Source organism: Acipenser ruthenus, chromosome 1 (genome assembly GCF_902713425.1).
Source record: "Acipenser ruthenus chromosome 1, fAciRut3.2 maternal haplotype, whole genome shotgun sequence".
Classification (NCBI taxonomy): Eukaryota; Metazoa; Chordata; class Actinopteri; order Acipenseriformes; family Acipenseridae; genus Acipenser; species Acipenser ruthenus.
In genome coordinates, this window is record NC_081189.1 from 47,190,491 (window position 1) to 47,334,669 (window position 144,179).

The 144,179-nt window shown below is 39.0% G+C and overlaps 1 protein-coding gene and 1 long non-coding RNA gene across 7 annotated transcripts; one reads left to right on the forward strand and one right to left on the reverse strand.

Moving 5' to 3' along the window:
- Positions 1-2,754: 2,754 nt before the first annotated feature.
- LOC117420741 (complexin-1) lies at positions 2,755-114,549 on the reverse strand. Of its 6 annotated transcripts, none has more exons than XM_034034319.3 (4): positions 114,526-114,549; positions 112,475-112,590; positions 44,051-44,226; positions 2,755-3,478 (listed from the first exon to the last, which is right to left on the reverse strand). In XM_034034319.3, exons 2-4 carry the CDS (start codon positions 112,503-112,505, stop codon positions 3,281-3,283), a joined length of 405 nt encoding a protein of 134 aa, XP_033890210.1. In that variant the 5' UTR covers positions 112,506-112,590; positions 114,526-114,549; the 3' UTR covers positions 2,755-3,280. The 6 variants fall into 6 exon arrangements, with proteins under 6 accessions (XP_033890210.1, XP_033890209.1, XP_058881800.1 ...); XM_034034318.3 differs by lacking the exon at positions 114,526-114,549 and adding an exon at positions 114,138-114,266; XM_059025817.1 differs by lacking the exon at positions 114,526-114,549 and adding an exon at positions 113,886-113,914.
- Positions 113,927-116,817, forward strand: LOC131737348 (uncharacterized). Its single transcript, XR_009328968.1, has 3 exons — positions 113,927-114,033; positions 114,603-114,721; positions 115,265-116,817. It is a non-coding gene; the product is annotated as an uncharacterized LOC131737348 (long non-coding RNA).
- The last annotated feature ends 27,362 nt before the right edge of the window (positions 116,818-144,179 follow it).

Here is a 144,179-nt window from a genome sequence, read left to right on the forward strand (position 1 = left end):
TGGGCAGTTTGATATTTCTGATCAACTAGAGCTTATATTATGTTCACCTTTATGAATCCACTGCCCCATTTAAGATTTTACATTACCATGTCTTACATGATGGTACTTTAAAAAGGGAATAATATCAACAAACAACAATGGTTACTTCTTGAAAACAAGGACAGTTTGATAATGTGATAAATAAAAACAGTATGTAGCAGGTAATGCAATCAAACCATAAAAGGTAAACAACATAGGGTTTCATAGTGATAATTACACTCCTGTTTTTTTGTCCAGTACTATCCAATCCCATTTGAATGGCTTCCACCTTTATTTTTAAACTGTTTATATTATTAGTTGTACACATTTGCACAGAATTAGGAACGGACCTAACAATCAAGAACAAAAATACCCGTTCTGTTAAAGTAAAATTGAGGGGAAATAAAACTATGGTAGGCATCGACTGCAGGGTTGTTATTTTTTGCCACAGATTTTAATCCACAAGGTTGGATGTGACAGAGATCGAATGATTCTTGGTGTTAGATCTCCCTCCCGACCTGTGAGGGCACTGTGTAAAGGGAACAGAGTACCCTGGACTGGATGGCCTGACAATTCATTCCCAGGGTTAGGTGGAAGTCGACCATCTAGAAAGGGGGCGGGGCTATGGTACACTAAATCATCAACCTGGAAGGAAAACGATGTGGCAGCCGCGGATTGGAGGAGCACGCACTGTGGACTTGTGTTTGTGTTTGTGTTACATTTGGGTGGAAAGGAACAGGACTATTATTAAACGGGACCAACCCGAGGATTAAAACAGAGCAATACACACAGCTGTATTGCCTGTTAACATTATTATTATTTACTGCTGTTATGCCATCAGGCAATTGGATTATACAAATAAAACAACATTGCACCTGGATTATTATTGTCTGTCTGATTATTGATCACCTGCACCTGCACACTGGTAACAACTTTGCCACATTGGGACATTGGAAACTTAGTCTTGCTGGTTTCCCTTTTATTAATAAACAAGGTCAGGCGATGTAACAATGTACTTCACAAGCAAGTGTTTTTGTGTTTCATTAATGCCCTTGTCCTTGAATACGGTTATACTTTAGTACAATTTCCATTAGTTATTCTCTGCAATGTAATTAATACATTACTATCACAATTATATTTTGTCACTCCATTAAGAATATGCTCCCTTATTAAATTAAATTGCTAACAATAATCACAAATCTTATTGTACTAGGAAGAATACTGTAACCACCACAGCCATACAATCTATTTGCCTGCTTTAGCTGAACACAACAATAATGAAGATTGTCTGTTAGTCCCCATTTTGGGATTCCCCCTTAGTTTATCAATAGATACAGGACAACTTAAAATAGAATAATATTTCACCCTTGTCACTGTCTGTCCTCCAGTTTCTGGAACTCTTGGGTCTGTCAATTTTGCACACTGTCATTTTATTTTCAAGACATAAAAAAATGCTATTCTATCACATTAAGCATACAAAGTTACAAAGCTTTACAAATCATTAAATTAAAGTAATTCAGTAAAACTTTAACACTTACAGTTAAGTTAATGGAATACTGTAATTAAATGTACCATATACTGTGTCTCCAGCCCTTATTGATGAAACAGAAGAAAAATCAAGAATGAGGTGACTGTTTTAATTTGCTTAACTGCAACATTTAAAGCACACAATGCTCCAGCTAAGACTTTGGTGGTCTGAATAATTCCGTAACTTTCATTTGCCTCAGTCTGCTGGTCCTTTTTTTGGCAGCTAAATCTTATAGCCATTTTAGCAGCACAAGCTGTGTGGGTAATTGTGGCAAAGCGCCCCGCCCCTGTGTGCATTTGTGATATGTGTGTATGTATGCGTGCGTATGTTAATGTTGGTGTATAGATTGGTACACGGGATATAAACGGGTCTGTGTTTCACGTGTGTTTAAAGTGTATAATTATATTTAGGCACGAGGATGGCACATCACTTCACGTGCAGATAAAATGTGTATAATGTGTGGCACGGGGTTGCACGTAATGAATTCACGTGCTGGGATTCAAGTGAGTAATTAATTAGTAATTGAATCCCAGCACAACAGTATATATAGATGCACGTTTTAGTCACTTGGGGTTAGGTGTTCGGTGAGTGGAGAACGGGATTGGAGACGGAGGTGAAATAATAATAATAATAATAATAGTAGTCAAAGTAGTAGTTAACGTGTTTTCACTCACCGTGTTTGTTCGTCTGTCTGTCCTGCACCGTCTGTTTAGTGTTTAGTCGTTTTGTATGTCTGTTTATTTTGGCGTCAAGTGCCGTGTCCTGTGTTTTTGTTGTTTCAAACCTTTTATTTTCTGTCTGTTTATTAAATGCTGAGCGCGATCACGCGCTCAGCCTAACCAAAATCCAAGTCTCTGTGTTTGTATTCCTTCCTGCTTCTGGTCTGACGCCACCCACTCTGGCCGTCTTTGTGACAGTAATACACCACACGTAATTCATCACGTGATTATAGGTGTGTTTGGTTGATTAGACAGTACGGTTGATCAAAGATTGGATATTTGACTCTCCACTATAGTTTGAGTGACACAATTCAGTGATGAGCTTAATTGGCCAATATGCAAATCAGGAAAATAAGCATTGTTTTCAAATTCTGATGACCAATTTATGTTCAATGCTAGTTTGTGTAATGCAGAGGAAACATTTGACTTATTTTTGTATTCCATGAAATTTGCTTTAACGAGACAACAAAATGAAACAGAATGCCAGAATTATTGCTTTAATCCTTTATGCAATTCACCGAAAATCAGTTGTACAGATATTCACAATGACTTGAACATTGGCATGCTTGAAAATACATTTTAAATGAGTTGTTATAATATACTGCATACGTTTTTGCATTTTTACCATATAATGTTACATTTAGTGTTCATGGGGTGTATTAGGAAATATGTTTCTAAATACAAGTTAATAGCACTGTAGAAGGATAGATAAATGCTTACAATAACAACGACACTTATACAACAACATGATATGACTGTGAGCTTTTCTTCAAAGGTAAAAGTATGGCTTATACTCTTAGAGGTTTTTTTTAAAGAATGTTTGTTATTTATTTATTTATTTTGTTTAAACCACAGACTATTTACACACACACACAGGTACACACACAAAACAAAACAAAACAAACAAACAGACAAACAGACAAACAAAACAGGTGGATCATGTTGTTCTAAATCTCCTATGGAGAATATAATTGCCTTATAAACAAAAGGTAACAATCTAATAGCTTTAGCACTGTTACTTTTTGAACATGTCTTGGAGGGGGCCAGGAAGATATTTCATGACAGTGTCTAGAATGCTTTCATCTTCCTCCTCTTCTTCATTGCCACAGCCTGCAGGTATTGCCTTCTTTGGGCGGGTAAGACTCCCCTCTGCTGCCACCTCCATGGCTGCCTGAGCTTCAGCTTCTTTTTCTTCTCTCTTCTTAATACCGTACTGAAAGACAGGACGAGAGAAATGTTACAATTTATACAACATATACTTTAAAATGGCTCTTCTGGTAGCCATTATTCAGCATGCATATTGGCCTCAAAATGTTGCACAACTGTCAGTCTCACTTAAGCGGGAACCAACACTGAATCACAGGTGAGTTCAGGTCAGGACTGAGGGGTGCTATCAGCTCTATGAAAATAAGTTATAATAGATGTAGAATTAAACATTTCAAACAATAGGCACAGCAAAATGTTTCCTGTATAATATACTACTTTTCTGGAATAGTTCCATAATAGTACAGGTAGATTTCATAAAGACTTTTTTTTAAACAGTATATGCAGATTGCAATGCTTGTTTGGAACTTTCAGCTGCATACTTCCTTTGAAAAAAAAATATCAAGGGACTCTAAACTAAAAAGAGTGAACTGTAATGCACAGTCATTTTCTAAACAGTGTAAGATTCTACTCTCGTCTGGTGATGCTTTGATGGGTTAGCTTGTCTAAGCTGGAGCTTCTTGACAGTTGATTATTACCTGTGAATCGGTGTTTCAGAGAGAGGGACACCGATTTTAAAAAGCAGGCAGACGTGCACTGTAAACACTATATCAATGTTAGAAAGTCTAGTTGAAAGTGATTAGGAATCAGTCATGTTGCAGACCATGGTTTACATTGGGACTCTGTTAGCTGCTATTAGAATTGTTCACTGGAAGATACTGTATGTAACTTGCTATGATGTATCTAATGGGGATCCAAAGCAGAGGAAATGTGATTCTGGAATCTAACACAACAAATGTTTAAAAAATGATGGCCTATCAAATAGTTTTACTATCAGGGAAAACTGGAGGTAGGTGAAGAAATGTATAAATGAGAATGGTAAAAATGTGATACATACAGTATAGGAGATGTCTAATATTTGCGGGACACTTGTTCAGTTGTAGAATGGATTGCAGACAGTGGATGGACCCAATAGCAGCCCCAGTGTGATATTTGAATGAGATGATTAAGTTTTACAGACTGGTTTTATGGTGCATGTAAAATCTTGGCATTACAGCATAAATATACATCTGGCCAGGGCTCTAGATGGTTTCAAGTGATTGCGTCAGATGGTAAACTCTTTCTGATTGAAAGACACCCTTATTCTATTAATATAGTGTTTCCATTCTTTGGTTGATTGTCTTTGATTTTATAAAATTTAATTAATCTCTGATATATAGACTACCCTGTTTTCTGGAAAATACAACTGCATGCTTTAGTCTTTTTTATTACTGATCCTCAAGGGTCAGAAGCATGAAGACCACACCAAATTTACCAGCCACTAATATCCGTTCTATGTAAATTACTATTGATTGTATTTATTTGCCTTACTACTGTAAATCCTCAGAAATCAGAATCAATCGGAAAAGAAATCCTCAGAAATCAGAGAAATTAGAAAAGAAACACACTTACTTTAGCAATATGGAATGTAATAGAAGCAAAGCATTGGAAGCATTCTAAATATATAAAAATAATTAGACTGACATGTATTTCATAGGTTGAACTATATTACAATACAGCATCAGGCAGCTGTACTAATTATCCTGTATACTTGGCTAATTTATTATTATATTTTACACACATTTTACAATGAAACCCAATAGTATATATTCTCTGTTTTACATTTATTAATAAAATATTTCCAAACCAGTATAATGCAGATTTCCACCCTGAATGGACTGACATGCAGCAGTTTACTATCCGACTCCAGCTTTTGTTTTATTGCTAGGAAGTCAAGTTTAATAGTTTACCTGTCAAGTACAATACACCCACACAATCTTCTATTCTGAGACACATCGTTTTTGCTGCAAGCCGATGAATTCACACATAAGCTACTGATGGATAAACACTTTCTAAAATAAACCATTTCAAAACTGTTTTACAAATACAATAAGGTTGGTGTAATATGCTTCTGATGTTGTTTTTGCAATTCAATTCTACAAGGTCTGAATCAAAAATATAAATCAAAAGCCAGCGAAAATACATACAAGCTATGTTTTTATATGTCACCTATATAAATAAAGAATACAGTGCATTGCTTGGGTATGGCATGTGACTGCATGTGATGCACTAATGCATCTAATTTTATGGGAGACAGAGACAAAATGCTTTTTGGTGACAAATCTCCCTCCCGACCTGTGAGGGCGCTGTGTAAAGGGAACAGAGTGCCCTGGACTGGATGGCCTGACAATTCATTCCTAGGGTTAGGCGGAAGTCGGCCATCTAGAAAGGGAGCGGAGCTACGGTACACTAAATCATTGACCCGGAAGGGAAACAATGTGGCAGCCGCGGATTGGATGACCGGTTGCAATTGTTAACCAAGGGGGCGTGGCGTGATTGTCGGTGTATAAGGGGATGTAGCGAGGTGATCTGTTCCTTTGTTATGGTTAACGCTAAACCGGAAGGAGACCCGTATTGTAATTGTGAGTGTTTTGTTGTGTCTAAAAACTGTTTATTTGTTGTTAATAGATGGCTAACACGATCCGGAGCTGTTGCTAAAGACCAGCACCAAACACTGCACTTGTGTCACGATTAACTGTTTTTGCACCACGAGCACTATAGCACTCACTGTGGACTTGTGATCGTGTTTGTGTTATTTGTGGGTGTTTAAATACCGGGACTATTATTTCTGGACTGAACCCATGGATTAAGCAGAGCAATACACCACGCTGTGTATTGCCTGTTATCATTATTGTTTACTGTTGTCATCAGACTTTGGATTACAAATAAATAAACCATCATTCCACCAGTACTTTGTTGTTTGTTCTTGTCTTGAGCACTGCATCACCCCTACACCTGCACACTGCAAACCACTTTGCCACAGAGACAAATGGGCAGTACAACACATTCAAACCTTCAGCCCAACCCCCATGTGCATAGCACATTTTACAAATAAGATGCTTTTTCAAAAGGTGATATATAATCAATGCTTAAATTGCAACAATGCTGTAAGCCCTTTACTACCCTGAAGTAATGCATTCTATCATGGAGAAAATTAGAAGGTTTTAAATTCTAATACCTTTTGAAAATAGGGTCTTTTAATGTATGTATCGCACCATTTACTCAATATGTTACATGTATGATAATGTCTTATCTAGAAACTGTGGTTTTAAAATGATACATGACTCATGCATGGAAAATAAGCAACTGAAAAAATCCTACCACAGGCACAAAACAAATGAGAAAAATAACAATATTAAAACAAACAAACCATATGGGGTCCAGAAGGGCACCCTACCATTCAGTACAGCTGAATGCTTACATCTTTATTCTCCTTGTATTGTACATCTTGCTTGATCCTCAGCTACTTACAAGGAATTTTTCCTAAAACAAAATACCAAATTCTGTGCCTCAGCTGTGCAAGCTTTTTTTGGTCTTCTGACCAAAATGGTTGCAGCTTTGTTTTTGTATTCAGCAATCAGGAAGGGGGTTCTTATTCTTGTTGCCAATGTGAAGCATGTAACCAAACATAAAAGATCCAGCAAAGGCTCTCACACCACCACACAGACTACTATGCAGAACTGTATATTTCAGAATACATGCTATTGTTGGTTCATGGGGTTGGTAATTAACCTTATGACTTACAAGTGAGGCATCTAAAATAGGCCTCCACCTGGCTTATCAAACCATAATTGTTTATCTCCTTTGGTGAGCGTGTAAACAAAGAGAAGAACCAGCAAAGCCACTCACACTATAACACAGACTACTATGCATTACTGTATGTTTGAGAATAATTGCTTTTGTCAGCTCATGGGGTTGGTAATTAACATTATGACTGCCACGCAAATATAATGTTTGTGTTCCTGCTGTGCCACTCTTGATATTCAGTACTCTAGCCAATAAACTTGCCTGCACCAGGAAGAAAATACATTAGCTTCCACACTGATGTGTGTTATACTTCAATACTTGACCAAAAAAAAAGTTATATAGTCACTGATGTTACAGAACGGAAAAAATACCATCAAATGCACACACAGTCACCAATACACATCTCTCTTCCAGTAAACTGCATCTGGCTTTGTGAGAACCCCATCTGTATGCGTGAGGTAAGTGAGAATCATCTTGGTGCTAGAGGGAGACAGAGACGACAGATATCCAGTCAAGTGTACTGCTTGACGCAGATGCACAGAAGTGTAAAATGAAAGCCAGCCCTTCCAAAGGGAATGACCTTCACTACTGTACCTAAGCCAACCATGGAGAATTGTCATTGCTCAACTGATAAATTTGTGTTGGGGGGGAAGACATATCACTTTTCAGGAGCGGCTCATTGATTGCAAATAACTTCATCTGTTGTATGTCAGAGCCAGTTTCATTGAGAGTAAAGTGTCCCAAATGACAAATCTAGTCCAGGGTTTGGGAGCTCAGCTGTTGGCTGTTTTGCTTTTTTTCTTACTGTCCTGTAAGGCTAATAGCAAATCCCAGCACAGTCTAATGATAATACATAGTCTGTCAGCTAAATTCCTTAACTCTGATGATGAAAATAAGTCTTGTGAGTCAGAAGTCTAACAATACAGGAGTGCATTACAATTAAGGTGGAGAAATACATATTATAAATTAAATTCTGGAAGTAATGGATGTAGTTTTAAAAGGCCAAACAGCTTTTTAAGGAATGGCAATCACGTTTCAGCTGCAGGCAGACAGTATTGTAATTTAAACTGTTAAACACTTTATAAATACCACTGGAATTTAGACTGTTTATATTTTAAAAAGTTTGGTTTTGGTGGTGTAAACAGTACATTTATAGTTGTGTTTACTGTGATTCATACTCAATAAGTATACTCAATAAGTTCCCGCTTCAGTGCATGACTACATTATTATTACCAAAAAATGGTATGGACCTTTGGTACCACAGTTGTAATATTTTTTTTCATAAGCGTAGTATTAGTAGAACCTCTGTGTATTTTGGGGGGCTGGAGCTGGGGTTCCTCCCACGTGTCATCCTGCTGAAATACCTGTCAGTCACACCATTTAAACTGTAGCCAGCTTCCTAATTCTTGTCTTGCTTTTCAGTTTGTGGTTACCATGCAGACTTGCAGACCCAATCTTAAAACAAAAAACTTTGTTTTCAATCTGTTTAAAATGACTACTCACCCGAGGCAGCTTTCATTTCCACCTGACTCAGATGAAGATTTTTGTCTTCCTTCAACAAATAATCCACTGAAAAAACTCAAAGAAATCCACCCATCGTGCTTCTCCTCCATCTGACAATGCTGCCGAAGAGTTCCATCAAGCCTCAGCCAATCCTGCTGCTTCAACCGCCAACTGTGCCCGATGCCATTCCTCTTTGCTGCTCTAAACACATTAAACCTCAGGATGATTCTCCAGCGCAACTTTTTTACAAGGATTGGCCCATCAACAAACTAGTGAAAGCTCTTTTCAAAAAGGGATTGCTCATTGAAACAGGGAGCGATCAAGCAGCTTTATTTGTTTCATATTGCAATTCTATATTGGCCGAGCCTGTTTTTCCTCCTCAAAAGTCACAGTAGAGATCCAAACTTGTCAGCTCACGCTCCACTCCTGCAAGCTTCACTTGCCTCTGATCCAGTGACTACAACCCCTCAGTTTTCAATTTCATCTGACCCTTCCTCTGATTTGCATTATCAGATTTTTAACAAGCAACTCATTCATCCTCTCCACCTCAATTTCTACAGCATCTGATCGCCTGGATGTGCTAGATAGCAGGATCACTCGTTTGGTACTGAAAGCCATTACATCCTCATCAGTGGCAACAGCAACAGCACTCGTCTCTCCTGCTGCTTCAGCCATGCCCACACCTACTTTCAAGTTGCCAATCTTCACTCTAGTGACCGTTCAGGAACCTTCTCTGCTTCAGTTGTTCATTGCCACTCTCTCTCTCCTCAACTGAGATGCAATATTATTGAAGGTAAAGATGTTATTTTGGTTTCTATTCTTATTGCAACCTCTGGATCACAGGGTAGTTGACTGCGGAGATCTGTCTGTTACTCTAAAATTTCTGTGTAAAAAACTTTGTGCTTGAATTTTCTGTTTTTCGCAATGTCCTTTGTGAAGTTTATGCTCACCGATGACAAGAACTGAACTCATATTTATTTAACATTGTTGCTCTCTCAGTCAGATATGGTGGTACCATTTTTATGGGTATCATCTTTAAGATTCTTCAGTGATCTCCGTGTTAATGCTTGCAGATTTTTCGCTTCCACCGCCCATTCTACCTCTCTGTGTCCAAAAGCAGGTTCCTTAGCCTCAAATTATTCTTCCCCTGCTCGCGACAACACTCAAATTTTTAGGAATCATGCATCTGCAGTTTCTTCTATTCATTCTTCAGCTCCGTCTGCTTTTTCAACAAGCAAAGATTCTCATGGAAGACCCATCAAATATTCCGGTGGCAGACAGCTGTGCAATAATTTCAGTTCCTCATTCTGCATTTCCAAAGAATGCCATTTTTTTTTTTGTTTTTTTACATATGTGCAGTTTCTGTGGCGATTCTCATTCACATTGCATCTGCCCTCTTTCATCTACATGACATTCATCATTACTAATCGCCTCTACCCATAGCAACATCCCAGCTCTATCAGGTGCTCTTGAATATCACCCTGATCATTTTTTTTTGTTAATTATCTAATTTCTGACCTTACTAATGGTTTTTATACTGATTTTAAATCCATCCCTTCTTTCTCTATTACTTGTAAAAACCTCCAATCTGCTATAAAAGGAACCAGAAGTCGTTGATTCTCTCATCAATTCCAAGATCTCAAAGGAATTCACGGAGGGCCCATTTTCAGCCCCTCCCTTCCCTCAATTCTGCATCAATCCTATTGGAGTAGCTACAAGGAAAATGTCAGGCAAGAAGCGCCTCATCATTGACCTCTTTGCCACCTGCGGCTCTTCTGTCAGCAGCATTAATTCATTCATTCCCTCGGATCAGTTTTCTCTTCATTACATCACCATATCTGTTGCTATTCATTCCATCAAAATACCTGGACCGGGTTCCTGGTTAGCAAAAGCAGACATTTCTGACGCCTTCAAAGTCATGCCTATACTCCCTTCTCTCCATCATATTTTTGGTATCTGTTGGAAGGGGCAATTTTACTTTGCTAATAAAATAACTTTTGTATGCTGCAGCAGACCTAAGTTCTTTGATTCACTAAGAAGCCCTCTGCTGGATTCTACTCAATATTAATCGCATCCCCTTTCTGCTGTACTTTCTCCTTATATCTCCTCCATCAGCCCCTCCAGCTGAAGCATGCTAGAACTCAGGTCTCTCTTCTCAGGAGTCAGCATCCCCCTCTCAGAGGAGAAAATCATTGGTCCTTCACTCTCTGGGAATAACTTTGGATACTATCCGATTTGAAACCCAACTGCCTTCCGATAAACTGGAATGCATTTGATCTCTCATTCAGTCTTTTGAGATCAAACATTCTATTTCTAAATGGAACCTTCTTTCACTCCTGGGGCATTTGAATTTTGCAGTTCGCATCATTCCTCAAGCCAAAGCCCGGTAAGACATTAGGATGTGGTCCTCTCTCCTACAGCACTGGAATGGCCTTTCTCTGTTTTACGATGACTTCATTTCTGCACCCCACGACCTCTCACTCCATACGGATGCTGCTTCTATCAGTTTTGGTAGAATGTTTCTTAATCATTGGTCCTCAGATGTCTGGCCTCCAGAAATCAAAAATCCTCAGCCTTACTTGAGATCGTTTAATTTAGACATCTGGCTCCCTCAGCTAAACCTTTCCCTCTGCCCATTCCTCCATTCAGTAAACTGGTTTTCAACACAATTCATACATTTGCAATCTTCTGTCTTCAGCTCAAGATTATAGGACAATGCCCTCGCTCCTTCTACCCACTCCTCTTATTCAAACGGCTGGTACAGTTTCACAACATTCTGCAAGCAACATCACATCTTCCCTTCTCCCTTCAACCAGGATTTAATTATTTATTTTCTTGTTCATGCAACAGGCAAGCCACATCTCTGCCTGGCAACAATCAAATCTTATCTAGCTGGAATTCAATATCATTATCACCTATCGTGCATTTTCTGTCCACCTCTCTGATCTATCCCTGCTGATCGGCTTCTTCTACTCATCTTTCCTCACTTATTTCTAAAGCTGGTCTTCCTCCCCAATTGTATTCCCCCCATTCATTGCGTAGAGGTGCAGCAACATCAGCAGCCAAAGTTAAAATCAACCAGTCCTTAATTTTAAAAATGGGGCGTTAGTCTTCCTCTGCAACGGAATCTTACGTTCGCTCTTCTCTCCTTTATATTATTTCCACTTAAAGTATTGCTAGCATGCCCGGAGTGGGGGGCATCTCTCTGCCGGGACCACCAGAAGTTTCCTCACACAAAAAAAGGTTGTTTTTCCACTCCGCTGAGCAGTGAGATTATTTTTAATTAAAAGAAATATTATTATAATTAATCACTATAATGTCTAACTAACAATTTTCTCTCTTCTTTGCATTGATGGTGTAGTTGCAGAGAGCTGGGGGTCCTCTTTTGAGGGCAAGTGTAGCTCACTTCCCAACCTTAGATGCAGACAACGTCAACTTGCCCTCCTAGAGGAAGGTTCCCGCTGGTCAGAGTGGACTCCCAACTAAAAATTTTAACTACATTTTGTTTTCCCCTGGCCCTCTTTATGTGTTATTTATTCTCTTTTCTAGTGCTTTTGTTCTCCTTGCTCTCCATGTGGCCTTAGAGCATCAGCCGAGTCTGACCTCTTTCAATTAGATGTCTCAGTAAGCCAAGGAGACCTTATTTCGTGCTCTATCCTTCTTTAGTTTCCCCTTAGGGGAAGTTCCTCGCTTCCTGGCCTTGGAGGTCAATCGGTTCGGCCTCACCTCAGCGATTCTCTGAGTAGTCAAGGGGAAACCCCTATTCTGTTGCTAAAGTCACAAACCCTTAGTCTTTATTCAGATACTCCCTTTACGCAAGCCTCACTCCTACCTCGTGAAATAGTAGGAATTAAAACACAAATGTAATTATCATAACAACAGAAAAGCAGGAACAACAAAGAAAAAAGATAGTAACACTGAAAGAACTGAGGCATCACAGAGAAAGAGAAAGACAGTGGGTTTTAAGAAAGAGAACCTTTAAGCCCTAGTCCACACTTCAAGATATTTTTTAAATCTTAACAAACTTGTCATTTCTTTTAGAAAAAACAGCAAACTTTAATATTGACATACTATTGTTTAGAATGTATACTGTAGGTATTCAAAGTCACAAAAGAGATTAAAAAACCTGGACCTAGGCACAATATAGAGCTATAATGCAAAAGCCAAACATTACACCTGCTCAAAACTTGACTCCTGAGCTAAACATTGAAGGCCATGGTTAAGTATACTGATATATCATAATAAATTGATTAAATGAATGGTGTATTTGAACATCTTTTCTACAATCACTGCATTCATTTTTTATTGCAAATTCCAACAATGCACTAAAGCTGGTTTTCAACCCACAAGTACAGTAGGTGTTACAATTTGATAAGAAATAGGAGCCCAGTAAAACTGATCAAGAAATAATCTTCCTATTGAATAGCAAACACAAACGTCTGAGTATGACAGCTTATTTGCAGAGGTGAAATTCTGCTGGTACTCAGCACTGGTTGCCGGTACTGTGACTCTTTTTTATCTGCTTTTCATTAAACATGCATGCATTCCATCCACTCAGTTCACTAGCCTTCTGTTGGAAAGCAGTCTCATCACAGAAACTAAACAATCATTAAAATATTTTCAAAATGAACCAATGGCAATGGGTGATCTATTTACCTTCATTCTTGGCAGCAACATCATGAGGTGAAGTTATTTGGCAGCTTTGGTGCCAATCATTATGAAACCAATCGGTCAGTCTCATCTGCCTCTGGATTTATATGATTGGTCAATAACGTTGTCAAAATAATGTGCTTGTACCCTCCCTGATATTGACTACTAATTCTTTAACCCTTTGCAGTCCATTTATTAAGTGCGCGTCAGGCGCGTCAGGTCCAATTTATTTTCACATGCGCAGTTAATTTTAGACGTGCTGTTTTAAAAGCATTTTTTTTCACAGTCAAACGGGTTTAAATGGCCCTGCATATCAACAAAGCACTCACTAGGCATCTCCAGCCCCGCCCCACCCTTTCGTTTGCTATAGCGTTCACCTATGTAAGAAATAAATAATAATAATAATAATAGTCGTACATACCAATCAATCATCTCCTGATCACTCATTTTATCACCAAACTCCTCAATAATGCGATCCAAGTCATTATTTTATTAGTATAACATCTCAAAAAAGCTCTGCAAATGTCCATGTCTCTGTGCGCTGATACAGTAACATCCAGCTTGTTTCCTTATGACCTCCCATATGGGATGCCAATGGCAAGTATGACTATTCATGAGATACGCCTTTTTATTTATTTATTTATTTTTTTTATCGGCTTGTCTCGGCTCCTGTCACTCCCACTCGGCCATTTAATGTTTTTCTCGGCTTTTTCTGGAGAAAAAACGACTAGAAACCCGTTTTTTGCGTTTTTTTGATGATGGCGGACAGGGTCCGACAATGGACCGCATAGGAATAATTGCAATGTCAGACCAGGTCCGACAATGGACTGCAAAGGGTTAAGAAATGGAAATTAAAAGGCGGTTGTTCATTCAACAAATGACATCTGAAGTAAGTTTACTGTTATGAAATTTTTAATTTAGTCTCCTGATTTAATATATATATATATATATTTTTCTTTTAAACATTCAAAACAATGAATATGACTGAATTTGTGAAATATAGCTGTTTTCTGGGGCATGTGAAATAAAATCTATTTAAAAGTAAAGTATCTGTATCAATGCATTCTGGGAACTGCTCTACAGATGAAAATTATATATCATTATTTTCTTAATGTACACGATGAAACTAAGTTACTACATTTTTGAATGTTACTCCCATGAAGATAAAAATTGAAGTCATGCTTGTGTCTACGCTAGCTACATAAAGTTTTGTTGTGTTAAATTAAACTCTTCATAAATCCAGTTGGTTAGTGGAAGTTGATTAACCATTCCATCAAATGCCAGTTATAGTAATTAATGATACAATAAAAGTCTAGCTGGAACTTTATTTACGAGTGTGAAATATTTGTTATTTAATTACGAGCAGTTGTTAAACAACAACAGTAATCACTATTGTTGATCTTAACCCTTAGCGGTCCATTTATTCAGCACGTCTCAGGCATGTCAGGTCCAATTTATTTTCACATACGCAGTTTATTTTAGACTCGCTGTTTAAAAGTGTTTTTTTCACAGTAAAACAGGTTTAAAAGGGACTGCATATCAACAGTACACTCAGTACTGCATCTCCAGCCCCGCCCAACCCCTTGTTCGCTGTATTTTTCACATACCTCTTCATAGTCGTGCATACTGATAAATCATCTCCTGATCACTTGTTTTATAACCAAATTCCTCAATAATGCCATCCAAGTCATTATTTTATTATTATAACATCTCAAAAAGCTCTGCAAATGTCTGTGATATTCCGTGTTATCTCTGTGGTGCCAGGGCTATGTGTATTGCTCAGTTCCGCCCCTTTTTTTCGGCTTCTTTCGGCTGCTGTCGGTCTCAATCGACCATTGGATGGTTTTCTCTGCTTTTTCCGGAGAAAAAATGACTAGAGACCTGTGTTTTATGTCTTTTTGATGATGTCGGACAGGGTCCGACATTGGACCGGAAAGGGAAAATTGTAATGTCGTACATGGTCCGACATAAGACCGCAAACGGTTAATGTATAATTGGTCAAATCTTTATTTCACTTCTCCAACACACCCACTGCTTTCCCTTTTTCTTCTTAATGAACTAAACATGTTGCATTTAAAAAATGGTTGTATGCTGATTCATAACGTAGAGTGGTAAAGTGTTCATTTAAGTATGCTGACTAGCAAATCTGTTTTAAAACATTATCCTGAAAGTGTGCGGTGATGATGATCGCGCCATAATGAACAATCAATGGAAAAAGATACAGTATGTGTAACACTGACATAATTCCATCACATTTCCTCTTGTTCAGCTTTGAGAAGCCTTTTCAAAAGCAATTTTTTTCTGGAGTAGTTAATGGTAATTAATATAGACAGAAACACAACAAAGAAGCATGCACAATATATATTATTGTAGGTTAAGTAATACTTTAATAAAATAACAGGGATATATATGTATGTATAGCCAAGGTTATCAATGTAGCATGGCCAGGTCTTTTTGTAGGTGAGTACCCAGGGTCTGGAAAGTATGGAGATGATTTCAGGGAATACTATTGAGAATAAATTGGTCAAGTCAAGTACATCATTTTTAGGCTTCCAAGCAGTAGGCTGGGGAAGCCTATTGTTTTTGTCAGGATTATTATTATTATTATTATTATTATTATTATTATTATTATTATTTTTCTGCCAAAACATGCTCAAAAACTCAGTACATTGGTAGATGCCTATGGATGATAGTCGGTGATATTCAGCAAATTTGCGCAAGTCACATGGTTCGGCAGCCATATTGGATTTTGCAGAATTTGTTAAAACGCCTATGTATCGGAAACCGCTTACTGCAGAGTTCTGAAAATTGCTATACATATTGAGGGATAGTCCACGATTAACTGTTGTTAATATGAAGCTGATTGGTTGTGTGGTTTGGCAACCACATTAATTAATGACATAAAATTACCATAAAAATATAAAATCATCAAAATTCAAACATCTTCTTCTCTGAAACCGCTTATCCGATTGAAAAAAAATTGGAATAAAACATCTCAGTATGGTCATCTGTTACGCTTGTTCAAGGGAAGTTGCTACTGTGAAAATCATGGCGTCCACGCTGCATGACATCATCAACATACGCAACTGGCTATAAAACTGCGTATAACTTCTTATCGGCTGCACCAAAACGCACAAAATTTGACACGGATGTTGAGGACTAAGTGATGTTGTGTCATGGTCAATATGGCGGCCTTTGGTCACATGGTGTGGCAGCCATCTTGGATTTAATGAAACGTTTGGACAATATTCAAAAGTCTTCTTCTCATGAATGGTAAATAGTACAGCTGTGAAAAATGTTGTACATAGTGCGCTCATGTCCACGATTGATTCTACTTAAGGAAAAATGGATCGGTCACATGGTGTGGCAGCTATGTTGGATTTTGCGTGAAACACTTAAACAACAACTCCTCATGAGCCCTTTGGCCGATTGATGTGAATCTTGGTTATACGTTATCTTTGTACTGTCCTCTAAAAAGATTAGTCAGGAAAAAGTTCCTACATCAACGAACATGACCGCCATGAGTCAATCAATATGGGTGACATGCCAGTATGCCCACATTTTACCCTGAAATGACACATTCCACTTTTGGGTGTTTTGGGGCTGTATCTTTTATTAAACGAGTTATTTTTGGTAATTAAATGTATACACAAAACTGTTCAGAATCGCTTGCTCTATGAAATATCATTGTAACTATAAAGATTGCATTATTATTCATGGAGAATAAAAAGCGGACATTTTTATTCTTTTTTTTTTTTTAAAGTGATGTGGCAGCTGCAGGATCTACTCTTAGGTAGGCTGACAGACTACTCATATCAATCTATAAATTATGGTTAATACAATATTAGTTTGGTTATTTGTGTGTTTTAAAGTGTTTCTAGTATAAAGCTACCGCCACAATGTGTTGACAAGTCAATGGGAAAATTCAAAGTCTCGAAATAAAAGTTATACGCAGTTTGTAAAACTTATGAACAAATATGTTTTATTAAAGCTACCATGAGTATAATTTCGGGAGAATGTTAACATAGAAAAGGCATCAGTTATGTTCTACCTTTTATTTGAATTATATTAAGTTGTATTTATAGGGCTGTGTTTACAAATAAATCGTCTTTGATTCAGTAGTATCTACATAAGGAATTCAAGTGAATGGGTATACTGTACTGATACGGTGTCTATGTTATTATTTTTATTTCATAACTACATTCATAGTTATAATTAAGACTAAACTGATAAAACCACAATCGCAAATCCTCAATAGGTGGCAACGAAGCAGCCAGTGTATTTAAAAGACGTATGGAGGTTCTTTTTTTCACTTCTCACAATATACATGATTAACCAAGGTGTGCAATATAAATAACTTGTGTAATAAACATGATTAAGATGTGCAATATAACTGGGCTGCTATTGATGTGCAATAATTACTATTTATGTGCAAACTATAATGAGTTTATCAAGTGTGCAATATGATGTTTTTGATTCAGCCAGATATAATGTTTGTTGGGCCAGATGGTTAACTATTGAGTGCTATAATATAACTTTGGATGTGATTTATTATGAAATAATTTGTTCTGTATTTGAGCCAACTCTCCAAAAGGTCTATTACCTGCAGAGCACAATAACTGCTCAATTTGTACTGTCTCTCTGGGTTCTGTTCCAGCTTCTTCTCTCCTCTGTCCTGTTTATAATTCCTCAGCATAGGATTCGAGTTGTGTTACTCATGAATCGTGCACATGTTATGTTCTAGTAGCGGCTTGGTCACAATTAAATATGGTGAATTGTGTATTTGCCAGGCACCCCTGATAGCTAATCGTTACACTATTATCACTTTCTATTGCTTTAAAAAAAAAACAATACATGCTGTAGACTTTATTTTATATTGCAAAATGAAGAATAGGGCACCACACGCACACACGCACACAAACTTAAACAAAGAATGATCTAGAATTTAGAACAATGTTAGCCTCTTATATGCATTATTTTCAAAATCTATATGACTGCATACTATTTAGAATTTTGTGTGCATCCAAATACAATTTAAATAGCCTACTAACCAATAGTTCCAATATGTGGGCCAAAATTGACACAGTTAGCCAGTTGTGATGATAACGCTTCATTTAAAATAACCAATGCGCTTAAATTTCACGATAACTGCTTGGAAGCAGTAAAGTTGCTCGCAACTCTAGTTATTTTAATAGTTGTGAAGTTACATTACAAAATTTAGTCCCTATTGTGCATTGTTTGACTAAGACCTGTTTGTATATATTTATTTATAGCACAGTTGTTTTCTTATACAGTTTTTTTTTTTTAATTTACAGTCTTGAAACAAAACTCCCTCTACAGCAGTTACTATATAGTGTAATATTTCTGAATATGTAGCATTTAAGGTTTAACTTCAGTGCTGTATTACAGTACATGACTGAGTGATACATGCAGAGGGTACAAGGCTTTCAATGTTTTCAGCTTCTTTGTTTATGGTGAATTGGTTATATTGTATCAGTTATTTTTAAGGCTTATTTTGTATTAAAACATATTGTGTACCGATATCTATACATTTTACAATTATTTATTCATTGGCACGCAAATTGGCAAATTTTTTTTAATGTCTACACCTGGCTACACTTTTTTGTTGAGAATTTCACCCCTGATTATATGGTACATTATATGTAGGCTTGATACTTTTTGATTTTAACCTGTAAAGCTTCTTAAACGTCGAATTCCCCAAAAATAGGAGTTTGACCGAAAGTAATTTACATAGGATAAACGTCGGTAAAACCACTCAATATTTTTTATTACTTTTTTCTTACCAAAAATAATAATTTAGAAATCATCTCTAGTTTGTGTAGTTTTTATACTGTTTGTCTCGTCTCCATTCTGCTCTGAATGGCTACGGGCTGCTGTCAATCATCTCAGTGGTCGCTTAGTAGGCTAGTATAGTTTCACTGTCAGTCATTTCACCCTGTTCTGACAGAGCTCGTTGACTGAAGCAGTGCTAGAATGCCCTCATTTGTTTAAATGACTGTCAATCATCAAGACTTGCACCGACTGTGCATTTTCACTTGCCAGCTACAGCGCCTGTCATTCAAAGTGGCAACTTTGAAATTAGCGGGTTAAGGTGTAGGTAAGCTTTTGCTACAGGTATATAGGGTGACAGTTACTAGTTTGATTTGAAAATAGGGCGCAAGAGGAAAACACTTAATGAATATTGTGCACAATACCCTGACCGACGGCTGAAGTCTCCGTGGCAGGACGAAACGGGTCCGTCTAACTTGTCTTCCAGTGACTCCAGCTATGCTGAAGCAGGAGAAAGTGGGGGGCTCAGACTAATAAATTAGTTCTGTTCAAATATCTAACGTTTTGCTCTGTGCATATTATTTTACTCATATATTTGTGCTATAAAAGTCTGTGTAATGCACTTTTACATGCTGCATTTTCTACAGTTTATTTGAGGCACTATTTCAGTTAGAATGCTGGTAACCATGGTTTTGTTGCATGTTGAATATGATAAAGGGGTTTCGCTAAATAAGACGTTTCTCAATGGCATAAAAAGTCTGTTTTTTAAAAGCATAAAGGTTGTTCCCTTTCAAGTCGAAAATAACCATCAAGGTATGGGACATTGCCGTCAGGCAGTAGGGATTGGCTGAGCTTTATGTCAAAGCTACTGATAGGAGAGCCACTTCCTCTTTTGCCTTCAGCCTCAGTAGCGGTAGGACTTAGAGCTCTTAACTGATTGTACTCAATAAGCTTAGGCTTGAGAAGCTGGTTTATCCCCTTCTCCGAGTTTATTTCAGTTATACTCTTCGGAGTAATTATTATTATTATTATTATTTTAGGATTATATATTGTTTTTACATTATATTTCCTTCACGCTTTGCTTCGGCATCGCGTTTCTTCGTTGTCTCCCCGTCTTTCCTCTGTTTATTATTATTATTGTGTTTGGGTTTTTGTAAAATATTGTGTGTAATATATATTGTTTATATATATTGTATATATTTTTTGTTTAGGACGCATGTTGCGTTGGCCTTAGGCCACGCACATATCTGCATCCTCGGTCTCACTTAGGCTAGACCGTGTGTGTGCGTGTAGTCTGCTCTGCAGTCTTCCTTCCCCACTGCGGCGCGTTCTACCCGCCACGTGGTAATTGTATACTACACCCTCTTGCTTATATATTATTCTGTATATTGCTGCAGCGTCCAACAAAAAAAAAAAATTCCCTTTCACTATACAGAGGAAGACAACCACCAACGTGCAAAATCCCCAGCACCATCAGGTAAGTATTGCACAGCATCAGACACCGTACCAGCACTTAGCGTCTCTGCTTGGCGGGTCAGCTGACGCATAGGCGTCTGTGCTAGCGTTCCATGCTCGGTACCTGTGCTTTGGCGCTTGCGCTCCGGCGCTTTTGGTGTCAGCGCTTCTGCACTTGGTGCAGCGCTTCGGCGCTTTGTGCAGCGCTTCTGCGCTTGGTGCTTAGTGCTTCTGCACTTGGGGCTCGGTGCTCGACGCTCGACGCTTTGGCGCTCGGTGCTCGACGCTCGGTGCACGTTCCATTGACGCTCGGTGCTCGACGCTTCGGTGCTCGACACTCGACGCTTCGGCGCTCGGTGCTTGACGCACGCACCCTCGACGCATCGACGCTCGACGCACGCACTTTGGTGCTCGACACTCGACGCACGCACTTCGGTGCTTGGCGCTCAATGTACGCAGCTCGGCGCTCCACTCGGCGGTGCTCGACGCACGCACTTCGGTGCTCGACGCTTCGGCATTTGACGCACGCACTTCGGTGCTCGACACTTCGGCGTTCGACGCACGCACATCGCTAGACACGATGTCTGGCTTCCACCGATGCATGACCTGCCAGGCCAAGTTGCCTGCCAGCGACCGACACGAGGACTGCGTCGCATGTTTGGGGCCGGACCATGCCGCATCTGCCCTGGCAGATAGGGCATACTGCCATTTATGTGCAGGGTTCCAGACACGCACCCTACGCCAGAGAGCTAGGAAAGCGGTTGGGGGTCGTTCCCCATCCTCGGGGTCGTCCCATACCGTCTCGGCCCCACCGTCATCTGTTTTGATGCCGCCGGTGCCGTCACAGCTCCCCCGGAGCCCATCCTCCCAGCTTACAGCTGGTCAGAGGTCCCCAGCCAGGCGTGCTCGGGAACGTTCCCGCAGTCCCTCCTCTTGCGGGGCACGTCCCTGTCGGGAGTCTAGATCGAGATCTCGATCGCCTCGCCGTAGAAGGCACTCTCGCTGCCCTCGCAGGGGCAGGCGATATCAGGACACATTTGGAGTGGCTGAGCTCACCTCCAAAATGTCACAGTTCATGGAGGTCATGATCTCCTTCAGTCCAGGATGCTACCGGCATTCCCTGATTTTATTAAGGAGGTGCTGTCCACCTGGGGGGCCCGGCCTCCGCCCCTGCAACTTCTCGCAAGGCTTCGGCCTTCATCATGCATGGGGCGAGCGAAGCTGGGTTAGTGTCCTTTCCACCAGTGGGCGCTGCGTTCGCCACACTGGTAAAGGCGCCAACATTATCGGGGCTGGCTAAGGACCCCTCCTGCCCTAACAGGCAGTGTAGGATTACGGAGGCCCACCTAAAAAAGGGGTACGCCGTGGCTACAGAGGCAGTTAGGCTGTCTAACGTAGCCAGCCTCCTGACGGTCTACCAGGCGGCGCTCATCCGTGATCTGCCTGAGTGCCCATCTGTTGCCCTTAGGACCGAGCTGGGTGCAGTTGCGCAGCTATTAGTTAAGCTGGCTCAACTGAATGTGCGAGCACAGGGTAGGAGCATTGCTTCTCATGTGGTGGCAAGAAGGCAGCTCTGGCTCTCACAGGCGAGTACAGGAGCCTGATAAGGCCCCATTGCTAGATGCTCCGATATCACCGGGGCACACGTTTGGCCCAGCGGTTGAGGAGATGCTGCAACGCTCTGTAAAGGCGCGTGAGGTGTCGCAGCAGTTGTCAAAAATGTGGCCAAGCAAACCCTTCCATCCAAGGCGGCCACAGGAGCACCAGTGGCGCAGGGCACCACCGCAGCAGCAGGCGCAACCACAGGGCAGTAAAACCACCCCTTTCAGCACGCAGCCAACCCGCGTTTGCAAGACCGCAGCGCGGAGGGTGGCGCCCTAGAGGTGGTGGCAGACCCTGTCCTTGTGGCTCTGGCCAGGCCCCTCGTGAGCGAGCGCAGCCTAAGCAGCCCTGAGAAACCCAGGCAGCCGTTAACCCACCCCTACACTGTTCCACAGCTTCTGTTCTGGCAACAATGCACCGACGACATCTGGGTGCACAAAACTATATCCACCGGGTACACCCTTCAGTTCCGGTTAAACCCCCCCCCTTCAGGGGAGTGGTGGTAACTGCAGTGAAGGACTCGGTTCAGTCCTCAGCTCTGAATGTGGAAATACAGGCATTGCTCAAGAAGCGTGCCATTCAACTAGTAGACCCTGCTCTGACCGACCAGGGGTTCTACTCCAAGTACTTCCTAGTGCCAAAAAAGGGTGACGGGCTCCGTCCTATTTTAGATCTGCGAGTACTGAACAAATACCTACGGGTGTTGTCGTTCAAGATGCTTACGCACAGGCACATTGTCCAGTCTGTCCGGCAGGGCGACTGGTTTACCACCGTAGACCTGACAGATGCATACTTTCATGTTCTCATCTGTCCGGGTCACAGGAAGTATCTACGATTCGCATTTCAGAGCAGGGTCTATGAGTTTTGTGTCCTGCCATTCGGCCTGTCTCTAGCTCCTCGAACCTTTTCGAAGTGTATGGATGACATTTTAGCTCCCTTGCGGGCTCAAGGCGTCCGACTGCTGAACTATCTGGACGACTGGCTCATCTGTGCGCAGTCAAAGGAGCAGTTGGCACAGCACACAGTGATGGTTACAGACCATCTTCAGCGGCTAGGTCTGAAGGGCAATTCAGAAAAGAGCTGCCTCGTGCCGAGCCATTCTTGGGTCTGCATCTGGACTCTGTGTCCATGGAAGCGACCCTGTCGACACAAAGAGTTGCCTCACTGGAGCGGTGTCTCTCCCTATTCAGGTTGAGAGAAACAGTCAGCATGGAGCTGTGTCAGAGCATGCTGGGGTTGATGGCTGCCACCTCGCAAGCCCTTCCTTTGGGCTTACTACACCAGAGACCTCTGCAGGCCTAGTTCAATGCCTTCGCGTTGCATCCGCGGAGAGACAAACACCGCAGGTTGAGGGTATCCCGAACCTGCTGGGAAGCACTGCGCTGGTGGAAAGTTCCGTCGAACATCCGCCAGGGCGTACGCTTGGGTCCCATCTTCCGAAGGGAGGTTATTACGACCGACGCTTCTGACTAGGGTTGGGGAGCAGTCTGGAATGGGTCGGGGACTCGCGGGGTGTGGTCAGGACCCTGGAGGTCGGCCCACATCAATGCTCTGGAACTCAGAACGGTGGACCTTGCCCTTCGGCACTTCTTGCCAGTGCTTCTAGGCAAGCACATGTTAGTGCGGTCAGACAACACCACGGTAGTGGCGTATATCAACCGCCAGGGCGGCTTGCGGTCCCCTGGTCTTCACCAGATGGTAACACGGCTGTTGCTTTGGGCACAACCGCGTTTGGCCTCTCTGCGTGCGGTTCACCTACCGGGCAGAGTCAATTACACAGCAGATCTCCTGTCCAGAGGAGGTCCTCTTGCAGGCGAATGGCGTCTTCACCCTCGGGTGGTAGAGTGCATTTGGGAATGGTTCGGCACAGCGCAAGTCGATCTCTTCGCTTCGCGAGAGACCACGCACTTTCCCCTATGGTTCTCGGTGAAGGACCTCGACAGCCCCCTAGGAGTCGATGTACTGGCTCACGAATGGCCGCCAGGGCTCCTGTATTCATTTCCACCGATTCCGATGCTCCCCGCCTTCTTGGAGAAGGTCAGGGTAGAGCAAGCGACAGTGATTCTGATCGCTCCTTGGTGGCCTCGGAGAATATGGTTCCCGAGTCTGGTGCAGTTGTTGCACGGTCGCCCGAGGGAGCTCCCTCTGCGAGCAGACCTGTTGTCCCAAGCCCAAGGAGGGCTATGGCATCCAAACCCCAAACTCATGCAGTTATGGGCTTGGCCCCTGAGCGGGAGCGCCTGTCAGCCTTAGGGCTTTCGACAGCGGTTATATCGACCATTCAAAGTGCGAGAGCGCCCTCTACTAGGTCGCAGTATGCGTATAAGTGGCAATTGTTTCAGAGTTGGTGTCTGGCTGAGGGCCATGACCCGGTCTCCTGCCCTATGGCAGTGATATTACAGTTTCTGCAGAAGCTGCTAGATGAGGGGAAATCTCCTTCTACACTTAAAGTGTATTTAGCCGCCATTTCGGCTTGCCATGTACGCATTGACGGGTTAGCACCTGGTTGCCATTTTCTGGCATCTCAGTTCCTAAAAGGCGCAAGACGCTTGCGGCCTCCAAGGACTGCCAGTTTACCGTCATGGAGCCTTGATGTGGTGCTAGAAGCCCTAACCAAGGCACTGTTCGAGCCTGTCCACAGTGTGGATTTGAAGTTCGTGTCTATAAAGACTGCGTTTTTGCTATCAGTGGTATCAGCAAAACGCGTGGGCGAGTTACATGCACTTTCGGTGCATTCATCATGTACTCGTTTCGCAGGAGACGGTTCTAAGGTCTCCATGCGTCCAAATCTGGCCTTTTTACCCAAGGTCATATCCCCGTTTCATATGAACCAACCAGTCGAGTTGATGGCGTTCCATCCTCCTCCTTTTTCTTCCCCAGAGGAAGAGCGGTTACACATGCTCTGCCCTGTGAGGGCATTGAGGTGTTATATTGACCGCACAAGGACTGTGAGGCAAACAGAACAGCTGTTCATATGCCATGGTTCTAAGACTTTGAATAGTGGATGCTATTCAGTTAGCGTATGATTCTATGGGCCTTCCGCCACCAGGGCAGTTGAAGGCACATTCCACTAGGGGTATGGCAACATCCTGGGCCCTCTTTAGAGGGGTGCCGATGTCTGACATTTGCGCTGCAGCCAGTTGGGTTACACCGCATACTTTTACGAGGTTCTACCGGTTGAATGTACTGGAATCCTCTGCTCCGTCATTTGGAGCATCTGTGTTACACTCTATGATGCCTCAGGTTGAGGACGTGTAGAGTGGTTGACAATATGGTGTGACTATTCCACCTTAGGACAGGTGTCATTGCGAGCATAGACGCTGAGGCGCAGCTCCACATATGCGTAGATGTACTGCCTACGCAGTTCCGTTATGACGTAAGTCTGTCCTACTGCCGAGAATCCTCCCTTGCGACGGCTTGGGTACACTGTTCCCATACCTTGATGGTTATTTTCGACTTGAAAGGGAACGATATGTTGCGGATGCAACCCCGGTTCCCTGAAAGAGAAAATAACCATCAAGCCGCGAGGTCGCTCTGGAAGCCTTCACGGCCTGAAGGGCAAAAGAGGAAGTGGCTCTCCGCGCGTTGCATATAGTAAGCTCCCAGGGGGGCGGGCTTACACTGCAGCTTGTGCGGAGGCCTATCAGCAGCTTTGACATAAAGCTCAGCCAATCCCTACTGCCTGACGGCAATGTCCCATACCTTGATGGTTATTTTCTCTTTCAGGGAACCGGGGTTGCATCCGCAACCTATCGATTTCACCTGTTCTCTGCTTGAATTGAAAAATAAAGAGTGAAAAAAACCAGTAAATTCTTTCTAAAATAAACATCGATATTCATGATTTATTTGGCAAAAAATAAAAATCAAATAGTAGCAAGCCTAATTATATGTCACTGATAAACTGGTTCATTCTAATATCAGGTCCAAAAGTGGTTAACGGTAGAAAATCCAGACAATTTTTCAAGATAATCCAAGAAAGTACCTATTTCTCACCTTAAACAGCAGCATATATATTATTCAACTTGTTCTCTATCTCACTGCTTCTTTACTCTTTTTTTACCCTCACTATTTATCCCTTAATTTCTAAGTTGGTAATTTGTAGTGCCCATGGACACTACCCACTTTGAATTTTTTATAAACTGTACCACACTGTTAAAATTGTTTGCATATTATTTGCTGAATATTCATTCTTCACACAAAATGGAAAATCAAGTTCCCTTTTAGTTCGAAAATGACCACCAAAACATTACTTATGGAATATGACTTTGTCTCGCTCATGTTCGGCAGCCTTGGGTTGGGGGGCAGTCTGGGAAGACAGAGGAGTCCACAGCACCTGGTCAGGCTGTTGGATGTCCCTGCACATAAACATGCTAGAGTTGCAGGCTGTTTTACTTGCCCTCCAGCACTTCCTCCCGGCGCTGCAAGGAACACATGTGTTGGTCCGGACAGACAACACAGAAGTGGTGGTGTATGTCCCCGGGGTTGCATCGCATTGCCTTCCGGCTTTTGACGTGGGCTCAAAGGAACCTGCTGTCCCTACGGGCGACGCATCTTCCTGGAGTAGTGAACTGGGCAGCGGACCTCCTTTTGTGGTAGGGTGCGCATCCCTCAGAGAGGTGGCTCCACCCTCAGGTGGTGGAGCGCATTTGAGAACGATTCGGGAAGGCGCAGGTCGATCTCTTCGCCTCGGTGGAGATGACACACTGCCCCCTGTGGTACTCCCTCCAAAGCTTAGGCGGTCCACTAGGCATCAACACCCTAGCTCACGAGTGGCCCATAACGCTCACCTACGTTTTCCCACCGATACTGCTGCTCCTGGCCTTTCTAGAGAAGGTCCGGTTAGAGAAGGCGACAGTTCTCCTAGTGGCCCCCAGGAGGCCCAGGAGAATCTGGTTCTCGAACCTGTGCCAGCTCTTACAAGGCCAGCCCTGGGAGATCCCACTTCTCCTGGATCTCCTCAGATCAGACGAGAGGCACTCTCTGGTATCTAGAACCGGGCAAGTTCCAATTATGGGTCTGGCCCCTTAACGGGACTGCTGGTCAGCCCTAGCGCTATCTGACACGGTCATGGGCATGTTGCAGGCTCCACTAGGTCGTTATACGCCTACAAGTGGAGATATTTTCAGAACTGGTGTCTAACTAAGGGTCATGACCCAGTCTCTTGCCTTATGCCAGTTATCTTGCAGTTTCTGCAAGAACTGCTCGATGCATTGAAGGTGTATTTAGCAGCCATTTCTGCATGCCATACTCCCGTAGACTCTGTATCTCTGGGTGCGTATTTCCTGGCAACCCGTTTTCTTAAGGGTGCTCGGCGATTACACCCTCCAAGGAGGGTAGTTCTTCCCGACTGGAGCCCTGATATTGTAATGGAGGCTCTCACGAAGACCCCGTTTGAGCCCATACACTCAATAGAGTTGAAGTATCTGTCTATGAAGACAGCCTTCCTCTTGGCTATCTCCTTCGCAAAGTGGGTCAGTGAGCTACAGGCGCTGTCGGTGCACGATGGCAGCAGGGTGTCACTAAGTACAAACCCTGTTTTCCTCCCTAAGGTGATCACAGCCTTCCACATTAACCAGTCTGTGGAACTGGAGTCTTTTCATCTACCTCTGTTTTCTTCGGAGGAGGATAGGAGATTGAACTTCCTCTGCCCGGTGCCCCATGGATAGGACAAGAGCTCTGCGTTATTCTGACCAGCTCTTTGTCTGTCATGGGATATGGACCCTAGGACAGCCCCTCTCGAAGCAGCTACTGTCACACTGGATTGTGGACACAGTCTCAACTGTGTATGATAGTGCCAGCTTGCCCCCACCTGGGAGGGTAGCTGTGCAGTCTACCAGAGGGTTGGCTACATCTTGGGACCGCTTTAGAGGGGCCTCGCTGTCTAATATCTGTACTGCGGCTAGCTGGGCTACACCACATACTTTCTCCAGGTTCTATTGCCTTCATTAAGCATGAGGGTCCTTGAGGTTGCATGCTAGCACTGCTAACCTTGGGTAATGCGGTTCTGATATGTCCCTCATATGCTGTCATTCCTTCTCCCTCGCGACGGCTCTGGTATACTTTCCCATAAGTAATTTTTGGTGGTCGTCTTCGAATGGAAAGGGAACGTTAGGTTACTTACCGTAAAGCTGGTTCCTTGAAAGAGAAGACGACCACCAACCAGCAAAGGGGCACATAAGAATTGGCTAAACTTTACTTGAATATGTTTTGAATTACTTCACCTATGTAATAAAGTAATAAAAAGAAAAGGTTTATACAGAGCCTAATCTCAAGCACCAAAAAGCGAGAAGAGTCATGGGGTTTACTATCGTTCCTTTAGAGAGGCCCCTCCAAATGATGTTTTCCAAGAGTTTGGTAAGACCTATTTTAGAGTATAACATTTTTGTCTAAGACCCATTTCAATACTAAGCTGTAGGTGTACTAAGATGGGCCAGTTGCAGCGCAAACATATCACAATTTGCATTACGAGAAAATATGTTAATGAAGAGACCCGTTATACTAATTTAAACATTTTTCGTGTCTTCTTAGCGAGCTCTCTAGCATTATACACTGCGAGAGTCGTCCGACATTGTCCAAATAAATAGTGGAAGTTGAGTTGTGGTTTGCAGCAGCAGAGGATGCCTGAAGGATAACGTCTATACATGCAAGGGTGCAAGAATCAAAATAGCATTGCTTTTGTTAAATGTAAATGTCATCTGTACAATGCACTCTGTTCCATCTTCATTTTACCAATTTTAATACTGTTATATATATAAAAAATGAAAGGCAGTTTAATCCCATAAGATTCTATAGTAGGGTTTAAAAACAATACAATAAAATTGCACACACGTACATTTACAGCATTCAATGCATTTTAAATGTAAATCATTGCGCTGAAATAACATTAACTTGTTTTAGGTAGACTGAACACTACATTATGTAAAAATATTAACCCTTTAAGGACCTTTAAGGATACTAAAGTGGGCTTCTAGGACCACGATCATGTAAACACGATAAAAAAGCACTCTGTTTTGATGAATTACCAGGCCACCCTATTTTGCAGTACAGTCTTGAAACACGTATCAATGGACAAGGGAGGGACTGATGTTTTACACGCAGTAAGCCCCTTTACTGCGTACTTTGTACACCTGCTGTATTCACTAACCAGTGGCAGGCAACCTAATGCATGGAAAAAAGCGTTTGAGTCATTTAAATATAATGAATAATGTTAATGTGTAGAAATGTATGCAGCTTACATCACAAAACACAACAAGGGAGGTATCTGATATGCAAACCATTATTATTATTATTATTATTATTTATTTATTAGCAGACGCCCTTATCCAGGGCGACTTACAATTTTATTATTTATTTATTTTATTTTTTTTACATACAGTTACCCATTTATACAGTTGGGTTTTTACTGGAGCAATCTAGGTAAAGTACCTTGCTCAAGGGTACAGCAGCAGTGTCCCTTACCAGGGATTGAACCCACAACCCTCCGGTCAAGAGTCCAGAGCCCTAACCACTACTCCACACTGCTGCGCCCTTAAGTGAAACCATATTCACTTAAGGGCGCTAACTTTACTAGGTGCCTCAGCATGTGTTAAGAGTACCGCTTATTGAAACCAGGCAGTGTCACAGAACCAGCAGAAGAGCTGCACAGGAGAGCGAGAAGAAGAGTGAGGGAGAGAGTATTTCGGACCAAGCAGATGTTACTAGGGCTGTGTGAGGAGGAGGTGATAATTAGATACAGATTGAGCACAGATCATACTAGCCTTATATGTAGGTCCCCGGAAAATTTACAATATCAGAATTTCACAGAAATCGTGTATTTGACTGCCTACTGTGAAAAATATGCATTTTATTTTCCGTACACCGTGTCAATGCTGTGCATTTGGTAACTACAGCAATGGAGTCAAACAAATACCGGCTTCATGATTGATGAATTCCTCATACTGTATAGACGTAACATGCGAGTCAGAGACAAAGTTTAAAATGGTTGTTGAAATGTTGATTTATTAGCTTGCAGGGTATGATTAACATAAAAAATGCAGACAGCTGACTAATCAAATTTAAATTCATTTCAACAGCAAAAATTCATTTCAACAGAAGATCATGTTCGGAGCTACGAAAAGGGGACGTTGCATGCAGATGGTCGGATTCTGTTTTGCTCAACTTGTAATCTTGAACCTACTGCTTACTTAGTAGATACACTGCATTTTGACTCTTGACCACACAGTAGGTCAGGATATCATTAAGACGCTTGTGAAGAATGACATTGATTTCATCTTTGTGTCTGCCTTTGTAATAGACAATGTAACAGTGGGAGAAATACTAACTGTTTATATCTATGCTTAGTCATATATTATTATTTTTTTAATTATTATTATTTTAGGTTTATAGGCTCCAGTGGCATATATGATGTTATATCATGTACAAATAATTTGACGGTATCTGTGGTTTTAAAACTTTATAAAAAATGATTTATGTTTTTATAAAGAAACACAAAAGCTTCGGTTTTGTCATTTCAGGTTTGTAGTTAATGTTTCCCCCGTGTTCAATATTTTGGGATTAAAGGCAGCTATGGTAATTACACGGTCAAAATAATTAATGTGTCAACATATGTTTTAAAGATTTACAAAACTTGAAAATGTTGCTGAATATGTCATTCAAGATTTAAAAAAAAAAAATGTCTGCTTGTTACTTTTTTTTGCAGCCAACACAGACCATTTTAACGACTCTTGTTTCCAGCAAGAGTTTGTTTCATTTTTAAAGATTGTTTCAATGGCGACTCGAGTTCCAATGTTACAATGTACTCGTACATCCTCAGACAGTCTGGGATATATGAAGATTATGAGGCAGGTGTATATGCAATACTTTTGGCTATGTTAATATATTGATATAATCACCATGTACTTGTGATATTGATATAATTGCCTGCCGTACAAACTAACGCATCTGTTACCTGATGCAGGACACGGGACATGGCTGGCTAGGTGACCCCAAATCTGTCTCCTTCAGCTCTTTGAAAGGACCCTGTTGTATAAAATCCCAAGGCCGTTAATATTTTCATATGCACAGGTAATGTGTGGCTTCTGGCTGTCAGGCTTTCAAAGTCATTTCTTAGTACCTCGCACAAATCTAATATTGCTGCCCAATCTAATCTGAACCGTTGCATGATGTCTTTGTCAGGCAGGTTGAATAAATTAATGCATGGCCTATAAATACTAGATCTCAAATGTCGTCTGTCATTTCGTTGTTGTTCGCAGTGCAGTGCTGCGGGCTCCTGGTGCAAAGGCTGAACTTCATGCTCCTCATTTATTACAGCATTAGAGACAATGCCAGCACAGCGACAGCATTACCCATACATGCTACAACACCAGCGCTCAAATCCATCTTTACAATGACAATATGCCAGTTCCTATGATGAACGCTAGGCTAATAGGCCTTTAGGGCAGACCAGACCTGTCAATACACTTTGACGGAAAAAAAAAAGTTTCCTTAAACTTCTTACTTTCTTACTTTTACTTTTGTGTATCAAATGAGCAGTTCATGAGGAGATAACAAGCCACGCACTCCGAATTGTGTCAGTCATCAGTGTTGTGAATACCTGTGGTGTTTCATACTAAACTGTTCAGTTAAATATTCGGAGTGTGGGAGTAGGTCAACCAGTTTGGCAAGGACGAATTTCACGTCAATGGTAATGTGTTGTTTTGTACTTCATGCAGCAAGGCTGCAGATTACACTCGTAGGCAGACCATTGTATAATGGGAAGAGCTAAACATAAATTAATTACAAGAAAACGTAAACAAGATGAGGCTGAAACAGCAGGGCCATCGAAAACACTGAAACAGACCACTGTGTTTGGATCATTTCAATGTCTTACAACTGCCAAAGAACAGAGTGAAACTGTTCTTTCAGATTTTGTCAAAATGTGTGTAAAAGCTAACATTTCTCTGTACAAAGGATGGTAGCCAATGGGTTTCAATGTGAGCACTGTTACTGGCCTATGTGAAATGCATGGGTGATTTTGGACCATTTTCTACTGAGATGGGTGGCCACTTATTGATACTCATACCTTCACAAATGGCACCATTTCAGTTTAAACATTTGCATCATGTTTAAACCATGTTGCACATGCATTTGTTCATGCTTAAACCACCATTTATTATGTTTAATCATTGCCAGCTCATGATTGGTACAATACATTGTTGTACATCTCAGTTGGAAACAATCATGGAGTACAATGGTACCACCATGGTTTAAAACAGTTTTGTTTTGTAAACTGACTAAAAACTGCTGTGAATTATTTGGTAAATGATATTATGTGTACAGCCATTATGGAGGAGCTTGTTAAAGAGTAAGTAGTGGGGTTCCAAAAAATATAGTGTTACACATCCCCACGTGTTGCTACAACTGTTTAAATAATGTACCTGTTATTTTTCCTTTCATTATTAACATCCTGATAACTTTTTACACTATAACTTTAAAGTCTGTTTCAAAGCTTTTTTTTTAAAATGCCCGCTGCGGTTTGAGATCTGTCCTTTAAATCACTGCAGGACGAGCATTTAAAAAAAAAAATGCTCTTCTTTTCTATTCCGTACCACATCATGGATCGTTATTGCTGTGTTACCTGTTTGACAATGTGGACAATAATCCTTACACTATCAGTGCACTAGAGTGGACATTTTGAAAAGAGCTTTGAAACAGACTTTTAAGTTATAAGTGTAAAAAGTTGTCAGGACGTTAACAATGAAAAGAAAAATGACAGATACGTTATTTAAATAGTTGTATCAACATTTGGGGACGTATAACGCTATATTTTTCAGAAATCTGCTACTTACTCTTTAAGTAAGCATTGCAACTGCTCAAATCTTGCACTAGATCAGATGTCTAAGCTTTCTGGCTGAAAGAGACATACTCATTACGTGGGAGTTCTTGCAACAAAAAAAACATCTAACAGTAACAATTACACTAAGATACTGTTTTCATTAGTTCTCAATAGCTAATGCTTATAACACAATATAAATGTTGTTGTATTTTGACTGTACAGTTTTGCTGCATTTGGCTGCTTCTGTTTAATACTACAGATTTCCCCTGCAGTCTTTTCAAACCCAATAAAAACCTTAAATAGGATACTTCAAGCTCAATGAGCTATGTACTGTAGGGCTCAAGAGTCATCAATTGGACAGCCCTGTTGGAAAACATAAATGATGTTTTTTAAGCAATTTATACTTTAGCTTTCATGACAGTTTATGTATTAGTTGTGATTAACTGACTTTTAGAAATATATTGAAACACAAAGTCAAAATAAACAGGTTGGGCTTCCTCTTCTAAAATAAAGTCTATAGGTTACTGCATCCTGATATAACATTTTAGTACAAAAACAAATGACTTTCTTTGTCTATGGAAACAAAAATCACATCATAGAAACAAACCACTTATATATGGAGACTAAGCAACTAAAACAAAATTGTCTCCTAACCTTCACTACTTGACATGGTGACTGACGTGCCATTAGTAATGCTGACAAAAATAGACTGAAAAGGTCAGTTTTCCCTCTGTTCTAACAGGAAATGGCATTTAAACATGGCCTTCAAATGTATATGATATAAAAATTCAGATCCCTAACTTAATGCAAAGCAATGAGTCTGACCAAAAAGGATTCAGCTAGGTCGTTAGAAACTCAAATACATGTCTATTTCCTCTGCTCCAAGTCTTTGTTTTCCATCTCATTTCAGGATAGGTGAAATAGAATATGGATGTAAAAGGTGTAAAAGGTTAGATCTGGGTCATTCAACCATTCTGATTCAATTTGATGTCCTCTTTATGGAAACAAAAAAAATGTTATGCTTGAAAATATATATTATTGCCAAAACAAGGGTTTTTGAATAGAGCAGTATTCATTTTTCATGACACTATGATTTGTAAATATTATAATGTTGGACTTGCTCGGGCCACCAGGATTTAAGATTTTACGTTTGTAACTCACTGTAAAGGCCGCAACTGTGAACAAAAAGCCTCTTTTAAGGAGTTGGTTTGCATAAAAGAAAAGCATAGGTTGCTTCCGAAGACCAGGAAGAAATTTTGTGGAAAATGGGAATTCTCGGATCTGATACACCTGAAAACCTGCTGAAAACTCTAGTTTATCTATTTGGCATACATTTTGCTATGAGGGCCGGACAAGAGCATCGTAATCTAAGAGTTGGAGTTAGTAGTCAGCTTCAGTTGGGCAAGGACTCATTTGGACATAAGGATGTTTTTATTTATGTATTTGTAATATCATATATGTGTGTATATATATATATATATATATATATGTATATATATATATATATATATATATATATATATATATATATATATATATAAAATTACAGATTTTAAGATGGGAAGTGTGAAGCCTTCTACCTGTGGCCTTTGTGTACTGTCGGTATAGCAACCAACCAGTTGGCGTTAATCAAATGAGCCAGATTATAGGAAAGATGTGTAAACAAGCTGGATTTGAAAGCTTTTATACACATCAGTTTGAGAGCTACAGCTGCTACACGTTTGTATAATAAAGGAACAGTTAATTTGTGAAACAACTGGCCATAGATCGAATGCTGTACATGCATACAAGAGGACAAGCGATGAGCAAAAACATGAGCTTTCTGAAATACTGCAGAGTAAGAAACCAAGAAGTGGATCAGGTTGTCATGATGAGAGTACCAATGTTGTGTGTGATAATGAAATTGCTGGTGATCGTGAACCTGTCCAGAAGAAGTGTGAAATAACAATTAGAAAGGGGGATGTTTTTGTATTTTTTTATGCATTGTTAAAAGGCCTATAGTATATTATTTATGTAATTATAATTGTTCTTCAATTTGGTGAAATTGCAAACTATGTTTAAACTGTGTAAAAGTATAGGCTAATTGATTAAATAATTGCTGCTTAATAAAATGTCATTCGCTTTTTTTTAAATTGTTATGACTGTGGTTTCGTTTACGAATCAACAGTTTTCTGTGGATTCGTCGCTCAAACTCTGGATTCGTTAATCAACAATACATCTGCCCCACACTACCCTTCAAAACCACACAGCCACTTAAGTAGGTAATTTAATCCACTGAAAGATCAAAGGGTGACGTCACAGAAATGTTTTAAATTTCAATAATGTACCTAAATGGGTATCTGTGCTGTGTGGAGGTTCACAAGAAGTCAGTTAGAGATGATAGCAGCAAAGATGACAGGATCAGATGTAATTGATGTAAATAAAGTTCAGTATATTGAAAAGTATACTGGTAGTATTCAACAAAACCCAATAACTAAGGTTACAAAATAAAACTCCAACCTCACTAACTGTTTTGTATTTTTGGTTGGCAGGTCTGTACTCATGGGAAATTTGCATGAGCCCATTGTATGATTGAGTATAGTAGAATGTTGTGATATAAACTGAATAAAATGTTAAATCAGAGAATGTACTGAGTTTTAGGGAGTCCATGTAAATAATTCCTGCACCTACAAGGTTACAAAGTCTAATGCTGGTGTGAACCAGAATTGTTTTGCTAGTATAAGTGAATCGAAGCAAACAGAATGCTGAAGATAAGCAGATGTTAAAACCAAGGAAGTACTATGAAACTTAAAGACTGGTAAAGAACAATGTGGACTATTGGGTGAAACAAAGAAGCTGTTATGAAAGATGTAAACATCAAGCGCTGTGTAAAACAGACTTATTTAGAGCTCTTTGTTAGAGTAGGAAGAATAAAGGAAAGACTGCGGTCCTGTCTCTCTGACATTGCTAAATGTTGCCTTGTTTACATTGCATGCTGTTCTCTAAGTTTAATAAAGCATTACTATTAAACTGATCACAAAGACTCACACCAGTGAGCCACTTAACACAGATGTGTTCTGGGTTCTGTTGCTTCAATGCTGAGTTATCATCATTTTTCTCTACAGTACATATTATCTTTTCCTGGCTCTGACCTGGTGTAGAGCTTGCCTTGACAATCCTAACTGCCTGGCATTGAACAGATGTTACATGTTTGGTTGATTACATTATGCTATAGCATTATTCTCAATAAGATTCCAGCAGTTTTTGTTTTACATATAAAATATAAAGAACAGGTAAAGGAGAATGTGAGAAAATTTGGCATGTGCAACGTTTCTTTTTAGATTATTTAACGCTTATTCGTTTAGCCTGAATCAATGTATCAATTATATTATACTAGCTGAAGTACATGGCGTTGCCCAGATAAGTTACCGATCTTGGGTGTCGCACAATGCGCTCGGACCCCTTTCCCTTTTTTTAACTTTATTTTTTTTTTTGGTTTTTGCCATTTTTAATTTTTTTTTTAATTTTTATTCTTTTGATTTATTTTTTTGGTTTTGTGGGTTTCTTTAATTTGAGATACATGGCTACTGTTGTGATCCAGCAATGGGGTTACTAAATAAAGTACCCCGGGGGTCAAAACTGTGGATTCAAACATATCCCTCGACCTTCCCCTGGATGAAAGAGGAGGCCATGCAAAGTTGGGTTACACTGGCTCCTGTGGGGTCCGATAAAGGAACAGACAGACAGACAAACTTTCTTCTTTATATATTAAGATTATATATTGTGACAGGAAGAGAAGGAATCTGCACTGTAAATCTCCCTCCCAACCAGAAAGGGCACTGTGTAAGGAGGGTAGTATGCTTTCCCATAGACGGGCTGAATCGACAGTAGGTGGTAACTGGAAGCCATTTTGGGGCAAGCGCGTAGCTGCGAAATTGCTGAACAACTCCAATGTGGTCAGATGCGGGACAGGCGGCAATTAGATAAATCCTGGCGCTGGGCTGATCACGGGGAGTTTGGCAGTACAAAGGGAACGCAGTTACGTGAGTACATCCCGTTACGCTGAGACGTGCTTTCCAGCTGGAGTGTGTGTGTGTTTTGTTTGTTATTGTTTATTGTTGCAGAGTGACAATGAGCCAGCACTTACCCCCAGATCACTACCCCACGCACAGCACAGCCTAGACAAAGGGCACCACTTTCCCCGGGAGTCAAGGAACACAGTTTCATGCACGGAAGATTGTGGATTAAGGTGTGTGTTTTTGTTTGGGACTGTAATCCGCCGTATTGGCTTCCCCTATACCATTGCTGGTAAATGGGCGACGTGTTGATTTATTTGTGATAATTTAATGAATAAGGATGTTTTTGGGAGATAAATACTGTTTGGAAATTCACTTCTTCACTGCACCACTCATCATCCTGCCACATATATTATCACCAGTAATGTTTTATTTATCTTTCTAGTGAAAGTAATAAACACCGTCCTCAATATAGTTACTTCCTCCAGGGAGTACAACTTTCTGCAATGCTATTCTACTAGTCTTCAGTATTTCATTGATACTCTAGAGCCCCTTTCACACTGGCATGCTCTACCCGGGTCAGAACCTATCTGCGTCAGGACCCGGGTTGGGTACGCGATTTCACACTGCATTTGATAAAGCAGGGTTGACCTGGGTGACAGACGCATGTGCACAATACGCATATCAATGCCCCGGAAACAACTTGTTATTGACACTTTGTGACAGAGACAGAATGATTCTTGGTGATAAATCTCCCTCCCGACCTGTGAGGGCTCTGTGTAAAGGGAACAGAGTGCCCTTGGGGGAGCGGTTGCAATTGTTAACCAAGGGGTCATGGTTGACGGTATTTCAGGGGACGTAGTTATTATTATTATTTATTTCTTAGCAGACGGCCTTATCCGGGGCGACTTATTTGTCACAGTTCTTTTAAAATGTATGTGGAGTGTGTGAGATTTCTGTAGACTAACAGAAAAAAAAACTACAAGACCCAGAACCCCCAGCGTCACCTGACAGGAACAGCGGGAATTCTGGGATATATAAACCAGGAAATTATACTACATAGAGAGTGGTGTAGGCCTGGTGGCTGGTAATAGGCAAAAACGGTATGGTCCTTGTGACTGGTAACTGAGAAACAGAAGCAAAGGGTTGTTTAGCCTGAAAGCTGTAAACAGACAAGAAGTGAAAACGAATCATCAGTTTTAATGTGGATGTTTTCTTCCAACAAGTACTTTTCCCAGGAAGCTAAAGGACTTGTGGAGTTTTTTACAAAGAGCGCAGCCAAACACGGAGGTTGGCAAAATGGGACCGTGAGTACACAATAATTGTATTTATTCCATCTGGGGATTTCTTACCGAAAGTACCTGTGTCTGGGACAAGAAGGTTGAGAAATATTGGTAAAGTGCGTGGTCCTGTTTTAAAGAAGAGACAAGTGATAGTGGTTTTGGATGAAACTGTTACCCAACCAACCAGAAAAAGAGTGGATTTACTGTTACTGAATGAAGAATATTTAAATTTACACAGTACAGTTTAAATAGATAATGACACTACAACGTTGAAGGATGCTGCGCTGTACTATGCGTGATTTTTTTTAAAAATATAGACGCGCAGTAATTGTGTCCCACTAAGCAGTGAATAACAAAATAACACAGAATACATTTAGTGTGTTCTCGAACTTTAATAATAATAATAATAATAATAATAATAATAATAATAATAATAATAATAATAATAATAATAATAAAACAACTTTGCACAGTGAAGCTTTGAAATGACCCAAATGGCAATGACCAGTGAATAAGCAAGATTCGCAAGAACTGGACTTTTGCTGTCCGGTCAGTGGTTCTGTCCTGTAAAATTTCCCTTAAAACCGGATGTCCGGTTGAAAATCGGTTCGTTGGCAACCCCAGCTACACCATTGCTGGTATAGGGGAGGGCTATTATTATTTGGGTTTTATTAATAAACACAGACATTTTGAATTATAATGAGCTGTTTGAACTGGATTATTCCCCACACTACTCACATCCTGACAGGACTGTACGACGGTAGCCCAGAACACAAGAATCCAAAAAGACACACAAATGAAGTAATCTTTTTAAAAGAAAGAATGCACCATTGGCAAATTGGTGACCTTCAACTTGTATCCCCTCATATGTGTGAACAGCATGGCTTTGCAACAATGAATGAATGAATGCAACACACAGGAAATTGCGGGGCAAAACTGAGATGCAAAGGTGCTCAGCTTTTATTAAATCAAATAAAATGTTTACACAAAACAAAATACTTTTACAAAACAAAGTGCATGTGGGCCAAAATAAAGACAAACAAAACACTAGCAACAAACAAGTAAAATAAAATAATACAGGGGCGGGGAGTACCCCATCACATATATCACTGAATTATACAGTGCCGTGAAAAAGTATTTGCCCCTGTCCGATTTTCTGCATTTTTGCACATTTTTCATATTGTATTTGGTCAGATTTTTTTGTGGGTTGTAGTAGTATATAGAGGGAGTCCGAGAGAAAAAATGTCACCAAAGGTTGGTGCTTCTTTCATTTGTTTGGTGTGCAAGGTAATCAAACATGCAATCTTCAGGTGTGAAAAAGTTATTGCCCCCCCTAGTTAACTCAACCCAATTAAAGGGATAATTAGGGTCAGCTGTTTGAGTACTTTGGTTAACAAACAGGCCTGATTTGGGCCAGCCCTGCCCAATATAAATCTGACTAACTTTGGCCCTTACCATCAGAGTGAAGTTGTCAGCACACAGGTTCTAGAGGCACATCATGCCACGAAAAAAATAAAGTTGTTGATGCCTATCAGTCTGGAAAGAGTTACAAAGCCATTTCTAAGGCTGTGGGGCTCCACCGAACCACAGTCAGAGCCATATTGTCCAAATGGAGAAAGTTTGGGACAGTAGTGAATCTTCCCAGGAGTGGCCGTCCTGCCAAGATCTCTCCAAGAGCAAGGCGTAAAATCGTCCAGGAAGTCACAAAGAACCCTAGAACAACATCCAGGGATCTGCAGGCCTCTCTCGCCTTGGCTAAGGTCAGTGTTCATGACTCCACCATCAGAAAGACACTGGGCAAAAACGGGATTCTTGGCAGAGCAGCAAGGCGGAAACCATTGCTCACTAAGAAGAACATGAATGCTCGTCTCAAGTTTGCCAAAAAGCACCTGGATGATCCTCAAGAATTCTGGAATAATGTTCTATGGACAGATGAGTCAAAAGTGGAACTTTTTGGTCGACATGGGCCCCGTTATGTCTGGTGAAAACCAAACGCTGCATTCCACAGTAAGAACCCCATACCAATGGTCAAGCATGCTTTGCTGCATCAGGACCTGGACGCCTTGCCATCATTGAAGGAACCATGAATTCTGCTCTGTATCAGAGAATTCTACAGGAAAATGTCAGGCCATCCGTCCGTGAGCTGAAGATGAAGCGCAGCTGGGTCATGCAGCAAGACAATGATTCGAAACACACAAGCAAGTCTACATCAGAATGGTTGAAGAACAAGAAGTTTTGGAATGGCCTAGTCAAAGTCCAGACCTAAACCCCATTGAGATGTTGTGGCAAGACCTGAAACAAGCAGTTCATGCTCGAAAACCCACAAATGTCACTGAGTTGAAGCAGTTCTGCATGGAGGAGTGGGCCAAAATTCCTCCACGGCGCTGTGAAAGACTAATCAATAACTACAGGAAGCATTTGGTTGCAGTTATTGCTGCTAAAGGTGGCGTAACTAGTTATTGAGTCTAAGGAGGCAATTACTTTTTCACACGGGGACATTGGGTGTTGCATAACTTTCTTTAATAAATAAATGAAATATGGATCAAATGTCTGTGTTATTTGTTCACTCAGAGTCCCTTTTATTTAACATTAGGTTTTGGTTGAAGATCTGATAACATTCAATGTCAAAAATATGCAAAAAATGCAGAAAATCAGACAGGGAGCAAATATTTTTTCACAGCACTGTATGTGCATTAACAGAAGTGAAATCATTAGAGGAATCTTATTTACAATTGTATTTTTGATTCTATCTTTAGCCCAATCACAAATAAGTGTACCTCTTTAATTAAGAAATCCAAATCTTAAACTTACCACTGAAGATTTTAATTACCATAGCAAATTCTGGAAAACAATTATCATCTGGTCTTCCTCAGCAAATGGTATCAGGTAAAACTATTATTTCTGATCAAATTAATATGTTGAATGCTTTTAAGGATAATTTTTATAAAGCAGGTCATATTTTTGATGATCAAAACAATGAAGCCCTTAATTGAACGTATGCAATTCAGAAAGTAATAGTCTATCCTCCCCATGCTTTTCCAGTTTTCGATTTTGTTCTTTTCAGGTTACTGATATCTTAAAATCTCTACAAGCTATCGATTGTAATAAGCCTGCAGGTCCTGATGGCCTAGACCCGTTTTATTAAAAACATCTGCTGTAGTTATTGCAGAACCTATTACTTATATTTATAACTTTTCAATTGAGTCCAATGAACTGCCTACTGTCTGGAAGTCGGCTTATGTTACTCATCTATTAAAAGCTGGAAATCCATCTGATTTGAATAATTACAGACCAATTTCCAATTTGTTAATTTTGGCAAAAATGTTGGGATCATTGGTCAATAATCAATTGATATGTTATTTATTTGGATGCAAATAAAATTTTAAACAATATGCAGTCTGGTTTTAGGTCAAATCACAGTACCGTGAATGCAGCATTGATGGATGACATCAAAATGGCTTTCCTATCCCAGATGAAGGTAACAAACGGGGATATACATGGGTGAAAATTAGCAACAACTGCAAAATGTAACCTAGGAAACAAAGTCAAAGTTTCAAGATGAATTGTGGCAGTAAAAAAAGTTGCCTTGATGTAGCTAAATTAGCAACATTTATTTATACAAACTACTATACTCTATTTTGCAGTCCATGGTTTAACTAAATTGTACTCACTGCTGGAAAGGCCAAAACATTGTTTCAATCTGTGGCAATCGCTCCTTAATCTCTAAGCCCCAAAGACCTTTGCAAACACCTACTACCATGTATTCTGTGTCTTTTTCCTAGGTCACATTTTCCTGTATGAAACATGCACACATTATGGTAAAGGTATTTATTTATTTATTTATTTTATTTGAAGCTACTCTACTCATGAAGAAAATTAATCAATGTCTCATAGCAGATGCTTAAATGCTAACTTCCAATTTAGTGCATTCAGATTTCGGTTTCATGAAGCATAGTTTAACACATGACAATAATAGGAAAAGCAGCTGGGAAGGCAAGCCAAAGCCTGAATTATTGTTATTGTAAAGGAAACAAATGGCAGAAATGTAGAATGTGTTTTTTTTTAAAAATATATACTGAGATCTAAGAAGTGGTGGCAGTTCTTTAGGTAAGATGTATTGGAATAGCTCTATGTAATTTCAACAATCATCAGATTTAAGACTACCTCATGAACCATCAATAATTTGAAATGTGGATAGAAGAACCAGCCAACCAAGCAGCAGCTATTTTGTCTATCATGATTGAAATTGACTTGCAACAGGGAAATGTCCTCTAACTTTTATATATTTAAACGAAAGTTTGTGTGCTAAATATCGCAGGTATGTCGATGTTTATTTTTCCAGACCAGAAGTTTTTTTTTTTTTTCCTGTAAACAAATTTGCTAAGGAAGGAAAGGAGTTCAATATTATTTAAGGATGACAACCACAGATAACCTTTAATCCTTACACTTGTTTTACATAATTATTTTTTATATTCTGGATTATAATAATGATAAATGAAACAATATACCTGCAAGCAGCATACATACAGTACATTTCTGATTTATTGATAATATCTGGAAATAACTTGCTCATCTATTGAATTTAGTGTATTGCTGGCTCCATCAGAAATAAACAACTGATATTGTATTATACCTCTCCCTTAGGAATCTGGAGTACAGATGAATCATGTTTGAAAATATCTCAAAGATTGTGTGAACATATTTAAGGTGCAAGGATTTGTCTTATGCAGCTGCCCTGTTTTCTTCTATATGAATATGAAGTCTCAGTACGATAATATAAACAAAAGTGTTATGTGCCTTGAATAGGATGTAATAATTTGCTGTAGTCTGGTAGGGAACTTGAAAGGTCATATTTTTAAGCAGCATTAACATTAATATTTTTCAATGTAGAGTACCACCCTATACACATTTTGTATGTTTTTCAATGTACGATATGAGCCAATTTTTTCTCATTTAAACCCTTTACTTTTGTTATCCCTGAATAGATAATCTTCTCTTTAATAATATGCAAAATAATGTAATCAGCAAGACATCTCAAGTAGAATAGTACCCTGAAATGTTCTCCTTATTCTAGGTAAGCAGTACAACTGGGGATGGGAAGATCGTTGCTGGGTAACCTCACTCGGACTACTTGCTCACTAAATAGCTTGGTATACTTGAATAGATAATTGTCTCCTCCTTAAAAATATTTTAATGAGCAATCCGTCTCAAGTTCAGTGGTACCCTAAATATGAGTCTTTTACTAACAATACTGGATGACTAGGTGGAGCATTTGTTATCTATTTTACAAAAAAATAAAAAAGAATTCCTGAGTGGTGACTTCAAGACTAGCACAATGTTCAATGTAAGTATGTGCTTGGCAGTCCTGAGCCAGAAACATATCTGAAGGTAAAATGAGGAGAAAATGTTGTACCCAGCCATTCCACATTGATAGTAACAGGATATTATTTGCAGAAGTAGGAGTTGTCTGGTCAAAATGCAGAATAAGCCAGCAACTAAGCTTTGCATGCAAAGGGTTATAACAACTATATAAAAGAGAAGACATTTGGAGGTGCATTTGAGAAGCAGAAAGATCCTCCATGAACACACACAATTTCAGAAATTGGTAACTGACATGTTACGATACATGTATGCTTTGACCCACACACTTGACCATTTAACGGCTGTTCATAAGCAGCAATGTCAGGACATGAGCTGCAAAGTAAATAAGTTGATACAGCCTTTGCTTTCCCAATGGGAGTAGCAAATATAAATACAAATTCGATTTGTGTAACAAGATGGCCTATTTTAAAAATGCATTCCATAGTGTATGTACAGTATAAACATACTGTGGTAAATTGTAGCAAGAAAAAAATTGTCTTTACCTTATCCCGAATGCCTTGTCGCATTGTTTCCCGTTCGGCTTCCATTTTTTGATATTTCGCCTTCCTTTCCTCTTCTTCCTGTCGAAGGGCTTCTTGTCTTTCTTCCTCCTTCTTTTCAGCATCAGGATCTTTCTCTTCATCACCCCCCAACATCTTTCCCATGTCTTTGGTGGCCCCTATAGAACAAAGTAAACACAACACAAAATTGTTATTCAAATAAGCTAAAAGCAATGGAAATATAAAGCTGCAGGGCTGCAACATTTACACAGATAGTTAAGAAGGTCTCGTGCCAAAGCTTCTCAACCTTCTGAATGTCTCCTTCAAGATTAAATCAATATGTCCATGCAATTTGGTAGGGAAATGCTTAGACAACTAGTCTAAAGCTGCCATTCAAAGTTGCAATTTTTATCTGGAATATAACTCATTTTACCTCTATAAGAAAAGTAGGTGTCAACTGAATTTCTGTTTCTAATATAACTACAATTAAAAACAATGTACATAGAAAGTTTGTCAGTCTTTTGTTTTGCTAGGACACACAAAATTAAACAGGCAGTGCTAGATTGTGTGCACAAGAAGCAGTGTATTAGGCTAACAATAGATCCAACCACCACTTTGCCAGGAGATGGTAGAGAATAATAGATCTTCAAAAACAAGCATGAAAAGCCAGGAGATCATATTAAAAAAACTACCAACCATGAAACACTCGTGGCCTAATTACAGCCTAAGCTGAGTGAAGCATGATGTTTGCCCTTGGAGTGTATACTTTTGGCATAAAAATAGCAAATGGAATAGTTTGTAATTGCCTTTCTATGGTTGTAACTTAGTAAGGATATACATGCCTTGGTATACACAGGGAACAAATATGATAGTTTTCAACAGCAGATGCCTTACATTTTTCATCCATAGAGAAGTAGAAATCAGGATCTGGGGCAAATTCACTGACTCAGAAAAATGTAATTCAGACTTCCCTGCTATACCTAATTATCACCTTAAAGTCTACTAGCATTCAAAATAGAAACGTGCATGTTTTGACAATGCAATATGCAGTGGTGGGAACATGTGACTTCCTTCACTGCCAACAAATGATCACGTTGTACATGTTATAACAACATTGTTTTACACAAGTAAGTGATATTCAAGGTGTCAGTAGAATTAACAAATAAAAATCTTACTAGAAATTTAATCAACTGCCTGAAGTAACAAATATCCACCCACAAAGTGCCAAAGCCTGTAGAAGTACCCAGTGAAATCTAATTGTAATTGCCAAGGTACCTCAAGAATGAAAGGAACCATTTCAAATAACAAGTAGCTCCTTATATGATTTCTTATATGCCCACAAGTGTAGTCTTACAACTTTGTTATTAGCAAAGGATTTCTCACAGAAGTCTGAACCTGCCGTTCTTCTCGAACTTAGCAGGATTGCTATTGCAACAACACATCATCAGTAGGATAACACTAACCTCTCACGACGGTCTGAACCCAGCTCACATTCCCTATTAGTAGGGGTACAATCCAACACTTGGTGAAACCTTTTTGTTTATGAGTGTGATTCCATGTTTATAAAGAATAGTATAAGAACTGAAAATTGAGTTTTATCCTGAATATTACACCTCCAGCTACTATAGGTGTATCCAGGATAATAAAGGTTCTTACCTGGAATATACAGAAAGTATACCAGTAGATCTCCTTAGGGCAGAATTGTGTTTGATGGCCAGGGACTGGTTAACACCCACTCCCTGTTCACATATACAAACTGAATGTTTTCAAAATAATTCAAATACAAAAGACCAATAAACAGGTGTTGAATCGTGTGCACCCTGGTCACCCTCCCCACTCACCTCTTTCAAGCTGCTGCTCTTGCTCTACACCCCTTCACCTCCTCCCTTCTCAACACCTCTCTGGCCTCTTTCCCTCTGCCTTCAAATAAGCCTCTATCACCCCCCTCCTCAAAAAAAAACCTAACCTCGACCCCACCTCACTCCAGAACTACCGTCCTGTCTCCCTCTTACCCTCGCACGGGCAATACACCGCCAGCTCTCTGCTTTCCTGTGTAACCACTCTCTGCTCGACCCTTTCCAATCTGGTTTCCGCTCTGCTCACTCCACTGAAACTGCTCTCCTGTCTGTCACTAACTCGCTAAATTCTGCCTGTGCTGCCTCTCTCTCCTCTGTCCTAATTCTCCTCGATCCAGTTCAAGACTCTTGTACTCGCCTACCGATGCCTTGACCAGACTGCACCCAGCTGACAAAAAAAAAATCAGCAAAAAGTTGAAGAGTAATTCAAACAAAAGGGTGTTTTGAAATACTGCCAGCCTACACAGATAAATGAAGAACACCAAACCCTTATTCTTGCTTTTCTTAAATTAACACAGTCACATTAATTGAGACATATGCCCTAGGCATCTTTAAGGACTATTTACACTTGGTTAATTTGGGAATTTTATTTCAAACTGAGTTTGTTTTGTCTGTTTGAAAACAAAAATGAATGCTCCAAATGAATCCATTTCCTTTCAGGGTTTGTTTTAATTTAACACAACTGAGGAGGAAACAAACCATAGTCCTCAAATACTTTATATTACAACTACATGCAATTCCATTTGTCTTTAGTACTGGCACTCTGTGACAGAGCAGAGGCTCTACACATGGGTGCATAAGTGTGTGAGAGTTTGGTGGCTGGCAGCCATCTTGGTGAAGGAGTCTGGAACCAAGATGGCCACCCTTTGTACATCCACATGGCATGGTTTAAGGTAGGGATAAGGAAAGGTCACGTGTGCGTGACGAGTCTTTACTGTTTTGCTAATTTGCGTACGTTTTGCATCATGTTTTGTATCATTTACAATAATACTTCTGACAGCACGCATGAAGATGTCAGCGCCCAGATTGAAAGGAAAGTTTACTTCTAAATGTTTTTTAAACCTCATTCCGTTTAGAAAAACTTCCTCGATCACACATGTGCCAGCAGAGGAAGTTGAAGTGATCACAACGAGCGATCATAGACTATATTTGAAAAAAAAGACACACTGAAAAAAACACCACTTACAGCAGGCAGTTCTCAGAAATCCTGCTACGATGTCAACACGAAATGTGCTGCATGTAAGTGTAAAAAGTGGTCAAAATTGATGGACTAAATGGGCTAACACTGCTAACTATGAGGTACGCAGACATAGAGAACATTTTTAAATTCCTAAAAACTGATTTCTTGTAGGAAATCAGTCTGCTGACTGACCCTTACTCACGAGTGCTTTTTACTGCATATATTCCATTATATCTTCATATGTTTGTTTAAACCTTTTGTTTGTTCCTATGTTTCATTTATTTATTTGTAATTTAAGTGCACCAGGGTGCTTTAAACTGCCCACCACTCTACATCACACACTCACTTTTGTATTAGCTTTTTTTTTTTTAACTCAAAGATCTCTTCTGAACATAATTGTTGCCTCACTTATTACAGAAAGAGATGTAGTTCATGCTGTGATTTGTCTTAACTTTTGGCACATTTGTAAGCTTAGCATCTATTTTATGCTTCCGTAAATCCAATCCAAGTTTTGCCGCAGTTTCTAATTAATGATGTTAAATGTATTGAATTTGTATATTAATGAAGTACACTGCTGCTGCATATTAATATGGCAGTCTTCTACTGATTGATATTCATGTAGTACACCCAAACTTGGAGTTATAAAAACATGTACAAACACATTTTTGCAAATACTGAACAATTTAACACAATTGTGTCTATATTCTTTCTCAGGCTGTATTCACACTGGGTCAGTTTCGAACGGACTTTGTCTGGTTCATTACATTTGAAACAATGTATCAATGTGCGTCCTGTTCACTCTTATCTACGAGCAAAGGGACGGAGTTTGTTTGGATGCAAGCTAAAATACATTTTTTTTTGGTCCTTTTTCATTTTTTTCAGGACAGAGTTTATCTGTGTTCACAATGCGGTTTGCAAGTGCACTCAGTTCATTCATATGGTCTGTGAACCGGATGTTTACAATATTCTGCAAGGCATCTTGGTATCTTTAAAGATGGCAGCTATTGAAGTACTGCTCCAGTTTTTAATAGCATGTTTTAAATTCTTACATATTGCTGTGGAAAAAATAGGGGAAGCATTTCACTAATTTAATTAATACATTTGTTGAATGACGTGCAGTAGGAGAATAGTGCAATATTCAGTTCCGCAGCACTGCACTGTTCACCCACTGGATAAGGGCATCTGCTAAGAAATTAATAATAATAATAATAATAATAATAATAATAATAATAATAATACTGGCATTAACACTAGAATGACCAAGACAGTCATTTTAACCATTTTTGGAATTGGAATTTAAATTGAAATTGTGATGCGTGTGTTTAAGATACGGAGCTGTGCTTTCCTGACTTTTCCTAAATATATGTACTAATTACCCTGACAAAGAAAGAATCGCGTAGCTGCAAAAATTTGCGAGATAAAATACATTTATACCTATTCCGACCAGGAGCGGTCAAATTGACCGATACATATAAAACATTAAAACAATTAAATGTTAAGGTATTATTTGTATTTATCACTCTGGACTTGCCACCATGTATTGAAGTTTTATTATATCAGTCTGCATTCCTCAAGTCAGCGGTCTTCTGACATTTCTATTGTTTCAATGAGCCTCCTGATAGCCCATCAATCAGCCTTGACAGTTCACAGTGCCAGGCTGTCTGTCTGCACTCTGGTTACTGTACAAGTCGCTCGTTTTTCTAAGAAATTCATTGCTATCCCAATACACATTGAAAATGGATCGCAGAAGACGCAGGACAGCAAAGCAGTGTTTGGATTTACTGCAAATTTTACCAAACAACGATTCTGATGCAGCAGAGATGGACAATGATGAATCTGGCTCTGCCAGCACTTAGACTTTGTAAACGATTGTAAATGAAGCCCATTCTGTTAAATTGTTTATTTATTCATGTGATTTTGATTATATTATGCTTCGGTTGCGTATATGTACTTTGTTATATTGGCAATATAAACCAATTTAATGTATTTTTTTATACTTATTGTCTTATCATTTCAGTTGTACATTTGTGTATGTACATGATATACCTGTATATCCACAAATTTATTTTCAAATATTTGTTTATTTCAATTTTTACCATTTTTTGAGGTTGTGCTTTATGTAATGTCTGTATATAAACACATTTCTGTTCAAATGCCCATTTATTTACAATGTTTCGGTTGTGTAGATGCTTTATATGATGTTCCTGAATCAAACTATGACTTACATTCAATTCAATTGTTTGTCCTTTCATTATAATATTTATGTTATTTTTAATATGGTTGTTCACACTGAAGTTTAGGAAGCGAACCAGACTCGGTGCGTTTGCCAAACGGATCAAGACCACCTCTCTAGGTGGACTCGGTACAGTTTGTTTTTCCAAGCGGACTTTGTTGTTCACACTTCACACCAAACGTACCGAACCGTACGAGTGCAGACCAAACCCTCTAAATGGACCCAGAGTGAACACAGCCTCAGATACTATACATACCTTTACATATTGAAAACAATTGTTAGAGTAAAAAACCTATCCCTGAATATTATCAGATTGTCAGAGGGAAATTTTAAGCAAGCCATGTATTGCAAACTCAAGATTTGAAGATTTTGGGGAGTCTTATAAGGATTTATCTACCCTAAATTGCAGGTTTTGCCAATGCAGTTTATCAATATTTTAATGCAACAAATCCAGTAATGGCGAAGAACCTTCCAAAGCCTAATGCTCTCAGTGTTGCAATTTTATGGCTTTACTGTTGAAAATTATTCAAACCGGCTCAATTCATAGTTCATTTCCCAACTGCTCGAGATTGTAAAAAGAACCGTTATTATGCAGTCAGAGTGAAAAATGCAGTAGAATTCTCATTGACAACAATGAAGGAAAAGCTTTGAATCAATAACTCATCATGATGGAAGTCAAACCAAAATAAACGTGTTCTGTAATTTTAATTATACCTCCAGCTCTAACTACAGCTGAATGAGACCATAAACTTGAAGGGTAAAAACATTAATGCTGGAAAGATCTGGATTGACTGCTGTATCTAACAAAGGCTCACTGGACATTTATCAGCTTGCCTAAAATATCAGTGTTCTTATCAAAAACATGAAGTTAGTTGTGTTGAATTTATGTCAGGAATCCTACTATTGTGTAACTGCAGCTCTGATAAAACCATCTTCTGTTGAATTGGACAAATTGGTCTATCAGCAACAACATCATAGCTGAGAATCAGAAAATAAACATCTTGAACACATTTTATTACCTCGCCCTTTGATAACTATATATATAGTTATTGTAGTCAAAAGTTTACTAACCCAATGGAAATGTATACTTTCTAGAAATTTCTCAAACAAAATTGTAGGAAAAATATTTTGTAGCAAAAGTTTTGTGTTTGTGGATGAGGGAAAAAAGTTACAAGAAATATAGTTCTACAATTATTTATTTCAGCATTTTTTTTGCAAAACTCAATTAAATCAATTGCTAGTTGATGCACCTTTAGCAATAACAACCTCTTTTAACCCTTTGCAGTCCATTTATTAAGTGCGCGTCAGCCACATCAATTAATTTTCACACGTGCAGTTAATTTTAGACGCGCTGTTTAAAAGTATTTTTTTCCACAGTCAAACGGGTTTAAATGGCCCTGCATATCAACAAAGCACTCACTAGGCATCTCCAGCCCTGCCCCACCCTTTCGTTCGCTATCGCTTTCACCTATGTAAGAAATAAATAATAATAAAAATAATAGTCGTGCATACCGATCAATCATCTCCGGATCACTCGTTTTATCACCAAACTCCTCAATAATGCGATCCAAGTCATTACTTTATTACTATAACATCTGAAAAAAGCTCTGCAAATGCCCATAATAGTCTCTGTGCGCTGACGCACTCAGCCAGCTTGTTTACTTATGACCGCCCCGTTATCTGATACCCGATACCATGTATGACTATTCATGAGATACGCCTTTTTTTTTTTTTTTTTTTTTCGACTGGTCTCGGCTCCTGTCGCTCCCACTCGGCAATTTAATGTTTTTTTTCTGCTTTTTCCGGAGAAAAAACGACTAGAAGCCCGTTTTTTGCGTTGCTGTAATGATGTCGGACCCAGTCCGACAAAGGACCTGAGAGGAATAATTGCAATGTCGGACCCAGTCCGACAATGGACCGCAAAGGATTAAATGATTAGGATATTTGTCATGATCTTTAGTGGTTTTTGACCATTTTTCAATGCAGAATTGTTCCAGTTTATTCAAATTCCGAGGACTTCTCTTGTGCACAGACTTCTTCAACTCATACCAAAGATTCTCAATCAGATTTAGAGGGGACTAGGCCAATTCCAGAACCTTAATTTTATTGTTCTTTAACCATTCTGAAGTAGATTTTGATGTGTGCTTTGGATCGTTGTCGTGTTGGAAAGTCCAGTTGCGCTTTAAACCAAGTTTTGTAGCGGAGGGTTTCAGGTGATTGGTCAGTATCTTTTGGTCTGCTATGGAATCCAATTTACTATGTATTGGAACAAAATTTCCTGTGCCATTAGAGAAAAAAACAGCCCCATAAAAGGATATTACCACCTCCATGCTTGACAGTAGACATAGTGTTCTTTTCTTTGTAAGCCTCACCAGACTTTCTCCAAACGTAACAACACAAGCGTGACCAAATAGCTTGATTTTCGTTTCATCACACCACAAAACCTTTGACTAGAACTCATATCTATCATTCAAATGCTGTTTTGCAATCTTTAAGAGATTGTCCTTGTGATGTTTTCTTAAGAGTGTTTTTTTCCTTGGCCTGTGACCATTGAGACCTTCCCCATGCAATACTCGACCGATGGTTGAAATGGAAACCCCAGTCCCACTTGCAGCCAATTCACTTTGAATATCTTTGGCAGTCAATTTCGGATTGTTATTAACCTTCCTCACAATTCTTCTACTTGTTCTTAATGAAAGAACCTTCTTTCTTCCAGACCGAACGTTGTGACAGTACCATGAGTTTTGTACTTCTTGATAATACAAATAATTGAAATTGGGATACTCAAATATTTGGAACGCTTCTTGTATCCTTCTCCAGCTTTATCACAATAAAGACAGCTCTTTACTTTTTCCCATATTGACTTATTGGTAATGACAGCAATCATCCTATGCCTAATCCTTTTATACTCCCTAAGAATGTTCACCTACAATCTTGCATTTTCTAGACTTTTCTAGAATTAGGTTCTGCATTATCATATTGAAATTTCTAGCACCTTGTAGACAATACTATCATAACATCAAAGGGTATGAATACTTTTGAATTAGCATTTTTTGAGTTTTGCAAAAACAAAATGCTGAAATAAATATTGTAGACATCTATTTCTTGTAACTTTTTTTTTTCTTATCCACAAAAGCAAAACCTTTGCTACAAAAGATTTTTCCTAAAATTCTTTATTTTCGAGAAATTTCTAGAAATTATAAATTTCCATTGGGGTATGTAAACTTCAACTGCTACATATAAATTGCAAAAAACAATGTTAATGCAGTGTTAGGGTTGAACTTGTTGCCACAAAAGCAAGGACATGTGGCGTTAAGGTTTTTAACCCAAACTCACCATTCCCACCTTCACACAAGCTAGTTCTATTTTTGTAAAGTTGATACGGTTCAGCAGCCTGAAGTGGGTGTGTATGTGTTGAAGTGTACATGTATATCCATTGCGACAGCACCAGTGGACCATGATGATGGATGTCTCTTGTGTCAAGAGTTGCATGTTCTATGTCTTACCTGATGACAGCAGTCTGCGGTTGCTTGTGTTGTCTGGTTCCTTTGGCTGGGGGTGGGAATGGCGAGTTAGGGTTAAAACCCTAACGCCACATTTCCTTGCTTTTGTGGCGATGAGTTCAACCCTAACTGCTGCATTAACATAGTTTTTTGCAATGAATTTCCTTGCTTTGTGAGGAGACTGGTTTTATTTTCATTATAAACTACACCACTTCTATGAAGGTGTTCCATACATGACTGCTGCATTTTACCACATTTTATTAGACATGTTAATGCACAGAGTGCAAACTCAGTAATTCGAGCAAAATAGTAAAACAATGTTGATCGTTTGTATCTACATAGTTTTTGAAACCTATGATGCATGTAACATAAGAAATTAAGTGTCTCTCAAGGTGGGTTCACACTAGACAACATAAATGACTTAATAATGTAGAAACCCTTTATGTCAGTTTAAACCATTTTTAATAGACAAGACATAAGTTTCATTTCACAAGGTCTCAAAATGCCTCATGTTTTGTCCATAAAAACCTCTTTAATTATCTATCTATTAATGAAATATCTATTTATAATGCAATCTTCATTAACATTAAAAAACATGAACACAAAACATAAATGTAAATAATTGTTTTTACAATTGAGAGCAAGGATTTAACATATTGCTCATTCTTCACTAAAGTTAGAACTTTTTAAAGCAATTCTATTAAATGTAATGTTATTTCTGCAGGAACAATTGGACTGTACTGAGATGGGAGTTAGATGGGTTTTAAACTACAGTTACAAAGTGATTCTATTAAATGTAACCTTAAACTGCATTTACAATGTGATGCTGCAGCTCTGTTGAAAATGTGACAACAAATTGTGTCTATTAAAAGAGGGAAACTCTTGCATTTTAATAAAGCTCCTAATCAATATATATATATATATATATATATATATATATATATATATATATATATATATATATATATAATTAATCGATCCTCATTGAACAGAAACTAAAGCTGCACACAGATTGTTTTAAATTCACTGGGTGTAACAGAGCGCTAGCATTCAAGCAGGCTATAAATTTAGTTAAAAACTGTCACATCACATCTAAGAAACGTTATCCGTGTAACATAATTAAATTGGAAATACCAACCCCATATTATCAGTGAGAGCTTCTCGATGAGCTTGGTTTTTACTGACTAGTAAAATGGGATGCTCTGCTGCATTTGTGAAAGTATTGTCATGTTGTTTTAACATAACACTTATCAAGTCATTTGGTATGCATTCTAGGAGCTGTAGTGCAAACCAGGGCTTCGAAACGGAACCGGAATGATAAAACTTACAATTTTTTTTTTTAATGGAACAGAAACAAAAAAACAACCAAAATTAACTTATTACGTTCTGGACAAGAGCGTCCAGTTAACAGTGTTCACTTGTTCGCTTGTTCGCCGAACCCCCAGTCTCTTATTAATGAATTGGGCTTCCCTTCTGGGTGATGTGCGTTTCAGTTCCCCCCTCTCACGTGACACTGGCACATCAACAATGGCGTTCATCCCATCTGTTTAATGGGCGATCAACGTGCATGTGCCAAGACAACAAAGGCTATAAATATGAGCAGCACGACTTCGTCTCTTCTTAGTCTTGCCTGGTGTGTTACTTTGCGGAAAGACAGAAAACATTTAAGCTGTTTAAACATTAAAATAAAATTCAATTTAATTCTTTGTCTAACTTCATCTAACTTTAAATGAATGTTTATGAACACTCTTATCTGTTCAATTTTGTTCTTTTCACAGTTTTAATCAGCCTTTATTTTGCGCCATCTGTCCCGTTTTCTCCCGCGGCTGCTGCTCTTCAACAGTGCTTTAACTTAAGCTCAGTAATAGCTTGCTGTGTTCGGCAATATTTTCTTTGGTTAATTTTCCGACCACTACTGCCTGTTTGGGGTAATCAGTTATTAAATATAAAGTACAGTATATTTGTATTATTTTAATATTATTTATATAATATTTTATATTATTATTTTTAATATTATAATATTATTTTAATCTTGTTGATAGTCATGTCACCCTTTTTTTCTAGGTGTTCTTAAATTACTATTTTTTTACTGTTTGTTTGTAGCTGATCAGTCTTTTATTTGGTCTACATAAATTATCTGCTAGTTCCTGAAAATAAAATACAAAATCTACTTAATTACTGTTTTTTTTTTGTTTTGTTTTTTCCTTTGGCCTTAATTGTGACTTCCATTTAAGGTCTTATTTGTTCCTGTTCTTGGTCTTTGAACTTGGGATTGATTTAGATTCAGGGACAACTTACATTTTAATAAAAACACATTTAAATTTCCGAGTACATTCGGTGTGTTTAATATATTTGTTTCATTTCAAGACCTCACTTTTTATGTTATTTGTTTAATGTATGAAAACCGAACGATTAAATGCTTAGCCATGTTATCAATTGAAAAAGACATGATGGCTGACATTCCTGACTTTAACATTAAAGTAATCGAAAAATTTGCCACGATAAAACATCGCAGAGCAAACTTTATGTATCACTTCCAACAAGAAACAGATCCACTGGACAGTGCTTCTACACCTAAATTTTTGGCTACCAGCCACCACTGGTTCTGGAATGAAAACGATATTCAAGATTTTGTTTAATCGGTTAATAACGTTTTTTTCGTTCCTTTTCAATCTGTTCTCGCTGTCTCTTTCCATTATCTTCCCATGGTCTTACACCTTAGTGGTCAATGACAAAGCATTACAGTCAGCTAATGAAATTCAACATTATATTTAGTTTGCTTTTTCAGAGCAGCCAGCGAATCAAATAGCACTATATCTGCCTTCAGTTCAGGCTTCCTCTTGCAGTCGGCTACATGCTGGATCCATGTGACGTGATCAGTCTTGTATTCGCTCAGAATAAACAGGCACTGTTATTAACTTATTATTAAGTTATGTACACAGAAAACAAGCTGTAAAAAGTATGTGTGGCAAGTATAGCGCTTTGTTAATAATCAGAGGTTTGCTAGTTTTATTCCTGGATATTAATAGTTAAGGCATTTTACCATCGACATGAGAAAACAGCAGTGTTTATTATATAACATTCATTTATTTTGTTGTATTCTCAACCATTTAACGATTCATGATTTAAATGTTCAACGTTTAATTTTCATTGTTATATCCAAAAGAAGTATGTAGTGTTGTTGCACGTATTGCATTTATGTGTCTTACTGTGAAATGTGCATACCAATGATTTCCGATGATGTTCCCCTTAGTGCTTAATAATAAAGAGTGTTCATATGTAATTGATTACTTGGAGAGGATTTTTTTCTGCAAATCTTCTGTTTAAAAAAAGAGTAGCTACGCATTAAAAAATATGTAGGTTATGGAAAATATATAGGCTAATACTTTTGAAGATGTTTGTCACAAAAATGTTTTTTTGGTATTACCTATCAAATATACTACATATGTGTAGAGCCCAGAAATTTTATTTTATTTTTTTTAAGTTAAAAACGCTGCAAAGTTGAAAGGTGGAACAGAACAGAGAAAAATGCAAGTGGCATATTTAATGGAGTCATGATCTCGATTAGCTGCAGAGTTTATTTCTGATAAACATTGCATTACGTTATTGTGTTGAATGTAAGGACGCTAACCCACCGAGAATGTTGTGAAATTTCGCTGTTTTGAATTGTTAAAAAAAAATAATAATAATAATTGTAAACTCGAACCGAGGCAAAAGAAAGTTGCAACAGAGAAAAGAAAATGCAAAAGAAAGAAAAATAAGCGGATTGCTGTCATATTCATTTAAGGCTGCAACATAGGCACTGTTGTTTCTAGACCTGTTTCAGGACAGGATGGAAGTCAGTGCATTTATGATACAGATGGATAACTTGTCACACCGTTTTCCCTTTGAGTGCCGATCTGGAGTTTACTGTATTTCATGTTTTTTTGTTTAATTCGAGAAAATGAAAACCTATGAACACCAATACAATAGCCTACTGGAACTGAACGAAAATCAGCTGTTTGGAACTTTCGGAACCTGAGCTGAAAATTCCTGTTCAGTTCAGAGCTGAACCGGAATGGAAAAAAAATCTGATTTGAATCCCTGGTTCAAATGGGAGAGCATGTCTAAGTGATTGTGATTACAGACTCGCCCAGAACTACAGATCCCACAGTGGCCTGACGTCACTTACACACAGTTTTGCTGACTCAATCAGCAAACGGCTCGTGTACAAGCACACTCCTTCAGGGGCGGGATTCCTTGCTGATAGGATTTCATAAAGTCCCGGATGCTAGACTGTTATCTTTTTTATTATTGTAACTCAGGACCCATTTAATATTTTTTCACCAAACCTTCGAAAGGCCCTACCTCAGCACAGACCACGTGTACCTTACCCGGTTTGGTGCAGTACCATGTAGCCTGTACATGAGAGCAAAAAACAAAATGAAAAAAACAAGTATAGGAGAAAAAAAGGAACTTTTACTAAAAAAACAGGTATTCAGATCTCTGAAACCGCACAAGGTGGCATCATGAAACTGTCAATGGAACATGTACATTTGTGGGCAATTCCGACAAACCTAAAGTCCAAATTAAAGTGCAAAGTTAGAGGTTTAACATTGAGCACCCAACTTGACTCTAACTATAGTGGCGCGGTATATAGCTGCATGTCTCAAAACCTCCTTTGCGGCACTTTCATTTCAAGACCTCTATAAAAATTCTACAGGTACTGTATCTACTGAAGCCAAGCTTTCCTAATGGCTGGCAGAAGGGATAGTGCACTTTGTGATCCAGAAGGACAATAACTCAAAAATATCCAAAATGTCCTCCAACCCGTTTCTGACTTTCACCCCTTTGTCTGCTCAAACTCTACTTGTTATTAACTACAGTGGAGCCTGAATAACAGGTGGCTGGTTGTTCAAGGGGGCAATGATCATTCCCCTTTTAAAGAATAACATCTTTGGGGATTTTTGGCTGGTAAGTGCAGGTGAGTTATTAGTTTTGGTCACTGCCTAATGTTTATTTCATTTGTGTGCTGGAGCCAGTACTTGATTCTGTGCATATGAATGCTGGTCTTTAGTTTTTTATGCAACACAGAAAAAAAATGTATTCATAACAAGCATGATACATTACCTATGTAGGTCACTGATGACCAAGGTGGCAAGCTGTACTTCTATTAAAGGCACACATTTATAACAATCCCAGAGAAACCAACCACAATAACAATATAATATCTGCATTGATCTTAGTGCATGCATGTACAGTACTTATTTGAACACAGAAAAAAAACAGAACCAGGTACCATAGCCAGTTCCAAACTGGATCAGAATAGATTACAGTTTTTACAGATTTTGTGATAACAATAACATAAATTGTTTAAAAAATTTCAGGTTTGCATTCAAAAATAACATTTCCAATTGGTTTTCTGTTAATTAAGCTGTTTAATATTTGTAACATTAAAGCATAACCTTGACTACATGTTCTCAATTCTAAATGCATATTGTAAAAATGATTTGTTGAAAATGTGTTATTTGTGATTCATTAAACAATTTTCTTTTTTATTAGACCATGGGTTTTGTACTTCATTACAAGTTTATTTGAGTACAAATTAAGGTATTGTCAACATGTAGTGCTTTGAATCAAGTTGACTGTGACCAGTCTATACTGTTATTTGTGCTGTACCAACAGTACCTGTCCTATCACTGTTGTGTTTTAGGAGCTTTAGTTTTAGGGAAAGTGTGTAAATGTACGGTAATGGAGCCTGCAGCCTGAAACCAAATTATTTGGTGGTCTTAGCTCAACCCCTAGAGTTGTTCATACACATAACACAATTGTCACAATTTGGTACCTTTTGTTTCAAAATCTCCTCTGGACTGAATATTAGTTCTAATGCATTAAAACTTTATACAAAACTATATTAGTATCTTTTCAAGAAGTATCAATTTAAATAATCTTGACAGTCCATCAAAGTTATTGGAATGTGTTTGTGTCTGTTTTATTATGAATAGAAAACTAAATATTAAGGATAATCAACAACCTTCTTGCAGAGAAAACATAGAATGTCTCTTAGGAACGCCAAAGTCATTCTTTACCTTTTGGTGTGTCATGGATTAGAAGAAATACTGTGACATGATATAAGTAAATGACAGTACAGTTGGTTATCAGTACTAAACCACAATGATTTCCTAATATTGACAAAAGGGATTCAGAATGCCATTTTAAAAAATAAATGATTTAATGTCTTAAACATTATAAGCTTGGAATAACTTATGGGTAATGTTCTTGTAGTGCCCAAAGCGCCCAAAACAATGTGCACTTTTGCTTTACATCATCCTTCATATGGTTGTTTCTGAAAAAAATCCAGTACATATATCACTCAGGCTTGACATAGAACTACAGGCTGTCACATTGGAACTACAATACACTGGAGGGACCTTTTTGAGAAAATCAATTCAGTACAGTTCACCAGATATAAATGTTGCTCATAGTGCAGAAGGACTGAACATGTATTCCACATAAGGCCTGTTAGCTTTCAATTCTCTCTAACTTTGGTGTCTTTGATCTGGATTGTATCACAAGCCAGAACCATGCCGTTACAGCTGCATGCACTATGCTGCTTGGTATATGACTTTGAGGTTTTTGAAAGTCATCGTCAATTGCTCCATCATTACCCATTCTCTGTGAAGTACCATCAGTTGAGGCAATTCATTTCTCTTCAGGCATAAATAGGCACAAGTGCCAGCTGGTCTACACAAAAAAACTGTTGTACCGACCTGTAATAACTAAAGATTATTCATTACACATGGTTAGCAAAAACAATCTTTACAGATGTGAAATACAGCACCAGTTTTTTTGTTTTTTTAGCAGTTACACAATTAGCAAACAGCGTTGCTCAGGCCAACAGGACCGACTTGGCTTGGTAAACCTCCAGAGAACTCAAAGCTGAGCTCTGAAAACTGAGATCTGGCACTAGTGTGTACAGAGTTGTATCTCCCTAGGCAGTAGAAAACCTAAAAATATGTATATTTTATCAGTTAATTAAGGTTAAAAATAAATTGGTATGTGCACAGCATGTGCTGAATCATAATAGTTTTTGATCTGTCTCGTATATGTGATAGTTTTGGTTCAATTGATTTGATTGTGAGTTTGGTGCTCTTTCAACTCTTATGTAATTCATAAGCACTGTTAGAGACATTGCCTCATATGTGTCCCTGCACTGCAAACATAAGGAAATCTGTTTTGATTGATGTGACTACAGGTTATTAACTGATTTCGTAACATCAAACAGACTAAAGCAACATCACAGGAAGCAACGCCACACACGGTTTCGTCCTAAGTATTTTTTGTAGTCCTATGTTTGAAATAGACACTATTGTAGCCATATACCATCTGTGCATGCCGTAGTTAGTTTCTTATTGAGTCCAACCCCATTTTTGTTGCCAAATTAAAGTCTTTGTTGGATATGTGGGATGCAGAGATGTTGATACATGGATGTATAACTTCTCGTCTTCATTATTGCAATTCTTTCTTTGTTGGTATAGCTGCCACTAAACTTAGAAGGCTTCAGCTTGTCCAGAACACAGCTGCCAGATTGCTTTCTCATACTTGTCATTCTCAACATATTACTCCAGTGCTCAGATCCTTACATTGGTGTGGTGTTGTAGTACTGGGGCTTGACAGTAGATAGCACTGTAATGTGCTGACACCCTGAAAATGCGTAGATTGATGTAGACTAGGAAACAACTTTGTCTGAGTTTGTACTTGTATGATCGAAATAAACTGCCTTAGAATCGTACCGACTTTTATTTACTCCACTACACAACAATTGGCTACCAGTGAGCTACCAAATTATCGTAAAAGTTAAAGTTGCTGTAATAACTTATAAGGTCCTTCATGGATTAGGGCCATCCTATGTCCAAGAACTACTAGCTCCGTATATTCCTACTTGTTCTTTGAGATCACAAAAGGCAGAACTTTTAGTTGTTCCAAAAAGTCGTCTTAAAACAACTGGCGCTCTTTGTTGTCGTGTGCCTCGGTTGTGGAACTCTATTCCGGTTACATTGGATTCTTTTAAGTCTAAATTGAAAACATGTTTTTTTGAATGTGCTTTCATATCATTGGTTGTAACTGGAGTGTATTGCATATTTGAGCTATTTTGCTTTGTTTCTAACTTTGTACAGCGCTCTGGGATGCCATGGCGTGAAGGCCACTATATAAAAATAAATGTGTATTGTATTGTACTTTTGATGTACTGCTAACTTGTCCAATCCACATAGAGGGCAGGTTTTATGCTACAAAACTTTAATTGGGAGCCTGAGAGAGAGTGAAATAATCACTATTGAAAACAGACTGTACATTCGGTTTATGTAAAAGTAATACTCTGATACTATCCAGACTTGATGTGAGAGATTATCGCTATTAGTAGAACAGTATATTTACTTTTATATATTTACCACAACATGGAGCAAGATCAGCAATACTAACCTGGAAAATCACTTCTATCAAGCTAGGAACCCCACTGAACTGCAACTGAATCAGAAAGGAAACCTTGCTGGTCCCTTGTTAAGTATAACTTGCATTTCAAAGATTAACTGTGATTGCATGGATATGCTTTGTGGACTTTGCTTTGTTTAAATAAAACAGGAATAATATTTAGCCGGGTAAAGCAATCTGTGTGGTTACACCATGTCAGTGAAACAAATCCTTTTGTAAAGTTCTGCACTGGGACTAGTGATGTTTGGTTCAAGGTTATTGTCACCTCTGACTTTCAAGACCAATAAAATATTAATCAGAACATATTCCAACAAGTCTGCACCAATGACCCACTAACACTGTTAAAAAAATAAATAATAAGGCTGTGGTTTGAAAATATAATATTTTCTTTGTAGGTTTTATTTTGCTTCCCTGTCCACCATTCAAATTCTACTCATGCTATTTATATGTGTAAGGTTTTTTTTTTCTGCTGTGCACAGGACTGGTTAACTTATTTTCCATTACCTTCAGATGCACCTCAGTTGCTGTCTAGATATGTCTGATAATGTTGTCTATCTCCTGAGATCTTCGTCATCAATAACTGCAACAGATTGCAGCATTGTAGCTAGTCCGTAAACTCTTTGGGTATCTCTTCTTCCAGAGGACCTTTTCTTTACCTATCTTAATAGAATCAATCCCGCAGAGGAAACAAATGTGACATATTGGGACAGATTTATCAAGGTCTGCATGTGGGCTGTACCATTTTTAAAGGAAAATAAAATTGTTGATGTTATATAACAAGCAACAAAAAAACTCAGAAGGGTATTTGAAGGACTGTACAATTTTGATTACCTGGTTCGGTATGGCATTTTATGTAAAATGTAAATTGTAAAAAAGTTAACTGAATTTCACAATGTATAACTATTTATTCATAAGGATTAGTCGTCTTTGTTTCTCATGTTCAAAATATTTACATTCAATATTCGAGAACAAAGTGATTTTTAAACCCTGATGGAACAGAATTTTTCATGTGAGCTATGCATGAAGTGGTCTTCTGGTCATTTACAAATCGTGTTCTAACATAAAAACTGTACAAATTACCAAAACCATGTCTGGAAGCCGTACTTTAGGCAGTGAAAATCACGTTTGTGATGTAAACTCGCGCAACGTTCGACTATAATCAAAAGCCGTACCAAGCAATCCTTTATTATCTGAAAACTTGTGCAGACTACCGCCGAGGGGTAATAATCAATTAATGGCTAGTTAACCCCTCGGCCAGAAAATAAAAGCCTCCAGCTGTCCGCGCTAGAGTGGAGAGTGTACAGAGAAGAGTATGGGAGAGCGAGCGAGTTGAAAACATCTGACGTCATCACTGAAGCCATTCTGTTCACAAGGAGTTTATGGCACAATTTTTTCAATGTTTCAAATTATTGTCATCTGATTCATAAAAAGTGCTTTATAGTTAAGTTGTTTTTATAAAAAATACTGAAGTTACTACATATACAAAATACCCTTTGCAATAAATAAATGAATGAATACATACATACATACATAAATAAATAAATAAGCCGTTTACAAAGCACAGAAAGAAATTTTTCATCTTTTATACTTGTTATCTTCGTGATTGGTCATCGGATAGCTGATTGCTTTAAGCCTAGACTTTTCTGTCCCTTAGCAATAAGATACAATTCATTGTACGCCAGCCTTAAGTAGCATCTATTACGGGTACCTACCAAGGAGAAAATAAATAACATTTGAACCAAAATATGTATGAAATTAGCATAGCTGTATTATTGCTGCAGGCTACTAAACAGACTTGAGCGGCTACAGAGTGCAAGTCAAATTTATTAACCTAATTCATTGAGCAAGATTTGTTTTAAAAATGTAGTTCCACAAATTTGTTCAAAAAGACAAATACTGGGCTTAACATCAGCTTGCTGTAAGACTTACATAATGAAGTTCCAGACCGTCTCGGTGGATTACAGCATTTACTAAGAAATGTGTTGAACTCCTATGGACTACCAGTATATTACTGTATCTTCAATAACAAGAACACCATATATATATATATATATATATATATATATATATATATATATATATATATATATATATATATATATATATTGTAAGAATAGAATTACAAATCAAATACAACACTGCCCTATTAGATCCAACACATTTTAAAATGCAGAAATTGTTTCACATTGCAATGATGTGATGGAGAACATTGTAAGTGACTTTAGGGGTGTCGGAACCGATGGGGCCAGAGGGCCAGCAGGCCCCCCCCCCACACACACTTTTTAACAAATGAAACATGCGCTGTGGGAAAACATGATCTTATATTCTCAAAATATCTTTGGATCAACTCTGCCTTTACTTCCGCCACGCTGTGCGCAAAGGATCCTGGTATGCAGAGTTCACTCAAGCTCTCATATACCAGGATTCTTTGCGCGCAGACTAACGGAAGTTCTCATTGAAAAGTGGTTCGCCAGTAACAGATCCAGTTTTTTGGAAACATCTGAAAAGGTAAGAAAATTATTTAATGAATTAAAAAATAGAATTGCATTAAGTTTACATTTTTCTGCTACAGCCTGTTAGGTTTTATTATATATATTAAAACAATTAAAAAAAATACACACTGTCAACATCCTGGTCTGTATGCACAGGATACCACCTCTGCAGTGAAGGCAACTCTTTTGTCTTAATAAGAAGCACGCGTTGTGTAACTATACATTCAAAACAAAAATCATTTTATGTTGCATCAAAGCCAGAAACTATATTGATCGTTTGAAAAAAGTAGTAATGCAGGCATATCTCTGTCGTGAATATGGGTTGTCAAAAAGCACTTTTTTGGCTTGTTCAGCAACCATGTGGCAAAGCAAAATTGATTAAAGAAAGAGAAATTGAGGATCTGATGAACTTTTCATGTCGGGATGATTCGGAATAAAAGATCAGTTTGAGATTCTTGCATGTTGGATTAAGATTGTACTTTGAAACGATTCATGTCAGACTGATTTTGAATAAATGTTCAGCTTCAATTCGGGATTTGTGCTTTCTGTACTGTGTTTTAATTCTTTAACGAACAGGGTAAAGCAAAGGCCGAATACTGCATACATGAGACGAACAGGTATGTGTAATACTACTTGTATTCATAATCTAATCTCATTCACTTACTCCAACAGTTTATCATTCATTTTGAATGTCCTTTCGCTATAACGAACCCCTCGATATAACGAACAAAAGGCTTGGACCCCAACAGGTTTGTTATAGCAAGGGTGTACTGTATTTATTTGGCTGACGCTTTTTTCCAAGAAGAATTAAAATTTAGGGTTACAATTATTAAAATACAATACATTACATATAAACAAAGATGATTACAATGTTTCTGCATTGTTACAGTTCAATAATAATACAGTAGTGGAGTATATGCAGTAAAATGATACAATGCAAGTGAATTACAGTACATGAAGTGTAGAAATAAAATGCAGTCCGATGTTTAAAACTAAAGTGTGTTTTTTTTTTTGTTGTTTTTGTTGTTCGTACTGTAATCTGACCACGAACGGACGCTACTACCCCCCCCCCCCCCCCCCCACACTTCTATAAAGGTTTCAGCGCCCTTGAAGTGACTCATCAATCAGAACCTGAATTCCATTGCACAGTATCATGTTTTAAACCTCACTTTTTCATTGAAAGCCAGTCACACATTAAATTTCAAATAATTCATCAATACCTCCCAATAAAAAGTGACTAAATTAGTAGGGTAGTTTGGCTGTGGTAGTTTCTGAATATCCACAAACTTGTTTCTGGCAGTCAGGGATCTGTGATGTCAATCCAGGCTGCAAAATCTTAAGGTTAATATTTTAGTTGAGTCTAGTAAGAATCGCATGGAAGAGGATATTGTTTGGTGTGAAAAGGTCATGGAGTGTGTGTGGCAGCCCATGAGGAAAGTACAGGGAACTAGGCCTCTGGCTCTAGTTGATGTTTCCTGGCTCAACTGTAAATTTCGCTTACGGCCTCCTTCATTGTGTAGCCTGGCATGACTTTGGCACCGCACTGGTGAGCGAATGGAAAGCCCTATTTGAAAGTAAATGACAACACAGAAACATGTTGATTGTAACAGTGTTATATAAATGAGAAAAAAAAAGTTGAGAGATGTAGTTCATACAATCAAACACTAAACAGAAACAAGAGTTTTACAAAAATAAAATGTAATTGTAATTGAAGTTTTATTGTAATAGAACTTACTGTAGTGTACTGTTGCCCCTCTCCCTATCAGTTCCTAAGCTGTTAAGTAGCAAAGAAGCTTAACTACATTCCAATATTCCACTCCTGGGATAGCATTAAAATTGAATTCTTATAGGATCAATTCACATCTTTTAAAATGAGCCAATTCTTGCAAGTTCAGATTCATTTTTTATCATATATTACATCCAGTGACCTTGGAAAGAAGAGGGAATGACAAAATCCAAGCCTCTACTCTTTTGTCACTACCAAAGTATACCCCCTTAGCCTCAAATCAGCTAAGACAGTCAGTCTCTCCTGACTTCAGAAAAGCCCCCCAAGAAAAGTTTTTCATTTGCAAACAAGCTCCAGCACTTGGTTGGTGGGGTCTTTTAAGAGTATATTATACTGCAGAATTAAACACTAGGTCTGTGTCAGGGTGTTAATGAGATGCTAAACAAGCTACCAAGACTGTGTGTGAGAGTGTGCACTTGCATATGTGTGACTGTGGGTGAGGTCTCAGAAGACTGTCTACATCCATCAGTCATTATGATTCTCAAGGTCGGGATGACAGGAGTGAAGGGCTGGTGATAAATAAGTCACTGTGGGAACCTGCCGGGGGGGGGGGGGGGGACTGTGACAAGCTCTAGGGCACTGCAGCACTGTCTCCTTCACTGTTTGGTCACAAGACTCATTTACTAATCCAAATTAGAGCTGAAAGCCAGGGGTATTGTTCAATTAGGCTTTCAATTCATTTTATTCTACAATAAGGGAGAGAGATTTGGCCGGGGGTTACCAGTGGCTCGCAGAGAACCTTCCTGGTGGAGGATGAGGCCAGCGAGGCTAGGCTTCTTAGGTTGGGAAGCAAGCTTCACTTGCCCCCAGAAGACCCCCTGATCCCCGTAACTGTACCACCAATGCAAAGAAAAGAAATAGAGGTTAATATATATATATATATATATATATATATATATATATAGTATATGTGTGTATATATATATATATGTGTGTGTATATATATATATATATATATATATATATAGTGGTTAGAAATTCTGGCCTGTGATTGGTCAAAACCTCATCACAGGAGCAATAGTCTCTGCCTGTCATGTGACTGGTTCACATCACTGTCAGCCGCCCCCTTTCAAAGGAACGCCTTTCTCCCCTGCACACCTCACAACAAGAGAAAATGGCTGAACACCGATTCTGTGACTTAACAGAAAATTAACTACAAAAGAAAGATGCTCAAAACACTAAAATGGCGATTAAAACACCACTGTCACTGTTTTCTGACTTTCTGAAATTCAAACAAATTCGACGATGTAAACAGATATGATGGACGGGATAAAAAACTGGATTATGCAGCAGTCAGCTAACCAGATGGAGAAAGAGAAAAACTGTGATAACTATGCGGTATGAACTTCAAAAACATTTTCTGTTATTTATTTATTTACTTATGCTGTATCAGCTATATTTAAACAAAATATATAAAGTCGTATTTACTACCCAACCTTGCCTTACTTATTTTCTTGACTGATTCATATATTAAATATGTACTGCAGACTCAGGCATAGTGGAAAATTAAATGCCCCTCAGGAAGCCTGCGGCTCCGGGCTTTATAGACCACTGATGGTAACACTATTCTTCCCTTAGGTCAATAATCTTCAGCTATAGCACTATAGCTCTCCTCTCCAGTCCATATTTTAAAAATATATATATATAAATTTTGTATTTTAATTTCTTTTTACTCTGATGGGGGAGTTAACACTAGAACTACGGAAGCGGTCTTTTTGGTGCATCACAGTTTTTTAAATGCATTTTTCTCCACTGATTTGGCAGCTAGGCACCTGTGCTTTTTTGACTTTTCCTAAATATATACATTAAACATCTCAAACCATCAGTAGACCCAGGGTTAAAATAAACACGCTGTTTTAACCTTTGACACAGAACAGTTTCGTAGCGTGCAACGCTGCAGTAGTTTTATACGCATTTTAATGTAACGTAAAAAAAGACAGCTGCGGTAGTTCTAGGTATGTATGTACGCCCGGTAGTTCTAGTGTTAAAGACTAATCTCACCACTCAGTGGAGAGGCAAAACACCCTGGTCTTTCTTCATGGCTCGCTTGCCAGTAGCTTCCAATGGATGCCTCATTTTTTGAGACCCTTTATGGATATTATTTTCTGTTTCAAGCCCAGCAATAGCAAGAATATGAACAGCAGTAGATGTTATTGAATTATATATATATATATATATATATATATATATATATATATATATATATTATATATATATATATAGTATATTGTGAGCAGGGAGAGGGTTAAATTCCTCCCTGCTGAAGAAAAACATGTGACAATGCACATGGGTTTAATTGTTTTGTTTAATTATATTTGTTAATTGTTTTATTAATTATCCCCTTCACCTGGTGATCATTGTAAATTAGAGCCAGGTGCAGGGTATTTAAAGGAAGCAGCCAGTCTGTTCAGGGCTGGTGTGTATAGAAAGCCCGCTTGTTAGTGTGCTCAAGCGTATAAAGACAAAGGTACTGTGTAAAACCTTTTTGTGTTATTGGTTTAAAAACTGTGTGTTTTGTTTGATTGTTTGGTTGGTTTAACAGATAAACAGCTTAACTGTCCTGTTTTTTACTTTAGGTTCCTGTCTGTGGTAGTCAGTGCTAGGTTTGTGTTTTCTGTTTTGTTTATTTTGCTTTATTAAAAATCTTAGCATGCAAGCGCTTTCAAAACCCTCCATCTCTGTGTCTGGGTCAGTACTTTAAAGGGCGAAACGAAGCAGAGCCGCAAGGCTCATTTACAATATATATATATATATATATATATATATATATATATATATATATATATATATATATAATATATATATCCCTGTCGCTTTATTCTACGATTTCTTTGTTTAAGTGTGGGAGTTTTCTTTAGTTTCACCATCTCCTATTTGTTTTTGTTTACTTGTTAGAGGATTAATATTTCATTTTGTGATGAGGCTCCAGTCCTGGTGAAGTTGTGAAATTTTTCAATGGGTGGAATAGGTGATTGACCAGATAGAGATCAGCATCTCTGCCTGTCATTTTATACATACATGGTAAATTCAGTTACAGTGCTATAAGGCTCTCGGTGATAACGCGCCTCGGATATAACGCTCCTACAGCATGTCCCCCAATTCCCTATACTAGCGATTCATGCAATATTTCTACAGTAAATACAGTAGTGGTGTTGTTCAAACTGTAAACAACTTCTCAGTCTAACTTCCATTTCTGTCTCTCCCTTTGATACAGTATCTGAACTGAAGAAAAGCTGCGCTGGCACTTTATAACACAGACATCTTATTCAGCATTTGTTTTATAACTAAATAAATATTAGGCCTATTTCGTGGTTGTCTTTCCTAATGTATTTTCTTTTTTGCTGTGAGAGGAGCTGCAGCTTTCTCTGGGAGATGAGACGCTTCAGCTTCGCTCTCCTTCTCGCACTTGGTTTGCTTGTCTGTCACTTCGAACTGAACTCCCGACCGCTGTTTAGCCAGACTATTTATAGTTTAAAAACTGCTAATTAAAATGATCCACGAGTGCGAATGTTACCTTTTTTACCGTTATTTTTTTTTTTGATAAAAAATATAGCATTGACAAGTATATACAGTCACCTCCAAAATTATTGGCACCCTTGATAAAGATGAGCAAAAAAGGCTGTATGAAATAAACAACACAGGTAATGAGCTATATTTTATGCTCAAATATATGGGAAAACCATATTCTTTTTTTCTAATACAATTGCTCAGAGCAAAAGTTTTTAATTAACAAGTACTACATTTTTTTTTCTCAAAAAGATAGGTGTCAGAATTATTGGCACCCCTAAAGATTCTTATAAATAAAATCAAACAAAATTAAATCTGCATTAACAGTCTACTTCTTTAAGTTCATCTCAGTTTTAAGGAACTGCATTGTGGCCTTCCATGGTTTCCTGTTTCAATGGGGTATAAAAATGAGGTAACGCATATGAAATCCATTTGTCCTCCATCACCATGAGGAAAGGCAAAGAACTCACAAATGAAAAGAGACAAATGGTTGTTGACCTTCATAAATCAGGCAATGGGTACAAAACAAAAAGCTAAAAAACTAATATACCACTTACCACTATTAGGACAATAGGCTATTTGGAAGGGTTGCCAGAAAAAAGCCATTATTGAGAGCAACCAACAAACGTAAGCGCCTGGAGTTTGCTAAACGGCATTGACACTTCGATTGGAACCGGGTGCTATGGTCAGATGAGACGAAAATAGAGCTCTTTGGCCACGCACACCAGCAGTGGGTTTGGCGTCGAAAGAAGGATGCGTGTGCAGAAAATAACCTCATACCTACTGTAAAATATGGTGGTGGATCTTTGATGTTATGGGGCTGTTTTGCTTCCACTGGTCCTGGGGCCCTTGTTAAGGTCAACGGCATCATGAACTCTATCCAGTACCAGTACATTTTAGCCAAAAACCTGGTTGCCTCTGCCAGGAGGCTGAAACTTGGCCGCAAGTGGATCTTCCAGCAAGACAATGACCCCAAGCATACATCAAAATCCACAAAGAAATGGTTAAATGACCACAAAATCAACATTTTGCAATGGCCATCTCAGTCTCCGGACTTGAACCCCATTGAAAACCTGTGGTTTCAATTGAAGAGGGCAGTCCATAAGCGCAGACCGAAGGATATCAAGGATCTGGAAAGATTCTGTATGGAGGAATGGTCTAAGATCCCTTCCAATGTGTTCTCCAATCTCATTATACATTCTAGAAAAAGACTCAGTGCCGTTATCATTGCAAGGGGAGGGTGCACAAAGTACTGAAAACAAGGGTGCCAATAATTGTGACACTTCATTCTTTTTGTAAATAAATTTATAATTTGAGAAATGTGTAATTTTGGTTGATTCCATTGAATCATTAATAAAGTCAAATATATTCCACATGTTGGAAAATTACAATATAGCTCAGTACTGGTATTATTTATTTTATACAGTCTTTTTTGCTCATCTTTATCAAGGGTGCCAATAATTTTGGAGGTGACTGTACATGGTGCTTTATGCATGGTTAATTCACAGAAAAGTTACATTTTTGCATTATAGAGAGGAAGTTATTTTATTTTGTATTTTAGTCAGATGTGTGTTATGTGTCCCTCGGCACCCTCTCCCCTGTTTATAACACTCTTCAGTTATAATGCTGATATTGTGTGTCCCCTGAGATCTGCGTTATAGCGAGGGAGCACTGTATTTAACAATGAAGAAAACGTTTTAGTTATACAATTGACAAATATTTGTTTTATTAAAATACATAATACATAGTTTAACCTTAGTTGGTATTATATACAGTAATGTTCAAAAGTTTGGAAATGATTACAGAAAGACTAGGGGTGGGGAGTGAATTGCCCATTTTTCCACACTAAGATCCCTCACTTATTAAATACCCTGGTATCTCTGAATAGATAATCTTCTCTTTAAAAATATGCTAAATATTTTAATGAGCAAGATATCTCACAAGTAGAATGGTACTCCGAAATGTTCTCAATTTCTATAGGAAAACATTACAACTGGGAATGGGGAGTTTGTTGCTGGATAACTTCACTCAGACTACTTTCTCACTAAATATCTTGATATCCCTGAATAGAAAATCATTTCATCTTAAAATAGTGCTGACAACTCCTGCTCCCCAAAATATGATCCACTTACTACCAATGCGGAATGACTGGGTATGACATTTTCTCCTTTTTACCCTCAAAAATAAGTTTCTGGCTCAGGACTGCTCAGGACAACACTACACTGAATAGTGTACCAGTCTTGGCAGTGACCACTCAGGAAAATCAACCACCCAGTCATTCAGCAGTGTTACTAAATTAACCATATTTAGGGCACCACTGCATTTGTAAGACGGATTGCTCATTAAATAATGTGATATCTTGACAATTGTAAGTCGCCCTGGATAAGGGTGTCTGCTAAGAAACAAATTATTAAAATACTTAAAAAATAAAAAATAAAAAAATACATTTTAGTGTGAACCTAATGCTGGGCTTACACTGCACGATTTTTGCTGATCGCTGACGAGCTGAGGAGTCGGCGACTAATTTCTTAAAATCTGGGACAAAATGAGGTTGTCGGGGACAGAATTGTCGATAAGTGTTAGAGGGTCTACGATGCCCCGATAATGGCTTCTGCGATCTCCCGACACTCTTACGACATTCCAACAAATTTCTAACATGTCAGAAAACTTTAGTCCCCAACAAAGCAATTCGTGAAATGTGTGAGGGGCTACGGGCCGATTTCTTGACGAATGCTGCCAGTAGCCAATAGGACAAGCTAGCAACAATGGCGACGAAGAGAAAGGTTGTGCCCCGCAAGGTGTGGAGCCTCGAAATTGAGGAAAGGATGGTGGAGATGTGGCAGGAACACCCGTGTCTCTTTGACATAAGTCAAGTGACATTTCCTATCACGATCGCGCATTGAAGGAACAAAGATGGAGGGAAATTGCTTTGGAACTTCAGGTATTTGGTAAGTAAATAATTGTTATAACTTGTTAACGCCGAAGCAGATACTATGTGTGGTAGTGTGTGCTCTCATGGCAATCAATTTCTACAGTCACTCTTATTCAATATCCCTTTCAAACCCCTACTGTATGCCTGTATTGCTCATTTAATCAAAATACGAGGAGGAGGGGTGCGCGTCTGTGTGTGTGAGAAATAGAGAGAATGTAGATTACGTTGTTGCATATTTAAACCTATGACAAACTTGTAGTAGCCTACTATTAAAGTTGTATTCTAGTCTGTTCAAAAGCGCAACACTTGCTCGTAGTGCAAAATATTTATTAGTTTAAAAGTCTTCAAATTATTCATCAGAATCTGGTATTCTGATGAAGATCGCTAGACGTCAATCTCCCACGCCAATCTTTTAATCTAATAAATATTTTGTACTACGAGCGCTTTTTGAACAGATTAGATTTTATTATTTTGGATGCACCTCGACTCGAGTTGGTTCAGAGCACAGACATAAATATTGACATTGCTATAATGTTATAACTGTTATAAACATTTTTTTTATCGCAATATTGAACATTTGTGCAGTCTATGGCCCTGAAGTATCATGCTGGAATTTGTAGAGTATGAAATTAGCAATATCCACGGTCCTATTATACACACATAGTACACGTTTTCTTCTTTTTTTCTGTGCAAAACAATGCACAGACAACAGCGATCGCCTCCTCGCTTGAGTCCATGATTCTCCCGAATGATGTCTACGATTCTGCAATGAAAATAGGCGCAGTCTGCGACAAGATATCTCGTGTAGTGTGTGTAGCTTGCAATCCCTGATCTACAGTGAGAAATCGTAGCTCAGTCGGTAAGTGTGAATGGCACTGCGTCTCCCGATTGCAAAAATCGTGCAGTGTAAGCCCGGCTTAAACAGCACCTGGGAAGCTATTTGGGTGTTAAAGGTTAAAATGTAAAAATATTTCTATTTTGGTTTTATTGAGATTCCTATTTTACATACACATATCAACACTAATTACTGAACGTATTCAAATAATTAAATCTACTTGACTGTAATCCACTACACAATCCTAACTACAAGTAGTATTCATTACAAAAATGCACAAATCGGCCAGATTCACAAAGCATTTGTTTCAGTGAAAAGTTTACACCATTTTCTTAAAGGAAATAACCAGTATACTAGTTATTAGTTTGCACTATAGTATGCCAAGTGTACAATACAATATAACAAATGCAACTATATATTATTTTTTAGATGAAGTCTGCTGTAAAGCCAATATGACAAATAGAAGTTAAAAATAGCAGGTTTATTGAATCACTTCATGCCTCTGTCAGCCCTGCAATAATCTAATATGTTTAGCCTTTGGATCATGTTCCTTAATAATACAATTATTAACATTTAATCTGAAGTGACTTGATCTTGCTATTGAAATTATCATTGCATTGCACCCCAGGGATAAACTGTACCCACTGGATGTCTTAAAAGTCTAAGTATGACATAAAAAATTCAGATGTAATTCCATATAGAGAATATATTACAAAAATAACATTTAGAAAATGTGAAGTAGTTAGTTAAGGACATGGCTCAACACTAACCCAAGCCCATTATGCCGAGGCACTGCAGCAGGTGAAAGCATCTTTATAATTTATAAACCTGATCTGTTAATATAGTACAGCTGGTAAGCAAAAGTATTGTGCATTTTATGATAAAAGCATGACATTTTCTATAGTGTTTCTACATACCCTAAGGTTTATTTTTAGATGTGGAACCATCTTGGATTTGACCTCTGACGACCGTGCTAAAATTTGCTATTTTAGAACCATGTGTCATAATAACATGATCATCAACTACATTGCACAAATTACACAATTTGTATGTTGGTTTCTGTGTTTCTGTGTCCTGCAGACATCTACAGATTATTTTTAAAGGTGATGTATTTAAACTGACCAAGGTAACCTGCTATTGATTTGTAGCCGCTGCCAATGGGTGCCTTGGTTGATTTAGCTGGACACTGCAAAGCTTCCCCAGTCTCCTTCTGACGAAGCACACAAAGCTCCCAATTAGTTGTGCCAGCTGGCTTGGGGTGTTTGGGTTTAGGTGTGGTAGGGTCTACCAGGCGTTTTGCCATGGTAATAGGGGAGGAGAGGGAACCAACACTAGAGATAAACAAGTTAGTATGCTAATAGTTTCTACACAGGCTGCTACCACTAAATTGTTTGCAGGAGTGCTGAGGTGATGAACACTGTGCATAAACATGTGTTATGATACAGGGTACAGCCAATTGTAAATCAGCATTGTTCGAGGTCATTGACCTCTCAGTTTAAATACAGCAATGGCAATCGACCAGTGTCATGAACAGAATAATGCAACATTCAAAGGATCCGGAGGAGCGGTTGGACTAATGGACAGTCCTGGGGCACTGAGGCGTTGGATGGTTGCTGGTCCAGAAGTTACAAGAATAGTCACAGAATTCAAAGACGCAGTCATGACATTGAATGTCGCCATCATGAACAGCATCGCGGGGTACAAGCTGCATTCCTAAAAGATGTCAGATCATTAACCGCGGTGGTTGCAGAGATGGAAAATCCATTCTGGAAGAAAGCCAAGATCTCATGGTCCTTGACACCAGGGATATCATTGACATATCTGTAGCAGAAACAGTGGGAAAGGCTGAAGCCCTTGGTGAGGAACAGTACAACAAATTTGTTAAGGAAAGGCTTGTTCAGTCTACAAAGCCTATCACAGATGCATTGCCCAAGAACAAGTTATCACTATTCAGTCAGCCATCTGTAAAGTCACCTTCAAAGCAAAAGATGCAAGTTGCAGTATTAAAGAATGACTGCAATCTCTTCTCGCGGCTGTATATCTCAAACAAGAGATGGAGATCTGGATCAATTCTTCACCCATGAAAACCAGGCAGCCATCATTGTCACTGGCAGTCAAACTTCGGCAAAGTCAGACCTCTCAAGATCAACAGAGGTCAAACCTCCAGTGATTTCACATGTTGAAAATAGTGTTCCAGGACACTGAAATGCACATGAATCTATGTAATTTAGGGAGTTATGATCATGTTATGACACATGGTGTTAAAATAGCAAATTTTCATTGTCCAAGGTCATTGACCTCTCACGGCCGTCAGGGGTCAAATCCAAGATGGCTCCACATCTGAAATAAACCTTAGGGTACAAACACAGTGGAAAATATCATGCTTTTATCATAAAATGCACAATGCTTTTATATATGAGCTTATCAGGTGTACTAATATATGCATTGCATTTTAGATTAATACTGTATACAATATCTACCTACATATCTCTGTCTATCTATAGAGAATACTGTTTTCCATAATTGAAGAGCTCCAAGTTGTCAGTCAGACTGAAATAAATGAACATAGCTAATATTACAAAATGCGCTGATTAGAAAGTGTCTAGATTATCCTGCAAAGAAAAACATCAATCCTTTCAACTGCTGAATCTATCACCAGCAAGTGACACTGCTATTAATAAACCCATAAATGCATTTCTTTTTCTTTTTCAGTGTGTAATTGAAATTCAGACAGTCAATTAGTGTTACAGTGCTCCCTGTGCCATTCTGTTGTAGCTACTTATTAACATCCATTTCAAGCCATTTCTTCACTGAAAATGTGTTACAAGTTCAGACAGCCACCTTACACTGAATTTGATGTATGGCTGACTGATGAAGATGACCTTTTTACAGCTATTATTATAATGCACTTGGAATGGCTCACGCATCCCTGCAGCATTGGATGACTAGAATCTTGACCTTGTGCATTAAGAAGGTGAGAGCTGGCCAGCGTCCCAACACTGAAAAGTCCCCATAGTGACAGAGCACATTTCTGAATCTCAAACCTGCATAGTGATTATTTTGATCACTTGCCAAAACCATTTGTGTGAATGTACCCAAATGTGTTTGTATGTACTGAAAAGACGGATTAATTGAAAAGCATATGTGAACCGAAAATGCTGTAGGTACATGTATATTATATACATAGTAGTATACAATCAATTCAATGACTCGGCTGCACTATACAACCACGTTTGAACAATAAAAACATCAAATAAGAATTTTTTATTTAAATGTGTTATGTGAAAAATAAAATGCTGTTGTGGATCCCTCAATGCTTTACCTTTTTCATGACTCTTGTGTAATATGAAGTTTGTTTGTGGGTGGTCTAAAAAAGTGCAATAATATGCACATGTGTTTGAATCAAAACACTGGATGTATTTATAGGTTTTTGACGGCATGACAACTACTTGTTATTGTTTATATTCAAATCCATGATTTATTATTACATGATGTAATGGTGTTCTGTATATTGTGACATCATTTTTACTTATATATTTAAACCTGTATTAATTCGAATTAACATTATTTTATATAAACTTATATTTATATTATCATATAATGCTGGCTCTGAGGATCATCCTTGATTTGGCCTCCCCAGAGCATCAGCATGCACAACTTTTGAATGAATGTTGTTTATTTATTTATTTAAATGTTATATATTTATTGAAGTTCATTGGTTCATTCTTTTCTGTTGAGTCCCGCTGGCATAATCGTGTTCAGTCTATTTATCCATTTGCTTTCTTTTATTCTTCTATATGTCACATTGTCTAATTTTAGCTGTTCTATACTACAAACTTTACATCATTTATGTCATGTCCTTGACTGGTGAAGTGCTGTACTATTGGTTCATTCATTTTTTTTATATAAAATCCAGGAATGGCAATGGAATGTGAAACAAGCAATATACTTGGTCGAGCAAAGTTCCAGCTGTCTGTATATTGGATGGCTATGAAAAGTTCAAGCCTTATCACATATTAGAAATCACTGTGCTGCCTCACATAATTGACAGTACCAGCAGCCATCTTGGTAGCCATCTCTAAAGATACTGAACCACCCAAAAAAATCCCATAAGTAGTAAGCCGACATGCCGATTTAGATGAAGAACAATTAAATTAAAATATATCTCTCAACTGTGCAAAATGTAAATCTTAACAAAATACTAAGGGATTTCTATAGAAATGTAAGAAATGCCCAAAGAGAAGCATATAGAATATAGAATTTCAAGCATATAGAATATAGAATTTCGGAGCTGGAATAAACAGCTGTCTAAATTAAAACAAAACTGGGGAATCTGTCAATATACACACTCACCCCGACTTCACGACTTTAAGCAGTTTGTAAACGCTACAAAAAAAACACAAAAAGACACATCTGCACATTATCCACTCCTCTCCGACAAAGAAATCCGAGACAGCATTTAATTTTATTTTTATTCCTCCCGGTGGAATTAAGCGAATTATGCATTTAGCCAATATGCTTTTAACCGTATCATACAATCATATAAAATGATGCACTAAAAAATGGGACCAGCTGCATGCTATGCAATTAAGCAATTTATGCAAATAAGCCAATAAGTGGAGTCGACTGTGTGTCTATATACAGTGCCGTGAAAAAAGTATTTGCCCCCTGTCCGATTTTCTGCATTTTTGCATATGTTTGACACTGAATGTTATCAGATCTTCAACCAAAACCTAATATTAGATAAAAGGGACCATGAGTGAACAAATAACACAAACATTTGTACATATTTCATGTATTTATTAAAGAAAGTTATGCAACACCCAATGTCCCCGTGTGAAAAAGTAATCGCCCCCTTAGACTCCATAATTGGTTACTCCACCTTTAGCAGCAATAACTGCAACCAAACACTTCCTGTAGTTATTGATTTGTCTCTCACAGCGCCGTGGAGGAATATTGACCCACTCCTCCATGCAGAACTGCTTCAACTCAGTGACATTTGTGGGTTTTCGAGCATGGACTGTTCGTTTCAGGTCTTGCCACAACATCTCAATGGGGTTTAGGTCTGGACTTTGACTAGGCCATTCCAAAACTTTACATTTCTTGTTCTTCAACCTTCTGATGTAGACTTGCTTGTGTGTTTCGGATCATTGTCTTGCTGCATGACCCAGCTGCACTTCAGCTCACGGATGGATGGCCTGACATTCTCCTGTAGAATTCTTTAATACAGAGCAGAATTCTCCCCCCCCCCCTCCTCCTCCCTCCTCTATCTCCCCTGATGACTTTGCCTCCTTCTTCTCTTCTAAAATTTCAGATATCCGCAAACTCTTTAACACCTCTCCCTCCCCCGCACCCCCTCCCGCTCCAACTCCTACACCCACTGCAACCCCTACTAACTCACCCTCCTTCTCCACCTTCTTGCCCCTCTCAGACTCTGACCTCTCCTCCCTGCTCCAGGGTCACAAACCCACCACGTGTGCCTTGGACCCCCTCCCCACTCACCTCTTTCAAGCTGCTGCTCCTGCTCTACTCCCCTTCATCTCCTCCCTCCTCAACACCTCTCTACTTTCTGGTATCTTCCCCTCTGCCTTCAAAAAAGCCTATATCACTCCCCTCCTCAAAAAACCTACCCTCGACCCCACCTCCCTCCAGAGCTACCGTCCTGTCTCCCTCCTACCCTTCCTCTCCAAAACCCTCGAGTGGACTGTACACCGCCAGCTCTCTGCTTTCCTGTTCAACCACTCTCTGCTTGACCCTCTCCAATCTGGCTTCCGCTCTGCTCACTCCACTGAAACCGCCCTCCTGTCTGTCACCAACTCACTTAAATGTGCCCGAGCTGCCTCTCTCTCCTCTGTCCTAATTCTCCTCGACCTCTCTGCTGCCTTTGACACTGTTGATCACTCTATTCTACTATCATCTCTTGCTGACCTGGGGATCTCTGGCACTGCTCTGGCCTGGTTCTCCTCCTACCTCTCCAACCGCACTTACCAGGTAACCTGGCGTGGAGCAACCTCCACACCTCACCCTCTCTTAACTGGAGTCCCCCAAGGGTCAGTCTTGGGTCCTCTCCTGTTCTCTCTCTACACCCGCTCCCTGGGCCCCCTCATCGCATCCTATGGTTTCTCATACCATTTCTATGCTGATGATGCTCAGATTTTCCTCTCCTTCCCCACCTCTGACTCCACCATCTCCTCCCGTATCTCTACCTGTCTGTCTGCTATTTCCTCCTGGATGCACTCGCATCACCTCAAACTCAACCTCTCTAAATCTGACCTCCTTTTCTTTCCCTCCTCCTCCCCCTCCTCTGATCTCTCCATCTCTGTTCCTCTGGAATCTACCACACTCTCTCCCTCTTCCTCCGCTAAGAACCTTGGAGTCACCCTGGACCCCTGCCTCTCTTATTCCCAGCACATCTCCACTCTGGCACGCACTTGCCGATTCTTCCTGAGCAACATCCGAAGAATCCGACCCTTCCTCACCAACTATGCTACCCAGCTCCTGGTCCAGGCCCTGGTACTCTCCCGCCTAGACTACTGCAACTCCCTCCTGGCTGGCCTCCCTGCGTCCGCCACCCGTCCGCTCCAGCTCATCCAGAACTCTGCTGCCCGCCTGGTGTTCTCTCTGCCTCGCTTCGCCCACGCTACTCCACTACTCCGCTCGCTCCACTGGCTCCCGATCACCGCTCGCATCCAGTTCAAGACTCTTGTACTAGCCTACAGATGCCTTGACCAGTCTGCACCCAGCTACCTCCAGACCCTCATCTCTCCCTACACCCCCACTCGACCTCTCCGCTCCGCCTGCACTAGAAGACTAGCTCCCCTGCCTCCAAAGCCCGCTCCTTCTCCACCCTTGCTCCGCAGTGGTGGAATGACCTTCCTACAGATGTCAGGACTGCCCAGTCCCTGACCACATTCCGGCGCCTCCTTAAGACTCACCTCTTCAAAGAGCACCTGTAGAACTCCTCTGTTTGTATCCTGGAACACTATCACCCTTCATGTAAATGTGCTTTATTTTGCTCTTATCAGCCCCCTATTTTACTGCATTTAATCCTGTACTTCAGAATACTGTAATCTGCCAAGTTTTTAACCTGTAGTACTTTGTATTTAATCACATCCTGATGTAATTATCACTATTTAATCATATCCTGATGTAACTATCACTATTACCTGCTGTATTATTGAATTGTGGTTTGTCAAACTTGTACTTTACTTGAACAAAAGTTATTGTATTTCTTGCTCTTATTGTATTACTTGTATTGTAACGCTTGAAATGTTTTTGATTACGATTGTAAGTTGCCCTGGATAAGGGCGTCTGCTAAGAAATAAATAATAATAATAATAATAATAATAATAATAATAATAATAATAATTATTATTTATTTCTTAGCAGACACCCTTATCCAGGGCGACTTACAATTGTTACAAGATATCACATTATTTTTACATACAATTACATTATTTTGTACACATTATTTTTACATACACTTACCCATTTATACAGTTGGGTTTTTACTGGAGCAATCTAGGTAAAGTACCTTGCTCAAGGGTACAGCAGCAGTGTCCCCACCTGGGATTGAACCCACGACCCTCCGGTCAAGAGTCCACAGCCCTAACCACTACTCCACACTGCTGATTCATGGTTCTTTCAATGATGGCAAGGCACCAAGGTCCTGATGCAGCAAAGCATCCCCAAACCATGACACTACCACCACCATGCCTGACCGTTGATATGAGGTTCTTACTGTGGAATGCAGTGTTTGGTTTTTACATAACGGCGCCCATGTTGGCCAAAAGGTTCCACTTTTGACTCATCTGTCCACAGAACATTGTTCCAGAACTCTTGAGGATCATCCAGGTGCTTTTTGGCAAACTTGAGACGAGCATTCTTGCTCTTCTTAGTGAGCAATGCTTTCCGCCTTGCTACTCTGACATGAATCCCATTTTTGCCCAGTGTCTTTCTGATGGTGGAGTCATGAACACTGACCTTAGCCGAGACGAGAGAGGCCTGCAGATCCCTGGATGTTGTTCTAGGGTCCTTTGTGACTTCCTGGACGATTTTACGCCTTGTTCTTGGAGAGATTTTGGCAGGACGGCCACTCCTGGGAAGTTTCATTACTGTCCCAAACTTTCTCCATTTGGACAATATGGCTCTGACTGTGGTTCGGTGGAGCCCCACAGCCTTAGAAATGGCTTTGTAACCCTTTCCAGACTGATAGACATCAACAACTTTTTTCCGGAGGTCTTCAGGAATTTCTTTTGTTCGTGGCATGATGTGCCTCTAGAACCTGTGTGCTGACAACTTCACTCTGATGGTAAGGGCCAAAGTTAGTCAGATTTATATTGGGCAGGGCTGGCCCAAATCAGGCCTGTTTGTTAACCAAAGTACTAAAACAGCTGACCCTAATTATCCCTTTAATTGGGTTGAGTTAACTAAGGGAGAGGGTGGGGCAATAACTTTTTCATACCTGAAGATTGCATGTTTGATTACCTTGCACACCAAACAAATGAAAAAAGCACCAAACTTTGGTGTCATTTTTTTCTCTCAGACTCCCTCTATATACTACTACAACCCACAGTATATATATATATATATATATATATATATATATATATATATATATATATATATATATATATACACATCAATGGTAAACCAACCAAGTATGCAATGGTAAACCTACCATGCATACTTTGCTTGATTGTTCATATTGTTCAAATGCATGTTGGAAGTGCCCCATTAATGAAAAATCCACTGTTTTTTACTGTGTCGTTAATCTTCATTAATGGCAAAATTTGTTTTTACTTGAAAGGAAAGACTCCTTCAAAAATACTGAAACAAGGATTTGACTGGTTAATAATCTAAGATCTGCTAATACATTTCTGGTTAGAAATCAGCAGTAAAAGGTCAGTTTTCCATGTCATGGGTACATCTTATTCAACATTAAAATTTATATTCACTGAAATTTTAAAGGTTTGCAATATTAATTAAAAAATATCAGATTTTTTCCAATATTTAAAAAAAAAAAAAAAAAAAAAAAACCTGATTGTCTGTTTTCCTGGAGCCTGAATTTAGCATTTACATTATAACACATTGTTAAACCTGTCAGCCATTCAAAATACCTTGGAATGCAAACATACTGAACAGTCAATAAAGATTCTGATTCAGCAGAGTTCACTATGGCAAAATACTATACATAGTTATCCGGAACTATTGTCAAACAATCCAATGTCTCTCTATGGTTTGGGCAAAAAACTAACAGCAAATACATTATAGCAACAAACTTGCTTATGCACAAACAACACCACTATTACACCTATGGAACAGGAAGCCCAAATAGTTACATGAGTCTAGCCCAATGAAAGAGAAAGCCGCTCCTCACTTGGTACTGGGGTTTTGGCCAAATATTTATTAGTTACCACTAACACATGAATCAGCAATGTATACCAAGCATCAAAAGAAACTTAGCACTATTATAACATTTATTTTCGAAATAAAAAAAAGGTATATAAATGATGGACAACAAAATGAAATTTATAATTAAAGTTCGGGAGGAGGGTCAGACACCAATCTCCGCGTCACCAAATTGAATCATTTAATTTACATGTTAGCTAATTAAATTGTTAGCACTATAAATGCCCTCTGCACTTATCTCTCAGTTGCGTTTTGATTTCATCGTAACCCACCACCTCCCCATCTCCACCTTTCTTAATAACAATTTTTATGTTTTATCAATGGGGGTCTCAGCCTCGTCCAGTCGGCCAGGCAGCGAACCCTCAAACCAAGTTAGGTTTGATGCCAAATGAATGTGTATATACAGCATACTTTTCTGTAAAATCGCATACTCCGCATTCTCTACAATAAATATTTGTACTAAAACATTTTGTGATTGGCGTTTGTCCCGAACTACTGAAATGTTTTTGGTTTCTTTTTAATCACTCGATCATTCGTCCTTGACCATGACACGCTTGAGTGACTATGACTGAAGCATATCCACTTAATCATCTAATTAGTGAGACAGTTGATTGGACACTGGATATGGAGTGATTTCAGCTGTTGAATTGCAAGCTTGAATAAAAGCAATAAAGAAAATCAGGGAAAAAAAGAGGCTGGACTAGGGCAGCGTACTGTGGCTCGCCGTCCTGGGTGCTCACAGCCAGCAATTTCAAACCTGGCGAGATGGTATAACCAGACACACTCTGTCAATGACAGACCATGAACTGGGGATCTAAGAGTCACAACACCTGCCCAAGATCGACAGATCATTTTGCAGCATCTTCGTGATGTTAATCAGCACAATAAAAAGTCACTGCACCGACTCTAAAACAGAGTTTGTCATTTTCCGATCACATCTAGTGAATTTTATCCAAATATAAGTGATAAGTTTCTTTTGATGCTCAAATATAAGTGATAATTTTCTTTTGATGCTCAGTATATAATATATATATATATATACATCAAATCAATAAATTAGGTATTATTAACATATTGTCCTTGACACTAATGCATTTTGGTAAGGCAATGGGAGTCTTTTTATAACTCAGAATATCCCCAGCTACCTTGCAGCTTTTGGCACAGTCACATTTGAATCAATTCCATATACTTCACAGCATACATTACACCTTGTGATTCACTAGTGGATGAGGACATTCAAAAGGAAATGAGAGCACCAATGGAATAATTGCCAAGGGCAACCTGTGCTGCTGGGTTGTGAATTTATAACGATAATACCAAAATGCTCTATGCCCTAATGAAAACTGTTTGATATGATTAAAAATTACAATTTTGTACTGTGAAAGTGCATAGAATGCTGCCAAAAAGGTCTGGATATGAGAACTCAGGAGGGGCCTCTCCCCCACTGTAAAAACAGCTGTTAATTGGTAATGGATTCCTGTACTGAAGAAGTCAACATCAGGATATTCATCACATCACTTACTGACCAGAAAAGTGCCTGTCCTAGTCTTATAGACTGTTTGAAAAGACATACAGAGGAATGAGTTATATTGCAGCATACCACATAACATCTTTAGGATTTTTACAAAATAATTTACGACTGGCAAATGTTCATGGGGACTAGTTCAGTACCTTCTACAGCCAGTGATCCAATAATCTGTTGGGAATATCTGCATATTACCACAAGTCTTTATAAAGTCACTTTATTATGAGTATATATAACCACTTTAGAATTATATGTCTGACGAATGAGGCTGTTCAGATTAATCGGGCCGATTAATCAACTAGATTTGATCGCAGAGTAATTTTTGGATGTATATTCATACTGTATTTGGAACTGGGTTGCTTATCTACGTTGATTTAAATGATTGCCAAACGTGTGTCTGCAAAGTTACTCGTGTGCATTGTAATCAGAGCTGTTGAGCGCTGTGGTAAAATGCAGTGTGGCGCATTTATCCTGAATAACATAATAAACTGTTGATTTAGTTATACACCTCTGACTGTTTTTTGTTTCCGTGTTTGTGCGTTGCTAATAATTTTGCTTTTTAGGGGTTACCCCAGAGTGGTTAAACAGTATGCGTAACTGAGCTGCTCTGGCCCTTGGGGCTTGTGAGTTATCAGGTCCCTAAATCTGTTTTATTAGTGTAATAGGACGGAAAGGTAACATTTGTTACATTTACTAAAATTAAAATAATAATAAAAATGTTTTTAAATATACCAAATTCCCATTGGGCATTTTTTTTTAGATTCTATTGATTTAAGTATTACAATGCAGGATAGCCGCTATACGCTCATTACCTTTATTAAAAATGCGCACAAAAGGGCCGCATATAGCTACAAATAATCCAACATTCACCCGTATCTGCAATACCCTTCACCCTTAGCTGCAATACACATAGGATATCATAGGATATCTAGTTGCAACATAGATATTTTACTAATAGCTTCGGCTTTGTTTCTCAAATTTTGAAAGAGCACTTCGCTGGATGCCAGAAAGCATTCTTTCATTAGTTCCCCGTCACTAAACGGCTTGCATTTTTTTCTTGCCAGCAAATACGAAACAAAGCTAAAGTCCCCAACTGAGACTCAGACAAGGCAGCAGTTAGAGATGACTTTTGCGTTTCTAAATCCTTTTTCAGATTCAATGCGTGAAGCACGTTATAGTGACGTCATTCACTAACAACTGTGACAGTTGTAGTTAAAATACAAGTGAGTGAGCGGAATGGAAGTAATATAATGGGCCACAATCACATGATAAACGGGCCGTAGGTGTCCCTGAATCAACAAATGCCCAGAAATTAACCAATCAAAATTTTTAAATGATTGACAGCCCTAATTTCAACAAAGAATTGTTATTTTTAGTGTTTTGTTTTAGAAAACATACACAGACTTATTCAGGCTCATATTTTGTAATGACAGACATTGTTGGAAAGTGTTCCTGCTCTAAATATCAAGAAATCTAAATCCTGATAAAGGTGGCTGTATAATGCAGATTTAAGAAAAGGGCAAAGAAGTACAAATGGTTACAGCCCACTACGATGACTCACCACGACTGAGACATGACCAGTGACTGTTAAGAGCCCCACTTTCTCCTTCTCTGGTCTATCGGCGCAGAACAGAGGGAGAGTTTTATGTGAGTATAAAAGCCCTAAACTGAACTATACACAGTAGACATCCCTACATACACAAATAAAACTCTTGACCAAACATCACTGAAGTTGCCTATATCAATAAAATAAAAATAATCTGAATATTTTACAAAAATACTGTGATAATCCTTCACCTCTGTCATCACATGAAGCAAACGTCATACACTATTTATGGAAAGTGTTTTTTTTTTTTTTTGCTACTACTTTTTTACAACTACTGCCTGCTTTTTATTTTTCATAGATAAATGAACTGCGCTGAATTTCATCTCATAAAACAATTTAAAACTTCAATTTTATTAGACATTTTACAGGCGTTTTTTAGTCGTAAAAAATTGTTTTATAACCTAGAATAACAGTTTTTTTTAAAGCATTTTATTTGCCTTGGAAGTTATAATGTCTTTGCACTGCTTACATGTGGTGAAAGTGACAAATGGGGGTGTAAGATTACATCTATATACCTTAAGAGAATGGTTGTGGCATCAGGTGCTACTAAAACGAAAGCTCAAATTGATTATCGTTCCTGTTGTAATACCCTGTTTCATTTCACACACTCTGTTTTAAAGCACATAAAATAAGCTGATTTAGCAAGAATCACCAGACTGTATTTTCAAAGTGTTTCCTCCTATGTTTAATTAATTGTTCAATTAATTGCTCCCACAAATTCTGCTTATATTTATTCAAGGGAAGAAACCACTGAAATTATCACATTTTACAAGATGGGAGATACTGAAGGCGAATAGATGTTTATCTACAAATGCAAAAGAGATATTATTGAGTGTTATTTTAGAGGACAAAGACCCTCAGTGAAGGATACGTTCCATCTGCCTAGAATTTCTCAACATGACAGATGCTGCTGTGTTTTGCTGTCACCTTGTCTTTTAGAAAGCAATTATGTTCATTTGCAACAGAAAAGCAGGTAGGATTAGGATTTTTTCTGCATAGAAATATTGATTTGGTTTTATTTGTAGGAACAGCATTGGCTGATGTTTAGACGGGTCAAACTGATAATATACATAAAGGTCAAAGTCCATAACTTTATTACTATATTTGATAAATGTCATAGTTCTAAGACCCTTTGCTAAATATGCCCTTTTCAGCTTTCTGTTGCATTTGCTCCATTAAAATCCAATGGGAAGATCACATGTTGACTGATATACTAAAACTGGGCCCTAATCAAAGCAAGCAGCTTAAACAAAATTGGTTTATGCTGATTGCTTTGATTAGCTTAATTTATGTTTTTAGGTCATACTGATATAAATGCTGAGCATTTTTGCACCCAGAACATCAAAGCTTTGTTTTTGTTTTCTGAAAGGCAGAAAATGAATGAGATTACTTTGTATTAAATATATATTTTGAAGGTGAATGATGAATTGGGGAAATGGATGGATTTTTAAGGTTTTGGAACATATGGCTACATTCCAACCCCTTTATAAATTCTTATTTAAAGAAATAAACTATTGTAGAATTATCTTCCAGCTGCCAACACTGACACACACTGCATGCTGTGTTCTGATTTTTTTTTCCACTACCAAAAATTTACAAAGAAAAATGGGATGCACATGGTGATAAAATAATGAATTCAAGATGAATGCCAACACACACTCACACTTCTGACAGTCTTAAGCCCCTTTCACATACAGATGCCGCTACTGAGCCATCTCAGAGATGTTTAAAAAATTATTCAAAATACCCATTCACACAGCACGAAATTGCACAATATATACTGGTACAATACTGTCATAACCCTTTCACAGGAATTATGTGAGTAAGAACTTTCAAACCTGTCAGTCAACAGATCGTTTTCATGGCAACGGCGATTCGCCCATAAATTACAGCATCACGCACCGACCCTTCTATTTGTGAATTCACCTCCTCGTCAGCCCGTAAAGTTAACAATTCCTTAGCTTATTCGGGACTCCAATTACTACTGCATTCTTGATCAGCCATTGTATTTGAAAAAAATGTCCAACACGTCCGGTATACTTGCAGTCACGTGGGATGCTGACTTTCAATATACGCCCACTATAGCACTTCAGTGCCGGCATAACATTTTATACAGGCAGTTAAGACGGTTCAGTGCCATCTCTGAACCACCTCATGAGGTGGCTCAGAGATGGCATAAAATATGACGGTTCTGTGACGGTATAGGCAATTCACACAGACAAAAAATGCTGTATCAGTGCCGCGTCTTAGCCGTCATAAATCGTCTGTGTGAAAGGGGTATTATTATTGCCGACAGGGAAAGAAATAGAGCACTTTTTTCATTCCTCAGAAGATGTTTTTTTTTTTATTTGTAAATGTAACTGTTGTGACAGGCCATGGACAATGGCCCTGGCAATGGGCAGGGGAAATGCCGTGGTAGCTGCTAATCACAGCTCTGTAAGTTCATCTCAGTCTTGACCTGTTCACTCAGTACCATTTAGTCATAGACTACTCAGAGGTGAAAGGCTAGTGAATTAATATGCTGCACTAATACCGAAACCACTTAGTATGTTTCTTTTAACTAAATGCAGCTGTGTGGTTTTGAAGAGAAGGGGAGTGGAGGGCAGTAGATATATTGTTGATTAATGAATTATTTTTATTTCTTAAGAATATTGTAAACATAGCAGTATTGGGCTAATTTCACAATTTTCACAGGGCCCTATATATGGGGAACAACACCATTCTTGATCTGGAAAAAAGAGGGGTGGGAAGCAAACCAAAACTGAGCACAGAATGTTGTTAAGTATGTGCTAGAGCTACATGAACACTTGGAATTGGTTTACAAATTCGGCTCAAGAAAATGTGAAAGCACCACATACGCAGAAGCAGCATTATAATCAAAATGCTCGCATTAGAGTTTTCCAACTTTGAGTGCTTTTACTCCTACCATCACAGGAAAGCAATCTGTTTGCCAAATGACAGGGACCTTGCCAGTAAATTATTAAATTCAGCAGGTGGACAGGCATCTGAAGACCCAAATGTATCATGTAACTTTGTTAAAACCCTCAAGAGAAAGACCTTGTTTGTATCTCCTTCTCCCTGTGGACTCAGAGTTGGGTCCTTGCGTGTTCACTGAGCAAACAAGGGTGATTCCTATAGGGGAAAATCTTCATTCCAGACAGAGGGAAGAGTTACAAATTTTAGTAAACCAATTCACTGAATTTTTTTCCAGAAATCCAGTTAGGACCAATTTAATAGGTCTGTTTTACCAGTAAGAAAACATTTAACATGTTCCTGGGGGCTTATTCACTATCTTTTCTCACATTTTTGCACTGGAGGCCTTTGTTCAAACCTTGCACTAATCACAAACGAAATTACTTTGGTGGTCCTAAAATCCCAATACATTTTGGGACATTTGGAAATGCCTGCTTAAGACTAGGTTAGGATTGCGTATTTTAAAGATACATAGGTCACTTGCTTTTACAGATCCCTGGTTTTCTGTTTTTGCTACAAGTCTAAATTGAGTACTTTAAAACAGGTTGGCTGCCACTTAGAGTAAATCAGCACTGCTAGTTGTGAATAAAATTGCTGCAGGGGACACAAGTCCTTCCTCAGGAAGTTGGAAGACAGAGCTGTGTGCTCACGTGGCTGACAGTTCATCCTAAAGTACGACTGAAGGTTGCATAGTGTTTTAAATAAGAAGCACAATACAGTCTTGCAGGACCACAGTGATTTCAAGGTTTTTGTTTACATCAATTTCCAGTACATAATTGGATTAAAAACCTTGACTGGTATAGCCAGCCATATTATTTAGTGTATTCAAACAAAAGCAAGAAGCCTCTCATCCACATAAAAAAGCTGATTATTAAAATGGTAAATGCTTTCAGAAATGTGATGGCTCACTGTAGTACATGAAAATATCCCATTCTGTAACATCTGTTTTAGTGGGAGCATGAATCACATTTATGACCGTACTGTCGGATTAAGGAAGAAATTGGCCATTTATTAGAATGAATCCCTTCTTATCTCTTAGGCTTATTTATCTTGTATGAATTTCACTGCATCCGTTTCGAGTGACAAGCTTACAGGGATTTTTAACAATTTTAATCAAAATTAATTTGCCTGTTGTTCTCTATGTTCAGTTGAAGCCATTGGGATGTACAGGATAACTAACCACTGGAGCAATTAGCACTGGGCTTAGAATGAGAGGATTAAAATGTTCCATTACACAGCTCAAACCTTCCCTAGATGAGCACTTCAAATGGTTCACAATAATAAACTCATCCTTTCTAGCATAAGCATATATGTGGCAGAAGGAAACATGATATAAAATTTTGCAGGGAAGGTCAAATCTATGACATCTTGGAAAATCTACATTACTTGCAACAAAATAAAATAAAATAATATTATAAATCAGGAGTACATTAAGCTTGTTGGTTGCAGGCACTATGCAAACTCATTGTTCCTGTAAACCAATCCATATGAAGCAGCTTGTCTCTTATACCCCATTCAGAAGGCTGCCAGTCTGATGAGCCAAATAATAATGGTTGAGTGTGTTTTTTCTCATTCCATGTGTTGTCCTTTCAAGCCAGTGTACATTTCTGCAAGTACTGTTTACACAGCTGTTTCTGTGATATGGGACATGGGTTGCCACTATTACATACAAAGGAATTGCATGCCCTCTTTTACACCAGGCATGCATTTCATGCTGGCAGAACTGGAAGCCAACATCCTTTATGTTAACCTTGAACCCCTCCTCCAAGCTCTAGAGCTTGAAATAATTAATTATTCATACCTTTATTTGTATGAGATACTAGCATCCATAACTATTAAACACTCAATAGTGCTGAAGACATTGAAAAAGACTTCTAGTCGAAACATTTATTTTTATTTCTTAGGAAGTATACTAGACTTGTTTCAAACCATTTTTTTGTATGTTTGGACGATACAGATTTTAAACCACATTACTGGAGGAGAAAATAAATATACCTTCCTGCTCAGATGCAAATTTTAAAAGTATGTATGAAAAATTACTTTTGTTTTTCTTACCTTTGTTTTTTGCATGTTTCACCTTTTTTAATCTAATGTTTGTCTCTTAATTGCTCTTTGAACACTAAAATCATTATATCTCTCTAGCATCCAAACACCCCAGTTTTCTTTACTATGCCTTGCAAACTATGCAGTAAACTGCATTTGTTTCGTCTAACGTTATTTACTGGTACAGAGCATGTTCTGTCCAGACCAGATTGACGTATGGAGTTCTGCAAAACACATCTAGTTTGACAAAAAATACAAGCACTCATCATTACTGTAGAATAAGACTCTTCTTGTATTTGAAATAGCACTTAAATAGTCATTTTTACATATATGTGTAATTTTAGACATGCAAGTAGATTATATCTTTATTTTATTAGATTGTAGCATTTTTTGTTGCTCGCATACAAGCTAAAAAAAGTTATTACATTTATTTGTAAATTACATTGTGGTTTTCCGACCATTAGGTTTTATTAAATCAAAGCAAATGTTTACAGTGTTTACATTTAAAAAGCAGTCAGTACATATGTGAACTATGAGAGTTATAAATGTGAGGGATGCTGCTCCATCACATACCAGTTAAAATATTTGGAGATTGCAGTCAACCGCTCCTTTAAAAAAACTCACTAAGACTAACTTTATTTCTCTGTTGGACCTTATTAAGCTTGTCTAGATACGTTAGTCTACACTGCCTCTCTTGCTGATGGGTCAGGGCAACTCAAAATGAATATACTTCCCAAACTTCTTTACCTTTTTCAGTGTATCCCAGTTTTTATCCCCAAACTTTTTTTATTACTTTAGATCACATTATTTCCTCCTTTATTTGGAATGCAAAGAGCCCTAGAATCCGGAGAGATTATCTTCAGAGACTAAGGCCAAGCGGAGGTCTGGGTCTAACTAAGCTCCAGCTTTACTGTTGGGTAGCCATCCTCCGTAATATGTTGTATTGGTTACAATTTCACCGCCAGCATAAACACCCAGAGTGGTTATATTTAAAAAAAGTCTTTTGCAAAGCATAAGCTCTATTGTGTTACTCCCTTTCCCTTTCTCTGTCTCATTACAGCACTAAGCCACTAGTTATTCACTGTCTTAGAACCTGGAGTCAATTTCGTAGGCATTTCGGTCTGCCATCACTTTTAATGTCTGCGCCAACCAAAGCAGTGTTACAGATACCACTAGCAGCTCAAATTGCCCTTCCTGTTTTTTAGGCATAACTGTTCTCACTGTAACACAGGTGAATATATATAAAAAAAAATGTAATATTGTATAACATTGTATAATGGCAACTTAGTGCAGAAGCATAATAAGCATAATATATACAAAATATAATAGTAAAAACTTTTTTAAATCACAGGATTGGACAAGAATAAAATCAATGTTTGTTTTTTTCTGCGCTTATTTCTGGTTGTTGTGAATCCATTAGCAACAATTGCTAGAGGTAATACTGAAATACGGTACTGTTTTTGTTTTGTACTTTATGGTGGGGTAATACGTCACAGGTCATTTGTGTTGGCCCTACCCATTCCTCCAAGGTTCTATCACACTTTATATTTATTTATTTATTTTATTTATTGCATTTATATGGCACTTTTTATACAAAAGTATCGCAAACCACTGTACAGTACATAGCAGAAAAAAGAAAAAACCACAATACATTTGTATAGCATGTCACACATACAACTGCCACAATCAGACCATTTAAATAACAGATAACTGTATACACATAACAATAATACAAAAGCAGCAATTTTAATATTACATTAAAACCCACTAAGATAAGAAAGCCATTTTAGGGGGTGTTGTCTGTTGAATGAGATACGCTATTAATAAACATAACCCCGTAAATGATGTTTATGATATAATCATGGTTGATAAACGGATATGTTACTGGGTATGTAGTTTGAGACGACCACCAAAATTAACTAAAAGTAACATATACTGTAGTAAGTGCTGGCAACTTATATTTTGGCTTAATTGCTGTCGGAAAGATGTCACTGAAAGTCTTGATATGTGTGAAAGTGACTCTAATAACTTTGTGGATGTCTCTTTACTTCAAACCACCCTGGAATGCATTAATAAACTTATCTATGCCTTTTCTTTAAGTGTTAACCTTTAGGTTGAATTTCAAGGGAAGAAGGTGAGACTTATCTCCTCCTTCTTTTCTCTATCTGTAACTCGATCTCTACCAGCACATCAATCAATTTCATGATGTGTTGTCTCCTGATTGGTTAACCAATCTATCCTGCCTCTATAAAACATTCCCATTTCTAGCAATCTCTCTCTTTTGAGCTTTGTTTGTTTTGCTGCCGATTCCTTACTATTATTACTACGTACCTGGTTTGACCATTTTGCTTTACATGGTTCTGGCTGACAACTCTCACTCTTCGGATCTCCCTTGCTTACGGACTTTGGACCATTCTTTCTGATTTCCCCTCTTGCTTGTTTGCTCAGATATGGAGTCGCCGATCGAGGCTTTCCTTCCATCTGACTTGGAAGACAGCCCTTCGCATTCCCATGAAATATCATTGCAGTTAAGTAAAAGCTTGTGCACAAAAAAAATATCACAGATTGGCCTACAAGTAAGCTGTTCGACAAGGACATGGCAATCCTAGCCGGGTCTGACTGGAGCGCAATGTTCCTGATGCTATGCAAAGCGCCATTCTATGCGAAGCTCTCCCGGCCGGGACGATCTACTCCAGCTGCTCGGACCACTCGCCTTGGCGCCCCAGCACTGCAGAGTCTGCCTCACAGGCCCCAGCCCAGCCTTTCGCCTCCAAGCGCTGTATGATGACCCGCTGCTCTCTGAGGATGCCTCCGGCCAGCCGGCCAGCACACACGCAGAGATATTCACTGACATCAAGGGCTAACTGCAGCCGCTGGTCAAGGCCGTCTCAACCATCAACATCAGACTTGATGCTCAAAAAAGCAGCTCGTCCTGCTTCATCAGAGCCTACGCTCCTGCTTGTCTCTTGGTGATGTCATATGCTCCAGCGCTGGCTCCATGGCAACCAGCTGCTGATCAAAGCTAAGTGTTTTCAATTCATTGCTATACAGTACCTTGTCATTATATTACATCTTACTGCCAGCCCAGCTAAGTGCTTTCAATCTGTTTCTATATTTCGCTGTTTAACCCATGATAAATATAATTGAAATTTTATTAGCAGCAATCACACTTATGGTTTTCTTAGATCTTGCCCTTCCAATATCAATGACAAATCTTGAAATCCTTTAATTGAATCATGTATTTACTCTGCTATCTAAATTATTTCAATTGCATTCCTCGCTATTTACAAAAAAAAACTATTGCTGCAGCTAATGCATGACTTTTCTTCTTTTTGCCATTAAGGAGCTGTGAACACACGGAATATCTTAAGGCTCTGAACCTGCAGTGGAGGCCCAGCTCTACCAGAACACTGCCGCCTCTACTCTTGGAGCTTCGACTCTTGTCACCTCTTCCAGCGCAGCCACGCCTGCTTTCCTGTTCGCTGCTCCTCCTCGGCGTCGTTCCCGGCGCCAGCCAGTACCTGCTTCAAGATTCTGCCATCAACTCTCGTGGCCAGTCATAGCCTGGCTGTCACAATCATGCCACATCCAGCAGCATCCAGCCGATGTTCACCTAACCGGTCTGCCTCAGCCTTCAAAGCAGCCCTTCCTACCAGTGGAGCCACGCAGAGCGCAACTTTCAAAATCTTCATGCACATCAGGCTCCCAGCTAGCCTCAGCATTCACGTCAGGCCCCCTGCTAGCCTCAGCATTCAGAGTAAGCTCCCAGCTAGCCTCAGCATTCACGGTAAGCTCCCAGCTAGCCTCAGCATTCACGATAAGCTCCCAGCTAGCCTCAGCATTCACGATAAGCTCCCAGCTAGCCTCAGCATTCACGGTAAGCTCCCAGCTAGCCTCAGCATTCACGGTAAGCTCCCAGCTAGCCTCAGCATTCACATTATGCTCCCAGCTAGCCTCAGCATTCACGGTAAGCTCCCAGCTAGCCTCAGCATTCACATCAGGCTCCCAGGTAGCCTCAGCATTCACGGTAAGCTCCCAGACAACCTCAGCATCCTGACTCTCTCTACCTGAGGCGGTGGTTCTGCCCCACCTACGAAGTGGCCTCCTTCTCCAGCACAGCCTCACAGTCAGTAGCTGCAAAGCATCTAGCAGTGCTCCCAAGCAGCAGCCACTCTGTCTCACCTTTCAACCCTGCTCCTTCCACCTGCCCAGCTGCGCAGCACACAGCTGCATTCCATCTTGCAGCACTCTGCTCAACCTCAACCTGCTGTTGCTCCGGCCTTCGAAGCAGCATTGTCCAGCAACTCAGCCGCGCAGCCTGCAGCAGTTCTCGACAGAAGCTCTGCCTTCTAAGCATCAACCTCCATCACAACATCTCCAGTCACCAGATTGGAAGCAAGAAAGGACATAAAAATGTGGACAACTCTACTGTAGCACTGGAATGGGCTATCTATGTTCCATGAGGATTGCATAGCGGCTGCAGATCTCGCTCTGTTCACGGACGCTTCTCATCTAGGCTATCGGGTAATCCTGGCCAATCAATGGTTTTTCGGCCAATCGCCCCCTGAAATAGCAATTCTGTCACCCGAACAGAAATCCACTAGATTATTGGAATTATACCCAATAGTTGCTGCTGCTTTCATCTGGGGCAAATCATAGTCTAGAAAATCAATTCTGTTCTATAGCGACAATTCAGCCACAGTCCAAATAATCAATAAAGGACGATCTTCAGTACCATTCATCATGAAATTACTGCAAAGGCTCATATGGCTATCTGTGTCAAACAATTTCTTAATTCAAGCCAGGCATGTGCCCGGTTTCTCTAATAATGTTGCCGATGCTGTCCTGTTTGCAGATCTCCAAATTCCACCAGATCATGCCAGCAGCATCACCTCTACCTCTGCAACCTCCTCCCTTCCATCACCTCATCATGGAATAAATTCATCCCTTTCCAGTTTACTTCTATCTGACCAGGGCTATATGACAGCAACTCTGGCTCCAGCACCCAGCTCATCATACAGAACAGCATGGAATTCATATTCCCGATTCTGCGCCCAGCACCGAATCATCCCGACACAGTTCAACCACAACGGAATCCTGGCATTCGTCATGCACTTCTGGGACATCTTCCAGCTGTCACCCACTACCATTAGATCATATCTGTCTGGGATTCAACACCATTACCGACTCCAGTGCATCCCAGCACCCACCCTCCTTTCACTGCCTGCAGTCAGCATGACTCTCCGCGGAATCGAGAAGTCTCTCCCACCTATATACTTCGCCTATCAGGATGCCGAATACGACAGACATCCTCCTTAAGATGATTTCTATCCTCCGTAATGGATGCTTCAATCCAGCAGACGACATCGTAATGGAAGTAATCTGTATAACTGCCTTCTTTGGGTTTCTAAGATGCGCGGAGTTCACGGTTGCATCCTTTTCCAGCTTCAGGAATCGGAGTGAGCAACCTCTCCTCCAATACCCCTTTGCCTTTACAGTCTGGCAAAACTCATTGCTCTCAAGAAACCCAGTCACTCAGATCCGCTGTTTACCGACTGCTCAAGGAACATTGTCACTCTCATCTGTCCTCTCTCATAACTGAAGCAGGTCTGCCACAGCAATTCTTCACTCCTTACTCCTTTAGAATTGGAGCTGCAACTTCAGCTGCCAGATCAGGACTAAATCAACATATTATTAAGACTCTAGGTTGTTGGACTTCATCAACAATTGAAACGTACATATGAATGTCAGCATCAGACATTATTTCAGCCCAGCAATCCCTAGCTAGCTTGCCCGGAGTAGGGGCACCCTCTCTGCCGGGACTACCAGAGCTTTCCACCTTAAAAAAGTAAAAAGAAAAAAAAGGTGTTTTTTCCTCTCCGCTGTGCTTTCTTCTAGGGTGTCTTACTAATCTTGCTATGTCCTGTCTTCTATAGTGTTATTATTATTATTATTATTATTATTATTATTATTATTATTATTATTATTATTATTTATTTCTTAGCAGATGCCCTTGTCCAGGGCGACTTACAATTGTAAGCAAATACATTTCAAGTGTTACAATACAAGTAATACAATAAGAGCAAGAAATACAATAACTTTTGTTCAAGCAAAGTACAAGTGTGACAAAACACAATTCAATAATACAGCAGATAATAGTGATAGTTACATCAGGATATGATTAAATAGTGATAGTTACATCAGGATATGATTAAATACAAAATACTACAGGTTAAACACTTGGCAGATTACAGTATTCTGAAGTACAGGATTAAAAGCAGTAAAATAGGGGGCAGATAAGAGCAAAATAAAGCACATTTAAATGAAGGGTGAGAGTGTCCCAGGATACAAACAGAGGAGTTCTACAGGTGCTGTTTGAAGAGGTGAGTCTTAAGGAGGTGCCAGAATGTGGTCAAGGACTGGGCAGTCCTGACATCTGTAGGAAGGTCATTCCACGACTGCGGAGCAAGGGTGGAGAAGGAGCGGGCTCTGGAGGCAGGTGAGCGTAGCGGAGGTAGAGCCAGTCTTCTAGTGCAGGCGGAGCGGAGAGGTCGAGTGGGGGTGTAGGGAGAGATGAGGGTCTGGAGGTAGCTGGGTGCAGTCTGGTCAAGGCATCTGTAGGCTAGTACAAGAGTCTTGAACTGGATGCGAGCGGTGATCGGGAGCCAGTGGAGTGAGAGGAGTAGTGGAGTAGTGTGGGCGAAGCGAGGCAGAGAGAACACCAGGAGGGCAGCAGAATTCTGGATGAGCTGGAGCGGACGGGTGGCGGACGAAGGGAGGCCAGCCAGGAGGGAGTTGCAGTAGTCTAGGCGGGAGAGTAATTGGGCCTGGACCAGGAGCTGGGTAGCATAGTTGGTGAGGAAGGGTTGGATTCTTCGGATGTTGCTCAGGAAGAACCGGCAAGTGCGTGCCAGAGTGGAGATGTGCTGGGAATAAGAGAGGCAGTGGTCCAGGGTGACTCTGAGGTTCTTAGCTGAGGAGGAGGGAGAGAGTGTGGTAGATTCCAGAGGAACGGAGATAGAGAGATCAGAGGAGGGGGAGGAGGGAAAGAACAGGAGGTCAGATTTAGAGAGGTTGAGTTTGAGGTGATGCGAGTGCATCCAGGAGGAGATAGCAGACAGGTAGAGATACGGGAGGGGATGGTGGAGTCAGAGGTGGGGAAGGAGAGGAAAATCTGAGCATCATCAGCATAGAAATGGTATGAGAAACCATAGGATGCGATGAGGGGGCCCAGGGAGCGGGTGTAGAGAGAGAACAGGAGAGGACCCAAGACTGACCCTTGGGGGACTCCAGTTAAGAGAGGGTGAGGTGTGGCGGTTGCTCCAAAACAGGTCACCTGGTAAGTGCGGTTGGAGAGGTAGGAGGAGAACCAGGCCAGAGCAGTGCCAGAGCTCCCCAGGTCAGCGAGAGATGATAGTAGAATAGAGTGATCAACAGTGTCAAAGGCAGCAGAGAGGGCAAGGAGAATTAGGACAGAGGAGAGAGAGGCAGCTCGGGCACACTTAAGTGAGTTGGTGACAGACAGGAGGGCGGTTTCAGTGGAGTGAGCAGAGCGGAAGCCAGATTGGAGAGGGTCAAGCAGAGAGTGGTTGGACAGGAAAGCAGAGAGCTGGCGGTGTACAGTCCGCTCGAGGGTTTTGGAGAGGAAGGGTAGGAGGGAGACAGGACGGTAGCTCTGGAGGGAGGTGGGGTCGAGGGTTTTTTGGGTCGAGGGTTTTTTGAGGAGGGGAGTGATAGAGGCTTTTTTGAAGGCAGAGGGAAAGATACCAGAAAGTAGAGAGGTGTTGAGGAGGGAGGAGATGAAGGGGAGTAGAGCAGGAGCAGCAGCTTGAAAGAGGTGAGTGGGGAGGGGGTCCAAGGAACACGTGGTGGGTTTGTGACCCTGGAGCAGGGAGGAGAGGTCAGAGTCTGAGAGGGGCAAGAAGGTGGAGAAGGAGGGCGAGTGAGTAGGGGATGCAGTGGGTGTAGGGGTTGGAACAGGAGGAGGTGCGGGGGAGGGAGAGGTGTTAAAGAGTTTGCGGATATCTGAGATTTTAGAAGAGAAGAAGGAGGCAAAGTCATCAGGGGAGATAGAGCAGTCTTCTTTCCCCTCACAGGTTTGGGACTTTCTAGCGGGGGAGCCCGGGGGTCCATTCTCTGGGGGGGGGGGGGGGGAGTATTGATCACTTCCCCTAGCTTCTCAGGCATCTGCCATTCAACCTCTCTAGCCAGCGGGACCCCCGGCCTGTTCAGCTGGACCCTTTAGTTCCTTAGAGCCCCCTCTAAGTGCCGTTGCTCGTAATCATAAACCCTCTCTTTTATCTTATTTTCTTCCTTCAAGGACTTGATCACAAGTGCGTTCGGCCCCGTGGAGTCGGGGCCATTCTCCTCCCCCCTGTGGGTTTGCATCCACGCCAAGCCCCCGCTGCAGCTCTCCTGTGAGTAGGGGACTAACACTTTATGTTTTCCAGGCCTTGGGGGTCATCTGACCAGCCTTCAGTCACCAAGGTTGCTGATCACAAAACTGAAACTTGCTTTCCTAGCCACTTTTTCCCCTTCAAATAAATAGCACTCATCGAGCCTACTATAAATCACTCTCTATAAAAACAATCACTCTCTGGACACATTTCATTGATACTCTGTGAAATGAACTTGCCTGGGTGAGACTGTCTGCTGCAAGCTGATTCTGAACTAATGTGCAACGCACAGTTTAACTTGGGACTGTAATTATGTGCCATCATTCTTACATCTTCTCTTCATAAATATAGAATTTTGTATATAACTCATGATGTATTTAATATGTACGTATGGAGGTTGGGATTTGTATGCTTGGACTAAGAATATTCATCTTTGTGGTTAGTGGTTAATTTCTGTAGACTGCCTGTCCTTTTAAGTTGCATTACTGTGTCCTTTTTACCCTAGCCAAGAGTTAGGCTGTCAAGAATGTGGAGTTCAGTAGAGTTCAGAGTGGCATTATATTGGTTTGTGGACTTAATTTATTATTATACAATTTTAAAAATCCTACATATTTACTCACTCAAGCAAGCTTCTAGTTTCTAACTTTAGTTTCATTATTTTCCAGCAGCCTTGCTTTATAGGTATCATTTTATATGACATTTTAATTAAATACTCCTGCTGGTGCACTAGCAATACTTTTTTTCAAAGGTTCATTTTCCGACTAAATTTTTGCTCCTATCAGCTGAAGTGTTACTTGGCATTAAACTAGCTGAAGGGGATAACACGGTGCAATGCTGGTTGATAATAACATCAAATTAGTGAAATGTCAAGAAAATTTAAATTAGGCAAAAGTATCAAAGAACTTGGATAACACACACTCTCAGGACACTGTAATCAGCAGAGTATTGCTGGTTACAAAAAGGTCACTGTGCCATGTGGACTTATGGGATGTAACAGATTCAAATTAGCTTGGATAATCAAGCCTCCTTGTTGCATATGAGTGGCCACTATTTCAAGAATTTCCATCTGGTTGATACATTTTAAAAGGTACAAATTTCTGCTTGAAATCACTGCGTTCTATTTCCCTCGAGGTGCTTTTTTTTTTCTTTAACAAAATCTAAATAAATTATATCTGAAATATTCAAGGATGAAAAATCAAACATGCATGTAAATATGACCCAGTATAGCTTGAATTGAGAAATATGAGTGTTCTTTTAATAATGATTGTTTAAGGTACTGAAAGCTAGATTTATCTATTTGAAAAAAGGTAAATTGGATAAAAGATTTTAACCCACTTACAAACTGTCAACTTATAAACTCAAAAACACTTTTTTCGAAACTGAGAAACGTTATCAGAAATAAAAATAAACAACAAAATAAATGTATTTTATTTTTGTAACTTTAACACATATTGCAATTTCTGCACTGAAGCAAAAACACACAGTATATCTTTAAATCTGTCTGTAAATATAGTTTTTCTCCAGGCATGTACAGTACATGTTACAGTAAAAGTCTAAATCTGGTCAATCTTTAGTTTTACTGGTAAATGTCAACATTAACTAAATAAGGTGGTAAATGTTCGAAATTCTGAAGAATTAGCTTGCTTTTCAGACATTTACCAGTTAACCATATGATTTACCAAAGCTTATTGGTAAATGCAGGTATATTAAAGAATGTATTTATTCCTGCAATTAAATAGCCAATTAACAAAATAATCATTAATATCAAAGAATATATTTGTTTCTGCAAACACATTTTCCATTAACAAAAAACATTGCTGTCGAACAATATATGGGTTTCTGCATACAAATGTGCCATTAACAAAAACCATTAAAGCTGAACAATATATTTATTGATAAAATATAACCAATTCACCACAAAGAAGCTGAAAATACTGAAAACACTGTACCCTCTGTATGTATCACTCAGTCATGTACTGTAATATAACACTTCAATTAAACCTTAAATGATAAGTATTAAGAAATATTGCACTGTGTAGTAACTGCTGTAGAGAGGGAGTTTTGTTTCAAGATATGCTAAAAAGAGGTGATGTTATAAAAAGAAATGTATATAAAAAAAATTGATATAAAAAAACCCAACTGTGCTATAAAAAAATACACAAAAGGTGTTAGTCAAACCATGCACAATAGGGGCTGACTTTTGTAATGTAGCAGGCACTACTGTTAAAAAAAGAATGCACTTGACTTGGCCATTTTAATCTCCATTGTATTCTCTGAAATCATCGCCATGCTTTCCAGACCCTGGGTACTCACCTGCAACAGGACCTGACCATGCTACACTAATAGCCTTGGATTAGAATATACATATCCCTGTTATTTTATTTTCATTTTTTACTTATTACTTATCCTACAATGATATATTATGTGTGCTTCTCTGTTGTGTTTCTGTCTATATTAATTACCATGAACTACTCCAGAAAAAATTGCTTTTGAAAAGGCTTCTCAAAGCTGAACAAGAGGAAATGTGATGGAATTATGTCAGTGTTACACATACTGTATCTTTTTCCATTGATTGTTCATTATGGCGCGATCATCATCGCCGCACACTTTCAGAATAATGTTTTAAAACAGATTTGCTTGTTAGCAGGGCAAATACTTAAATTAACACTTTACCACTCTATGTTATGAATCAGCATACAACCATTTAAAAATGCAACATGTTTAGTTTATTAAGAAGAGAGCAGTGGGTGTGTTTAGCTGCTACAGCCTTCATCAACATTGGAGAAGTGAAATAAAGATTTACCGTAATCAAATGCTTTCAGAAATCCAAAATGAAAATATAATGTTTATATTAAGATCAACAAAAGTAATTACTGTTATTGTTTAACAGCTGCTAGTACATTAGTCTTTCGCTTATCTGACTGCCGTAGGACCAGAGTAAGGGCGGATATGTAAAAAGTCGGATAAATGAATCCTGTTTTAAATACCATTATACACAGCTGTAACAATTACTATATTCACACAATTATCGTTTTAAGATTCAGCTTTTATTAGGGAACTCACCTAAATCCCTAGGGTATTAATGCTTGTGACAGGGTGCGTGCATTCACCCCCTAGGGGAACAGGATTTATTTACATATCAACACACTAAACAACTCACGCGACGCTACCAGTAATGGTAGCGCACAGAGAGTACATACAACACAGTGTACTGGTTCTGGTTCTCTCTCTCTCTGTCACTCACTTACTCACACACACACAGCACTGAAGAGCTTGATCACGGCAGATAAACGGTTGGGCGGAAATGTGACGGGTGGATACACGACGGATGACTGTAATTTAAAAAATATTTCACACTCGTAAAGCAAAAGTTCCATTTAGACTTTTATCGTATAATTGATTACTATAAGTAACTGCCACGTTTTTCTCTCGCATAATGGTCAATCAACTTCTGAATCATTAATTAACTAGATTTATGAAGAGTTTAATTTAACACAACAAAACATTAGGTAGCTAGCGTGGTCACAAGCATGATTTTGATGATATATTAGTTTTCTCTGTACAGGGAGTTCGGGGAGGGTACCGATAGCACATTATTTTAACAAAGCTATTATCCAATCATATAAATCCATAGGTGGATGAGACTGACTGATTGGTTTAATAATGATTGGCACCAAAGCTGCCAAATAACTTCTCATGATCTTGCTACCAATAACTAAGGTAAATAGATAATCCATTGCCATTGGTTCATTTTGAAAATATTTTAATGATTGTTTAGTTTCTGTGACTGCTTTCTAACGGAATGCTAGTGAACTGAGTGGATGGAATGCATGCGTGTTGGATGAAAAGCAGATCAAATAAGTCCCGGTACCCAGCAACGGCATTAAAATAAGTCCCGATACTGAGTAATATAATAAATGAGGGGTGTGTATTCCAAGCCAGCATTGGAGACAAAACCATCCAAAATAGCTAAGAGTTGTTCTCCTGCAGCACGCTGAGGTAATGGCCAGCAGAAAAAATTAATTATTTTTCAAGTTTTCAGAAATGTTCAAATCTAATGTAGCTCAGCATCTGAGCAGCACCTGACATCAGTTGTAGCTGAATTGCAAAAAAAGTACTTTGCTTGACCTTGACGATCACTTGCTCATACAGGTCAATAGCCATACTATGAATAGGCCTGGCCGCAGTGTCATTAGATAGGGGAGGCGAATCAAGTTGACAGGTTGCACTTTGCTGTAATATAATTGAAACCACCTGTTTGGCGCATGGTAGAAAAAAGTTTCTCCAATATTGTGGGGTTTACCAGTTTTGGCTATCCAGTGTGATACAGCAAAAGATGCATGGAGAGCCTTCTCGTTAGTTGCAGCCACCATCTTGAATACTTTCGTCTTACCCCGTAGCTCTGTCAACTTTCGCTGAAAAAAATTGGTAGGTTTCCCTTGAAGAGAACTGTGCCTTGTCTGTTAGTGCCGAAACATATTCAATGGTTTTAAGATCTCCTTAGCCAGAACTTCCCCACACCACACACTGTGGCTGTGCTTCCTGCTCAGAACCAAACCAGATAAAACCGTATTCCAAATATGCTGGATCATACTTTTGGATTCTTGGTTTTTTACTGCTTATCAGATCCTTGTTTTGCTTACAGTGCCACTCATCTCACCTTCATTACTCTCGTTTTCAACACTTTTCTCCAGAAAACGGTCAATTTTTTATATTTACTCACTTCACAGCAAAAATCACAGAAGCTGGACTAAACACTACAGAAGTGCATTCCGCTGATTGGCTGACATGCAAGAGCGGGAAAACTGTGTAGTTGGTTGCAAGGGCGTCAAAAGGCTTGCGGTGGGGTGGGGGCCAAAGAATGCATACAGTTTAGTTTAGTGAAAACGAAACTTTTCTAGTCCTAAAGGCTGCTTGAGTAGGATAGCTGGCACAGAAATAGTACATGTACTCATATTTCCAATTTTATTTCTGTATGTGTGTGGCCGCCCCATGCGCTTGCCCGGGTGCTGACGCCAGCCCTGGCTATTATTTTGCTATTTGCTTAGTTGCTGTGACGTGATAGATCTTATAAGCTAAGCACTTTTACTTAAGTTCCCAAAACACATCATAAGCACTTGAACATAATTATTAGTAAAATGTACCTTTCTCTTTTGCTTTTTATAACATAACGTACACAATAGCTGCTAACGCTAATTTTGAATTTCAACAAATGCAAATTATTGCAATAACTTGGGAGAGGCTGTTGCTATGATGTTTTGTTAGGCAGAACAATTTTAAAACATAGTCGCGCTGCAGCTTTTGGCAAGAAAAAAGAGAATGTTTCATTCAACAATGTTACATTGTCAGGCTAGTCCCTGCACTTTCGATGTCCCAAAGCATGAACACTTTCCTTAAGCCTGTTAACTTCTGACAGAAACTGCCATTTGGGGAAGGTAGAGTGAGGGACTCATTGGGAATAAAATTTGGAATAAAAAGTGCTAATAACAATAATAATAATAATAATAATAATAATAATAATAATAATAATAATAATAATAATAATAATAATAATAATAAACGTACCTGTTTAAACAATTTTTTTTTTTTATTTTTTTTTAATTGCACAAGTATTCGTGACCCCATTAACACTAGAACCGCTGCGGTTATACTGATACCAAAAACCGCCACCGGCAGTTGTCATGACAGTTACATTTTAAACAACATCAATATTAAAATGAAAGACAAACTATCGGATACAACTCAAAAGTTTTATTCAAGCACATCATATAAAATATCTGCACAGCCGAAACGCAAAAATTTTCGCCTCAGGGCAAAAATTTGAAACCGGGACAAAATCACGAGTTTCGCAAATGTTTCTGGATACTGGGAGGGCCTTTCTGAAACCGTAACTTTTGGTACCTTTAACTATAAAATGTTTCTTTCTGAATAAATAGTTAGCAAAGGATATGCCAGAAACCTATAAAGTTCTTTAAGTATACTGTCATAGATCTCCATGTACTAAAGTCATATTATATGAATAAAGACACAGAACATCCGCTATAATTGTTCTTTTGTTTTAATTTATAAAACAACTGGAGCCAATTTAATTGAGGCTGAACTGAAGTATGCTCCTGGAGTGGATGAAAAACCAAATACTTAAAAAAAGCATACATGTATGCATATAAAAAGTACATTCATTTCAATGTATCATTTTTTTGCAGAGTACAGAATAAAATGGCCCAAATAAAGAACACAGCTTTGGACACAGCTGACATGGTCAGCCGACATTTCTCTCACACAGTCCTAATCTCTTTTTGCCTCCCAAACAATGAGGGCATATTATACTCACATTACCACCAACATTAGCAATGAGCGTTGAAATCCTTTATATTTTTAATTACTGATAAATTAATAGAAGCCAGTGAAAAAAAGGCAGGCAGGTCAGAATAACGGTACTTTTTTTTTTCTTTTACCGCTTCCCAGCCCCAGCAAATTAAAGCTGGATCACCCCTCTCGCACTTGGCTTTCACAAGCAGGTTTAAATATCCCTGGCTTCCTGTTCCTGAACACAAAAAAATTTGAAATAGCGAAAATAAAATAAATGTGCAAACAATTATCCTAAAAATATTCAAAAAGTGCTTTGAGATTCCATGGCATGATAAGGGGCTATAGTCATTTAAGATGATGTTGTTGTCTAGAGGCTTTTATGATATATATACACACACACAACACAAGATAACCTAATTTCAAGCACAAGTGTCATTAATGATGTAAAAAGTCTAGCTGAATATTTTTTTAAACCCTCCACTCCCTGTTTAACCCTAACTCTGGGCTATTACCTATCTTTCCTCGGATAGACCTTTCCCGAGGACTTGCCGACGGTTTGCGGTTGTTTTTTCAGTTTACACTGCGGTTGACCATGTGTTCTCTATGCATCATCTCCTGCGTTTGACCATATGTTTGTTCTGTTTTGTGTTGTATGCGGTCTCCTGCGTTTGACCATGTGTTTGTTCTGTTCTGTGTTGTATGCTGTCTCTTGCGTTTGACCGTGTGTTTGTTCTGTTCTGTGTTGTATGCTGTCTCCTTCGGTCTTGTAATTTATGACATCATAGAAACTCTAGATGGAATTATTTTCCTGTAACTCAATGAAGCCCATCTATATATATATATATATATATATATATATATATATATATATATATATATATATATATAGTGGTAAAGTGTGTCGAAAGGTTGTAGAGGAGCGGTACATTGGTCCAAGAATACAGTGCATTGTCTATCCATCAGGTGATCAGAGGGAAAATGTAGTCCTAACCATTTAAAGTCAGGACTACATTTCCCAACCCACACTGCACTAGGTCAATTGAAACAGTAATGAGAATCACCTGGCATTTATAATGACACCTGTGTGGAATAAAGCAGGGTCATATATAAAGAGCGGTAGTAATGTGCATGGGTTGACTGTTAAGGCTGAGACCTGAAATATAGACTGGAGGTGACAACCTGTTGAAGGTACAGCGTTGAAACAGCTATAAACTTTTTTAAAATCAGAAAATGGCTTAGCCATCTGAGTGATAGGCAGAGGTGTCAAATTGTAGTTACCGTCCTACACGGAGTTAAGTTTTTGTTTGTTTGTTTGGTTTGTTTGGTTTATTTTGATTGAACATGGCAATCTTTTGCGAAGGGATGCCGCGACAAATAAAAATACAGGGACCGCCCTTTTTTAACTCTATTTCTGTTATATGAACTTCTTATTTACACTAGAAGACAGTGAAAAATATCCCAAAATAGTGACAAAGTCACAAAATAAGCAACACATTTGTAGCATGTGGCGGAGAATGCCGGCATCACAATCCGTGGTCTGTGTGTAATGAAGAACAACAAGATAATGGAGGATTTCTTAAAAGCCCTAGTCCAGGCCACTGCTGTACAGCAGGAGACCAACCATATGCAGCCAATGCAAACAGCCAAGCTCTTTGAGGTGCAGCAACTGCTGCAAATGCTGATCACCCAACAGGAGACAAATCAACTGTTGTTCACCCAAGCTGAGCAAACGAGAGCTGGGATACAGGAGTTGGCCAACCAGATGGAGTCCTCAAACGCTGGTGGGCAAGGTCCCAAACACATAGGCTAATAATAGACATAATGCCGACCAGCTGATCGCTCTAGTGGAACGCTATGCTATTTGCAGAAAATGACAAGCAAGGATGATGTCAAAGTCATTTGAGTGCACAGCAGAGAGGGAAGGCTGGACTCACTGTTTTTAAGCGGTGATGCCCAAAAAGCTTACCACGACTTAGAATCGTACCAGGCCACCGACTACAATAAGTTAAAGTCAGAGATATTGGACCCACTGGGAGTGACAGCTGGATGTACCATTCCGAGAAAGCACCTCGGTCACAGATGTTTGACATCCACCTTGCCTGAAAATGGCTACAGCCAGAGATTCACACAACCACAGACGTCATCGAAAGAGTGGTCATGGATCAATTCTAACAGGGGCTACTGCCTGGGCTTCGGAGATGGGTTGGCCAAGGTCATCCTTCCAATGCCGACCAGCTGATCGCTCTAGTGGAACGTTACATTACAATCGGCAAGTTACTATGAACCACCGGCCCAGAGCGACCCCAGAACCTGAAGGCTCAAGATAAGTGAAGATAAGTCGGTATCATTTTGTGACTGCGCAATTACAGGACCCCACTTTAGCCTCTGCTAGGCAGCAAGTAACAGTTATAAATGGGTCTCCAGTAACTCCAGTAGCCCTTGACATACCCATATTTTGAATTAAAAAGTGGCTTGCTGTATCGGGTGGACAAAAAGGGGGTTGACATGGTAGAGCAATTGCTGGTACCACAACCGCCTAGGAGAATGGTGTTAGACTTGGCCGATGGGCATGTGTTAGGTGGATATTTGGGGATTGATAAAACAATGATGTGCATAGTTAGATGTTTTTATTGGCTGGGGATACATGCGGCTGTAATCAGCCACTGCTTATCATGTCCAGAATGCCAGCCAAGCTCTGTTTAAATCGTTCTGTAGTCCCCTGGTACCACTGCCAGTGACTGAGATTCCGTTTTCTTTAATTGTCATGGATCTGGTAGGTCCCTTGATAAAGTCCGCTAGGGGGCACCAGTACATTTTGGTTATATTAGATTATGCCACTCGTTATCCCGATACCAGTACCTCTTTGCAATACATAGTCGAAAATGATTGCAAAGGAATTAATGGTGATGTTTAGTCAGGTAGGGATCCCTAAGGAAATACTCACTGACCAGGGTACTCCGTTTATGTCTAGGGTGACTAAGGAGTTATGTAAATTGTTTAAAATTCATCACTTGAGGACATCTGGGACTCGGTTCTATTTTGCAACATCATAAGTTCAAATACAATAGGCCTTACAACCAGTTATAACCTGCAAACTCGAGCAGTTACCACCTGTTTCTATATTCGAGTCGACTACTTGTCGATGCCATGTTTCAATATGACAGGTCAGCCAGCAATACCGTACTATCTGAAACTAGATGAATCACGCAGCACAGGGGGAACATGTATTTTGATTGGTGAGGAAATCACGTTTGCATAATCATTATTCATGTAAGAGAAGGAAACTACTATTTTCAATGACCTAACACCCAATTTCTACCCTATGCGTGATTGTATATATCCCCAATTAATGTATTTGCAACTGGAAAATAACCCCATTTTTAAAAAAAAGGCTAAATAAATATTGTCCTAAATAATTAGTAAAAGTGTCATATATATATATATATATATATATATATATATATATATATATATATATATATATATATATATATAAATGAGCCTATATGTAAAGCAAAGTTGTAGGAGAAGTTTTACCGTTTGGCTTACACAAGGCACCAGTCACATTCCAGAGAATGATGGACCGGATACTGAGGCCTCATAAGGGGTATGCTGTCACCTATCTGCACGATGTAGTAATATATAGTGCAGACTGGGACACACAAGGTTCAGGCAATTAAATACCATCAGAGCTGCCGAACTAACTGCTAACCCCGCTAAGTGTGCCCCAGGCTTGGAAGAAACTAAACACTTAGGGTTTAGGTTGGGGTCTAGTCAAGCCCCAGGTAAGTAAGCTGGAAACCATCAAAAATGGCCCTGACATGTCAATAGAAAAACAAGTGAGAGCTTTCCTTGGTTTGACAGGGTACTATAGGAGGTTTATCCCTGACTTTGTGTCAATTGCTGCACCACTGACAGATTTAACCAGGGCCATAGGGCCAGTAATAATAAAATAATCTTAAAGTTAGTATATAGGTGCATCGTGTAATCATATGCACCTATACTAAAGTTAAGATATGGTAAATAATATTAATGATATTTAAATGTTAATGAACACTTGTTTCCGTTAGTTTGTTAGACTTTTATATAATTCATAACTTAAAAGCACTCAGAATTCCAGTCTACTTCAAACATATCATGTACAAACCTTTTTTTCTAATATGACCATGCCCCAATAGGCCTATTGAAAAATACTGTAATGCCTGACTCTAAGTGGGTTCTGACAGGTCGGAGATGAGAATAACCAGGCAGAAATAAATAATAACAACAATCAAAAAATCTCAACTTGCCTTTCAATAAATGTCTAATTGCACAGTGCTAAAGTTAAGGAGGCTAATCAATTAATGCATATTACATCATAATAATAGATAATTCAAAATGTATATAGCCTATATACTCACCAGGGACTCAAAATGATCCCAGATTGAGCATTCTCTTTGTCTGCTGCTTGTTGATTTTGCAGACATTTTTAACTGCACCTAAACTCGGTACTTGAGCGTGAAATCATACCACGACATGTTATCACTATGGGAGAGGGACCCAGAGCTGTGAGTTTAGTCACATGTTCGATCAAGACTCACATTGATAACAGTAATACACAAGTGAGCCACAGAGCAGGAAGTAATTACAGCTTGGTTGTGCTATTTATATATTCAGTAGTTCAGAACAAACCCCATAACTCAATGATTAGATCAACTTTATTGATGAGGTATACGAAGCAAATTAACATAGAAGAAAAAAATTTGGCGTAACATCTGCTTCGATTGAAGGTCCCCTACCTGGCCGGTGGGCGAGGCAGGAGACCCCCATAGAACTATATTTAGAAATTTAAAGTAGGATATGGGGGCGGGTGGTGGGTTGTGAAAGAACAAATGAGAAAGGAAAGGTAAGTAAACAAATTATTATGATAGTGGTAATTATTCAATTTGGATTCAATTAGATGATATGATTCAATTAGATGATATGATTCAATTAGATTAAATGATAAATGTGTGGCGGGGGGGGGGGGGGGTTGTCCATCCTCCTGAGGTTCTAAATTATAATTTAATACAACTCAGAATATTTGTTTTTCATGTTTATTTTTTCAATAATGTGAGTGAACTTTAATCTAGGAAAACAAATAAAACACTATGTTAATGGCACTGAGGAACTCAAGACTACCCAACTCCCCAAAACAGTTGTGTATCATAATATTCAGCATAGGAAGAATTACAATATTCAACCCAGTACTTCTAGATCGAAACCTAAAAAAACATCCAATTACTCCTGTATGCACCACAGCATTCCCCTTTACTCGATATGAATGTGAAAGCAATGATTAAGAAGTATGGTACCAGGAAAAGATTCCAGCATTTACCTCATGACTTGTTTTCATTATAGCAATGGACATGCACTAGTGTGTATGAGGGGAAGAGTGGGAGATAGCCAATAATTATGTTTTTGTGTCTGATCATATGCCCTTCATAAGTCTGTATGCATTTGATATGGAATAAAATCCAGTGCTCAACTGGATGAAACTGTGCACAGTTAAGGCATGAGCTAGAAGCACATTAAGCTGTTAAATGCTGTATTTAATCTGAAGTCGCTACAACAGTTTTGTGTTCTGCTTTCCTAAAAATCAATAATGCCATGGAAGAAAACCTTGACATATAAATTTTCTCAAGAGTAAACTAATTTTGCACATAGTTCAGAGGGTTTTAATTATTTTCTTTACCAATATAGCTGTGTACTAGACCAGAGGCCTGACAAATGATCTTGTCTAAAGGCTGGTTAATGGAATGAATCCCATTTCAGTTCTCTGACGCATATTCCCTGCAATCAGCAGTTCCAAGCAAGGATATCCATCACATCAGCTCGTCCACCCAGTTGCTCTTGTGATTATATAAACTAGAAGAATAAACACTAATTTAAAGAACACCACTAAGGATCTAAAAAAAAAACATGTGCATATCATATTAATGATAGTAATTCACTTCCAGTCAAATTGCACTTAAAGGGTTCATGAATTTGCTTTATTCTTTATGTTAACAATTTAATATATATATATATATATATATATATATATATATATATATATATATATATATATATATATATATTAAAAAATGTTTAGTTAGAACAGTGCAGTCAATAATTAAGCACTTTAGTTCCCTCAATCAATGTTATCAATCACTGGATGAGACTTGTGTTGTATGTTTCTATATATCAGCCCAAAGATCGTTATGTTTTATCAGTTTAAGAAAATCAAAGAAAAAATAATGAACCATTTATGCTTTTTAACAGTTATCTGTTCCAATGGTTTTAACCTATATTATACCTTTATCTATATCTACCGTATATGCCCCATGTGGTCTTTCTACACCTTTTTGTTTATGCTGAAATTATTAAGTATGAGCAGACATAGGTAGACAAGTGGAATACTTTACAAAGAATGATGCTGAGCTTTTCTAAGTTGAATCAGCAATACAGAAGTTCTTGTATAAGCAATTCAAAAACTTCTGCAAAATTCACTGAAATCCATTTAAATATACTGTAGCGTATTATACACCGGTGATCTAGAATGTTTATCGTTTTACATACTAAACGTTCCCTGTTGCTTCTATTTCACTGCGCTGAAAATGATGTGTAAAGCTAATCCGTGTTTTATTTCATTATACAAGTCTAATTTATGTGATGCGCTAAAGCGCTTTGTGCGCTGTGCCTTTTACAGTCGGTATCCACTTTAGTTTTTATGAAGCTATGAATATACCTTTTTAAATGTAATAGCCTTGATGTGCGTTTCTGCGTATTTGTAAGTTAAAGTTGCGACAGAACACAAAGTACTCGCAACAAAACGACCGCTGTCTCATAGTACATTCAGCTGTAGTTTTATTTTAAGAAGACAGTTTAAACAGAATAAGAATATACAATGACTGTTTGGAAAACGATCGTTTTATATATATACACATATATATATATATATATATATATATATATATATATATATATATATATATATATATATATATATATATATATATATATATATATACACATGCATAGACAATGCAAAGCAATACCCCCCACCCAACACACACACACGTATTATTAAACCTAAGGGGGGGAATATGGGATATGTTTATAATATATGCTAAGCAACCGTGTTCACCCCAATCAAGCCATCTGCAGTGGCAATTTGACGGAACACAGTAGTGTAAATCCTCTGCCAAACAGTAAGTCACCCGCACTGACATAATGCCAGTTCGGTTATGGTCAGCGCTGTCTTTCGCTTAGGCTGCATTTTATAAACTGTCTAGCCTTGTCTCTCAGATTAAACTCCTGAGACTGCAGATATCAGGTAGCCGTTTGTCCTCCCACGCTAATTGCACTTACCTCCCAAAGCTTGCTTCATAACAAAATCCATGGCGATGGCTTTTAATTCCTTCCTCCCTCTACTTCACAATCTTACATTCAGATTTGACAAGTAAAGTAGTCTTCTGTGGGCAGATCTGTAAAAGCGTAAATAAATAAACAAATAACTAAATGCAAATTGCTAGGTTCTCAAACGTAAACTTTTATTCCACAGTTGAAACTAACTGAATATAGAAAGAACGTAGTAGTTGTACTATTATTTCTGTGAATGGTTACATTTATTGTAACGTGTAAATATATGTCATAAGCCAAATTATACATAAAAACGTAATTATCTCAGCTATTTAACACTGTGCGAGTAATTCATATTCTCATACTTTTCATGTCCCTTAATTTTGTATTTTCACCTAAAGGTAATAAAATAAGTAAAAAGGCAGTCGGTTAATACGGCTCCCCCTAACGGTGGTTCAATCACAAAATTTGAAAGGCACACCGAATCCCCAAATGTCCCAAAACCTACAGTCTCTGCCATACGATAGATATTCGCTAAGATAACTACGGAGACGATGCATTCTCCATTACATGACGGGTTAGTTCTTCACAGTCTATGTATCTTAAGCGCATCAAGGCGTTTACAAAACAAAGCATTGATATAACCGGCTTCAGAATTCACATCATCCGATTCCTAAAACGACAAACTTTATATAATCGTATTAATAGAAATGTGATCATGCTAAAGATGAAGTGCTCATTGAGTACACTGCAGTTTACTGGTTTAAATATGCAGACATCTGTTTTTACAGCCATCGGTGCGATGCCATTTTATGCAGTAATACTAATAGTATTTATTCTACAAAGATGACAGCGTAAAATATAAAGCGAAACACGTTACCTCAGCTGAACTCTACTGTGTATCTCTAAAAAGAAAGCTATTGCACTTCCTTAAGAAACGCCGAAATGTTTCAGCACCATTATAAAAGGAGAGCTCCCATGTCGTCCCGCAGTCGGGTTAACTGTAGACTGAAGGCTTTCCCACAGTGTAACCAAATAATTACCTGTCCCGGCGACTTCAGTCTTAAAAAACAACGATTTAACCCTCTAACATTAAGCTTTCTGTTAGCAGCAGACTAGGCTATTTAACTGCTCACTTCGTGCATCCCTGTTTCCTGTCTAAAGGACGTCCTAGTTTCTTGCTGCACTGTGACTGCACGAGTGTTTATGAAAGGAACTGCAGCTGCTGATGAAGGCACTCACTGAATCACATGGAGTTCTACCTTCTGAAACGTCCCACGTCCTGACAGTGAGAAAAGAGCAATCAAATATTAATCCTGCTCGTTCTCACTGCACCCTCCCCTTTCCTGCAGTGGAATTTCCTGGCCTCCTCAATAATACTATTCACACAATTCTCCCAACGTATTTTTGACCTGCCTACCTCTTTCAAAGCGCTCTTTTCTCCTTTTTATTCCTGACCTACATATGCTTGCTATCTTCCCTATATGGATGTTTTCGTACGTTTTTTTTTTTCTTCATTGATCTGCCGCAAAGACTCCAACCTTCTGAACAATGAAGAGATTGTGTGAGTGAGTATTGCAGACTCAGCGCTGACCTCTTTTTGTCCTTGAGGCCATTTGAACGTCTAATAAAACATACACTACTAATACATGGATCACAAAAATAATGTTACCGTATTGCATTTCTGGTGAAGAGATTTTAGCGGCAAAACTGGGAAAATGCAGTCCATAAAGTCGCAGGTTTGATTAGAATTATGTTTATGACCGGTGCTGGGCACACTCCTACCTTACGCGAGTGTCATGGCATACTCTGAATGAGAAGAACCCCTTAATTCCTGTTTTATCTCCCAGATCGTTTTCTAGGAAGAATAAAGGGTACTCGTCCTAGACAAATTAGAATGCCAGCAGCATTAACTAAAAGAGCCATCCCATGTAAATGGTGTACTGTACATTAACCTATCACCATTTCCTCGATTATAATAATAATAATAATAATAATAATAATAATAATAATAATAATAATAATAATAATAATAATAATAATAAAACAGAAAATATTACTTAATATATGTTGCAGGACCGAGTCACTGTATAAACCTCTCTCTTTCCATCGTTTCTGGCCCTTTTCCAATTATCAGACAAGCACCCTAGTGACACACCCAGGTGCGCCAAGGTCACAAAATAATGAGGAATGACACTGCAGCTGAACAGGAGTGAGAAGACGAGTTCTTCACTTCACTGTTTTCCTGTTAATACTGTAAGTATTACACAAACCAAACTGCTTTATTGTACTATTAAGAACGAATATTTATTATTTATTTATTTACAATCACTTCTCTTAATTACAATTCAATATAATAGTTATTACTTGTAACCCATATCATCCACGGTGTGTAATATGATAATACTAACAATATGTTGTTGTTGTTGTTGTTTTTTTTTTTTTGTTTGTTTTTTTTTTTTATAGAGACCAATTATGTTTTTGTATCCAAAATGTTTCTGTAACAGTATTTTCAAAATAATCAATAACTACCCACAAAGCAGCTAAATGCTTGAAATGTAAAATACATAGTGATTCAGAAAGCGAACAATATGACAGAAAATAGCAACAAATGTACGAGGACACAAAAATTACATAAGGTTATGTTCCTAAATTTCCATATCCACCCTGTATATACAGTGCATGCATTTTTATTATTCCATTAGCACATAAGCATCATTTTAATATGACTGGAGTAATGGATATTACTCCATGTAATACTGAATGGATATCTTTCTTTTTTCTTTTTTATGTTGACAGCTTTCACTGAAAATATGAGAAACCTGGCACATAATTATCTAAGCAAAAACAATATAGTCAGGCAGAACCAACATAATAGGATATTAAACTGGTAAAACATATTGAAAATGTAGATTATATGAAGTATCCATTTAGCAACGCAATCAAATGCATTAAATCAGACACACAAACACTTGACACTTCAAATCCTGTTCAAATCTGATTACAGAATATTCAGATTCGGAAATCCTGCCATGTAAACTCTGCAATCAGATTTGGGAATTGGATTTCTCGCCTTAATCCGATTCCAGGTAATGGGATATGCGGAAGTGGGTTATCCGATTCAAATCCTTTTCAAATCTGATGTAGCTGCCTTGTAAACATAGTGATCAGATTACAATATTATTAATCCTTTTCAAATCCGATCTCGCTGTCTTGTAAACGCGGTGACCTCGTTCTCCAAAACAAGCGCAACCCACGTTAGTGGGCGTTTATGTAAAAAAAAACAAGCGCTATTCCCGTTTATTATAAGCAGACATATCAGCACTGACTACAAATATTATTTCTGCAGTGCGCAAGTGTATTAAAAATCAGCGAGCAGTACTGCGCATGAGCGTAATTATGTGTGCTGGGGTTGGTGAGCATGATGTCTCGTCAGAAGGAATCTGCTTACTACTGGAGTGACGAGGGAACAGTTTTTCTTTTTCTTTAATAAGATGTATCGACGAATTAACACTAGAAGGACCGCGGCGGTCATTTTGGCGGTTTTTGTTTTTAAAATGTCATTTTCTCCAGTCGTTGTAACACATATTTGGCTGTGCGTTTATGTACCTTTATGTCCGTATGTATATCCTCACAAAGCATGAAACGCGGGAGTGCAGAAGTAAAGGCGATATATTACATTATACTTAAACGCCCCGGGAGCAGTCACATTGACAACCACACAGAAAACAATTGTATTTTGATTAGACAGAACGGTATTCTACTTTATTATTTTTATTTACCAGTCCGCAATGTGTTTAGCTGTAATCAGATTAGTCTCTACTCTCTGCCTGAGTGAATGACTGACAGTCTATTGTTTTCAAAGCCTTTTGAAGGCTGTCGCCTGCTTGCCAGCTGCGTAGCTTTGGTCACTCAAAATTAGCATCGGGATTAGTGAAAATAAATACCAGAGAATGGAGTTTTACAACGCAACAAAATATGGAGTTGATGTTTTGGATCAGATGATATGGAGGTATTCCATGAAAGCTGCTCCGACTGTGGTCTGTTCAGGTGTATTGGACCTAGCAGCCATCAACTCCTGCCTACTTTACAAAGAATGCACGGAGAAGAATTTACCAAGGAGACAATATATTTTACAGTTAGCACAGGAACTTCGCAAGAAGCATTTGGAACAGAGGGAGACTGCCAAGCGTGTACCCACAGCTGAAAATGGCAACCCCGCTGAGAGCCGCAGGAGATGCCAATGCCAGGTTGACAAGTGCAATAAAAATAAAACTTCGGACAGCTGTGCCCTGTGCAGAAAGGTGGCGTGGAGAAGCGCATTATCTGTGTTGACTGTGAACAGCCTTAGACTCAAGGTAAATGAATATACTTTTGTCTATATATATATATATATATATATATATATATATATATATATATATATATATATATATATATATATATATATATATACACGCAGCTCTGGAAAAAATTAAGAGACCACTGCAAAATTATCAGTTTCTCTGGTTTTACTATTTATAGGTATGTGTTTGGGTAAAATGAACATTTTTGTTTTATTTTATAAACTACTGACAACATTTCTCCCAAATTCCAAATAAAAATATTGTCATTTGAGCATTTATTTGCAGAAAATGACAACTGGTCAAAATAACAAAAAAGATACAGTGCTGTCAGACCTCGAATAATGCAAAGAAAATAAGTTCATATTCATTTTTAAACAACACAATACTAATGTTTTAACTTAGGAAGAGTTCAGAAATCAATATTTGGTGGAATAACCCTGATTTCAAAGCACAGCTTTCATGCGTCTTGGCATGCTCTCCACCTGTCTTTCACATTGATGTTGGGTGACTTTATGCCACTCCTGGCGCAAAAATTCAAGCAGTTCGGCTTTGTTTGATGGCTTGTGACCATCCATCTTCCTCTTGATCACATTCCAGAGGTTTTCAATGGGGTTCAGGTCTGGAGATTGGGCTGGCCATGACAGGGTCTTGATCTGGTGGTCCTCCATCCACACCTTGATTGACCTGGCTGTGTGGCATGGAGCATTGTCCTGCTGGAAAAACCAATCCTCAGAGTTGGGGAACATTGTCAGAGCAGAAGGATGCAAGTTTTCTTCTAGGACTACCTTGTACTTGGCTTGATTCATGCCAAAGCTGCCCGATTCCAGCCTTGCTGAAGCACCCCCAGATCATCACCGATCTTCCACCACATTTCACAGTGGGTGCGAGACACTGTGGCTTGTAGCCCTCTCCAGGTCTCCGTCTAACCATTAGACGACCAGGTGTTGGGCAAAGCTGAAAACTGGACTCATCTGGGGGTGCTTCAGCAAGGCTGGAATCGGGCAGATTTGTCTTTGTGAAGGACGCATGAATCAAGCCAAGTACAAGGTTGTCCTGGAAGAAAACTTGCTTCCTTCTGCTCTGACAATGTTCCCCAACTCTGAGGATTGGTTTTTCTAGCAGGACAATGCTCCATGCCACACAGCCAGGTCAATCAAGGTGTGGATGGAGGACCACCAGATCAAGACCCTGTCATGGCCAGCCCAATGTCCAGACCTGAACCCCATTGAAAACCTCTGGAATGTGATCAAGAGGAAGATGGATGGTCACAAGCCATCAAACAAAGCCGAGCTGCTTGAATTTTTGCGCCAGGAGTGGCATAAAGTCACCCAACATCAATGTGAAAGACTGGTGGAGAGCATGCCAAGACGCATGAAAGCTGTGCTTGAAAATCAGGGTTATTCCACCAAATATTGATTTCTGAACTCTTCCTAAGTTAAAACATTAGTATGTGTTGTTTAAAAATGAATATGAACTTATTTTCTTTGCATTATTCGAGGTCTGACAACACTGCATCTTTTTTGTTATTTTGACCAGTTGTCATTTTCTGCAAATAAATGCTCTAAATGACAATATTTTTATTTGGAATTTGAGAGAAATGTTGTCAGTAGTTTATAGAATAAAACAAAAATGTTCATTTTACCCAAACACATACCTATAAATAGCAAAACCAGAGAAACTGATAATTTTGCAGTGGTCTCTAAATTTTTTCCAGAGCTATATATACTGTATATATATATATATATATATATATATATATATATATATATATATATATATATATATATATAGATAGATAGATAGATAGATAAATATCATTGTTTCTTTCTAAGTTTATGTATCTAAGTTGTTCGGTTGCTTTTGCTCATCTGATAATAAACCGGTTGCTGTTGAAAAGTTAAAAACGTATTGCTAACTGAATGCTATCATTTCAGTTTTATAAATAGGTTGTAAACCGATGTCTGTTCAGATGTTTATTTATTTACATTTTCTTGTTTTGATTTGTAAAATAAATGTTCATATATATACAGTATATATATATATATATATATATATATATATATATATATATATATATATATATATATATATATAATGCTTCTGTTGTTCAGATGTTTGTGATGTACTCAACGTACTTGTGTACAATTAGAGATTAAATAAACGGGGAAAAAGAAATGTGTTAACCAGATTATTCTGCCTCTTATTGCAACTGTGGTACCATTCAGTGTGCGAAAATTGTAAAGCGTACTTTTGCTGAAACCTCCCGTAGGAGACAGAGACAAGTGTGGGTACACAGAATACTACAGAGTAGGGAGGAGCTAAGGGAATTCCACACGCTCGTTAGTATAGTCAAGTGCTGAAAATTACGCCATGAGTATTGCCCCAAGCAAGTATGCACGGTCGCCTTGGTTACAACCACTTCCCATTAAAGGAAAACATCAAATCAGAACATGGTATGTATCGTTGATTACACCTTAATTAATATGATACTCCATAAATTATTTACATATTTATACTAATTATTATTATTATCCATCATCATTAACCGCTTACTCCTTTACAGGGTCGCGGTGAGCCGGAGCCTAACCTGGCATACATAGGACGCAAGGCGAGACAACACCCTGGACGGGACGCCAGTCCATCGTAGGGCACCACACACACACAGAGGGCAATTTAGAGTGACCAGTCAACCAGGACAGCATGTCTTTGGACTGTGGGAGGAAACCAGAGTACCTGGAGAAAACCCACGCGAACACGGGGAGAACATGCTCCACACAGACAGTACCCTAGGCCGGATTCGAACCTAGGACTCTGGCGCTGTGAGGCAGCAACGCTAACCACTACGCCACCGTGTTGCCATATTATTATTTATTTATTTATTTATTTATTTATTTTTAATTATTTAAAGAAAAAAGAAGCAACTACGGTACATGTCTTTGTTGAGCATATAGGATCAAAAAAGTCATTTTTATTAAATATCCTTCCACATCTGCCTGACCTTAGAAAAAATAGTAGTAATAAAAAAATAAAACCAAAAAATGCATTAATTAAAAAATAATTTCAGATGCTGAACTGATCATTGCCATTTAAAGTGCAGTTTTGATTCATTACACTTCTTGTGATTCTTGGTTTATTAATTACATTTTAAAGTAAAATATTACAGTCCATTTTCATCATAACACAGCACAAATGATTCTGCCTTTAAATCACACAGACCCTTCCTCACAAGACCTGCAATAGTATCAGGTGAGAGTGTGTTTTTTTTTTAATCATCCTTTGTTATCTGGGGTAGTAACAGGAGGCATCCAGACCAGATTTGTGCTACAGCTTCACAGTGACGAGAAAGACGTTATTTGCATGGAATACCTGGTTACTTATCAAACTGACTTTGCAATTTACAGCAACGTGGAGAACTACTGGGCCAGTGTTAAGAAACAATTTAAAACAATGCAGGGCACAGCAGAAGACATGATACCATCGTACCTGGACACATTTAAAGGTATGGCAAGAATTGTCAAGATGAATTTATAAATGTTCAGCATCAGATCACACAGCTGTGCAGAGGGTGGGTCCAGTGGCAACAGGCAGGCAGACTGAAGAACAGACAGACCGGGAGCAACGGCAACAAAACATCTTTAAACCCCATAGTGTCTTAAGAGGGACCCAAATCTTTTGTGAAAAGCTGAAACTTTAAAAGATATTTTTTAAACTATTTATTTTCAAAATGGGATAGGGACACGTAGTTCAGGGAGAAGGAACAGAGCGTTCAGAATGGCGAGTTTTGAATTTATTTGAATACTTTTGCTTTTTTTCACTACTTTAATTAATCATTGGTGTCCGATTCAGACTCATTCAGTATCTTGTCGGTCATGTTTATTGCGATAAATTCCAATATGTCTGCCGTTTTTTTTTTTAAATTCTAGTGGCGTATGGATATCTGCCAGTGATTTGCCCATTTTTGAAAAAAGTGCCGACCCATGCTGATATGCTGTAATATCAACACCCACATGTGACCTGTTTTGACCAATCAGGATAGAATATTTAAAATACCCATTTTATAATTCTACATTAATGGCTGTTTATGAAATAATTTATAATACATAAAAAAAAAAAAAAAATTAAAGATTCCTTGATGTATACTAGAACCAGTTTTCCGACGTGATGTTCTGCGGTGGAACAATGGAGGTCAGTCTCCTCTGTAGTAAATCATTGCAATGCTTGTATTTACTGTTTATCATGTTTAAAATAATATATAAAATAACACCAGGTGATGATTTTCACATTTAATACAGCCCTGATTGGCCAGGAACATTTATCGTTATCGTTGTAGAATATAAAAATCACTCTGAAAGCGATCGAAACGATAGCCATCGTTATCGTTTACAATGATCATTATCGTTGTGGTGTGGCCACCTCCATTCATTTGAACTGGAATGATTTTTAAAAATCGTTATCGTTCCAGATGTGACCGGGGCTTTATCTGTGGTAGCTTGACTGGTGGCTCTGCTCCTGCAGCTTCTAAAAATGTCATTGGTAGCATTTAACCCCTATTAGATGTGTGTTCATAAACTCAATCTGAGGCTCTGAAAGAGCATCCGAGAAATCTCTTCTGAGTGCTTCAGGGCGTGAATTTTCGCTTTAGTTTTCAAACGACCTAAAACGGTTTAATACTGATAGTACTATTGTTAACTATGAACATGCAGTTGAGCCATTTAATGGTTTTTTCGTATACCAATATAACCGATTTTTTTATTTATATTTTTTTACATGAGTTTTCTACTCTTTAAGTCTAAAGGTGCTTTCACACAGAGGAGTTATGACAGTTCAGAACCACCACTGAAGCGGCTTATATACCGTGTGACTGAAATATAATGAATTCTGGTTGTAAATCTCCCTCCCGACCTGTGAGGGCGCTAAGTAACGAAAGGGAAAGGCTTTGGACGGGTTGGCCTGACAGTTCATTTCCTGGGTCGGAAAGTCAGTCAGCCTGGAAGAAGGCAAGACTCCGTTGCAGGAACGTATTGACCCAGAAGGTAAATGAGGTAGCAGCTGCAGGCAATAGAGTCAGCTGCAATCGTTTACCAAGGGGTCATGCATGATCGCATAAAGGGGCCGGAGAATTGTAAATCTTTTCCTTCGCTTGGTTTTTATTGAGAGACTGGAAGAACCATGTGAGACGCAGAGAAAGTGTACTGAAAAATATTTGTGAGTGAAAGTGGTATTATACTACTGTAATTATTACTGCTGCTCTTCAGTTAGATGTTTTTTTTTTTGTTGTTTTTTTTTAAACAGTACCACCGCACAAAAAAAAAACAGTCAGTGCTAATTGGTGTTGAACAAGACTAGCGTGTAGACGGCTCCTCCCCTTTCTCCCCTTCAAAATCTAAACCCGAACTTAAAATATGTGGAATATCATTTTTTTCTCAAAAAACATTAAAATGACAAATATAGAAATAAATAATAAAAATAGGTTTAGAATATGCCCGCATCCACCACAGCGAGCCATTAGCCATTTTGAAAGTGAATGCTCTGAGAATCCGCCTCTGAAGCTGAAGCGGCCAGAGTGTGCTCCAAGCGTTCCGAAATTCATCTTCTCTAAGTTTTCAAATGACACCACAGAGCACTCCAGAAGTTTACGAATGGTCAGAGTGCGCTCTGACACTATGAGATTCAGATTACGAACGCACCCTAGGTAAGAAAATGAATCAAGAAATTATTTTATGTATATAAAGAAATATAACAACAAGATCACGTATCTCTAAATTCGGCAATTTATAAGTAGGGAAATCGGATTGCATCAATGCCATGTATACCAAGAAAACTATCGCATTGTCTTATCCATTGCCATGTAAACTCTGTATTCCGATTGCGAAATCTGATTCTGTGAAATCCGACTACAGAAAAATCTGATTACTTCATACCATGTAAACGGCTTGACTCTCTTTTCAAAAGACCTTTGCTGCAATGCTCAACTCCTTTCTAGTGTAATAGGATTTAAGATTGCTGAAACATCTGTCAAATCTAGCATATTTCACTTAATTAAAAAACAAATGTTTCATGAGCTAGACTTTGTTTTCGTAGCCCTCTACTTCTATTGTACATGATTGTTGTTACATATCCTTCTTCATGATTACCCTGGATCACCCCAAGGTAGATGTGCTGGGTATCCATGGACACTAAAAAATGTAGTGTACTGGTAAAATAAACTATAAAATAAAAGATACTGTGGGCCCAATTCATAAAGCGTTTATTCATTATTTAAAAGTAAAAAATAATAAACCTGTAGTAATATTATCAATTTTTAAAACTAAGAATGGTATCTTAAAGACCCAAAGGTGTGTCTAAGGGGTTAATTTACAGCACTGGGTAATCTCGTCCTTGATTGAATCAGCCACCTATTTGTAGTTATCCTAGGATTACCCCTAAAAAATGTGCTCAATGCAGTCCTGGTGGTTCCCCAGTACTGTAAACAATAACATCTAGCTGTGTCTTTGACCCCCTTGTTGTTTGATGCACGATGAGAGAGAAAAATAAGTAGCCAGATAAATAAGAAATTACACTCTGTCTCAATATGTTTATATCATATTAGTTTCTAAGGAAATGCACTGTACGGTATGCTATATAAATAGCACTCACTTCAAAATACTCACTTACATGAATGTGCATACAGTTTTTATTGTTATAAGGCAAAGTGTAGGGAATAAAGATAAAATAATACGTGTTTGCCACAGTCCAACAATGACAATTTTGAGAGATCACAAAATAACGTATGTTTTGAAAGTATAGTTACCAGGGTATAAAAGTGAAAACACCAGAAAATAATTGTTTTACTTTAGCATTGATAACAAGGAATAACATAAAGGAGACGTGGTCTTGCCCTGAAAGTAAAATGAGGCCTTCATCTTCACAGATTGAAAGAGATTGTATTTTTACCAATTTACTTATAAAGCTCTTCCCCACACTATATTAGAGCTCTGAATGGGTGTTAATCCAATTTTTGCTGCAATACCACAGCGTCACCTACTGACGAGACTTTCGTGTGCAGCTGTTGCCATAAAATTGATGATGAATTGTGTAACCAACACCTTTTACCTGTTCATTAGGCTTGTTTATATTGCACAACGTATAATGTTGCTTTTACATCCAGAAAGTAGACACACTGCATGTTAAATGCATTCCTCCTGCGAGGCTTTGCGTGTGCAAAACTGTTAGTGTCTTTGAATCTTGACTTAAGCGTATCCTGCTGCATGGTGAGAGAACCCCCACAAAGAAACAAAACACGGGCTTGAATAGTTAAGCACCAGAATCAAAATAGAAGAGACTTTCCTGAGCCAATACAGCAATACATTAGTTTGTGTGATGACATTTTATTGTGCAAATATAACATGCCAAAGTGAATTCCCGAATATAGTTTATGAAAAAAGAATAATTTTTGCAACAGCTTGTTATGAATTTCTGGATTTTATGTATTAAAAGTGTCAGGGCCATGTAGAAGCAGATTTTGTTGGGTAATACAAACCAAAACAGGAAGCTTTCCTTTTGGAAGAATGAAATACTTTTTTTTTTTAAGCAATGTTAATGTAGATGTCACAGACTGGGTTCTGCTAGCCTGATGAGATGGGTACCCTGGTAATTTCTGCACAGGAGGTGTCATATTGTAAAGTTTACATGGGCAGGAATCCTGCATTTATTTATGTATTTATTTAAATTAAAACAATGTTATAATTACAGTAGAAAGTATATTAATATACAGCAGTTGTCTATTTTGATCTCCTTACAATCACCCTCTTTTGTTGTATAATGGTACATACTGTTAGCGTGGGTACAAGCTGATGTCAGTTTTACATTTGAAATAACTCCAAGCACTTAACAGTCATGTGAGTGTAAATTAATTGATGCCCTAAAACTAGTGGTCCCTGGCAGCCAGTTTTTTAACCCCCATACTAGAGTATCATAGAATACAGCTGTGTACCAGCTGTAAAGACCCTCGTTCCTGTTTATCAAATGTTGCCTCATATGCAAGAGGATATGCAACTGACTGCGACTACCCGTTTGTGAACTAAACGTTTGTGAAAAAACTCGTGATTTAGCAACTAAACATTATATGTTACAGTTATATACTGTATAGCACCGGAAATAATGAAAATTACTTTTATTTATAAGAATGCATGTTACCTTAATGAATGCATCATATTGTACCACAGTCCATTGTTCAATCCAGCCAGGGCAAACTAAACACACTGATTGGTTGTTAGTGATCACGTGACCCTGCAGGCATTGTTTTGCCTCATCACATTCTCAAATAAGCAATAAGACCTGACACACAGGGCATTATCAGGCATTACGTACTGTTTAGGTAATGCCGCCATTACAGGTCACTTAGACATTCAGCTTTTTCATAATTATAAATTAGTCTAACATTCTCGTATGGTAAACAGAATCGTATTAATTTGACTGTTTTATTATATATATATTTTTTTTAAAGCTCAACTGTCTTTAGTACAGAATGCAGCCAACCAGTAGCTCTAAAACCAGGGCAGTGTGGCTGCTTTAAACCTTAACAATGAAGCAGTTGTGTAGGAAAAAAACTAAACAAAAAACAGATATTATTCTTCATTTGAATCGTCACCAATGTTAAATATACAATTACCTGTTCTTATTGTAGTCATATACCGTCGTACTAAATTTAATTAATCTTTTCTGACAGAATTTGCCAATTTCTTGTCATCGCTTTCTCCTAAACACCGTAGGGTCCTTTTATTTGGAGATTTTAATATTCATATTGATGTTGAATCTGATCCTAAATCTGTGGATGATTTTTAGAGTGTGGCCCACCAAGTGAGCAGTCTTAACTTAAATGGCCCTTGCTGCCAGATTTTTCCAAACAAATTTTCATGACCAAGTAAATCAGCAAGATGTATTTATTTCACGTTAATGAATCAAACTAACAAATCTGTTGAATTGATTCACTAAACTGAATGAATCAAATGAATCACGTCAGCAAAAAGAATCGAACTGCACATCACTAGTTTTCAGGCCAGAAAAATAGCGTGCCTATCAGTGGTTAAAGCCTGGTTCCCATACACACTAATAAATAATCACTTTAATGCGCGCACTAAAATTAGCGTCCTTTAGTAAATAGCATGTGAATACAGCTCATCTCATTATTCTGAGCTGGATGCTCATTTAAATATATTATCATGCATTACCATACAAATCACATATTTGTTTTGATTACCATAGCATGGCACAATAAAATTAGTGTGCACCATAATTTGCTCACTACACTGTAAACCCCAACAAGTTGAGTTTACTTAAAAAAATTGATGAAACCGATTGCCTTAAAAGAAATAAGTAAAGCTACTCAACAAATTCAAGTATTCAATATAGGAAAAAGGAAGTTAATGTAACTTGGTTTTTCATTCAACTAACATGTAAAAGCCAATTAATTGCACTTAAATACTTTGTAAATAGTAAATATACTTAACTGGTTTGAGCTGCAGTAACTTCCATAGATTTATATAAACTTGACTGATTTGAGTTATATTTACTTCAACTGCAATACCCAACAATTGAGTTTACTTAAACAAATTGATGAAACCGATTGCCTTAAAACAAAGTAAAGCTACTCAACAAATTCAAGTTATCCCATTGTAGAAAAACATCAGGAAAATAACAGCATTTCGTTTTTTTCAAGTCAAGGTATGTTTTTTATTGGTATGTTATTTTGTGTGAACAATGTTATTTTTTCCAGCATGTCAGAAGAATTATATATATATTAAGCCAGAAAATATGCTCTTGCTTGTTATTGTTTTCAGACATTAAAGATTGATATTACACATACAGTTTTTTTTTAATTAAACAATTACCATACCAAGATACGGATCATTATACACAATGTAGTTTTTGAAACGAAACAGGCAAAACAAAGCCTCAATGTGATCACTCACTCTGACCTGCCAAAACAAAACAAAACCTAAAATCAGGAATATGTTCACTTAGAGTTGAAAACTGGAATATTTGTCACAAAGCATAAATAACCATTCTCTGACCAGAAAAAAATATATACATTGCATAGCAGTTGGAGCCATGTCGGATTTTATATGCTTTATTTTGCTCTTATCTGCCCCCTATTTTACTACATTTAATCCTGTACTTCAGAATATTGTAATCTGCCAAGTGTTTAACCTGTAGTATTTTGTACTTAATCATATCCTGATGTAACTATCACTATTTAATCATATCCTGATGTAACTTTCACTATTATCTGCTGTATTATTGAATTGTGGTTTGTCACACTTGAAAAAAATTATTGTATTTCTTGCTCTTATTGTATGACTTGTATTGTAACACTTGAATGTATTTGTATTTGCTTGCGATTGTAAGTCGCCCTGGATAAGGGCGTCTGCTAAGAAATAAATAATAATAATAATAATAATATACTTCACTCTTGCATTTTCTGTTTCTTCAGTATAGTTTATACAAGGGTATGCAGTAAGTAAATCCAGAAATGGACCACACTGCTACACAATGGGAGTCTTATTTCAATCTACACATATATTGTAAAACATCACAGTTGCATAAACAGATTATTTTTCAGAGTCTACAGCTTTGGTTTAAGCTTGTCATCACCAAGACACAAAAACTTTCTGAATTACCTCAGAAGTGTTCGACATACCTTTAGGGTAATTCAGATGTAAAGCATACAGGAGAGCAAACAAAACAACCAACGCCTCTGGCATGCAAGTCATATCCGTCATTACAATTTGTCCCTCCAGTATGACGGATATATTTAGTGGACTGAAGTGCACTGCATGTGCGATGTCACCGTCATTGACCACTGTCAATAGGCCCACAGGTACATCATTGATGGAATGGTCTCCAGACTCAGTTTCCTGAAAAACAAAAAATAACAAATACAAACAACCCAATGAACACAGCAATACAAAACAACATACATCATTGACATTTACAGTTAAACATAAAATCAAATTTGATTATGTTGTATATCTCCCAGTTACAGTTAATCCTTGAGTATATCTATTGTATTTACTTAATTCAGAAAGATCTGGAAACATTATGAAAACATTCAATATGGATAACAGGATTACAATTTCTGATATTTGGAGCTATAGTATGTCTTTGACAATGAAAGAGAATGCATTACATTGTTTCATATACCCTGCTTAGCGCTAATGTAGGAGTATCGAATTCTACTTTAGGTAACGTCTGAGATTAGACCTACCACGCATGTTTGGAAGAAGCCAGAAACTCTGGAAGCATTCTCAGCACAGTAGTGCGATTAGCAGTCATGTCTCCTCCCTGGAAAGAAGACAAAATAAAAAGAAGCACTCAGTATTTCTGTAATTATATATACATCTACACTTAAACATGCTTGGGTTTGAGAAAAGTGCTTTATAAACAAAATGAATAATTAGATATCCAACTTGTTGACCGCTAAGTTTCAGAATCTCCGACAATTTCTCTCCTGCTGTTCCCTTTTTCTTTCTAAATAGCATCAGTAGACGTGGTGCATGGTGATCCAGTGCAGAGAAGAAACTGTGTTGCAGCTTCAAATTTGTAATTCTATGAAATTCAGCATAAACCTGGAATAAAACAAGATGAAACAAAACAAATAACCATCCCCTGACTTTAGACTTGGTAGATTCCAACGTTTATTTTTGCTGCCTCGGTTTGCCTTAAAGCTGTAATTAGCGTTATTAATCCACATCAGTTTCTCAATTAATTAATGAATGTCTGATGATGACCTGTGATTCCATAAACAGAGCTGGCCAGCGTTCCATAAACTGGAGGCTTGGTTGTTACTATTTCCTGTCGGCAAAGGTTTTCTGCATCTTTTTCTGTACAAGCATCAGGTCTTTCTCTCTCTTCTGCATTTCTTCCACTATTTCTATTCTTTTCCTTTCAAGGGTTGTTTTATCCTCTCCTTGAGGAAAGTTGGGCAAATAATTAACCTGTGCACGTTTTGGTCGTTTAATATTTGACATGGAAGGTTCATTGTCTGGGTTATGCTTACTCTGTTTGCCACCGTTTACAGCCACGTCTTCACACCCAGCTCTGCACAATTTGGCTCTGTAATTCCCCATCTTGAATTTTAAGCTATTTTTCTGTGCTTCTTGTAAGCATGGATGTTTGGAAACCAATGCTTCAGCTGCATAACCAAACTCCTTGTCATTGGGGTAGGCTTTGAAACTATAGATTGTTGCAACAAGCTTCTCCAAAATGTCATGCTTCATGTCCCTGGACATTTTCAAGCCCTTTCCCTCTCTGGTAAATGCAACATTGCCCTCACTGAGCTTGAACTCAACATCAAACGAAAATGTGGGAACAACAAATGTTTCTGGCCATCGGCTTAATCTTTCAGGTGAAGAGACACTCAAAAGCTCTGTGTCTGCTGGCCTGTTGATCTTATGTCAGATTCAGATTGTTGGATAATTTTTACAGTGACCTTCTCAGGTAACTCTTCCACGTCAATTAAATTACAGAGCTCATTATCAAAGTCTGGGTCCTCGTATTGAAGCTGGAAGTCTAAGTCTACTTCAAGCTTCTCTTTCAATGATAAAACAAGCTGTTCCACTGAAGCTGGGTGGGATGATAATGTTAATTTTCTAATATTGTCCTTCTCAACTACTACTGTCAGTTTCCACAGTGTTGATTCTGCCGTTGCTACAGGAAAGGGGAAAAACAACCTGGGTAAAGCACCTTTCTCAAGGGTACAATAGCAGCATTTCCCACCTATCACTTTTCAACAGTTGAGTCAAAAGATTAGACTCAGAGTAGCAACAATCATCCCCCCGGAGATCATAATGACAACAGAGTGATCAGATTAGAAAGGATACTTTTATTCTAAACATTATGAACAGAAGGATATATAGATGTAATTCATGCTAAAGCCTTGCACAATGATAAATGTATTCGTTATTTTAGCATAAGCATGAGTATAGTGTCATCTTGTATGATATGAAGTGTACAACAATACGTTACTCACCCTTTATTTACCTTTGCTGTTACCATAAGACGTATCGCTTCGCTGTGAGAAGCAGCCTGCCGTTCACTCTGTATGCAGCCAGTGGCACAAAGTCATTCAATTCTGATACGCTTGTTACGAACAAAGATTTCTCAGAATAGTCAGTAAGCTCATAAGAACGTAGGTGCTCAATGTACCATGATTCAAACTGCGTATAAACAAACAACATGTCATTATTCACCAATAAAATCTGCACTATTTCTCTGAATTGTGTGAGGCCTCCACACACACCAACAGAAACTATCATGCCGGTGATGTAATTGGTGCCATCGACGCACACCTTCGAAGCACTGTACACCGTGTTGCTGTCTGTTAAATTCTGAATAATTCTGAATAAACTGCTGAGCAACTTCAGGTAATGTAGCCACATATACTGCTGTAATCTGCACTGCTGGTTTGAAGAAAGATGGTGAGCTAAGGTGGAATGCGATCATTTTCTGGTGTCTCATTGCTAGTGTCTTCAGTATGTCCTTACAATTTTGAGTGTCGTGCACAACTTTTTTTGAAGAATTTGTGCTTTACTTCATAGCGCATTGTCCAGAGATCTACAAGAGGTCCATAACACCTAATCAAGTGGGGGTAGTGTTCAATATAGTGGTGCTTTGGACATAATCTAAAGTCAGGAAAGACCTCTTGCAGCAGTTGTCTGTGATCAGAGATTTTGCATTCCAAGTACTGGATAGTTTCACCTGTGAACCTAGGCGATAATGCAAGTTCAATGATCTCTTTTAGATCAATTAGAATTTCCCAAGCTTTATCACCTTGTGGAACTTCACTTCCAATAATTAATGGAAGTAGTCTTAGCAAGGTACAATTCTCATGACCATTTCCTCCATTGGTTCCTTTTGATGCAAAGGTTTTGGGAATTGGTTGTGGGAGGTTAACTTTGTCTGTATGTTTGTATGGGAATGATACAATTGCTTTGTTCAAAGACTGTAATGAAAAATATTTCCTGCAAATCATGTATTTTAAGCAAAGTGCAACTTCCACAGGAACAGCACCTTCTAAAAGGTCATGCAATATGTCTGGTGGAAAGCCTGTAACAACATGGAAATGCTGTAGATGTTCACTCGAGACACAGCTGGCCTTAACACCACATTCACTACTCTGAGTTTCATCCTGTTGGATGTTTTGGACTTGAAGATCATGACTTTGTTTAGTTCTAATTTGAAAATCACCTGATCTCACTTCATTGGTCTGAATTTCTGCTCATATTGCCATGTAAAACCTGCACATGTACTGAGCAGTGAAACATTCATTAAAGCCTGCTAACCCATGGGCAGCCAAATTATCTGCCAAGACAGACAGGACAGTGCCCTGAATACATTCACCTACAGATTCAATGAAAACTCCCTCTTTCTCAAGAATTACAAGGTCATGAAGAAGAGGTCCAAATACTTTAGAATAGCCAGACTGCTTAAGATCATTTGCTTTACATAACAAAGCAAGCTGAATTGTATGTAATGAAGACCGATACTTTATTGGCAGATTTGCAAGGACCCAGTAAACTGCACACACTTTATGTATTTTTCTTGAAGTATCAAATGGATTAGCAACTTCAAATTCGTCAACATACAGTAACAGAGCAATTTTGAATTCATCTCTTGAAAGTAGTTTATTTTCCTTGAAATAGACAGACACCATCACAATACGTCCTGTATTGACCTGGCTGTTCAGCTGCTGTTTCTTGGGCTTTGTCAAAAACATCATTTTGTTTCAATAACTCCTGTAACACTTTGAGTATTGGGACAAACACAATAGATTGCTGAGGTGAATGTTGTAAGTACTCAATAGGCATTACCATAGGAAAATGTCTTTCCACATAAGATGACCGTCTTTTAGCACTGGATAGAGTGCCACCTGTTGTGATTGATTGGAAGGTGTTATTTTGAGTGACAGCATCAACTATCTCCCTAACAGAATTACTGACACTGTAGCCATGCTTCTGTAGAATCTGAACAACTGCATTGTTGATGAGAGGTTCAGAAAGTGAAAATATTTGATTTATATGTTCTAGTATTTTCTGTGTTGCACTGTCTGATGTGAAGAATGGTTTGCATTTTCAGAAAAAGTGAAGCTAAATTATGCTCTAGTTGGTTCTTTAAATCATCTGAATGGAGAAGATGAGCAGAAGATGCAGCTGATGCACCTTCTGGAGGCATCTCTGCCGTTTCCTCAAAAACACCCTTCTCCTGGCAACTAGAATGTGAACTTTCTGTCTCTGTGATCACTATTTCATCTTTGAAATCTGTTTTTATTGTAGAACATATGTACTCTACTCTTATGAGCGTTAAATGTAGAATAGACATTTGTCTAAAAGCTGCAATTTTCAAAAGGGCATATCACCATTTCATGTATTCTTAAGTGGCCCCTTAAATGAAGAAAGAGGTCACTCTCCAGAAAGGGTTGCTTAAAGCCACACAGTGGGCAGCTGAAAGAAACGTCTTGCCCTGGGTTTTTCTGTTCAGGTTGCAAATGCAATCTGGTTAAATGGATCTTCAGAGGCTGTGTGGTCCAGTGGTTAAAGAAAAGGGCCATGAGGTACCCGGTTCAAATCCCACCTCAGCCACTGACTCATAGTGTGACCCTGAGCAAGTCACTTGACCTCCTTGTGCTCCGTCTTTCAGGTGAGACGTAATTGTAAGTGACTCTGCAGCTGATGCATAGTTCACACACCCTAGTCCCTGTAAGTCGCCTTGGATAAAGGCAAATACGCAAACATTGACAACGTCTGCTAAGAAATAAATAATAATAATAACCAACTGGTATCAAGAAAGAGGCCTGAAAACTCAGACATCTTTCTCCAAAAAAGCTTGCACTTCCTCCCTCAGTTCCCAAAGTCTATCCAGCACCCTCCCCCTGGACAGCTATCTGACCTCTGTATGGAACAGCAAATGTTCATGGGCTGCCCCCATCTCCTTACAAAGAGCACCGAACAACCTGGCTTGCATTGGACGTCTCTTAATCAAGTTTACTATTTTGACAACTGAATCTAACACTTCTCCCAGATTTAATTGCAATGACTTGGATGCCAGGGCCTCTGTGCAAAATGCAATCAGTCACTGTTACATCAGGTGCAAGTTTTCTGGAATGTGACTACCACCAATTCAAGCATACATGGATGACAGGACAACCATGACTACAACAGTAGCCTGCACTAATCAGTTATTGGGCAAATTAACCAATAACAGTGAATGGGCACGAATGCAATTCAAGCCCACTAAATCAAGGAGCATCTCTATAATTAAAAGTAAAGTAGTAGATAAAACATTCTTCATTAATGGTGAGGCAATACCAATAGTGTCTTAGAAGCCAGTGAAGAGTCTTGGGAGATGGTACGACGGGGATCTAAAGGACACAGTTCGTGTGGGAGAAGTTAGACAACAAGCAGTGGAAGGGTTGAAGAGCATAGACAGCAGCACTTTACCAGGCAAACTAAAACTCTGGTGCTTTCAGTTTGGTTTACTGCCGAGGTTGCTGTGGTCACTGACTGTATACGACAACAGTAGAGAAGCTGGAAGCTTTAATCAGTTCATACATCAGGAAATGGTTGGGAGTTCCACGCTACCTCAGCAGAGTGGTACTTTATGGTAAAGGAATACTGCAGCTACCTGTCTCCGCTCTAACCGAGGAGTTTAAGTGCGCCAAGGTTAGACTGGAAATGACATTAGTAGTCACATGACAAATGCGTAAGGGAGGCAGCACCTGTGTTGAAAACTGGAAGAAAGTGGGCGGCAAAGAAAGCTGTGGAAGATGCAAAGGCTGCCCTTCGAATTGGTGATACCATGGGGCAAGTTCAGCATGGAAGAGGGGGTCTTGGTCTCAGTTCAACTCCTCCTACATGGCACAAGGTAGCCCCAGCTCAAAGGAGGAAGCTGGTAGTCAACGAGGTGCAAAAGCAGGATGAGAGGATGAGGTGCATAAAGGCCATTTCCCAGGCCAAGCAGGGAGAATGGATGAGATGGGAAAGTGTGGAACAACGCAAGATTGGCTGGCAAGACCTATGGTCAGTGGAACAGAGCAGGATCAGTTTCCTCATCAGGTCAACATATGATGTTCTCCCATCACCACAGAATCTAAACCTCTGGGTAGGAGAGCATCCCTCATGTCCTTTGTGTTCATCACCTGCAACATTAAGGCACATTTTGACAGGATGTAAGGTGGCTCTTAGCCAAGGACGGTTTACTTGGCGCCATGACCAGGTGCTGCGATGTTTGGCCTTAGCATTGGAAGACAAGCGTAACATGACCAATAAGTTGCCACCTGTTCCATCAAAACATTACACACAAAAGACAACATTCCTCCGCCCAGGAGAGCAACCACCAAGAAAAGGTGTTAAAACCAATCCCAGGACAACTGGAAGCTGCTAGAGACTGGAAAATGCTGGCAGATGTTAGTCAACTGCTTATTTTTCCACTACCACTAACCTTCGACCAGATATTATCTTGTGGTCTGGATCAGCACACCTTGTTCACCTGTTAGAGTTAGCAGTGCCATGGGAGGATGATGTAGATGAGGCATATGAGAGGAAGAAACTGCGGTATGCTCAACTAGCCACTGAAGCGTTACAGCAAGGATGGAGAGTCCGGGTTTACCCAGTGGAAGTGGGTTGTCGAGGATTTGTGGCACAATCTACAACCCGGTTTCTCAGAGACGTCGGATTCAGTGGCCAAGAGTTGCGTCGCACAGTGAAGAACTTATCTAAAGCAGCAGAGAGAAGCAGCAACTGGCTGTGGTTGAGACAGAAAGATTCTGGCAGGTGATCTCAAGCACAATAGAAAGAAAGAAACGCTGATGTACGGGTAAGTAAGCTGGACGGAGTTGAGTGGGGGACGGAGGGGGGTGATGCTGGGACGCCAGAATCACTGTCGAGCCCTCTTGAGGTGTTGTGGGCTAGTCGACAAAACACCGAGGATGGAAGGTGCCCACTTGAAGACCCCAGAGATGTACCCTACTTAGCTCAATCCAGACGGTTGTCATGCTGATGTGCTGGGGAGACCACACTGTGGTTGATCCCCGGAGCCAGCATCACAGCCGTTGTGTGCGCTGATGCGCTAGCAAGGCAATAAGTTGATCCCTGGAGCCAGCATTACACTTCAGCCATTAACACCAGACAGAAAGATATCTACATCATCATATGGAAGGAAACGCAAATGGATGGAGACACATATGGCTCACATTAGTTTACTGTAAAGCTACTTCTTGGTGCTTATCTTGGCGAGAGCCGAGTTCAAATCAGCATGAAGTTTTAACATCTACTCGTGTAATGGAAATCAAACAGAAAGGAAAGGCTATTGGTTAGAGATATGCGTAAAACGATCACAACGACCATAACATAATTAGCATACATGGTTAATATACTAATATTAAATATAGCTTTTCACACAAAGTGTCTACTTTGCATTAGTATTTTCAATACCCGTTTCTTGCTGTAATCAATCATGTCAGTATGCACGAGAATTAATTCAACTTCCCATTTAGAGCGGAATCCAACATTTCAGTGCATAATTTAGCAGATTTTTACCATGTTAATTTAGTTTAAATGTGAGTATTGTGAGTGTTAAGTGTTTTGTTTGTTTCTAACTGTCTGTGCTTGTCATTATAGAAGGTTAACCCGGAGCTGTAGCTAAACCAGCAGCAATTAAACCCAGACTACACCTCACCATTGTACACAAATAAACCTATAAATCACCACTTTCACTGAGAGCACTTATTCTGGACTTGTGACCGTGTTGTGTTTGTGTGTGTCTTGTTTAGTGTATTATTATTTCAGGACTGAACCCCGTGATTTGCCTGAGTTATACACATCGTTATGTAGAGCCAGGTATTATTATTTGTCATCAAATAAAGAGCTGCTTTTTCACCGTGAACTGTCTTGTGTCTATCATTCCTGAGCACCGCATCACCACTGCACCTGTGCACTACAAACCACTTTGCCACACTGTTCGTCACAGCACTGTGCATGTTGCTGGAAGCACTGGACCAGAGACGAGAGGAGGCAGAGAGCAAGAGAGAGGAGAGGTACGCGGCACTGATCAAAAAGATCAGCATCAGATACTCACCCCAGCTACCAACAATACCTGTGATTGCACCCCCTTTTTGCCACAGTGGGTAGTGTCTTTTCTTCTTCCTGCTTAGCATTTTTGGAGTTTTGCAAAAAAAAATTGCTTAAATAAATAATTGTAGACATCTATTTCTTGTAACTTATTTTTATCTCATCCACAAAAGCAAAACTTGTGCTACAAAAGATTTTTCCTATAATTCTTTGTTTTCGAGAAATTTCTATAAATTATAAATTTCCATTGGGGTATGTAAACTTTTGACTACAACTGTATTTCTTTAGATGCAGAAAAAGCATTTGATCAGGTTGAATGGGAATTTCTTTATTATACTTCAAATAAAATGGGTTTCGGGAATAATTTTATTTCCTGGATTAAACATTATATGCACATCCTTTTGCTTCTATATTTACTGGAATGTATATGTCAAAACCGTTTAAACTGTTCCGCAAATGTCTTTTTTTTGTTTAATTAACTTTTGTGTCACAATAAAAAATACTATGCACCTTCAAAGTGTTAAGCATGTTGTGTAAATCAAATAGTAAAAATCCCAATTAAATCCATTTTAATTCCAGGTTGTAACACTACAAAATGTGGAAAAGTCCAAGGGGGGTGAATACTTATGCAAGGCACTGTATACAGTGCCGTGAAAAAGTATTTGCCCCCTGTCTGATTTTCTGCATTTTAGCACATTATTCACATTGTATTTGGTCAGATTTGTTTGTGGGTTGTAGTAGAATATAGAGGGAGTCTGAGAGAAAAAATGACACCACAAAAAATTGCCATCCCAATTAATGGGATAATTAGGGTCAGCTGTTTGAGTACTTTGGTTAACAACCAGGCCTGATTTGGGCCAGCCCTCCCCAATATAAATCTGACTAAATTCGGCCCTTACCATCAGAGTGAATTTGTCAGCACACAGGTTCTAGAGGCACATCATGCCACGAACAAAAGAAATTCCTGAAGACCTCCAGAAAAAAGTTGTTGATGCCTATCAGTCTGGAAAGGGTTACAAACCCATTTCTATGGCTGTGGGGCTCCACCGAACCACAGTCCCAGACATATTGTCCGAACAGAGAAAATTTGGGACAGTGGTGAATCTTCCCAGGAGTGGCCGTCCTGCTAAAATCTCTCCAAGAACAAGGCGTAAAATCGTCCAGGAAGTCACAAAGGACCCTAGAACAACATCCAGGGATCTGCAAGCCTCTCTCGCCTTGGCTAAGGTCAGTGTTCATGACTCCACCATCAGAAAGACACTGGGCAAAAATGGGATTCATGGCAGAGTAGCAAGGCGGAAAGCATTGCTCACTAAGAAGAACACGAATGTTCGTCTCAAGTTTGCCAAAAAGCACCTGGATGATCCTCAAGAGTTCTGGAACAATGTTCTATGGACAGATGAGTCAAAAGTGGAACTTCTTGGCCGACATGGGCCCCGTTATGTCTGGCGAAAACCAAACACTGCATTCCACAGTAAGAACCTCATACCAACGGTCAAGCATGGTGGTGGTAGTGCCATGGTTTGGGGATGCTTTGCTGCATCAGGACCTGGACGCCTTGCCATCATTGAAGGAACCATGAATTCTGCTCTGTATCAGAGAATTCTACAGGAGAATGTCAGGTCATCCGTCCGTGAGCTGAAGCTGAAGCGCAGCTGGGTCATGCAGCAAGACAATGATCTGAAACACACAAGCAAGTCTACATCAGAATGGTTGAAGAACAAGAAATTTAAAGTTTTGGAATGGCCTAGTCAGTCCAGACCTAAACCCCATTGAGATGTTGTGGCAGGACCTGAAACAAGCAGTTCATGCTCGAAAACCCACAAATGTCACTGAGGAAGCAGTTCTGCATGGATTAGTGGGTCACAGCGCTGTGAGAGACTAATCATTAACTACAGGAAGTGTTTGGTTGCAGTTATTGCTGCTAAAGGTGGCATAACCAGTTATTGAGTCTAAGGGGGTGATTACTTTTTCACACGGGGGCATTGGGTGTTGCCTAACTTTCTTTAATAAATAAATGAAATATGTATAACATTTTTGTGTTATTTGTTCACGCAGGGTCCCTTTTATCTAATATTAGGTTTTGGTTGAGGATTTATAAAATGGGTATTTTAAATACTCTATCCTGATTGGTCAAAACAGGTCACATGGGGGTGTTGATATTACAGCATATCACCATGGGTCGGCACTTTTTTTCAAAAATGGGCAAATCACTGGCAGATATCCATACACCACTGGAATTTAAAAACAAAAACGGCAGACATATTGGAATTTATCGCAATAGACATGACCGACGAGATTTATGTAAATGTTGAACTTTTGGGAAACCGAAGTGTACATGAATGAATATATTGAATGAATCTGAATCGGACACTAATGATTAATTAAAGTAGTGAAAAAAAGCAAAAGTATTCAAATAAATTCAAAACTCGCCATTCTGAACGCTCTGTTCCTTCTCCCTGAACTACGTGTCCCTATCCCATTTTGAAAATAAATAGTTTAGAAAATATCTTTTAAAGTTTCAGCTTTTCACAAAAGATTTGGGTCCCTCTTAAGAGACTTTGGGGTTTAAAGATGTTTTGTTGCCGTTGCTCCCGGTCTGTCTGTTCTTCAGTCTGCCTGCCTGTTGCCACTGGACCCACCCTCTGCACAGCTGTGTAATCTGATGCTGAACATTTATAAATTCATCTTGACAATTCTTGCCATACCTTTTAAATGTGTCCAGATACGATGGTATCATGTCTTCTGCTGTGCCCTGCATTGTTTTAAATTGTTTCTGGTCCAGTAGTTCTCCACGTTGCTGTAAATTGCAAAGTCATTGATAAGTAACTGGGTATTCCATGCAAATAACGTCTTTCTCGCCACTGTGGCGCTGTAGCACAAATCTGGTCTGGATGCCTCCTGTTACTACCCCAGATAACAAAGGATGATTAAAAAAAACGCACTCTCACCTGATACTATTGCAGGCCTTGTGGGGAAGGGTCTGTGTGATTTAAAGGCAGACTCATTTGTGCTGTGTTATGAAGGAAATGGACAGTAATATTTTACTTTAAAATGTAATGAATAAACCAAAAATCACAAGAAGTGTAACGAATCAAAACTGCACTTTCAATGGCAATGATCAATTCAACATCTGAAATTATTTTTTAATTAATGCATTTTTTGGTTTTATTTTTTTATTACTACTATTTTTTCTAAGGTCAGGCAGAGGTGGAAGGATATTTAATAAAAATGACTTTTCTGTTAATTAAAACATGTTTTTCCTTTTTTTTTTGTAATCTTGGTTGATCCATTTTATAAGCGCAATAAGGCACTTCAGGGTGACTTATAACGCACCCGGGGCATGTGGATATTAGAGTATATCCCACATATACACATAACATATATATATATATATATATATATATATATATATATATATATATATATATATATATATATATATATATATATATATATATATATATATATACACACACATAACAAAAAGTTTAAATGATTAAAAAATATTTTATTTCATGACGTTTCGGGCAAAAGCCCATCTTCAGCTGTGTAGAAAGAAAAGTAACACAGTGCAGTAAACTTGTTGATTTTCAAAAATTCTGAGGATGATGTTAAGATGATGTCAGAATAGAATGTTCATTCCAAGAGGCTCCAAAGTTCCAAGTTCGAATTTAAGTTCATGTTCTCTTTGATTCCGAGTATAATTTCTACCAAAACACTGACTGATTCCACAGAAGTTGTTGAAGTGTCGGGCTACTGGAAATGTCAAGGTGTTGATTCAAATGCTTCGTAAATTTTCCACAAAATGACTGGCTAAATGTATTTTAGTTTCCCTAATGTATAATTGGTTGCATTTTGTGCAAAGGATGCAGTACACTACTCATTTAGAAGTACATGTGAAGGGCTGGTGGATGTGGAGTGATGATTTCGGGCATCTGATCTCAGTTTGGGAGTTAATATATTTGCATGTCGAACATCGTGGTCTATTGCATGGGACTGTGCTTTTTAAAGGTTCTGCAGACGAGCGAATTTCACTGTGGACCACGTATTCTTTTAGATTCTTGTCTCTTCTATAGGACATTAGTGGAGGATTTTTAAAAATAGGTGCTGTAGATATGGGTCTTGCTGTAGAATTTTAAAATTAATTTCCACAATTTTCTGTACTTCTCTGTTGGTGGGATGGTAAGTAAGGACTAGAGGAATTCTGTTCACTGTGTGTTTTTTAGTGGTATGTAAAACGTGCTTTCTGTCTAAACACGAAACACAGGATTTAGCACTGTTGATGATCGCAATTTGCAAAAAATTAGCATGGGATCTAAAATGGGACCATGTGACAAATACAATGATTCTTGGTTGTAAACCTCCCTCCCGACCTGTGACCAGCTTGACAGTTCTTTCCCACGGTTCAAGGGAAGTTGGCCAGCTAGAAAGGTGGCGGGACTCCGTTGCATTAACGCATTGACCTGGAAGGGAAATGATGTGGCAGCCGCAGATTGGAGAGGTGGTGGTGGTTGCACTCATTTACAAAGGGGTCATGTGTGACGGCATAAAAGGGGACAGAGAATCGCAATCTGTTCCTTCACTTTGGTTTGTGTTTTGAACCTGGAAGGACTGTGAGAGACCCAGTGAGATAACAGTATCGTTAGTGTTTTGTTTGTTTTATTTGTAATTTGTCTTGTCTGTAAATTACTAGACGGCTAACACAATTCCGGAGCTGTCGCCAAGGGCCAGCACAAAGCTGGAACAGCACTGCACTACTGTCACAAAATAAACTTGTATCACCCACCACGGGCACTGCTGCACACAACCAGGACTGGTGACCATGTTAATATTATTGTGGGGCGGATATATTGTGTTTATTGTTTGGGACTGCAAGCCGTTGTTATTTACTCCGTGCAACACACATTGTTGTGTAGTTGGTCACCGGACCTGGATATAATAAAGCCCCTTTTTCGAACCGGATTAAATCTCTCTGTCCCGCCGACCCCAATGGGCCCTCTTGTCTCCCTTTCATGGAGATCAAGGTTGGCCCCCAGCTGGGGTAGAGCTGCTGCCCCTGCCCCGTTGCCATACCAGCAACGGGACAGATATCTGCCGATTATTTCCACCCCCTTTGAACGCATTGCAATGGACATAGTGGTCACTTTGCTACCTTCTGACTCCGGGTATATGCATATATTAGTAGTGGTAGATTATGCAATGCGAGAGGCAGTTCCATTGAGGTCCCCTAGTGCCATTTCAATAGCCACAGAGTTAGTGCAGATTATGGCTAGAGTAGGGGTCCCCAAGGAGATTTTGACTGATCATGGAACCAACTTTTTGTCTAAAACATTACAGCAGGTATATAAAATATTAAAAATACGTCTGTGGCAAAGTGGTTAATAGTGTGCAGGTGCAGGTGATTAAAGAACAGACAGACAATTGTAATCCAGGTGCAAAGGTTTGTTTTATTTGTTTTTGTCCAGTGCCTGACGGCGAAACAAACAGTAAACAATAATGAAGGTAAGTAATACAGCAGTGTGTATTACTTAATTTATAATCCCCGGGTTTGCCCCGCAAATAATAGTCCTGTTTTTATTACACATCCACACAAAACACATACACAAGTCCGTTAGTGCGTGAATTAGTGCTCATGGTGCAAATACAGTTATAGTGATACGAGTGCAGTGCTGTTCCGGGTTTTTGTTGGCCTCTGGCGACAGCTCCGGAACGTGTTAGCTGTCTAGTGAATGCAGACAAATAGACAAAACAAAACAAACACTCACGATTATTTCACCAAACACAGGTCCTTCCGGATCACTTATTAAATAACCAAAACAAAGGAACAGATAACATTGCTTCGACCCCTATTTATACCGTCACGCATGATCCCTTGGTAAACGATTGCAGCTGCTTTTTATGATTTGCAGCTGCCACATCATTTCCCCTCCGGGTCAATGAGTTAGTGTACCGAAGCTCCGTCTCTTTTCTACATGACCGACTTCCTTTTAACCCTCGGAACGAAGTGTCAGGCCAAGTAGTCCAGAATACTCTGTTCCCATTACTTAGCACTCTCACAGGTCGAGAATCATTGTCTTTCTGTCACAATGTCCCATCAGGACATCTGTTTATCATCCACAGACGGACGGTTTGGTGGAATGATTTAATTAGACCTTGAAGCAGATGCTGAGACATTTTGTAACACAAGAGCAAAAACATTGGCCATTGCTTCTTCCCTACCTCCTTTTTGCAGTGAGAGAGGTGCCACAGAGTTCGACAGGGTTTTCCCCGTTCGAGCTCTCGTACAGCCGAGAGCCTCGCAGCATCCTCGATCTGTTAAGAGAGGGGTGGGAGGAGCACAAAGGCTTGTCCAAAAATGTAGTTAAGCATGAGCTCCTACATAGAGATCGCCTGGATTTGGTCAGTCGTTTGGCCCAGGACAACCTCAAATTGGCTCAGCACCATTACAATAAAAATGCAAGAATTCAAACCTTTCGACATGGAGACAAGGTAATGCTGCTGCTTCCCTCCTCAGAATCGAAATTATGTGCTAAATGGCAGGGGCCATATGAAGTGATTCGGGCTATAGGAAAGGTGAATTATGAAATTAGACAGCCCGATCGCCGTAATGAATGTGAAATTTATCATATGAATTTATTAAAGCCCTGGCAGGCAAGGGAGGTCTTATTTATAGCCCCAGGCAATGTAGAGCAATGTCTAGAGAATCCTATCACTAAAATCATTTCGATGGGGGAACAATTGGTTGCAGATCAGCAACGGGAACTGCGTAAGTTTATTGAGGAGTTCAGCGTTTTTTCTGACTTGCCCGGCAGGACTAACTTGGTTGAATATGACATTATCTCTCCCTCAGGTGTCACAGTACGGGAGAGACCTTACCGGATCCCGGAAAGTCGACTAAGTGGCGTTCGCAAAGAGGTATGGGTGATGCTCGAACTTGGGGTGATTGAGCCTTCCAGGAGCGAGTAGTGCAGTCCAATTGTCATAGTAGCCAAGAAAGACAGCACCAACCGCTTCTGTGTGGACTTCCGGAAGGTAAACACTATTGCCAAGTTTGATACGTACCCTATGCCTCGGGTCGACAAACTTCTAGATAGACTGGGAAAGGTGAAGATTATCTCTACTCTGGACCTGACAAAGGGATACTGTCAGATCCCCTTAACCCACAGTTCTAGAGAGAAAACCACATTTTCAACACCTGAAGGGCTTTTCCACTTTAAAACCATGCAGTTTGGGCTACATAGTGTGCTTGCTGCCTTTCAGAGACTGATAGACCAGGTTTTACACCCACATCATGAATATGCAGCAGCGTTTATTGTATATTGATGATGTGGTTATTTACAGCTCCACCTGGCAACAGCATTTGGCTAGGGTTACAGCCGTCCTTCAGTCTCTAAGGGTAGCCCGGCTGACAGCTAACTTGAGAAAATGTGCATTTGCCAAGACAGAAACACAATATTTGGGATTTTTAATGGGAAATGGAAGGTTGTCACCAAAGTCCAGGCTTTGGTCTACGCAGCGATCCCCAAAACCAAGACTCAGGTGAGATCACTATTGGGATTAGCCGGTTATTACCTCTGCTTTATCTCCAAGTATGCCACAGTGGTTAAGCCTTTAGTCGACCTCACCAAAATGAATGCTCCAAATTTAATTAAGTGGTCAGTTGAGTGTCAGGGGCATTTGATACTATTAAGCATAAACTGTGCCAGGCCCCCACCCTTATCACACCTGATTTCACCAAGAGATTCATCCTCCACACCAATGCGTCGTTCGTGGGTTTGGATGCAGACTTGTCCCAAAAGGTAGACGAAGTAGAGCACCCGATACTGTACCTCAGTAAAAAGATGCTACCTCGGGAGCGCAACTACTCTGTAGTCGAAAAGGAGTGTTTGGCCATTAAATGGGCTACTCACTCCTTACGATACTACCTGCTGGGACATTCATTTGATCTCATCACTGACCACACCCCACTCAACTGGTTAAGCACAATGAAGGATAGCAATGCCCAGATAACTCAGTCGTATCTGTCATTGCAGCCCTTCGTGTAACACATGGAACATTGTGCAGGGAAAGACCATCAAAATGCAGATTATTTTTCCCGGGAGGGGGGAGTAATGGGAAAGAAAGATTCGGCCGAGTATTCCTTCGGCTCCACCCTTAGTGGTGGGATATGTGACAGAAATACAATGATTCTTGGTTGTAAATCTCCCTCCTGACCTGTGAGGGTGCTACGCAGCGAGAACAGAGTTCTTTGGATGGGCTGGT

Coding starts and splice junctions, on each gene's coding strand:
- LOC117420741 (XM_034034319.3), bottom strand. CDS start 112,505: ATGGATTTTGTTATGAAGCAAGCTTTGGGAG. Junction 44,227..112,474: donor TATGAAGCAAGCTTTGGGAG/GTAAGTGCAATT, acceptor TTTGTTCTATAG/GGGCCACCAAAGACATGGGA. Junction 3,479..44,050: donor GACAAGGCATTCGGGATAAG/GTAAAGACAATT, acceptor CCTGTCTTTCAG/TACGGTATTAAGAAGAGAGA.